The sequence below is a fragment of the Bos taurus genome, chromosome 25 (genome assembly GCF_002263795.3).
Source record: "Bos taurus isolate L1 Dominette 01449 registration number 42190680 breed Hereford chromosome 25, ARS-UCD2.0, whole genome shotgun sequence".
NCBI classification, from domain to species: Eukaryota; Metazoa; Chordata; class Mammalia; order Artiodactyla; family Bovidae; genus Bos; species Bos taurus.
This window is the reverse complement of record NC_037352.1, coordinates 32751318-32873320: the sequence shown is the minus strand read 5'-3', so window position 1 is coordinate 32873320 and position 122003 is coordinate 32751318. Positions and strand designations below refer to the sequence as shown.

The 122003-nt window shown below is 42.4% G+C and overlaps 2 protein-coding genes across 12 annotated transcripts; both read left to right on the top strand.

The window, feature by feature from the left end:
• The first annotated feature begins 9868 nt into the window (after window positions 1–9868).
• GTF2I (general transcription factor IIi) lies at window positions 9869–91582 on the top strand. Of its 11 annotated transcripts, XM_015460484.3 has the most exons (36): window positions 9869–10223; window positions 14485–14556; window positions 28918–29021; window positions 32313–32451; window positions 35229–35363; window positions 37047–37230; window positions 37400–37428; window positions 40103–40157; window positions 40618–40661; window positions 43107–43184; window positions 49538–49597; window positions 51751–51807; window positions 53863–53925; window positions 61575–61685; window positions 63087–63152; window positions 64428–64611; window positions 68144–68202; window positions 68964–69035; window positions 72680–72863; window positions 73858–73916; window positions 76884–76955; window positions 78073–78256; window positions 79224–79282; window positions 79624–79698; window positions 80795–80896; window positions 81661–81726; window positions 82046–82229; window positions 83521–83579; window positions 83950–84030; window positions 84455–84538; window positions 84909–85092; window positions 86583–86611; window positions 88304–88345; window positions 89119–89160; window positions 89630–89705; window positions 90428–91582. In XM_015460484.3, exons 3-35 carry the CDS (start codon window positions 28923–28925, stop codon window positions 89686–89688), a joined length of 3000 nt encoding a protein of 999 aa, XP_015315970.1. In that variant the 5' UTR covers window positions 9869–10223; window positions 14485–14556; window positions 28918–28922; the 3' UTR covers window positions 89689–89705; window positions 90428–91582. The 11 variants fall into 11 exon arrangements, 10 of the variants coding, with proteins under 10 accessions (XP_015315970.1, XP_005225232.1, XP_005225231.1 ...); XM_005225175.5 differs by lacking the exon at window positions 14485–14556 and having other exon boundaries at window positions 49541–49597; XM_005225174.5 differs by lacking the exon at window positions 14485–14556 and having other exon boundaries at window positions 90713–91582.
• Window positions 91583–100213: 8631 nt separating this feature from the next.
• NCF1 (neutrophil cytosolic factor 1) lies at window positions 100214–115327 on the top strand. Its single transcript, NM_174119.5, is given in 12 exon segments — window positions 100214–100303; window positions 104805–104885; window positions 107666–107741; window positions 107893–108058; window positions 109063–109118; window positions 110192–110241; window positions 110244–110313; window positions 111074–111181; window positions 112064–112181; window positions 113802–113909; window positions 114447–114589; window positions 114802–115327. Coding segments are annotated over 12 exon segments (1176 nt in total). The 5' UTR covers window positions 100214–100231; the 3' UTR covers window positions 114930–115327.
• The last annotated feature ends 6676 nt before the right edge of the window (window positions 115328–122003 follow it).

The following is a 122003-nucleotide window of genomic DNA, read 5'->3' as shown; positions in this document are numbered from 1 at the left end:
TCGGGGATCTTTAGTCATGGCATGGAAACTCTCAGTTGTGGTTTGTGGGATCTTGGTTCCCTGATCAAGGATCGAACTTGGGGCCCCCGAGTTGGGAGTCTTAGCCACTAGTCCATCAGGGGAGAACTCCCTTTGGTGGTGGTTTAAGTCGTTAAGTCGTGTCTGACTCTTGCTACCCCATGGACTGAAGCCCACTAGTCTACTTTGTCCATAGGATTTTCCAGGCAAGGATACTGGAGTAGGTTGCTATTTCCTTCCTCAGAACTCCCTTTATTCTTAGACGAAAACTTACCCATTGTATTTGCCTTAATTTTAATAAACATAGGTTCAGGAGGGGGTTAAAAAGATTGCTTTGATTCACCAGAAAAAGAGGCCTGGTAAATGCAAAGATAAGAATCAGGCACCCAGACCTGAAGCTGATAATTGAAACAAAATAGCAAAGGGAAAGAATGGGGCTATTTTTTTCCCTCAGTTTTGAGTCCAACACTGATTTTACAAATGATATGTTGCAAGGCTATCAATTATACATTTCATTTAGAAATAATTTATTTGATTGGATTTTTTACTCAAAGGTTTCCGGGTACAATCTTCCTGGCAGAGATAATATTCTAAAAGGAAGTGCCGCTTATAATACCAGTTATTTTATTAGTTGCATCACCTGATGTGTCAGATATGATTATAGGTTCACTGAATCGAATAAGTGTTATTGTTGTTCAGTCACTCAGTTGTGTCCAACCCTTTGTAACCCCGTGGACTGCAGCATGCCAGGCTTCCCTGTCTTTTGCTATCTCTCAGATTTTGCTCAAATTCATGTTCATCATATCCAGTGATGAATGTAAGTATCTGTGAATATATTTTCCTAAATCTTAGAATAAAAAGCATTTAAAAAATCCTTAAGTAGGAGAAGGCAATGGCACCCCACTCCAGTACTCTGGCCTGGAAAATCCCGTGGATGGAGGAGCCTGGTGGGCTACAGTCCATGGGGTCGCTAATAGTCAGACACGACTGAGCGACTTCACTTTCTCTTTTCACTTTCATGCATTGGAGAAGGAAATGGCAACCCACTCCAGTGTTCTTGCCTGGAGAGTCCCAGGGATGGGGGTGCCTGGTGGGCTGCCATCTATGGGGCTGCACAGAATCGAACTCGACTGAAACGACTTAGCAGAAGCAGCAGCAGCAGGATGGCTAGAATAAATACAGGATCACCAGCGTAATTTAAATTTCAATTAAACAAACACATTTCTATCAAAAAAAAAAAAATCCTTAAGTAGTTATAAAAGAAACACGGACATTTTGTTCTTAAGATATTTTACAATACTGCTTTAAATGCTAAATTATACCACTTAATATTTATAGAACACTTAACTAAGATTTTATAAAGTATTTTCATTTACATATTGCCTGATTCCCCCAAATCCTTGAGGGGGGCAGGGAAAATACTATAGTGATTTTATGTTTTAAAAAAGAAGTTAAAAAAAAAAAGTTATACAACAATTACAGCAAAAGTCACATTATAACTAGAAGATAACACTCATCTGCATGCATGTGTGCTAAGTCGCTTCAGTTGTGAACAACTCTGTGTGACCGCATAGACTGTAGTCTGGCAGGCGCCTCTGTCCATGGGATTCTCCAGGCAAGAATTCTGGATCCTCCTCCAGGGGGTCTTCTGGAACTTAAGTCTTCTGCATTATAGGCAGATTCTTTACCATCTGAGCCACCAGGGAAACCCAACAGTCATCTAAATCCAGCTAAGTAAGTGAAAGGGGAAGGCATTTAGTCGTGTCTGACTCTCTGCGACCCCATGGACTGTAACCTGCCAAGTTCCTCTCTCCATGGAATTCTCCAGGCCAGAATACTGGAGTAGGTTGCTGTTCCCTTCTCCAGGGTATCTTCTCAACCCAGGGATCAAACCCAGGTCTCCCGTGTTGCCGGCAGATTCTTTACCACCTAGCCACCAAACCAACACATAAAACTGTTTATTTCAATTGGTGTTACAGCACAGGTCAGATGTTTGCACAAAAAGGCATAGCAAGAGCTAGAAGAAGGTCTATTTAGGTCACATCTACATTATTAATTATTATCAATAAATTATAACTTGGGTTTACTTATTTTTTCCACCTTTGGAAGAGTTCTGTTAAAGATACTGTTTCCACAGTTGTAATATTCAAATGGTCCAAACAAAAAGCTGTTCACAAATAGTGTTTTATAAACAGTCCTTAAAAAAATCATCCTTGTAATAACAAAGGATTTATCTGTTAGAGGGCAGATACCCAGGCAGAAGCTAAAGATGTCATTTTGGCCCTTCCCATGTGATCTGGACAAGGCATGCAATTCCTAACGAAACCCAGATCTAAAAGATCAAACTATTATTTTAATCAAGATATATATTTTTCATCCCATTCTCTCTCTATAAGTACTAGATGGTTGGATGGCATCACTGACTCGATAGACATGAGTTTCTGCAAGCTCCGGGAGTTGGTGATGGACAGTGAAGCCTGGTATGCTCAGTCCATGGGGTCGCAAAGAGTCGGATACGACTGAGCGACTAAACTGAACTGATACCATAAAGAGCACCCAAGAAACTGGACCTGAAATTTATTGGTCCCGCATCAAACAGAATTATAGGGAAAAAGACCTTTGTTTAGTGTTCATCGAAAGATGGATCTACTTTGAAAAGTGGGTATGTCAAGAGTGTCTCAGCTTTTGCTAGAGTTATGGTTTGGGGCAATATAAAATATAGGAGAGGGTCACAAAAAGATTAATTATTCAGTTTGGATTCCAACCAAACATCTTTTTAAAAGGAGCACTAGGAAATTTCCTGGCAGTCCAGTGGTTAGGACTTGGAGCTTTCACTGACAGGGCTTGGGTTCTGTCTCTGGTGTGAGAGCTAAAATCCTGCAAGCTGTGCAAACAAACCAAAAAAAAGAAAAAATCAAACAAAAACTCAATCACAGTGACCTTGACCAAGTGGTGGAGGCGCATTTCTGTCATAAAGGTGGCTGATAGGGGGATGGGTCCTGTGATAATGGAGAAAGCAGATTCCTGACACCAGTATTAAAAATCCAAGATGGTGATGATTTTTCAGAACTAGTGAAGGCATTCCAACATTTCCATGTGACTTACTATTTAAAAGCAGTTAACAAGGCTGTGTGTGCTTGGAGAGTGTGTGAAGATGCATTTAAGTTGGTGGAAGAGCTCACACTTGGTTTAGATCTATCTCTAGCCTGGCTGAATCTCTGAATCTCCTCTGACTTGGCTTTTGTCTCCCACAGACAGCAGCCACCCCCCAACCCCACCCCGCCCTTATCTGCGGTTTCACTTTCCACGGTTTCAGTTACAGGCATTTGGAAAACATTACAGCCATCCCTTGGTCTAGAAGGGTGATTGGTTCCAGGGACCCCCCCACCTTCCCCAAACCCCCAGGTGCCAAAATCTGCAGAAGCTTAAGTCCCTTATATAAAATGGCTGTAGGATTCACATACAGTGTACACACACCCTCCCTTGTACTTTTAATGATCTCTGGATTTATAATACCTAATACAATATAAATGCTATGTAAATCATTGTAAATACGATGTAAATACTATGTAAATCATTGCTGGGCGCCCACCCAGCAAAGGCAAGTTTTGCTTTTTTGAAAGTTTCTGGCATTTTTTTGTTTGTTTGTTTTGGAATATTTTCCATCCACGGTTTGTTGAATCCGCAGATGCAGAACCCGCGGATATGGAGGGCTGGCTGCAGATGGAAAATTCCAGAAATAAACAATTCATAAGTTTTAACTTTCTCGCCCGCCCGCTCCGATCTGCCCCGGGTCGTGAATCATCTCTTTGTCCAGCGTATCCTGCCCGGTAGTCTCTTGGTAGCTGCCTGGGTTATCAGATCTACTGCCGAGGTATCAGCAGAGCTTGTGCTCAAGTTAACCCTTATTTTACTTAATAATGGCTCCAAAGCGCAAGAGTAGTGATGCTGGTGGTTCAGATATGCCAAAGAGAAGCCGTAAAGTGCTTCCTTTGATTGAAAAAGTGAAAGTTCTCGACTTAGTAAGGAAAGAAAAAAAATCTTATGCTGAGGTTGCTAAGATCTACGGTAAGAACGAATCTTCTATCCGTGAAATTATGAAGAAGGAAAAAGAAATTCGTGCTAGTTTTGCTGTAGCGCCCCGAACTGCAAAAGTTACAGCCACAGTCCGTGATGAGTGCATAGTTAAGATGGAAGAGGCATTAGATTTGTGGGTGGAAGACATGAACAGAAAGCGTGTTCCTATTGACAGCAACGTGTTGCGTCAGAAAGCACTGACCCTCTATGAGGACTTCAGCCAGGGAGCCCCTGAAACGAGTGACACCAAGCCCTTTACTGCCAGTAAGGGATGGCTATACAGATTCAGGAATAGGTTTGGACTGAAAAATATAAAAATTACTGGACAGGCTGTGCCTCCTGAGGAAGCAGCTGCTGCCCTGTTTCCAGCGGAGTTGAAGAAGTTGATTAAGGAGAAAGGATGTTATCCTAAGAGAGTCTTCAACTGTGATGAAACCGGGCTCTTCCGGAAGAAGATGTCCAATGGAACCTTTATTCATAAAAGTGCAAAGGAGGCACCAAGGCGTAAAACGCGGAAGAACAGATTAACTCTGGTGATACCTGGAAGCTCACCTCATCATAAGAAGGGTGAGTATAGCGTAATAAGATATTTCGAGAAAGAGAGAGACACCACATTCATGTAACTTTTATTGCAATACATACTGTTATATTGTTCTTAGTTATTATTAATCTCTTGTGTATGTTCGCTCAATTGTGTCCGACTCTCTGCGACCCCCTGGACTGTAGCCCACCAGGCTCCTCTGTCCATGGAATTTTCCAGGCAAGAATACTGGAATGGGTTGCCACTTCCTTCTCCAGGGTATCTTTCCAACCCAGGCATCGAACCTGCATCTCCTGCATTGGTAGGTGGATTCTTTACCACTGCGCCACCTGGAAAGCCCATTAATCTCTCACCCTGCATGATTTATAAATTAAACTTTGTTATAAGGGACTAACCTGGTGGTCCAATGGTTAAGATCCTGTGCTTCCACTGCAGGGAACTTGGGTTCAACCACTGGTTGGGGAAATAAGATCCTCATGCATGGCCAAAAAATGCCCCCAAAACAAAGAACTTTATTATAGGTATGTACATACAGGAAAAAAACATAGTATATAGAGAATTCAGTACTATCCTCATAGATAAGAAGGGGCTACTGTATGCAATAGAATGGAGTGTCCGGTTTTTGGACACTCACCTGCAGGACTGCATATGCTAGGTTAAACATTAAAAAGAGATGTATATGAAATAATTTGAAATAACCTGCAAGATTCTGCCAGCTGGTAATTCCCTGGCAGTTCAGTGGTTAGGACTCTGAGCTTACACTGGTACAGGTTTGATCTCTGGTCGGGGAACTAAGATCCAACATGCCACATGGTGCCGTCAGACTGCAATCTCAGTCTTGGCACACACATCGTGTTATGTTGAATGTGATTCTAAACAAAAGTTGAGTGCTGATCCAGGGTATTCGAAGTGGGGACGGCGTCGGCGACCTATTTATTTAAATATTTTATCAAAGATATAAAGAGTAATAGGATGAGGATAGCTCAGTAGGAAAATTCAGTGGAGAAAAGAGGCTGAGTAGCTTGGTTTACGCGGGAGACCAATAAAACTTCAAGACAAGAAGTTTGCACCACTTACGTAGGCCGCAGGCGTCCTTCCGTTCTCCCGAAGAAGAGGAGACACTGAGGCCTCCCCGGTCGGATCTTAGAAGCCCAGGCATAATTAGTAAGCATGGTGGGTTCCGCGCTCCAGATGGAGACTCAACCAGAGTGAGAGAGAGAGCGACATGGGGAGACCAGTATTTCGAGAAACTGATCCCAATTCTTTATTTTCCATGGTCTACTTTTATACACTGAGATGTTATGCAAAAGTCACGCGGGGTCAGCAGTCCTGACTTTTATCAAAGTCAGGTGCTTCATACAAATGTATACAGAGGTCTTAGGGGTGTTACATCATCTTCTGGCCAGGGGGGCCTGCTGACAATTTACGACCCTCTCCTTGTGACAGCGGTCAGTCAATCAGGACACTTATTTCTCCAGGGCTGATTATTCTCAAAACAGACGCCACCCAAATAAAGTTACATTCCTACAGGGTGAGGGTATAGTGGGTTTTAGTTAAGGAAAGAATTTACTTAGCCTAAGGTCTAACGTGATTAATATCAAAGGTTAATTCTATATATTCATTAATGTGTGTAAGGGCAGGGGATATGGAGACTTAGCAACAAACGTTGGCTCAACAAATGAAAAACCCTTCACCAACACAATTTCTAATCAGCCCACTATACTTATAGTTTTCTAACTTCTCTAAAGAACCTGTTTTTAGAGGGTTTAAAGCATCTCGTGCCTCTCACGGTTGGGAGGCTGTGAGCAATCACATGTGGCCCGACGAGCCTGTCAGGCAGGCTAGAACCTTCAGAGGAGTTTGTAGGTTAAAACACTCTTATCACGCCCAGGAATTATTATTAACTGGAGCTCTAGATTAACTCCTTCTCCGAAAGAGGTGGTGGGGGACAGCCCCCCGTAAAGTCAGAGATGTAGGTAAGAGCACAAAGTAGTAAAGTAGGCAGGCTCTGGTTATGGGGGTAGACGCTCGAGGATTTCCAGGGGGACTCCTGAGGCTCGATCCCGCCTTTGCGTATGTCGAGCCTCCTTCCTCATGACCTTTGCCATGGGCGGAGTACCTCACTCTGGCCCCCAACATGATTTGAACAAAGGAGGATTCCATAAGAAATCATTCTGAAATATACAAATAAATTATTTTTTTTTTTTTGTATTTTTCATTTGTTGCTCAACCCCTAAAACAGCAGTGTAATACTGTGTTGGAAAACAGCTGGCTGTGCTGAGTTGGTATCTCAAGTGGCATGTAATTCTGATCACCATTAACATAGCACCTGTACCAATGACGGAGAAGGCAATGGCACCCCACTCCAGTACTCTTGCCTGGAAAAATCCCATGGACGGAGGAGCCTGGTAGGCTGCAGTCCATGGGGTCGCTAAGAGTTGGACACGACTGAGCAACTTCACTGTGCCAATGAGGTGAGGGAAAAACTGGTTAACCAACAGCAAGTGCACCACTAACACCCAGGATGAGCCAGGTCTTAAGACTGAACATGTGTGATCTTTACGACTGTAAATATGAATTTGAGGGTTAAACCTGCTAATAGCAGTACACAGGAAAAAGGGTTGACTTCTATACATTGTTCATTGTCCCCAAAGGGCCAGCTTTCTGTCCAGAGGCAATTCAAAGCCACCTAAAGTTTTAAGACCAGCTTTAGGATTTGACAGTTCAACCTCAGCCTCAAGGAAGCTGGAGTTGTTCATGAAGCAGCAGCAAAATTTCACACAGAACTGTTAACTGCATAAAAAGGGGACTATCTCCCACATAAGTTTTCAATGACAAGGGTGCTGCTACTGCTGCTGCTGCCAAGTCGCTTCAGTCGTGTCCGACTCTGTGCGACCCCAGAGACGGCAGCCCACCAGGCTCCCCCGTCCCTGGGATTCTCCAGGCAAGAACGCTGGAGTGGGTTGCCATTTCCTTCTCCAATGCATGAAAGTGAAAAGTGAAGGTGAAGTCAGTCAGTGGTTTTCTACTCTTAGCGACTCCATGGACTGCAGCCCACCAGGCTCCTCCGCCCATGGGATTTTCCAGGCGAGAGAACTGGAGTGGGTTGCCATTGCCTTCTCCGATGACAAGGGTAATCGTGACTAAATGAACTCTTGTCTTACTTCCTAACCCCCTTCCAGTGCTCCTCCATTACTCCACCACACCCAGTGCATCCTCCCATCACTGTCCTCAATTTCTCAGTATCCCCAATAATCCGTTCAGGACAAAAAAAAAAAGTTGCGTTAGTCCCTCAGTCGTGTTGGACTCCTTGCAATCCCATGAACTGAAGCTCACCAGGCTTTTCTGTCCATGGAATTCTCCAGGCAGGAATACAGGAGTGGGTGAAGTGAAGTGAAGTGAAGTTGCTTAGCCGTGTCCAACTCTTTGCGACCCCATGGACTGTACCCTACCAGGCTTCTCTGTCCATGGGATTTCCCAGGCAAGAATACTGGAGTGGGTTGCCATTTCCTTCTCCAGGGGATCTTCCCCACCCAGGGATTGAATCCAGGTCTCCCGCATTGCAGGCAGACGCTTTAGCCATTCCCTTCTCCAGAGATCTTTCCAACCCAGGGATTAAACCCTGGACCCCCTTGCATTGCAGGCGGATTCTATACCGTCTGAGCCACCAGGTAAGCCCGCAGGGTTCCTATCTCTCCATAAAACATCCTCAACTGATGCTCACAGCAGCTGAGTTTGCAGCTCCTGTGGTGGTTGCTATTACCAGCTGAATTGTAGGCTTCTCAAGAGTTAATGTTTATCCCTAAGTACGTCAGTTGTACTTGATATTGGGAAGATGGAATTTAAATATTCCAAAATGTTAATGAAGTATGAATGCAAAAAGAAAATTGTTCTTACGAAAAACTAAATGCTGTGCAGAAACTTGACAAAGAAAGAGTCCTAATTGAATTAATCGAGGACAAAATGACAGTAAAAGATTGCAGGGGAAATCGGGAAAATATAGCCGTCTTCTGGAATTGGATTGCTTCGCAGGGATCTTTAAATTCTCCATCTATTTTAAAAGAAATCCAACATGGACATTCTGGATGAGGCTTTATGGGTGCGGTCTACGGAAGAATACGGGGAAGGCTAATCTGCGAACCCAAATTCAAAGGAAAGGTCTTGGCCCTACATCAAAAGACTAGCTGCTCGGAAAGTTTTCTTGCGAGCGACAAAGGCTGGAAAAAGCGCCGTGGTCGCCACCTACCGAGGAGGAGGGGGAGGGGGGAGGATGGCTGGCGTGGCCCGAATCTCCGGCAGGGAGAAACATCACATAATCACCCGATTTTGTGTTTTTACATAAACATCTAAAATCTCTGGCCTCGAGTTTTTTAAACTTCTAACTTGGGGTGAACAGTAATATCTCACCATTTTCGAAATTCGCAAGCTAATGAAAGTTGAGATGCAAAAAAAAAAAAAAAAATACCGGGGGGTGGGGTTTGAGGAAAATTGCTTAGCGGTTGACAGAACAAAACGGGCTGCAAATCACGTTTTCTGCTCGCCCTCCATGGCTTTTCCGTCTTAAGTTTCCTTCTACATGTCGAGTGAAAAGTGAGCAAAGCCTGGAGGTGGAGGGGTAAATAAAAACAGAATGGTGCCCTTCCCTCGCCCAGTCCAAAGTTGCGGCAAGAGTCTCTCGAGGCAAGCTTTAAAAACTAACAGGAGTTCTTTGTGTCCCGGAGGGTGGTGCAGGGCGGAGGAAGTCCCTTGGCGAAGCAGGGAAGGCGGCAGGCCGGCCTGGGGCTCCCCGGCTTTTGCTGTATTCCAGCCTCTCAACTTGCAGGGAATCTCGGATGCAAGAGTGAGCGCGAGCGATGGGACCGTGGCTGCGGCCGGCTGAAGCCTGGCAAAGGAGCCGACTCGGCCTGGATTTTCATCCCTGCGTCCCCGCTCCCCTCCCCCACTCGGGCAGCCGCGCAGGCCCCAGGTGCAGCCATGTTCCTCGCTCCCACCACCCGCGCCTCCATTGACAGTCCTTGCCCGAGAGGGCCGGGCGCCGAGCTCGCCGCGTCCTCTGGCTCCGGGCTGGTCGGCGCGAGGCTTCCTGGGAGTCGTAGTCCAGCGCCCCCCGCCGTCACGTTGATGGGGACGAATCAGAGACTACAACTCCCGCTGGGCGGTGCTGCGGGTGCGCACGCGCAGCGCGCCTTCTAGGAACAAAAAAAAAAAAAAAAAAAGAGGAGGAGGAGGGTGAGAGAGAGAAGCTCGGAGAGCAGAGAAAAGGGGCCACCGATCGCCCCCCCGCTTCCCCGCACGCGCTCTCTAGCCGTGGCCGCCCGCCTGCAGCGGTTACCCCGGCCTATCCCTCGGTTCCCCTGTGAGAGGATCTAGGCGCTGAGCGAGGCCCTGCCAAGGGCGGCCATGCGGCGGTGACAGGAGCTCGGCCGAGACGCTCGGGCCCCCTCGCCCTCTCACCTCCTGCCCGCTCATCGGTCCGTCTCAACCCCAGGCTGCTCCGCCGCGGCCACAGCTCGCGCGCGCGCGGCCCACATTCTCTTCCCTTCGGCGCCCCCCGGCCCCGGCGCTGCCTGGAGGCGGCTGCACTCGGGTGAGTCCCCGTCGCCTCATCCCTGCTCCCCGCCACCCCACCCCGGTTGCCATCTCGAGTGGGCTTTTGAGACTCGCCCCCTCCCTCCGCGGGGGGGACTGCACGGACAGCGGGGGGGGGGTTGTGGGGACCGTCGGCGGCCGTGTTGGGGGGGGCCCATCCCGCCCCCCCACCAGCCCCGGGCCGCCGGCGTTGGGGGTGGGGCAGGAGCAGACGCGGTCGCGGGGGACGACAGTTGACGCGCGCGCCTGGGTGCATGGGGGAGGGGCGCGCGCACCGGCGCGGCGTGTGGCGGCGGGGGGGGCGCCTCACGCGTGAGGGCCCCGCGCGCGAGCGATCGAGCGAGCCTGCGGGCTGCGCATGCCCGGCCCGCTGATTGGCCGGCTCGGGAGGTGCGGGTGCGCGCTCGGTGCCAGGCCCCAGCCGTGGGGTCGCGCTCGGACTGGTGTCTCCGGGGCTCGTGCGCCCGGGCAGCAGACGCGCCGGATTGGCCGGCGGGCGGCGGGGGTGGGCGGTGCCGCGCTGCCTGGTAACTGCGGCCGGCGGGCTGGCCGCGGAGCGCCGCCCCTCCCCGCCCCTGCCCGCGCCCAGGTGGAGCCCGGGAGTGGGCTTTGTCCCGGGGCCGGGCCGGCGCGCCTGCCCCAGCGGGGCCTTGCTCTTTGGGGGAAATAAGCACAATGACCGGAAGGAAAACCTCAGCCTGCAAGCTTGGGAAAATAAGCCATCGGGATTCGGCCAGTATCCAGAGGGGATTCAGAGAAGAAGACAAAAAACAAACAAACCCCCAAAACAAACCCCCCTGCCCTCGTTACTCCCGACTTTGTGCTTATCCAAATTTTGCCTTTTAATAAAACGTTTTTTTTTTTTTTAAAGTGTTCATGGTTTTGCGCTTGTTGGTGTCTGAGAATGTTCAGACGTAGGGTCTAGTTGGAGTGGCGCCCACTCCTCGGAATGCGGGCCTCCGGGCACGCTTCTCAGCTTCTTGCGTTCAACTTTGCTGCAGACAATGGCTTGATAGGCCGCTGTGCGTAAAAGTGGTCTCTGGGTGCTCAGAAAACAAAAGGGGAACTTAGTTTGCAGACGAGCGTGTGCATTAGAGTGCCGGGCGGAGGCCGGGTCTTAGCCACGCCTCCAAATCCTACCCCACCCCCAGCTAAGCCCCGGGATTTGGGGTGACCGATTCTATGTCCTACAGCATATTTTTTCCTGGTCCGTTTTCCAGCCACTGCAATCTGCTACCGTGCACTTTTCGTTTCGCTTGCTTCTTGTGATCTTGGCTCACACCTGTAGGCTGGAATGACTTTTTGTTCCTTTGAGGCGGTGGAACTCTTATTGCTCATATGCAGTCACTTCTTTAAAGCCTTCTCTTATAATGTTGGGTCAGAATTTGTTGCTTCTTCTTACGGTCAGCCCGTTTGCCCCTCTTTATTTCCTCTTGGAGTTTGGTTGGTTCTGCTTTGTGTACACGTGCCTTGGCCTGGTCACTAGGTTTAAACTCCTGGAGAGTTAGGGATTAAACCTTTTCTGTCTTTGTCTTTATCCCCCTTCCAGTTTACAACCGTCAAAGCTCATATTGGTAGCGGCAGTTAGTGCTTGAGTAATGTTTTTATATGTCAGGCATCGCTCTTAGAAACTTAAAGTGGTTTTCTTATTTAATATTCATAACACCCCCTAATTCCACTGTTTAAAAGAGAAGTCTAGAGAAGCTGGGTGATTACCTGTTGGTCACCAAGCCAGAAAACCTTGAACTTTTATGACTCTTAGCCCTTAGGCCATTGGTTCTCAGAATCCAAGCATCCCCTGCGGGGCTTGTTAAAACACAATTGCTGGGCCCCACCCCAGACGTTCTGATGCTGCAAGTCTGGGATGGGCCGGAGAATTTGCATTTCTGTCTAGTTCGCTGTTGATGCTAAGGCTGCTGCTCTGAGGAGGAACGCTGTGAGAACTATTCACTCTAGTATGAAATTAAGTTGTGAGGGGAGTTTATTCTAGGTGCATGCTTTTCCTTACTTTAAAACGAGGTCTTAAAGAATCAAAGTAATTCAGACTGCTTACTATAGATTACTTGGCAAACAGGGAGTTAAGAATTTTTGTTTAACTTGGCAGGCAGAGCAGCTGGAACTCCCCAATTCTTCCCCCCACCCCCAGTTCCATGTACCAATGATTTGACTAACTTCTAAGAAAGTGACTAAAAGACTTTGTCATTGAAGCATAGGCTTTGGCTTTCATTGTCTTGGGGCACAAGTCTTTGTGACAATGATTTTAAATTTTAGTATAATGGATTTCTGTTTTGGGAAAGTAATCTTAAGTTAGATAAGGGGAGTGGGATTAGTTTCTAGTAATGTTCTATCATTTTATTTGGATGATCCTTAGATCGATGGTGTGTTCCAAAACATAAAATATAAAAGACAAAGTCTCTGCTCAAGTAAATCAAAACACTGAAAAAGTTCCAAACACTTCACCTTTTTTTGTTATTACTGGTGACCAGCTATTTACCTTGCATTCCACCTAATTAAATTCTATCATGTTTCATTCTTCTTTGAAAATATGAATTTTTCAAATATTGCAGTCTCTTCACAAAACTGCTGTGGTGTAACTAACATGAAATTGTCTTAGTGGCTTAAACAGATGCTCATCAAGTGATTTTTATGTATGTCTAAGGGAAAGCATTTTTTTGAAGAATTGTTGGTGATTTAATTCTCTTTGAGAATAGTATTAATATTTCACCTTTGCTGAAATGTATTAGAGGTAATCTACCTGAAAGATAAGGGCTTCCCAGGTGGCCTGGAGGTAAAGAATTCACCTGCTAATGCTAGAGACAAAAACTTGATTCAGCCCCTAGGTCGGGAAGATCCTCTGGAGAAGGAAATGGCAACCTACTCCAGTATTCTTGCCAGGAAAAGCCCATGGACAGAGGAGCCTGGTGGGCTACAGTCATGGGGTCGCAAAGAGGCAGACAGAGCTGAATACACACGCACACACCTGAAAGATAATTACCAAGAAATTTTTAATAGCAGTTTACTAAAGGTCCTTACATTGGTACCTTTTTTCTTCAAAAGTTGTCTCCATTTATTTGAGAAGCTTATTCATTGTTACTAAAAGAAGGTAGGAAATGTAATTAATCAGTTGTTCATTATAATTGTAGAGTTGGGTTTCCTTGTAATCAGTGAGCTTAAGTGGCAGTATGGCAGTGTGAAGAATGTGAAGTGAAAGTCGTTCAGTTGTGTCGGTCACTTTGTGACCCCATGGACTCTACAGTCCATGGAATTCTCCAGGCCAGAATACTGGAGTGGGTAGCCTTCCCCAACCCAGGGATCGAACCTAGGTCTCCCGCATTGCAGGCGGATTCTTTACCAGCTGAGCCACAGGGGAAACCCCAATATGAAGAACAATGCTCGATTAACCAATGTGTAGCTGAGGCTACTTGTGTGGGGGTAGTAAAACTAAGAATTAGTATTTGAGAGAATGTGTGTATATAATACTGGAAAAAATTAGGTGTATAAATCAGAAGTACTGAATGCATCTTAATATTCTTTTTCTGTTCTTTCTTTTCTTCCTTTAGCATTTTCTTCTTTCTTGGCTTTCCTTTACAGGAATGTTCCCAGATGCAGTTTTCCCATTTTTGTTTTTTCTTTTTTTTCCTCTTTGTTTCTGCAGTCCTCGCCTTCATACTCCATGCCTGTTTCTGTCGCTACTCCTCTGCTTTTTCCCACTTTGACCTAGTGGGAAAGTAAGAAAAAGTTGCATAGGGATTGTCAGAGTTGATGGCAGATTGACTCATGTTCCTTGGTTGTAAATTGAAAAATTATGGAGGACTTTAAAAGAATTCGCTTATTTAAAAAGTGTAACTTCAGAGGCAAAATGAATTTACGGCCGAGTGAGACAGTATGGCTTAGTGGGTGCCTATCGACATAGGTTCTGAAATTACTCCCATCTGTGTTACCTTGAACAATTAATTCCCTTTCACATCTTTGTATCCCAGTTTCCCTATGTTCCCTATGTATCAAAAGGATGATGATAATAGAAACTGTTTCTCTTTTAGGGTTGTTCTGAAGATTGAATGAATTAAAATTAAATACTATGTTTAATACTTTATAGAAATTGAATTTCCAAAGGAAATAAAAACTGCATGTGATACCAGTCCTTGTTATATTGATTACAAGGTTAATCTCCATAGACTCTGGAGAATGTAAATTCTGTGAGGGCAAGAATTGTTCTTCAGGGATTTTCCCCCTCTGACAAAGTGTTTTTGTCTTTGTAGGATGGCAAAGGAAATACATCACCCGTTCCCCAGCTTAAAGTACTGTCTGTGATTGTGCATGGGAGTTCGTAGGTGAGAATTGTGGAGTGGGTTGCCATTTCCATCTCCAGGGCCTCTTCCCGACCCAGGGATTGAACCCCGGTCTCCTGCACTGCAGGCAGATCTTTTCTCATCTGCGGCACCAGGGAAACCTGTATGTGGTTGTATTCTGGTGTGACTGTAGGGTCAGAGCGTAGGCAAGTGTTTGGTCCTATTTGGGGCATCTGGTTAAAGTGAGCCCTGGTTAGTAGACAGCTATCTATAATGTGAATTTCCATAATGGAGATTAATGTCTGCCTTGTAATTAGTAAACTTAAAATTGGAAAATAGCCTTTAGAACTGCTTACCCAACACAGAATCCCTCCACCAATTTTCTTCAGCTATCATACAAGTTTTCAAAGCAGTACCTTCCCCCCACCCCACCCCTGCCCTGGGCTGTTATATTTGAGACAGAAACTCATAAATGTGTTGAAGGGCAATTGGAATTTCTTTGTTGTTAGTGGGCAATTAAAGAAGGTAAGAAAAGTTTACCTGTCTTAATTGTGGTCAGGTCTCACTCACCTTCGTGTTTTCACTAGAAACTGACAGTTAAATGATACCTGAGAAAACTGCTTATATCTTATTCATTATTAAGAATTTGATGTATTTAGAAAAAGCTCTTAGTATTGACTATAACGTAAATGTGAACAGAGTTTTGTCTCAATTGAATTTTCAGACCAAAATATACTTAAAGAAAATGAGATAGTGGAACTGCACTAAAATTAAAAAGTATTCTTGGCCTCAGTCTTGAAACCACTTAGATTACTTTATTGAAATGATAATTTGACAAAGGGGAGGGTGACAGCATGTAAAATGCCCACTTTATAAGGAAGGAAAGTGCAAAGAGATTGACCCTAGTGCTGGGATTAGTTTGAAAAGTGCCTAAAGGGGTTCAGGGAAATTGTTAGCTTCCCACTTTTCTCCTGTTCTTTTTCTTTTTTTCCATTTAAAGCATTTTTAAGCCTTTTAAATTCAGTGCCTTTAATTACAGTCACAGCATTCTATAACCATCACCACTGTTTCTAAAATCTTTCTCATTGCCCCAGATAGAAGGCCTTCTTCCCCGGAGTTCCTGGAAATCTCTTCATTTACTTTTATTCTCTGTGAATTTGCTTCTTGTAGATTGTCATGTAAGTGGAATCATGCAGTCCTGTCCTTTTGGGTCTGGCTGTTTTACTTGGAGTAATATTTTCAGGCTTCATCTGTGTTGTGTGTATCAGAACGTCATTGCTTTTTTAAAGTGGCTGAACAGTGCCGCATTGCGTGGTACTCCACATTTTGTTTTCTGTTCATCTGTTGATGGACATTCAGATTGTTTCTACCTTTTGGGCATTACAGTGTTGCAACATGAACATTGCTGTACAAGTATTTTGAGCTTTCAAAATAGTTTTCAAGCTTTTTGTGTGTATGCTTAGTGGGATTGCTGGATCGTTGCCTTTTCTTTTTATTGATTTCCTTGGGGCAGAATTTAGATGGATCTGAACAGATCTTTCAATAGCAGAGAAAACTGCTGAGAAATGAGTTTGTCCCTTTGTGAAGAATTTGTGTCGGCTATTTCCACCATGAAAACCTCGTTCTTTCAGATAGTTCCTGATAGTGATTTTTAAAAAAATGGTGGTAAAATAGACATACGACAAAGCAGTGTTAAGTGCAGTTTGTGCAGTCACCGGGTTGAGCAGCCATCATAAAGTCCAGCTCCAGGACTTTTTCATCTTCCTAAACTGAAGTTGCCCATTAACCCATTCCCTCTTCCTTGCAGCCCCTGCACTCACCGTTTTACTTTCTGTCTCTAGGGATTTGACTGATTTGTTTTATTTGGCTTTGCTGCACAGATCTTAGTTTGCTGTGTGGAATCTTAGTTTCCCCACTAGGAATCAAACCCAGGCCCGCCACTGCAGTGGAAGCGCAGAGTCTGGACAAGTCCCCATATATGTGTATTTTAGGAATAAGTGATTTAATTAAATTTAAAATTAAGTGCTTATTCAGTTTATTGAATGCTTATGTTTAGCACTCTGTCAGGTACTTGACAGATTCTGATAGGAACCTTGTGAGTTAAGTTCACGTATTTATTGTCATTTCCAGACTAGGAGATTTGGGATTAAAGAATCCCACAGCCAGCCATATCTAATATTGGAGCTAGGCCTTTAATTCAGAATTTTGGCCTCATTCCAAAGCTGCCGTTCATAATTGCTTGGCTCTGTTGCCTGCTTTCTGTGGACAATACATTAAAAAGAGAAAAGATGGAGCTTTTACGCCAGTTACTTGATTTTCATTTCCTCCTCCAATTCATACAAAGTTAGAAAAAAACAAGTGAGCCAGTTTAACAAGTAAACCAAATGTTTTTTAAACTTGACGTAAAGTAAAAGGAGTACATTCTTTGTATATTGGTAGAGAAAGCTGCTCCTTTTAAAAAACTCTGGACTATCAGTGTAAAAGTATACTTTATACATGTGTGAAAAATTTCAAACTAGTGCTAAGAAAAGTTGTGGATTTTCCTGAATAGTTGATAAGGTGTGTGTTTGTTTTGCAAAGACAGTGTTCTGGATACTGTGAAACTCAGTATTGAACTTGTAATCCACTATTGGGAAAGATCCACTTTCCCTGACTTCTTTTAATTATTTTATCATTCTTTCCTTCACCTGTTTTTTTTTTTTTTTTCTAGTTTTTATTATTTTACTTATTTGACTCCATCATGAGGCCTGTAGGATCTTAGTTCCCTGAGCAGGGATCAAACTCAGACCTGCTTGGAGCCTTTAACAACTGGACCACCTGGGAAGTCCCCTGGCTTTTCTGTTTTTAAATATTTATGTATTCATTTGGCTGCAAAGGGTCTTAGTTGCAGTGTGTGGGCTTAGTTGCTCCAGTATGTGGGATCTTAGTTCTCTAACCAGGGCTTGAACCCATGTCCCCTGCATAGAAAGGTGGGTTCTTAACCACTGGACCATCTGAGAAGTCCCCTCTGGCTTTTTAAAAAAGAAAAAAATTTGACTATTTTTGTTAGCTGTCTCAACAGTTTTTTGGAAATAGGGTGGAGAGGGTATAATGTTTTAAGTATGAAAGTAAACACTTGGAGATCATTTCAAATCCTAACCTTTGCAATGTATTTTGTTTTGTCTTGAGAGATTGCTTGATGTTTACTGATAAAATTACAAACTTTATTTCCACAGAAATTAATAATTTACACTAGTGGTAAAGAACCTGCCTGCCGATGAAGGAGACAAGAGATTTGAGTTCCATCCATGGGTCGGGAAGATCCCCTGGAGGAGGAAATGGCAACCCACTCCAGTATTCTTACCTGGAAAATCCCATGGATAGAGGAGCCTGGCAGGCTACAGTCCATAGGGTCGCAGAGTCGGACACAACCAAAGCAACTTAACACATCTTAAAATGTAAGCGTAGCCTACTATAAAAACTTAAAAGCCTTGACTTAAAAATCAGCCTTGGTCCACCTTGAATTAACCAGTGTGTCATGAGTGCTGACTGCAGAACTGGATGGAGGACCTGGTCTCAAACCCAAACACAGTACTGTTGAAACTGAAAGACCCTGATACACCATTTGATTGATACATAGTCTGTAGAAGTTTCTTCTGACAGTCTTTAGATAAAGTTGTGTGTGTGTTTATACTTTTGACATGAAATTCTAATCGCTCCTTCCTTAAAATGCAAGAAGCCAAAAAAAAAAAAAAAATCCAATTTTATTTAGCTGATGGGGACAAATTCTAATCAGTAATCACAGTGTAACATCCTTCACTTTCCCAGTTTTAATACTCCACTTGTGACTGCAAAAGCAAAAAAGTTAGAACCCCTTTGAAGTCAGGCAAAAGTAGGAGGAATTTTAATTAGTGGCTGTGTTTTAATTAATATACATGAAATATTTTAAAAATTATTTTGAAACACTTTAAACAAAATAATTATAAGAAGAGCAAACAAACAAAAATTTCCCACATACCCTTCATCCTGCAAGCCCATTCATGTTTTGGCAAACACCACTCATTGTATGTAGCAAAGGGCCTAGTCCAGCAGCACACTGAGCTCTCTGTCCAGGGATTGAACTGTGGCCTCGGCAGTAAAAGCTCAGAGTCCTAACCACTGAACCACTAGGGAATCCCCAGTATCACACTTTGCATCCAGTTGTCCCATCTCTATAATATACTTCACTGTAGAGCGGTTCCTCTGTCTTTGATGTTCATGCCCTTGACCTTTTTGAAGGTTACAGAGCAGTCATTTCATAAAATGACTCTCAGCTCTGCTTTGTCCAGTGCCTTTTGGACAGGAACATCACAGTGTTCTTGTGTTTTGTTGGCTGGGCATGATGTTTATTTGTCCCGTGACTGGAGTTACTTTGAACACTTGGTTAAAATGGTGGATGATGTATGCTATATTTTCCTTTGCCTAGTAAGTGTTTTGTGAGGCAGTACTTAGGGATAATGAAAATATCTCTTTGTCTTTTTAGCATTGTGGAATGCTGGGAATTTTAAAAATTTAGGCTGAGAATTTTAAACTTTTTTAGGGATGACATTTAGTGCTTGAACCTAAAAACCTCACGTAGAGGAGTTAACCTAAGTCCTTGAAAACAATGAAATTTAAATATTGTGGGTAGTGGAATTTGAAAAATGTTAAAAATTGGGTTACAGTGTATAGTGTAGTTTAAAAGAACTTGGGAATTAAGAACAGATATGGATGAGAGTCTAGTAATATAATAATTCTGTGATTGTGGGCAATTTATTTTCGAAGTATCAACTAGTCTTATGTTAGAAAAGGTCTGCTTTGTAAAATGTGTCTGGCAGCTGTCACAATAAACATGTCAAGATACTAAGTTACCTTCTTGAGATCTTTCAGAAGTTAAACTAATGGAGTCAATGAATAACTATAAATACATTTTCTTTAGAAACTGCTCCGTGGACATAATTAGAACAAATGGTTCGTGCATGCTCAGTCATGTCCGACTCTTGGTGACCCCATGGACTGTAGCCCGCCAAGCTCCTCTGTCCATGGGGTTTCTCAGGCAAGAATATTTGGAGTGGGTTGCCATTTCCTCCTCCAGGGATCTTCTGGACCCAGAGATCGAACCTGCGTCTCCTGCATTGCCAGGTTGATTCTTTACTGCTGAGCCACCTGGGAAGACCAGAACAAATGGTACTATGCTGAAAAAAATTTAAGATATTTATAAAATCTTTGTTCACAACCCAAAGTGATTTCACTAAATGTATACTGACGTTTTAGGGATGAGTAAGTTTTCTCTCCTAAAAAAAACTTTAGCTTTTAGGATATTGTAGCTAGAACACAGAGCTATTAAATACAAGTTTCAGAGGTAGAAATTTTTAGGCAGCCTAATAGATTGCCAATATGTAATATTACATGATAACCTATACTAATTTTAATGGAACTGAATCTTATTTAGGATAAAATCAGCTGATTCAGCTATTAGGTCCTTGCCTTTTATTTTAGGCACCATCTTAAGACAAAATAGTATCTTAGATGATGAATTTTAGCCTTTTCTTAGTTCTCTTCATTAAAAAAAATACTTTTATAAAATCAGCATTTTATAAAAGTTTGAAATTCCATTTTACTGTTCTTAGAATTAAGTGATACTGAAAGTTATTTTATACTTCTCGCTGAAGATGAGTGTAGTTAAGATTGTAATGATGCCTTCAGTCACAATTTTGTTGAAATTTGGCTTTTGTGGCTCTTAGTAAAATTAAATGAATTGGTAAATTAGAGTTTTAGCTAACCTTATAAACAAAAAAAACCCTGAAACTAGATCTCAAATAATGGAGACAACTAAAAAGATGTGTGTCTGTGTGTTAGTCACTCAGTTGTGTCTGACACTTTGTGACCCTGTGGATTGTAGCCCGCCAGGCTTCTCTGTCCATGGAATTCTCCAGGCGAGAATACTGGAGTGGGTTGCTGTGCCTCCTCCAGGGGATCTTCCCAAGCTAGGGGTCGAACGCACTGCAGGCAGATTCTGAGCCACCAGGGAAGCCCAAGAATACTGGAGTGGGTAGCTTATCCCTTCTCCAGGGGAATCTTCCTGACCCAGGAACAAACTGGGGTGTCTGCATTGCAGGCAGATTCTTTACCAGCTGAAGCTACCAAACAACAACCAGAAAAAACCACGGAAGAGATAGCTCATCTTAAATACTGGTCCGGTGGAAGCAACCACGGCACAGGAAAGCCATGCTGCATTTTGTTGGAGTGCAGGTCGAAAAATTAAGTTTCAGTGGAAGATTTTCCTGATTAATTAAAGTATTCCCCCCCTCTTTGTTTTTAAACTCTTAAGCCTGTTTAATTGCAGACTTGAATACCATATTATCTGTCCTAAATACTGTCTGTAGCCTTCCATGGCCAATATCCTAGGGGTAAGTATGTTAATTGATTTTTAATGTTTTCTCAGTTTTAATTGATCCAGGTATCTGCGGTTTAGTAATTATGGCTCTAGAAATAAAACACTGAGTTGGGAAACTTACTGATTTTTGTAGTCGTAAAGTTCATTTCATCATACTTAACTAAATGTACAGTGTGGCTCTTAGTTGCTTATGATAAGTAAAAATAATAGAGAATTTAAACTGACTATAGAAAACTGAAAATGAAATTTTTGAGAAGAAAATATTGAACCTGGTGCCTGGCTGAGTTCAAATCCATTTCTTCCTAGTTGACCATGGATCTTGGTTTTTGGATTTTACTAAAATAAAGCATTGCTTAAACGACTCATGGCTGTTTGTCACTGTTAATGGTGATGTGTGTGCCTGACAGTGCCTGTCAGCAGAGTTTTGTGACGTAAAGTTACGCGTTCATCTAGACAATCGGTCTGCAAATCATTCGTATTTATTTCTTTGAACAATATTCTTTGTTTTTTCAGAAAGTGCTGTTGTATGTTCACATGTACCCTTCAGTGTCCCTCTGCTGCTGCTGCTAAGTCACCTCAGTCGTGTCCGACTCTTAGCGACCCCAGGGACTGCAGCCTACCAGGCTCCTCCTCCGTGGGATTTTCCAAGCAAGAGTACTGGAGTGGGGTGCCATCGCCTTCTTCTCTAGTATTTGCCTTTTGGACAAAAAGGATATTACACTTTTGCTTCAATTTGCTTCTAAGTGCCAGTTAATTTGCTGCCTTAGGAAGATTGCCTAGTAGTACAGTTCTAATCACCTTTTAACCTGCCTTTCTTGGGTTATTTTTATGCATAAAAGTTAGAATTTGGAGATACAATTCTAGTCCCTGGTTATAAAATTAGCTGTCTCTATGACTTTATCCAGACAGCTAATCTTGTTGGGTTGGGTTTCTCATTTCTAATACAATGGAACAAAGAGGTTGCACTAAAATATCTTGAATTTTCTTCTTGATCTAAGATTGTAAGCTTTAAGATTGAAATGGAAAAATGCTTGTTGAAAATAACTATAACATCACAAAAAAGAAATAAGACATAAATGTAATAAAAAAAAAACAAGATCAGAGTTATGACCCCTCTCCCCCCACTGATTTAACAATCTGACCTGAACCTTAATTTGAAGCAGTTATTGCTTAATTTGAAATTTTAGTAATATTTAGAAATCAACACAATCAGAAATCTTAGAGTCTCGATTTTTTCATTAGAGTGATGATGGCCTATGTCAAAATGTTATAGAGCTCTGTTTGACTCACTATAAAATCTCTTTATTATTCTGCTGCTCAGCATTAATGGCACAGATCAATAAATTAAAATTGGAAGTGTGGTCCAATGAAAACTTTTCATGGGGGAAGTGGCCCAGTGGCCTAAGCTGGTGGCCCAGTGGTTAAGACCCCATGCTTCCATTGCAAGGGCTGTGGCTTCCATCCCTGCCTGGTTGGGGAACTGAGATACTGCAGGCTGTGCGGAGCAAGTGGCCATAAATAAATAAGTAGCAGGCACACTGGTTACAGCAAAAACAAACCATAAAAAACCCAAGCACTTACATGGAATTAATTATTGGCTTATTTTCAGGTAGAAGAGATCAGTGCAGTAAGGACACAGACAAACCTAATCCCTGAAAGATATCCAACAAGAAACCCAAGAAGACTTTACAGAATGGCTGGAGTCCGTTTTCAGAAACATAAAAGAAGGCGTTGCTTCTTTTAAACAATAGCTGACAGGTTAAAAGATAAAAAGACGAAACAGCAACAGGCCAGTTAAGTTCAGTTTTGAAACTCATAACGGAGAATTAAAATCAGATCAGGGAAACAAAACATGAAGTTAAAAACATTTGTAGTTGAAGAAGTAAAGAAACTGAAAAAACGGGAAAGGAGGTGGAACGGACCCTGGTAGCCATGATTTTTGTGTCTGTGAGCACTTTTATCAACCCCTTTCTTGATGACAGTGTCCTGCTTTGCCTTTAAATAACTGCTTCCCTTCCCTTCCTGTTCCACACAGTTCTGGCTGGACTGCCAATCACAGTGTATCCCAGGTAATCTTGTTCTGACTAGCCACTTAAGTGGGCTTGGGATGCAAATCCCCAGACCTTCTGTGCAGAGGGTAGCAAGAAGGTACAGGGATCACAGAATAGGTGTATGGTCAAACTTTAAAGATATACGCATGGCTGTCATCTTCGTCTTAGGAAAAAACCCATCTTCTTAAGGAGAAGTAAGGTCTGCGGGGAGCGAATAGAAGTCTAATGATGTCCCTTGTGTTCCTTGACTGGCTTTGTATGGAGTCAGTGCCACCTTTAGGCTGAATAAAACAAGAAAATTTCCTTTGTTTACTTGTGGTGCTTTGAATTGGGTAACCTTGCAGTTTAATAATAGTTCTGGCTAATTCATAAATTGTTCTTGAAGATAAAGACTATTGTAAATTAGATGTGGTTCCCAGAGTTGGTGGGACTACTAAGAATGCTCTAGAATTATAAAGCAAAACTTTTGTAAAACTACCAAAAAGTTGGTAGGAATTTTGAAGAGCTGTTATGAGAAAGCTAATAATATTAACGGGAAGATGGGGGACTTCCCTGGGGGACCCAGTGGTTAGGATGCCTCACTTCCACTTCAGGCGGCAAGGGTGTGATCCCTGGTCGGGAAACTTAAGGTCCCATAGCTGCACAGTGGCCCCCAAAAATTCTTTTTTAAGGGAACTAATAGTAGAAGTGGAAATCTCTTTTGCTCTGAGGGCATCTGCCAGTGTCACCATATGTACTTGAGTTTTGAGAACCTTGTGGGATGAAGAGGCTGAAACCAAAGCACAGAATCTGCAGAAAATTCAGGGGTCAGAGTCACCATTCCCCTCAATAACTGGCGACCCCTGATTGAATAAGACTGATTAAGAAATAAGGCAGCTTGTATCCCTCTTTGTGGTCTGGGTTAACATATAGGGGATCCGAGGAAGGTGAATTCTTGGCTTATGGTGATCTCCCAGGCAGGAACTGTTCCCAGACACCAGGTCTCATGTTTAAAACAAGGTTTTGATGTAAAACAACCAGCATACAGTAGAAGACAGGTATACATGGGAACAAGAACCATACATTGGAAGGTAGAACTGTGAGAAACATCAGAAATACAACTGCAAAGACTTGAGATTTTGAATTATCCTAGACTATGAAACAACTCCCACTACTATGTTTAAAGAAATATGTCAAGCTTGAAAATCTTTGGGGTGAAGAAAATTTTAAATGTGACATAGCAGCAAATAGAAAGTATATAAATGAAAATTACAAGCAAAAAACCTGGTGGGTAGTTTTAACAGAATAAGTACAAGTGAAGACAAAGATGAGTGAAATGGAAGATAAGTCAGAAGACCAGAGTCAGTTCAGGGAGGATACATGAGAAACATACAGAAGAGAGTAAGAGATTTAAGGATTAAGATTCATTTAATCTGAGCTTCAGTGTGGGACAGGAGATAGAAAATGGGACAGAACCAGTACCTGAGGAAATAATGTGTGTGTGTGTTAGTCATTCAATTATATCCGACTCCAACCCCATGAACTGTAGTCTGCCAGGCTCCTCTGTCCATGGGATTCTCCAGGCAAGAATCCTGGAGTGGGTTGCCATTTCCTTCTCCAGGAGATCTTCCCAACCCTGGGATTGAACCTGGGTTTCCTGCATTGCAGGAGATCTTTACCATCTGAGCCACCAGGGAAGCCCCGAGGAAATAATAGCAGAGAATTTGCCACAATCAAAGGATGACAGTCCTTAGTCCAGATGCCCAGTGAATGATAAACGTACTGAATAAAAGGAAATCTGAACTCTGCACACTGCTCACATTCTGAATTGTTTGAGTGCATTTTTTCTTTCTTTGTGTTTAAAAAGATTAAAAGCCATCCGCCATTTTTGTATTTACTCTTACAGGAGGACACAGTCGTTTTGGTCATTTCCCTTTTTGTTCCAGAGAATTCACTGTCCCATTTTAGTTACTTGAAATTTTTTTGTTTCATAGTCTCTTTATTTGGGAGACTTCTGAGTTTTGATATGACAGATCATATCCTGGGGATTTTTTGTTGTTGCTCATTTCTAGACACACAGACACAGACACACAAGAGAGACATGCAAACACAGCCTCCCTGTTTAACACACACACATGCACACACCCCTGTTTAAACCAGAAAGAGAGTGCCTATTTCCTTTTTGTGAGGTGCTCTACCCTTCAACGTTCTTTTTTTCCTAGGCTCCCTGGATACTTCCGATTTGCTCTTACTCTTCCTTTCTCCCAGGGTGGTTGTGAATATTTAAAAGATGACTAATAAAACATGATAGCTATATTTAATAAATGTTTATTTCTTTTTTGTCTATCTTGCTCTTATTTTAAACTGACTATGTAGGGTGAGAGGTGAAAAGACCCTTCCTGGGAGGTGAGTGAGTGGGTGTCTTTGATCAGAGAGGAGGCAGCCGAGGGCAGCCCACCGGGGTCTCGGAGCTGCTTGGTGGTCTGGGGCGCCCCAGCCTGGCTTTCCTGCTCCTGGCTCTGGGAGGGCCCACCCATCAGGCCTCGTGCTCTGGAAGCTCCTGTCACCACCCGGCCTGGTGTATCCTCGCGCGGTCGCAGTTAATGCGGCTGTGCGATGACAGTTTCTTTCTCGCAAAGGGCGGAGGAGCGGACGCAGTTCCACGATCCGTGTTGACCAAGGGCTCTCAGGGAAGTGACCCAGATGCAGCCATTTCTAGAGAGCAGAAAGCCCCAGACAGAATCGGCCTTCCCCATGGAGCCCAACTGGACTCCGCTGCCTCCAGGGTTCTTCCCATCAAAGAGTACTGAGATGGTCCCGAGAAGTTCTGTTAATGAAGCGGGAGCTCTTGTCTCCTGTGACTTCCCCACAGGCTGTTAGGATGGCGATCCTCCCAGTTCTTAACACACTTTGAATGTGATGGATATCATAGCATATCTGTGGCAATTGAAGGTGAGAGGTGGAAGCAGCAATAGGCAGGAAATTGTTCTAATGTTATATTCTGGCTCTGAGGGTGACTATATGACCTTGAGAAATTATTGCAACATGAGAACACATCTTTTTTCTCTTGCTAGAGAATTAAAGGAAAAGTGAGATTATTCAGAAATGCTATGAACTTTCAGAAATGATAGTATTAATATATTCTAAATGAAAGTTATTATAGAAAAACAGTATGCCTTGTCCATTTTGATTTAAGTAAATTTAAATATAACTTTGGGCTTCCCAGGTGGCACAGTGGTAAAGAATCCACCTGCCAATACAGGAGGCACGAGAGACTCGTGTTTGATCCCTGGGTCAGGAAGATCCTCTGGAGAAGGAAATGGCAACCAACTCCAGTATTCTTGCCTGGAAACTTCCACGGAAAGAGGAGCTGGGTGGGATACAGTCCACGGGGTCACACAGAGTCAGACACAACTTAGCAACTGAATAACAACAATAGTTAAGAAATACCCAGGTGTCTTTAGTAAATTAATTTATATATATGTATTAGGGATTTCTTTGGAAGGAATGATGCTAAAGCTGAAACTCCAGTACTTTGGCCACCTCATGCGAGGAGTTGACTCATTGGAAAAGACTCTGATGCTGGGAGGGATTGGGGGCAGGAGGAGAAGGGGACGACAGAGGATGAGATGGCTGGATGGCATCACTGACTCGATGGACATGAGTCTGAGTGAACTCCGGGAGTTGGTGATGGACAGGGAGGCCTGGTGTGCTGTGATTCATGGGGTCGCAAAGAGTCGGACACGACTGAGTGACTGATCTGATCTGATCTGATTTGTTTTATAGAATTACTGTTGGTCCTTAATTTTTCAGTTATCCTCTCATATTAATTTCATTTCATTATTTGGTCTCTTGCTAAAACCTAGAATTAACTGAATTGAAAAGGGATAGTTTTTTAATAGGCATCTAATTTGCATGCTATTTATAGGAAAACAATTCTTTTAGTATTAGAATTTTTTTGTTGTTTATTTTTATGTACTTATTTTAAAAATTTATTTATTTTAATTAGAGGCTAATTACTTTACAGTATTGTATTGGTTTTGCCATACATCAACATGAATTTGCCATGGGTGTACATGTATTCCCAATCCTGAACCCCCCTCCCACCTCCCTCCCCATACCATCCCTCTGGGTCATCCCAGTGCACCAAGCATCCTGTATCCTGCATCAAATCTGGACTGGCGATTACTATTAGAATTTTTAAAAATTTGCTTTAGATTTTGGCTTCTTAGAATGTCTTTATATGATGTATGTTTGCCTTTTAAAATTTTTATTATATATATTAATATTAAAATTTACCATTTTAATGGTTTAAAATTCCCCTGGCATTAGTTACATTCTCAGTGTTGTGGGACCACCATTACTATCTATCTCCAGAACTTTTTCGTTGTCCCAAACTTAAACTCTGTATGTATTGAATAATAACTTCTCAGTGCTCCCTTTTTCTAGTCCCTGGGAACTAGCATTCTACTTCCTGTCTCTTAGTCTGGTAGGTAATCTCTTTTGAGTGGATCACACATTTGTCCTTTTGTGTCTGGATTATTTCACTTAGAATAATAATATTTTTAAGGTTCATCTCGATTACAGTATATATCAGAACTTCATACCTTTTTAAGGCTGAATTACATTCCATTATATGGATGTATGATATTTTGTTCATTCATCTGATGGTGGACCTTGGGGTTCCACCTTTTGGCTCTTGTGAATAATGCTGCTGTGAACATGAGTGTGCAAATACCTGTTCACATCCCTGCTTTCAGTTCTCTTGAGTATATACCCAGAAGTGGAATTGCTGCATCATGGTAATTCCGGGTAATTTTTTAGAGGAATACCAAACTGTTTTCCACAATGGATGCACCATTTTACACTCCTGATAGCACAGGGGTTCCTGTTTTTCCACATCCTTGCTAACACTTCCTATTGAATGGTTTATGTGTTGGGTTTTTATAGTGCTTGAAATTCAGCTGAGCCTCTCTGCTGATACTAAAGTTTTCTAGAGAGAAAGTGTTATAAAGGAATCGTAGACGTTATTTGTCCTGCAGCCTGTTTCCTTCTTAGTGAAAAGTGAAAATGAAGTCGCATCCGACTCCTTGCGACCCCTTGGACTGTAGCCCACCAGGCTCCTCTGCCCATGGGATTCTCCAGGCAAGAATACTGGAGTGTGTTGCCATTTCCTTCTCCAGGGGATCTTCCCGACCCAGGGATCGAACCCAGGTCTCCCGCATTGCAGGCAGACGCTTTAACCTCTGAGCCACCAGAGAAGCCCAAAAGAAAGAAATCCCGTGCCCCACCCTGTCTGCTTCATCCACTTTTCTGTAATCAGGGCCCTCAGGAGAAAGGGAGGTGATGTGTGTTGAACTGTGATAAACTGCCTGGATTGTGAAGTGCACTACCTCTTTCTGTCACTGGGAAACTAGTTCTGGGTGACATCTAAATTTATTTTGGAAGGTGATGCTGACCTAATTTTATGGAAATAAAACTAGATGAAAAATTAGGGGATAGGTTCTGTATCTTATACAGATTTTTTTTTAAATAAATTTTATTATAGTTTTTGGCTGCATTTTGTGGCATGCAGAATCTTAATTCCCCAAGAAGGGGTGAAACCCACACCCCCTGCATTGGAAGATGGGGTCTTAGCTGCTAGACCACCAGGCAAGTCCTTAGAATACTTGGTTTTTGAGTCTCCTACTTTTTCTCTATTGCAAGAAAACTGTGGCTCAGATGGTAAAGCATCTGCATACAATGAGAGAGACCCAGGTTCAATCCCGGGATCAGAAAGATCCTCTGGATTTTGCCTGGAAAATCCCATGGATGGAGGAGCCTGGTAGGCTACAGTCCATGGGGTCCCAAAGAGTCGGACACGACTTCTCGTTCTCGTTCGTTCTTAGGCAACTCATGGAGGACCCCTCCAGCTCTAAACATACGTTGAGCAGGACACTGAGTTTCTAGCACTCACTCCTTAATGCTTCTCTTTCCCAGGGATCATGGCCCAAGTAGCAGTGTCTACCCTGCCTGTCGAAGACGAGGAGTCCTCAGAGAGCAGGATGGTGGTGACGTTCCTCATGTCTGCTCTTGAGTCCATGGTGAGATGGCTCTGCACTTGTGTAAAGTTTCCAGTTGGGTAACATTGGGCTTGTGAAAATTCGATTGATTGGTTTTTGGAAAACATACACTTTGTCTTTTTTTTTTTAGTATATACAGATTTTTTGCTTGAATAATAGTTAATGGGATTTAAGCTTTTCAAATCAAATATTACTGCATACCATGTTTCACAATGTTGTTAACTTACCTGAATGTGTAATTTTTTACATTTAATTTCAATTTTCTACCTCCTAATATCTTAGGCAATCCCTCGTTTTGCAAGCCTTAGCTTTGAATTTGAGTGTGATATTTGAAGTTAGTCTGAGTGAGTTTGTATATTGTAGTGTGTTGCTGGTGTCTTACTGTATTGGTGTAAAGAACATTACCACAATTTGGGGCCTTAAGAGCATATTCACTATTTTACATCTATTCTTTATTATATTGTGCTTTGCATTTACAATTTTCTGAATTCGGTGGCCTTTACCAAATATGTAGTGTAACTTTATTAAAAAAAAAACTTATTTACACATAATTGCAAAATAATTATTTTGTTGCATTCCTATATTACTATCATAGTACTATAGTTTGCTTATCATGTTTTTATGAATATGTATGAGTTCATAGATTTAAAAACTATTAGACTTAGGTATTTTCTGACACAGTGAAATTATATATTCTAAGCAGGAGGAGGTAGTGTATTTACTGTCTTTAAGTATTATATATATATAATATTTTATATATATATATTATATATATATATAATTTACATTATATATATAGCAGAATACTAGTGGAATCTCCTATTTTTCCATTAGGGCATTTTCCCCCTTCTTTCTACTACATAAGAATTAAAAAAATTATCTCCTTCAAGAAAGCAATTTTAGAGTGATTAGTGACCATATATACTATTTCTCTCTGAATGTCACTTATTTCTCGCTTTTGGTCTTAAAATCAGTCAACATTTGTGGCTGTCATGTTAAATAATTTAGAGATTAAATCTACTCTGTTGATATTAAGTCATTTTCTTTAATACTAATCTTTACGTAGGATGACATAATGTTGCGTAGGACCCAGTCTCTTCCTCAGGCTGTCTTCACAGTTTCCTCACCTTTGGCAGTGTTTATTTCCTCCTCACCAGCAGGAGTGAAAGTCTGTCCTGTTCCCAGTTGTGTACTGTCAAGTATGGTAGGTTATAGGTTGGCTTCATCCCTCTTCCTTTGGCCTATAGGTTTCTTTGATCTAAATCCTTAGACAGTACGTGAATCTTGCTTTGCTGTTTCATAAACGCTGCGTTTGGTGACAGGGTTGTCCAACTAAGAATGGATAGTGAAGCAAGAATGCACCCTCATTTATCTCAAGGTACGTAAATAATAGTTCCTTACAGGTGAGCAGCCAGGGTCCATCTCACAGAAATGTAATATAATACAACCTCAGTACAGCAGTGTTCGTCATGCTGAGAAGATTGTTGGCTCACCTCAAGGTCACAGTTTCTCTGCTGTGGCTTTATCACAGCTCAGAAGCTTTCTGATCATGAAAGTAGGTATAAAATGATTTATTCCAGATACCATTTTAAAACGATATTATGCAAGTAGTTCCCATTTAAGAAATTAGAGGGTGGTAATGGTACAAATCAAAAACAGCCAGAGGAAGCTTTAGTTTTCAACAAGTGATACTGAGAACATAGGCTATTTGGGGGAAGAAAGTCTTTATCGTGTGTTAAGTTAAATTCTAGATGAGTAAAAATTTAAAGATAGTCATGTTAAGATGAAAAAACCAGGAGAAAATGTATGTAAATATGTATTTAGTTCCATAAGCTTTTCTATGCCTAGTATTAGTGAGGCACCCTTATGCATCAATAAACACTAACACAGCATGAAAGGTAAGCTGATTCACAGAAAACTGTCTCAAGGTCCATATTCTTCAATACCCTTTGATTTGTATGCTAATCTTTGGCTTAGTGGGGGTTTTTTGTTTTGTGTTTGTTTTTTTTGCCAGGCCTTGTGGCTTGTGGGATAAGTCCCCAGCCAGGAATTGAACCTGAGCCTTAGCAGTGAGAGTACTGCATCCTAACCACTGGCATGCCAGGGAGTTCCCTGGATTATTGATTATACTAAAGTATAATAATGGTTTATACTTTTAAAAATGGTTCTGGGAAAGTTGCACAGTAATGTTTGCTAGGATACTGAGAGTTAGCCCTTCTAGAAGTACAGATGGGAGTGTCAACTGATGACCCTTCTTAGAAAGCAATTTTCAGTAGGTTTTGAGGACCTTAAAAGTTTTTACTTTGAGAATTTTTGGACTGTGGTTTCATGTCTCTGACTGTCTTTTAAGAAAGTCAGTCAATGGGACGACCCAGAGGGATGGTATGGGGAGGGAGGAGGGAGGAGGGTTCAGGATGGGGAGCACATGTATACCTGTGATGGATTCATTTTGATATTTGGCAAAACTAATACAATTATGTAAAGTTTAAAAATAAAATTAAAAAAAAAAAAAGAAAGTCAGTCAAGATACACATAACTATTTTGTTCCCAGATGATTTTTTCAGTGTTGTGTTTCAGAATGATAATTGGAGTCAGCAGCATTTTCTATAAAGGTTGCACTAAATGAATTATTGTTTATCCACGAAATGGAAGGCTGTATACTCTTTTGTGAAGATTTTAAAGAAGATTTAGTCTCTTAGGAATGTACTCAGTAGAAGTGTACCTTTCTGAGTGGTTTCCAGTGGAGATACTTGTGGAGGGGGGCATTTGTGATGGAAGCTGTAGTGTGGCTCCTGGGCCCCTCTCCCCTGCAGGACTGCTGGCTTCTCTGTGTCAGAGCCTCCCTTGCCCAGGGTCTCCCCTTCCCTTGGGGGAGGCCGGACCCAGCTCCCGAGTGCCTGCAGCGCCTCTGCAGCAGCTGTCCGTTCTTGCTCTGCAGAACCCTGCTGCCCCTCACCTCACAAGGTGGTTGTCACTGGGAGTGCTTGCCAGCAAGCCTGTGTGCACATCTGAGTCTGTCTCTTGGGTTTTTGACCTATAACACGTTAAAAAGGATTTCTGCCCTTTTTTCATAAAAATTCTGTGAATCCTTAAAAATCAAGGTTGTAAACAATTTAGAAATAGTGGTCTCTTTAAAAAAAATGGGAACTCTCTTCTAGATTTGATAACTTAAGGCCAGAAACTAGAAACTTTACCTTATTCCAGATGAGGCATTAAGGCTGGTCATGTGATAAGATTTTTTTATTCATCCAGCTGAAAGAGTGCTTTTAAACGTCTGTGTGTAACATAAGATTTACTATTTGTGTATTTTAGTGTAAAGAACTGGCCAAGTCCAAGGCGGAAGTAGCGTGCATCGCAGTGTATGAGACAGACGTGTTTGTTGTTGGAACCGAGAGAGGACGTGCTTTTGTCAACACTAGAAAGGACTTTCAGAAAGATTTTGTAAAATACTGTAAGTATTGTATTTTTATCTTCTATATTCCATAAATGTTTATGGAGAACTCATTGTTTTCGCTTCTAAAGCTGATTGAGATTTATACCCAAAAAAGACTTTTCTGAAGTCCGTGGTGACATTTCAGAATGCTCAGAGGCAATCACTGACATGGTAACATATAAGGGGAAGTACTGAAGAGCTTAAGAAAAATAGGCACTGTTTATTGTACTGTGCTCCTTGCTTGACTCTGGCTTAGTGAAACACCTTAGAAGATAGAGAAATATCAGTGATTAAAATTTCTTAGTTCAGATAAGAAAGTCTTGTCTCTGATAGATGTTTGATGTATTGGGGAAAAAAAAAGTTTTCCTCTGCATTAAGTTTGAGTAAGCATGAAGAAAGTTCCACAGGTCTTCCTGACCCCTCAATGGAGTCATGTTATCCTCTGTTCGCAGTGAGATTTGTGATCCTCCAGTCAGAAGCTCATCCGGTAATGTGTTTATTTGATATTGGAACAAACGCATTAGAGAAATTTACTGTAGGGTGTTAAAACCTAGACCCTCCCGCAGAATGACAGTGTTCATATCTGTGTTTAACCTAGCACTGTCCATAGCTTTTATCTTTAAGATCCAAACTTAGATTTCCATTATCAAGTCAGATCCAATTCGTGACACATTAAGGCAGATAATGGTTGAATAAAAGTTCATTCTTAAGTCATTAATTTCAATTCTCAATTACGTTTTTTAAAAAACATCTCTCCCCTCCACTGTACCTGCCTCCCCCGCACCCATTATCTTTTAAGCTTCATGGTAGTAATCTGTTTAAATTTTTTCCCTCATTATTTCTTACCATTTTGAGAGTTTTTAAGACTCTGATTATGTTTGTGTTATTTGAATTTGTACTAATAATGTTGCTTTGATTATGTGTGTGTCAGTTGCCATCTGTCCCATGAATACTGTAATCCCACTGGCAGCTGTGTGTACATCCCTGTCCCCTATATGCTTTGCTAATGGGCTTCTTCAGTGGTTAGAACTAAGCATTAGGGGAATTGTCCTCAGTTGCAAATTATAGTCCCTGCCTGTTAGTATTCATACTTTTTTTATTACCAAAACATTGATGCCACAGAGAATAATCTTTTGGTATATAATGCTTAAGTACCTAATACTCGTTTCCTATAAACTGTTCTGCAGATAAGATCAATTGTCTTCCGAAACCAAATCAGTGGGTTTATGAGTCAGTTTAGAAATTCTTAGAAGAGAGTTCTAAGCTCTTTTCCAGGGTTTTGAAAGGCAGTATCCTATGGAAATAAAATAATGTGAATCACTTAGATTTATTAGAAAAATTAAAATTTTTCTAATAAAAAGTAAGGAGAAAATGCATCATTTGTTTTAGTGGATATATTTTAACCTGGCATCTGAAACATTATCATTCAACATATATAATCAGTATAAAAATTATTTTTTTGTTCACCTGTCCAAATTCTTTATTAAAGCAACAACCAAAATACAGGATGGCTCATGGGTTTTTTTTTGTTTTTTTGTTTTTTTTGCTTTTTTGCCTCTGTATCAACTTACATATTAATCATTTGTTTATACTTTTAAATTATTTTTAAAAGGTGAATATTTATAGCTCACAAATCAACAGAGTGACATTTCCACCCAGATATATTTTTCCATCTTATTTCCTGGTTTTAACAAGGGACATCCAGAACCAGGGGCACAGCACATCAAACTTCCAGTGCCATCACCTTCTATGAGCAGCACTAGGTCATCCGAGAGATACATTAAAGGTTTACATTTTTCATTAAATAAAAATAATTTATGCCAGAATATTCTTAGACCTATTTGCTTTCTGTTTTTACATTCTCTGTGAGCTTCAATTTTGATGGTGGCATTCTGAGAATTAGACCCCTTACAAATGAAATCTCTAAAAAAAAAATCTCAATTAAAGGTCATTATCACTATCATATGATATTTTCTTGTATAACAGACACTCAGTCCTTCAGAAAGCATACTAAGCAATTCTGTTTTATTCGATTTTCTCCCCCACCACTAATTTGTTTAATACAAATCTTGTTATGCACTGTAGAAACCCTATAAGTCATTAGGAAGATGAACTTTGTTATCTCCTAGAGGATTTTAAAATGAATAGGTGAATGTAAAAATGTCTAGTACCTTGAAGGATGGGTGGTGATTTAGGTGCTAAGTTGAGTCTGACTCTTTATAATCCCATGGACTGTAGCTTGCCAGGCTCCTCTCTCCACGGGATTTCCCAGACAAGAATACTGGAGTGGGTTGCCATTTCCTTCTTCAAAAAAATTATTAATGGGGTATTTTGCATACAATTTTTGGTACTAAATCTTTGAAATCCAGGCTATATTGTAAATTTACAACACATCTTAATTTGCACTGTGTACATTTCAAGTGCTAAGTAGCCACACGTCAAGTGTCTATAGAGCCTTTTGTGTTAGACTTGGCAACAAGAAAGATTTTGTGGTGATAATCTTCCCGTATTAAATGTGTAGTTACTCTAAGGTATCTTTTCATTTTAAAATTACTAGTACCTAATTTTTACTTGGTAGAATTGTCACCTGTAGCTGCTCTTGTTTCAGAGATGATCTCTGTTTCTTATAATCTCCATTCAAGTCATTTGTCTTTTAGGTTCTTATTTTTAAGTTCCTCCTCCTCTCTTTCCTTTCTGTCAAATCATAAGTGTTAGCATTTGGAAAAAATATTCTTAGCAAAAACCAAATATTAAGATAATGGATATGGACCTTTTATAGCATTAATATTTTACAGGTGTTGAAGAAGAAGAAAAGGCTGCAGAGATGCATAAAATGAAATCTACAGCCCAGGCAAATCGGATGAGTGTCGATGCTGTGGAGATAGAAACACTCAGAAAAACAGTTGAGGACTATTTCTGCTTTTGCTATGGTAGGGTTATACACTTGAATTGTCTAAAAAAATATGTTATATAGTTGACTTTTCTAAAGGGCAGATTAAGCAACTGACTTAACAATCACGAAACACGCTTTCACAATTGAATGAGTTGATTCCCAGATATTGGGTTAACGTTATGAATGACCTTTCTTTAGCCGTTAGAGTTGGTTTCTTTTTTGTTTTTTAATGTAGTTTTAGGTTCACAGCAAAATTAAAGAGGAGGGTGCAGAGATTCCCTGTCTGCCCCTTGCCTCTTCTACAGATGCTTAACTTCACCACTACCCGCATCCCCCACCAGAGAACCTGCAGTGACACAGCATAGTGACCTGAAGAGTCCTGTTTATTTTTGACAAGTGTGCTGATCTCAACAAGTCCCTGGGAAAAAAGCAGCTTTTGTTAGTCTAGTTATGCAATAAACAGCTCTTTTTAGGGAAAGAGGAAAGAGGGAGAGGATAAAGGTTACGCTGTGAACTTGTAGATAAGACTCAACTCTGGGGACTGGAGTTTCCATCATGTGTGGGTCCCCAGTCTGATACCCACAGACAGCCGAGGGGATACGTTCGTTTGTGAATGTAGGGTTTATCTAAGTTTTCAATGAGAATATTAGCCCTAAATTGCCTGGCGTTTTATGGTAACAGTAGGATTTGTCAGGGTTCCATGTTCTAAGGCTGAATTGTATATGAAAAGAATGTATTATACCACAGTGGGCCATTGCTCCTTTCCTTTTGTGTGAATTTTATGTGTGTATTTTATCAATATATGTTTTCCATTTTGGCTTTTTGAATTCGTTTTCAGGTTTAGACCACTGCTAACATAGGAATAGGGCCCTCTAGTATTTGAAAATAGTTTTGAAATCAAATATTGGTGATTGCAGCCATGAAATTAAAAGACGCTTACTCCTTGGAAGGAAAGTTATGACCAACCTAGATAGCATATTCAAAAGCAGAGATATTACTTTGTCAACAAAGGTCCGTCTAGTCAAGGCTATGGTTTTTCCAGTAGTCATGTATGGATGTGAGAGTTGGACTGTGAAGAAAGCTGAGCGCCGAAGAATTGATGCTTTTGAACTGTGGTGTTGGAGAAGACTTGAGAGTCCCTTGGACTGCAAGGAGATCCAATCAGACCATTCTGAAGGAGATCAGCCCTGGGATTTCTTTGGAAGGAATGATGCTAACGCTGAAACTCCAGTACTTTGGCCACCTCATGCGAAGAGTTGACTCACTGGAAAAGACTGTGATGCTGGGAGGGATTGGGGGCAGGAGGAGAAGGGGTCGACAGAGGATGAGATGGCTGGATGGCATCACCGACTCGATGGACGTGAGTTTGAGTGAACTCCGGGAGTTGGTGATGGACAGGGAGGCCTGGCGTGCTGCAATTCATGGGGTTGCAAAGAATTGGACATGACTGAGCGACTGAACTGAACTGAACTGAAAAGCATGAATGCAGGGGAGTTCCCTGGTGGCCTAGTGGTTAGGGTTTTGGGTTTTTCACTGACGTGGCCTGGATTCAATCCCTGATTGGGAAACTGAGATTCTGCAAGCAACATGGCGAAAAAAAACCCCAAAAACCTACTAATGCCATTTATTGAACCATGATAACTGATCATGGTTAAGTTTTTCAAATTTTACCATTTAATGATTACTGTCTCTCTGCCTTTTCCCTATCTCTTAACCTCAGGGAAAGCTTTAGGCAAGTCAACAGTGGTGCCTGTTCCATATGAAAAGATGCTCCGAGATCAGTCGGCCGTGGTGGTGCAGGGGCTTCCAGAAGGAGTAGCCTTCAAACACCCTGAAAACTATGATCTTGCAACCCTGAAGTGGATTTTGGAGAACAAAGCAGGGATTTCATTTATCATTAAAAGGTGAAGTACTTTCTCCCTTGTCCTCAATAGCTTTTTCAAATAAAGTTGAATAATTCTTCACCTTAAGTTAATATGTTTTTATTATTGTTTACTATAGAAACCATTTAAATTTATGCTTTTTGATAACTTTTTGTGTTTACATGTAATATTTCGTTCTGTTTTACTGCAGACCTTTCCTAGAGCCAAAGAAGCACCTAGGTAAGTGATTGCTTTGCTTACATTATAACAGGACCAATTACTAAACCTGTTGTGTCAAAAATTCAATACATTGTAAGAATGTCTCCTTTATTTTCTTTGAGAATATGATGTAAGACATTTTGGAGTGGAGTGGTACAATGTTTATATAAACCAGTGAAAAATCTGTTGAGCTGAAAAACCAGAGACTTATTGTTTTCAGCTCAGCCGCTTGCTTTATGATGTATTCAAGGCTTTGTGTTTGCAGGGTGTAAGGATCTGTCCTCATGCCCCAGAATTATGAGGGACTTAATTTACATAGTCCACTGAGCGGGCACAGAGAGATGGAACACAGGATTGGGAGGGGAGGGGATGCACAGCCATGTGTGAACATTAAAGGCTTCCAGTGCTGGTGGTCTAAGGTGGAGTCACCACAGGAGGAGCACGGTGTACACACTGGAGGAACGGTTAGTGGAGGTTCTAGGGAGGAAGCCCAGGAAGGAGTTTACGAGAAAGAGGGAATTAAGATGGGCCGTTGAAAAATGAACAGGTTTTCAACAGGACTTCCTTCTGGGAAGTCCAGACATTCCTTTTGAAGGGAAAAGGGGTATTTAAAAGACTAGCACCCCTTTGAGACTTGTCAAAGAAAATAATCACTGTCATTGGCAACTTCTAAGTGATGTAAACGTGAAAGGACAAGATAATATGGATACCCAAGCATATATTGTTTTCTGGCCGATAGCCTCTGTTATTCTCACTATGATGAAAAGATTAATTTTTTAGAAGTTTTATTGGGGTGTCATTGACGTGTCATAAATAAAGTTCACCCATCTCAAGTGTACAGTCCATGCGGTATATGGAACGGCTTTCTGGCAGTTTGGTTAGTTGACCCTGTTTATTTCTGGACTTTCTACAGAGCGAATCATGTTGTATGTAAATCAAGACAGTTGACTTCGCAGTCTGAATGTTTTGTATTTCTTAGTCTTGTTGCTCTGGCAAGGATGTTCAGTGCAGTATTGAGTAGGACGTGGCTGTAGCAAACATCACCTTGTTCTCCATACTAGGTGGAAGCCATTCGAGCTTTCACCGTTGAGTTATCTGTAGGTTTTTGTATGTGTCCTTTTTGAGATTGAGAAAGTATAGACTTGGTTTTCATGTTTAAGTTAACATTCATTTTTTCTTGATCAGTATTTTTTTGCCCTGATGTATTGCAGATTAGCCGTAGTTTGCCATTTGTATTTTATGAAGTCTGTGATTCTAGAAACATGTTCTGAAACATTGAGGCCTAGTGGTTAGTTAAACAATATTTCTGTAGAGTATTTATTTATAATAATGAGTTGTCCAGGTGGGTGGCTTTGTATGGCTCGGCTCTTTTGCCATACCAACTTTCAAAGTAATTGAAAAGTTGCAATTATAATGGGATTGCATTTTCCAGTGTAAAAACTTTTAACAGGCTTATTGAGATATGATTGACATACAGTAAACCACACATATTTAAAATGTGCAGTTTGCTAAGCTTCGACACATGTATATGCCGTGGAAACTGTCGTTGCAACCAGGATAATGAAACCTCTCTCACCCCTGCTTCCTTGCATCCCGTCGTAATTCCTCTCCTCCTCTCTGCCTTGTCCCCAGACTGTCACTCATGTTGTTGTCAGCAGAGATTTCTTATGTTTTTTTATGGAAATGGAATCTTAGAGTACGTGCTCTTTTTTGTTCGTCTGGCTTCTTGCTTTGCGATTTTTCCGTGTTTCATGTATCAACAGATACATTTTTATTACTGACTAGTATCCACGGTACAGATACTCCCAATTTGTTTACTGATTTACTTGCCCATGCACATGTGGGTTTCCATTTCTTGGCTTTTATAAAGAAAGCCACTATGATATTTGAGTGCAAGTTTTTATGTGGACATTGTTTTCATGTCTCCTGGGTAGACAAAGGGAGTGGCGAGATTGTAACAGTAACTAGTTATTTACCTTTTTAAGACACTGCCTAAGTGGCTTTCAGCGTGCTGGTTTTGGTTTATGTTCCCACCAGCAGTGTGTGAACTGTAGTTGTTCTGCATCTTCGTCAGCATTTGATGGAGTCAGTCTTGTTCTTTTTTCCTTTAATTTTTGCAAACATAGAATTCACCGTTTGGTGGTATATAAGTCAGTGGGTTGCAGTGTGTCTACAAGATGCACAGCTATCACCCTGTCTCATCACCTTAAGAAGGACCTTGTCCCCGTTAGCAGTCATTGTTGTCCAGTTCTTCTGAGGCAGATGTACTCATGCTGGATCTTGGTTCCCCAACCAGGGATTGAACCTGTGCCCATTGTAGTCGAACCACCTGGGAAGTCCCCAGATCTACTCCTAACAGAAATCTGACTTCCTGTATACATCAGTATTGTCTTATTCAGTAATAGTATATTGGTGTACTTGTTTCACTGATGAAAATAGGAGCTTTCTCATTAATGGGAGGTTTGTGGAGGGTTGAGGGGCTAAAAGCTGTTAGATGATTATCATCCCTGAATATCTTCCTTAGAGGGGAGAATGAAGGACACTCTTTCAAACTAACAGCAATACTCATATGAATGACCCTGAGCTGTGAACTCCCTTTCTCCTGTTCATTCTATAGTTAGGACCTTTGGAAGCACAGTCATATTTCATATTAGTGTTGGAGAAATCTAAATCTTAATATTTTTTTTGTACCTAGGTGGTCGTGTGATGGTTACAGATGCTGAAAGGTCAATGATATCTCCAAGTGGAAGGTAAAGCATATTTCATTAGTACTAATGAACCTCCACACTTCAGCAAGTTTTAGTGTTTAGGTTATTGATGTATTAGAATATTAAAAAGGCCTGCATTTGAATCCCTTGGAGGGCCTGTGAAAATGCACTTTTTGACTTAGTAGTTATGAATGGCAGTGGTTAACCTGAATGAAGCTAGTGTGATTAGTCTGGTGACCACATTGTGAATAGGAAGGCCTTCTAGTAAGACCATGTTGTTTTATTTTACCTTTCCCTCCCAAAATGTTCATTGGAATTAGATTTCTAAATTCAGTTAACAAGTCATTGATGCAGGAAATAAATATGTGAATTTTAAAGTGAGTCACTTCTGCAGTGACTGGGTCAGGCGAGTGAGGTTATCCTGTGACATCCAGGTATTTGAGTGCTGTGTGTAAGTGGCCCTCATCGTGTAGAGCTTCATCGGGGTTTCTTTTCCTTTCAGCTGTGGCCCCGTCAAAGTAAAAACAGAACCCTCAGAGGATTCTGGTATGTACCAGTGCATTTAGAATCAGTTGTGAAATGTAAGTAAAGAAGACTTTCCCTTAATTTAGAAGTTTGTTTTTGGACTCATTACTTACTGCTTTGATGTGAAGTAGAACAGATTTATTCCAAAAGGTGACATTATTTGTTAATATTACTGCTGCTGCTGCTTGTTGATGATTTGAGGCACATCTTCTAAAGCCCTGTCGCGTATATAAACAGTTCATACTTGGACATTGTTCCCTGTATGGGATATACTACTTCTTTATCCATTTACCGTTTATTGGACATTTGAGTTCTTGGCCAGTTTTGATTGTTTTGAATTAAAATCTGTATGTGTGTCTGTGCGGAGATGTGTCTTCATTACCTTTTTTTAGTAGATTCAGAGGAGTGAATTGTGGTTCTTTGCTTCACTTTTTAAGCTACCGACGAACTGTTTTCCTTAGTGACTGTTATTTTATGTTCTTAGCAGCAGTGTGTGAGGGTTTGGGTTTCCATCGCTTGACCAACACTTGTTATTGCCTCTCTTTTTTGTTTTATTGCAATGCTAGTGTTTTCTTGTCTGTCTTCTTTTCCCCTCACTCCCTTCTTTTCTTTTGCTAAGAAATCATCTGTTGGTGTTAGATGTTGTTGCCACAGGTGGGATATCATTGCTTCAAAGTAGGCAGAGCTGGAGTATCTGTTCATGTGTATTTATATTTACAAACGTATGTTTATCCATTCCCATCTATGATTTTTCATGCCCATATCTTCAGTTCCTCTCTTGGACACCCCAAGGTTTTTTTTTGTTTCCTTCCTTTCCTGGAGAATTTTCTGAGAGCCGTGGAAACCTTGTTCAGTGTGTTTGCATATTTCATTTCACACAGGTTTCATTGCTAACCTCTTTGTCTTGCTGACCCTTTGACACTTTGGCTGGGCTATCACCACTACTGCCTGTCCCCCATTTTCCTCAGTCTACCTGGCCTGAGAGACTGCCCCTCAAAGAAATAAATAGTCTCCTTCTGCCACCCTGCTTTGGGCCTTTGAAACTCCTGATGCAGCTGCATATCTTGGTCAGAGCAATCTAATGGTGTTTGAAATGAATTGTTGGGGTTAGAAGAAGTGTGAGTGTGTGTGTGTGTGAGAGAGAGAGAGAGAGAGAGGAGATACTGAATGAATGAGAATTTTTATGTATGTTATTTTTAGAGGGGTCTGCAAGAAAGGCAGCGTTGAATTCTCCTTATTGGGAATAAGTATTTGAGTTTGTTACACAGTTTGTTTCACAGAAGTTTTTTTCTTTCCCTCTTTCACGTCACAGGAAATCTCGGTTTAGTTTTTAGTTTGTTGTACTGAAATCACCATTTTGTAAATCTTCTCCCCTTAATTTATGTATTTGTCTCCTGAATAGTTTGGATCTAAAAATAGACTTGATGACTTGAGAAAAATGATATTTTTTGAATTTTTCAACCATCTTAATTGTAGATTAATAGTACACATAGTGGTTTATTTATAAAGGGTTTTTTTTTTAATAGGTTTATTTTTTTCTGCCTTACACTTTGTTTTTGAATATGTGGGGAAAATACCTTTTATTAAGAACTCACTAAAGAATTTGTTAAGAATCTTAAAACTTTTAATAAAATTGAAGTATAATATATGCCAAATATAAGTGTATATATGGCCAGTGAATAAAAATGCCTGTGACCTAACACGCACTGGGATACAGAATATTAATGACACCCCAAGAAGGGTCTCTCCTCCCCTCTCATTACTCTTCTGAAAGTCAGCTGTTTGCTTGAGTGTGTTTTTTTAACCTAAGGCTTATGCATTTTAATTTTCTTCAGCTTTCTTGAGGTATAATTGGCATTACTTGAGTTTTAACAACATAGACTTCTTTTCTCTAATTTTGACTTCCCTCTACATGGAATTGTACAATATACACTCATTTATATCTGGCCACAAAGGTCTACTTCAAATTATTTATCCTCATTGTGGGCAAAGTGTTAGGCTAAAAGGTATGATTTGTTACCCTTATTAATAAAGAGACATGTTAGGAGGGAAAAAAAATTCAGTGTCTCTTTATTAAAATCATTAAAAAGTATGCCATCTTTACTCTGGAATATTGGGTCATTAAAATTGATGTTTACAGGTGATTTTCATTGATTTATAAAAACATTTTTGACTATGAGTGAAAGCACTGTGACTAATTTTCTTTAATTGCAAAGATAACTTGTTGGAAGATAGATTTAGCATTAAATAATAATCCCAGAATGTTAGTAGGGTGGTTAAAACTTTGTCTTAGTTGGGTTTTAGATTATTTTTGTCCCCGTGATACCTTGCAAGCTTTTGTCTTTTGCAAACCTTTAAAATATGAATTGAATGCATTATTTTGCATTAATAGCAGAGCACAGGGGACTTCCCTATACAATCTGAATGCCTCAAAGTATAATTATATAATTTAATTTTCTTTTATAGGCATTTCTCTGGAAATGGCAGCTGTGACAGTGAAGGAAGAATCTGAAGATCCTGATTACTATCAATATAACATTCAAGGTAGTACTATTTAATAAAGTTTTTCTTTCCAGAAATTATTGTTGGTTATAATTAAAATTTGTTAATTGCCTGAATTTCTTAGATATTATTTTATTGATTGGTCCTTTGGTCCTTGACTAGCAGGTGTACTTGTAATTTCTCACTGGAATAAAATTGATTTCAAAATGGGGCACTCAAAGTCCATCTACACGGGCAATGTTGAATAATCATTAATATTCTTAAAAAGGACAAGTTAAAGTTGTGGCTTAAGATAGAATTCAGTTTCACTTTTCAGAGTTATTTGCAAGGCATAAAAAGTCTTCTAAACCTTTAATATCTGTTTGTGGAACAAAAATAACTTCACATTATTTTTATTATTTTAAAAATCTGTAAAAGATCAGATATTATTAAGTTTTAGGTATTTACCCTTTTATTCTCTATCTCTTCTTGAGTGATAATCAAGAAGGAATTAAAGCTCATAATTTCACAATGCAGTTTGCTTTTCTGCATTGATGGATTTTAGTTTAGAAGAACATCTCTAGTTTATGGTAAGTTTGATTGTCATAGATGCATAAAGTACATTAAACATTTAAAGTATAAGATCTGATTAGTTTTATGTATACCCATAACCCAAAAACGTTAGTCTTCACTGCACTCAAGATAATGAAGTGTCCATAACCCTCAAATTTCCTTGAGCCTCTTTGTAATTCACAGCTCTCCCCAGCCAATGGCTGATTTGTTTTCTATCATTTTATTTTAGTTTGCAGCTTTAAGAAATTTATATAAATGGAATCATCATAAAGTATGTACTGTTTTCTTGGGGTGGGGAGCTGTGACTTTCAAATTCCGTGTAATTGTTTTGAAATTCATCCACATTGTTGCATATGTCGATAGCTAATTCCATCTTGTTGCTGAATGTTACTCCATTGTTCATCTGTACCACAGTTTATCCTTCCGTCTATTGATGGACATTTGGTTGTTTCTAGTTCGGGGCTGTTAAAAATACAGTTGCTATGAACATTTGTTTGGAAATAGCGTTCGTTTCTCTGGAGTAGCTTTCCTGGCACTGGAATAGCTGAGACCTGTGGTGGGTATTTAAGCTGTGTCCCACTGCGCTTGTACTGTTGGGCATTTCCATCAGGGGGCAGTAGTTCTTGTCGCTTCCATGTCCTTGTTAACACTGGTATGGTCCGCATTATTTTTAGCCACTTTATTGGGTGTCTTGTGATACCTCTTTTCGATTTTAATTTACATTTCTCTAATAGGTTTAGTTCATTTAAAATAATAATTTTTTATCAGTTCTGGAGTATTGTAAAAGCTAGGGATAAATTTATTCTACTTTGTAATCATGTATACATATATATTAAATCTATGTACATATATTAAGTTGTCTCCTAGTGAATTTCATAATTTTTATGTCAGTTTTGATTGTTTTATTGCCATGATGGTAGTAATCACATGGCTAAAAGGTTTAGATAAATCTAAAGGTTTTTAATCGAAAAGTTAAAATTTTGGAAAATATTTAGGCGTTTAGCAGTTTTTGGTACCTTGCTAACATACTTAATAAACACTGTTTAATAAAATCTTTTTTAGCACATTATATTTAATTTTAAAAATAAAATTCTGTATCTGTGGCATTGTCTTTTTAGCTTTGCTGTTACTAGACAGGATTATATAAGATTTTTTTCCCCCTTGAAAATAGGGAGTGTGAGTGACTTAAGGTAATGCTTGAGTAATGGGAGTGGAAATCTGATATTTGTAGAAGAAAAGATTGCTGAAAAGATCAAGTGCAGTTGAAGAAGGTGGGAGCCAGACTATTGATTTTCATCTAGCCTGAGAGATACAGTCCATGCAGTTTTGGTATTTTTTGCAGTTCTTTGTATATTCTGAATAAAAGTCCTTTGTGATGGGATTTGCAAATAGGTTAATTTGATGATGTCCAACTTACTGGGGAATTTTTCCCTTGTATGAATTGTGCTTAAGTACCATATCCAAAAAAAAAATCTTTAGTTTACAGAGATTTTCTTCTGTGTTTTATAAGCACTTTTATAGTTCTACATTTAAGTCTATGATTGGTTTAGACCTAATTTTTATATAGTGTGTGGAATTCCAAGTTCAAACTTACACATACAGATATCCAGTTTTTCCAGCACCTTTTGTTGAAAAGACTATTGTTTTTTTGTTGTAATACTTTTACATCTCAGAATATTCTGTTACATTGTCAGTTTTCTCAAGCGTATCCTGTTACATAGATATTTCTGTTTCTACCCTTTCCCAAAATTGCATTGTCTTGAGGACTACAGTTTATAGAAGCCCTTGGGCATTTTGGTGGAGATTATGCTGAATCTATCGACTAAATTTGGTTGAATATCTTAATATTGAGTCTTCCGATGCATGAGCATGATATGTGGATGTTATCTGTTTAGCTCTTCTGTGATTCATCAGTGCTTAGTTTTCACCATACATATCTTATACATATTTTATAAGATTTATATCTAAGTGTTTAATGTTTTTCATTGTTACTATTTACTTGGTTCTGGCTCTGGAACTGTTTCTGTTTTTTGTTTCTTTTTTACTCAAACATCTAGCTTTTGCAACATTTCAGTAATTTTTTTTCTTTTTTTTGCTCTTATGTGTCTTTTTTTGTTGCTTTAATTTAGTTTTATGTTTCTTAACATGGGAACGTAAATCATTGAGATAATTTCCAATGTAAGTACTTAATGCTGTAAAGTTACCTCTTCAGCATTAGTTTAACTGCACCCTATAAACTTAGACATATTAGTATTAATAGTTCTTTTCATTCAGTTCAAAAACATTTTCTAATTTTCCTTGTCATTTCCTCATTGTCCTTTGGTTTACATGGAAAGTGTAGTCTCTTCAGATACTTGTGCAGTTGTCAGATAGCTTTCTGTTACTGATTTTTAGTTATATTTCCATTACAGTTGGAGAACATTCTTTGTATGATTTCAGTTATTTTAGATTTGTTAAGGTTGCTTAACAAATGATTGTTCAGGTCTGCTGTATTCTTACTGGCATTTCTCCCTCCTTGTTCTATCCACCACAAAAGCACTGAAACCTTCACCTGCCTCTGTCTGTCTCCGGCCTCATGCGTTCTCAAGGCCCGTTAGGGGTCAGCATGCTGGAGGCGCCTTTTCCCTTGGCTCCTTTCCTGGCAGCCCCCTTTCCAGCCCTGTTACCAGTGTCCGGAATGGTAACAACCTAAGTTAGTTTTGTCTGTTTTTGTAGTTTATGTAAATAGAATCCATCAGCATATATCAGGCCTCTTCTGTAAAATGTAATTTGTGAGACATGCTGTTGATTGTACTTACAGATGGTTTATTTGAACTGCTGTGTTGTACAGTCAGTACCCACGAGAATGGGTTCCAGAGTCACCCCCAACCCCCTCCAATATCAAAATCCACAGATGATCAAGTCCCTTATATAAAATGGTGTAGTATTTGCATGTCACCTACAAACATCCTCCCGTATTCTTTATTTAAATCATCTCTATATTACTGAAATATCTAACACAATGTAAATGCTATCTTAGTAACTGCCAGCGTGCTTGAAGTTCACATTTTGCATTCTGGAACTTTCTGGAGTTTCTCTGTTCCAAATATTTTTGATCTGTGGTTGGTTGAATCTGCAGATACTGAATGCAGATTCAGATGGCCTACTGTATTCTAAAATGCTTTTTAAAAATGTTTAAAGCCCACAAACATGATGTACATGTTCCCAGGTTTACAGAATCTCACATGAGGTAACATGCTGACTGTGTTACTGATGCCCTTCTTTAGGCCTTTCCTAGTCCCGTTTTTTCCTCTGAGTTAACCACTTCACTGAAATTGAGGTTTGCCCCTCCTGATAATGATTTTATACTTTAAATGAGTATACAGCTCCACAGAATGTCTTTGTATGTGTATCCAGGCACATAACATTTATGTATTTTCTCAGTTTTTAACTTTGGCACAAACGGTATCATGCTCTGTATGTGTTTTATGTATGTTCTCCTGTATCAGTACAGGTTTATGAGATCTACCTATTTTTGTCAGGTACAGGTTTTTTTGTTTTTTTGTTTTGTTTTTTTAGTATTTGTCCTTTTTTATGACTGGCTTATTTCCTTTATTTATTTTTGTCAGCAGTAGGTCTTGACTGCTGCACACAGGCTTTCTCTAGTTACAGCGAGCACAGGCTGCTCGGTCTGCAGGGTGCGGGCTTCTCACTGCTGTGGTTTCTCTTGTTGCGGACCACCGGCTCTAGGCACAAGGGCTCAGTAGTCGTGGCACACAGGCTTAGTTGCCCCGCGCCATGTGGGATCTTCCCAGACCAGGGATCGAACCCAGGTCCCCTGCACTGGCGGGCAGATTCCCACTGGACTACCAGGGAAGTCCCAAGTACTGATGTGATACTGGCATTGCAGTGGTTACATATGTGATTATACTACAGTTCATTTGTTCTTTCTTGTGCTTTAAAACCATTCATGTTTTCTGCGAAACTTTTCGAATTCCAAAATAGACCTGGACACATCTCTGTGTACCTGTCAGTCTTCCTCTAAGATGGCTCAGATGTGAGCACTGGGAAAGCGTGATTTGTCTGCAAAAACGGGTAGACACTCCTCAAGTGGTGAGGGCGCATGTGCGACTCATTTAATGACAAAGTCCAAGTCATGTGCTATTAAAACATGTCTAAAATTAAACAACATAATTTGATAGTATAGTGATATATGAAGGTAGCTGGGCAAATAGTAACCAAAAGAAACCAAGTTTACTAATAATAATTTGAGGCCAAAAAAGAAAAAATTAACAAGTATAAAGAGTAAGACTGTATAGTCAATATACTAATAAAGTACTAAGTTGACAGGATAATCATTAACTTTTATTACCTAAAAATGTAGCCTCAAAAGTCAAAGTAAAAAATTGATTCAGTTTGATGTAGTTGATAAATTTGTGAATGCAGTCATATGGGAGATTTTAACCAATGATGAATGCTTATAGAGTAGAGTATTTGAACTCTGCAGTTGATGAACATAAGCCAATTCATGTATATCCAGAATTCCATACCCAGTAAATGTTTATTTACAAAATATGGAACTTTTACAAAAATAAACTTTACAGTTGTTCATGGATAGCCTTAAGAAATTGCCAGAAAATATTGTAATTAATTAGAAATCAATAATAAGCACATTATTTAAAATAGAAATCCTATACCATGGGAATCCTAAGAAATATACTTTGGCTTAAAGAGGACCTTATTAAAATAGTTTAGAGCAGAACAATATTGATAATGATATATAGCTAGACTTGTGGAAGAGCAGCTAAAGCAGTATTATGAAGTCAATACATTTTGCTATCATACAGTACATTTTTTCTGTATATTTTAAGTCTGGGTTACATGACTAGGAAGCAGTGAATCTGGCATTCGAAGTCAGGTCTCTCATTGAACATTTTGCTCTTCATTGAGACTCCAAATATAAATAATTTTTCTGTTTTCTGTGAAATTATTTTCTATGCTACGTCCTTTACTTATAATGTATACTTTTGTGCCTCTTCATGAAATTCCTCATGCATTTGCAAAGCCTTTTAAAAGTCTTAGGATGTTTTCCAAAAAATATTCAGAGAAAGTGAAGCGGTTTGTGTTCATTTCAGATATGAACATGTTTATGTTAAGTAGCCGTTGAGAACACAGTGTTCTCTTTTAAATCTATTACTGTCACTGAAAGCATAATACATGCAAGTGTGTTGTCAATATCTATAGCTTTCTGTGAAGGTTTAATTAAGACGAAATATATTGTATATTAATTATTGGGGAAAACCATGTTATTAAAAATTTTTATGGATCTGTAGAGAAAGGATTTTTGAATGAATAATTGTCATATTTCTATTTCAATGGAGTTTCAAGCTTATTGATAGGTTAATTGCATGATTTTAGAGATTCTAAGGAAGGTACAACAATTTGACTCTGCATTTTTCTTTAGTATGGCAAAGCATTAAGACAAATATTTGTCAAGGAAGAATCAAATGCAGCCTGTGAGATGTATCTGTGCTTGTTGCCTATATGAAGCGAAAGTGCCAGCTTGCTGCCACGAACATGGCCCATATCCACCATTTAGACGTATCATTCCCATTCAGTTCGTGTCTAGTCATTTTCAGAATTTCTTTTGACTGTCTGTATATGGCTTTATCTGAATACACTTTTTCCATTCACTAAGACCATAAATTGACACCATTCATTTGTCAGTCTTTTTTTTTTTTTCCTTTTTTTTAACCCATGAAAAGGCTGTAGTATTCCATATCTCTCACCCAAATTTGTTTGCTGAAGTGACCCAAAATCTATTTTTGGGATTCGTTTTGAAGTGTTATCTTTGTGTCCCAAAGCAGGCCCTTCTGAAACTGATGATGTTGATGACAAACTCCCCCTTTCGAAGTCTTTGCAAGGTATAACTTTTTCACTTCCATTTTCCCACATGATGTTCTTATGTAATGTTTCTTTATACTGGACAGACTGTGTTTTTGTATTTATATCTGTATTATTACTTTTCTAAATGGAAAAGGAAATGTATTGGCCTTTTTTTTTTTTTTTGAAACATAAATGAACTTCACAAGCAACAATTTTTGAAAACCAATTTTCCCTTTTGTGAATCTAGTAATGAATCTCGAAATGGGTACATGACACACTTTCATATTTAAGGTAAAGTACACATTTATACCTTATATCAGAATAGTCAGAAATAAGGCTTATATTGTATAGTTAGTAATGTAAATATCAGTAAGGTCATGTTGATACTTAATGTTTAGAAAGATTGTAAGATATCATTTGTAATTCCCTAATTTTATTGATTGAATGTCTTTTGGGGAATTTCTGTGTAGTGTTCCCTCCCTTGATGAACATAGGCTATTTGTGATGGCTTTACTTTACCTCTGCTTATTCCGGCTTGAGTGCATTAGATTTCATTCTTTTTCCTTCTTTGGCTGCTCTATGCAGCATGTGGGGTCCTAGTCCCTGCACCAGGGATTGAACACACGCCCCCTGCATTGGGAGCACAGTGTTAACCACTGGACCGCCAGGAAAGTCCCAAGATGTCTTTTCTTTAGCTGTACTTTTAATATAAATGTAATTGCTTGATTTACATTTTGAGAGAACAAAAAGTACACACAGAATCACCCTTTACTTACCGTGTTATGACCTGAAGAACATCACCTGACTTATTCTTAGCCAGCCTTCCCTTTTTAAGTACTGGTCCTTTCTCCATTACCTCTCCTTGTTTTGACCTCACACTTTTGTTTTCTTTGGCATTACAGTCAAAGAATCCAGCGCTCCATAAATTCAAATGTTAATGTTTAATGGGGAGAGGGGAGCCGTGTGTTGAGAAAGCATAATTTAAGGAGTTAAGTAAAGAATAATTCTTGGCTACAGATTTATAGATTTACCCATTGTTTTGAGCTCAGGTGAGTTTTCAGAACATAAAATAAATGGAAAAGAATCCCAAGATAATTAGAGCTCCATAAGATTAGACATGGAAAACCCCAAATATTTGGTCTTAACATGGTACTTTAAATTTGAAGGTGCTAGGTACTGAATGACAGTCTTTTTTTTTTTTTTTAACTATAGTCAATGCTCTTTAAAACTCAAGATAAAAGTGTATAAAACCTGTGTCTGGGGGTGGGGGTTGCCTTTAGTATAGTTTCTTAAATTAGTTATCAGTGGATGACAAAATAGACCTGATGTTTCCTCCTGCTCCCTTGCTTTATTCTTCCCTATAGGTAATACATTTTTATTTCTACACGAAGGCAGTGATTTTCAGTCTTCTCGATGTTAGTACCTCAGACATTTAAGGACGGAGGATCAATAGTCTGGGGCAGTTTGGGCACTTAACCTAATTGGCTCTCTTGGGTTTTGGATGACTTCTTTCCTGTTTATGAGTAAAGTTTCTCCAGTAGGATGAGCCTGTTCACTGTTGAATGCCTAACCTGATACATTGCTTTATGTTCCAGTGTGTAGAAGCAGGCAGATTATATTACCTGAATTAAAATGCTTTTGAGACTAAAGGTAGTATCTTAAGTTTTAACTTCTGCATTTCCTTTAAGTGCAACTTTGATTAAATAATGGGGATTTAGTTTCCATAGCTTCCACCGTAGTACAAATGGAAAGCAAGAAACGTTTCGCAGCCAAACCTGAACTTGTGTTTCTAGACTTGATAGAGTCTTACGAGCAAAGACAGAACTGACTCTGATGTGTGTTTTTGTGTGTGCATCAATGGCAGATGAGCTTGGCGCTCTGAAACAAACTATTCTAGTTCTCAAATTCGAATATCTCTCAGTAGTTATATTGTGTAGTTCTAGTATCTAATATTAAATCCCCACATCTACTTAGGTTTACTCTATATGTTTGCATTTTAAAATAATTCTTTTGAGTTTTCATACAGAAGTGTTAACAAGTTTTTCTGAATTAGATAATATTGTTTGAATTAACTGCTAAGAAGTTAAAAGAATCAGCTTGTATTTGTGTTTTTATTTGCATTGTTGCCTAGTTTCTCTTCTCCCAGCATCAGTCTTTATTGGTTTATTATATGGGTTTATCTTCTTTTTAGGAAGCCATCATTCTTCAGAGGGCAATGAAGGAACAGAAATGGAAGTACCAGCAGAAGGTTAGATTTGGGAATTTTTACTTTGCTGTGTTTATATTATATTGTTCTGTACTACAGGGAATACTATCCTTAAAACCTTATTTGGAAATAAAATGATTGTTATGGTATGCCTTCTTAGCCAACAGGTGTTTTTTTTTTTTAGCCCTAAAGATGTTAAACCTCTTTTACTGTATTGAATAATAAAATATGTGGGGACTAAAATTTAAGTGGTAAGTAAAATTCTTCATGATGCAAAATGTTGCCCATTTTTTCGTGGTCATCTTATGCCATATTTGGAAAGAATGGTTTTAATATTTAAAATTTAAATTATTACTGGCTCTGTTCATATCAGGGTAATGTCGGCTCCATAAGATTACTAAAAGAGCAATGGTCTGGCTGCTCATTTTTATACTTACAGCCACCCCGTGGACCGCTGTGTCAACCCGCCATCTTCCTTTGATTGCAGGATTGAAAGAATATTCAGCCACAGCTTTTTAAGTTATTGGAATCTTGAGTTAAACCGTTATCATGCAGAATGGCTTCCTAATTTGTAAACTGTTTAGATAGTTCCAAAAGAATTTTTATAGGTTTCTCCCAAGGAAAGCAAGTGGTAAGGCAACTAGATCTTATTTTAGAATTGTTGTTTCTCATATAAGCTGGTCATGTCAAGCCTTATTTTTTTAAGACTAAAAAAGGAGTCTATTCTGTACCTTTTTATTCTTTATATTTGCCTTTTTTTTTTAATCCATAATTTGATATTTTACCCTCTTTGAGTGGCGGGAGTTCCAAAGGTCGCTGGAAAGTTGACTGATCTTTCTAAATTCAGATTTAGAATTGGAGTGTTCTAATGGGCTTCCCGGGTGGCTCAGAGGGTAAAGCATCTGCCCGCAATGCGGGAGACCTGGGTTTGATCCCTGGGTCGGGAAGATCCCCTGGAGAAGGAAAAGGCACCCCACTCCGATACTCTTGCCTGGAAAATCCCATGGACGGAGAAGCCTGGTAGGCTACAGTCCATGGGGTCGCAAAGAGTCGGACACGACTAAGCGACTTCACTTCACTTCAATGGAATACATTTCTTGCAGAAATACTGAGATGCTCATTTAAAATAATATTTTAAATTTCTTGTTGAATTTTTTTAATAGATGATGGTGTTGGTGAATTTTTTTTTGGTTTGTTTTCTTTTACTGTGTGGAGGTAATTAGATATTTCCTCTGTAACAAAATCCTGTTTTAGATAGGCAGTATTTACAACAAGGAAATAAAACCTGTTTACAAGATGAATCATACTGGTGTTCATTGGGCAATGTGATTTAGATATTAGGCTTTGAATCACTTTATTTTTGAGGAAATTTTTATTGTCATTGCAGTGTTAATAGAGTTGAAGTTAGGTTCTAGTCTTTATTCCTTTACTAACAAGTGAACATAATCTTTGGCAAATCAATTAATCTCTCAACCTTTGCAAAATGAAAGGAGAGTTGATAAAGATACTCTCTAGCTGAGCTTCCAGCACTAACATTCTGATGTACATTTGTTTTCTGTAGTAACACAAATATTTAATTTTATAAAGTATGTTACATGCAAAGTTAGTTAGATGATACAGTCCTGTCTGTATTTGTCACAGTAGTCACTGTTTTGATATGAGGGTTCCCACCACAAAAACTTTGTGGTTTTATTTAACAATATAAGCCACTCCTGGTATTTCTGAAAGAAGAGGAGAAATAGTTTTTTGTTTTTTTTTTTAACATAATAAAGCCTTTGTATATATCCTAGCACCTTCTAGTTACAGCAGGAAAACAATTTTAACTTCATTATAATCTTACTCCTCTAGAAAGTTTGAGTCCTTTAATGCAGGTAACTTGGTATTGTCTAATAGTTTTCCAGAGTTTTTCTACTTTTTGTTTTCTCTTCTCCCTGTTTAAAAGGGTCAGAGATTTTCATTTAACAAGTATGAGGTGAATTCAAATGACAGTAAAATTTTATGGTAGGCTGCTTTTGGAATATCAAATCCGTAAAATGTTGGAACATAATAGAAAGTGCTTTATAATGAATGTCATTTTAGAATTTTATTTTTTTCAAGATTCTACTCAACATGTCCCTTCAGAAACAAGTGAGGACCCCGAAGTTGAGGTGACTATTGAAGGTTAGTTATCTAAAAGCCTTGATTCCAAAAGTGTACTTCTGGTCATAAAAATTATTTGTCACATTCACATTGCCAAGTATGCATTTCATTCATTTTTAAAGGAAACTTGTGGGAAAAAAAAAAAATGGAAGCATATATGTGTATGTGTGACTGAAGTAACCACATCCCACAGCACACCCAATGCTCTGGGAGTTTTAGACAGCAAAACTAAGCTGTGAAGATGAGTGGTGGACCAGGCTATATACTGGTACTTTCTACCATTGGGAAACAGAATTTTTAAAAAGAGAAAACTATGACCAGACCGGCTGCACACAGAAATAGATTTATAACCTATTACTGAGCTGTGACATAGGAGACTTACTTAGTCCTGGGACCCCGGTTGTCAACCTTAGTGAGGTGGAGGAGAAAGTATCAATAGTTCAATTTCTAAAGCGAGTTTTCCCCTTAAAATGCTAACATATAATGTGTCCTTCAAAACTTTTGAAGCAGCAGCTGTAAAAATATTCTAAACTAATGTATATAAAGTTGCTTCAGACCTAGTTTCTTCTTCGGAGATAGTGCATGAATTCAGATGAGCCAGTGTATCCTGCATTATTTAAAGATTCAGCTAATTATTAACAGGAGCATGCCTTATATTTCATAGTTATTAAGTGTACTGATTTTTTTCTTTTTTATCTCACATGACTCCTGTAAATTTTTTTCTCCTCAAAGTGATTCTTTTCTAAAGCAAAAATGTTGTTAACCCCCGCCCTGCTCCAGTGTCCCTGTACTCAGCGGTAGATGTCACTTTATTGTGAGATCTAAAAATAAGCTAGATGTGTCCACATGCATTTACAGGTGTTTTCAGTGTACAGCTTTATAATGAGCAAGTGAAATACACACATACCACATTTCCCATAGTGTTTTTCCCGTAACTTTACATCCTGGTACTTCACTATTTTGTTTAACTGCTGCATAACCTGTCTTGGTTTGCCATCTCTGTCTCCTTTTCTTCTTTGTTTATAATAGCCTGTCCTCTCCTGATGTCCACTGGTTACTATGGTGTTTGGCTATTTCAGACTAGTGAAAACGTTTGTCTTCATTGCTTCTAAATTATAAGCTGATCGGTAGCTTTCGCCCAGTATCAGAAATTTTCTCCTATTTTGCATGTTAACATCTCAGTTAATTTAATATACACATTTTATCATTAGCATAATTTTACTAACCTAAAATTGTTTTGAATTGTTTCTAGTCTAGCATTTAATAATTTAATTTATTCATTTAGTCATTCATTCATTTATTCATTGGCCACACCAGGCAGCTTGTCGGATCTTAGTTCCCCAATCAGGGATTGAATCAGTGCCCCCCGACCCCCTGCAGAGGAAGTGTGAAGTCTTAACCCCTGGACTGCCAGGGAAGTCCTCAATAATTGACTTTAAATTAGAAGCTCAATTATGAGAAGAAAATCTAGATTATATAATATCTAGATATTATAAATTAAAATTATAAGTTAAAATCTAGATATTATAAATACTCAGAACCTTTTCCTTCCTATAGAGATAAGAAAAGTAGATGATGATTAAAATTATGAGCATAGGGACTCCCCTGTTGGTCCAGTGGCTAAGACTGAGCACTCCCAATGCAGTAGACCTGAGTTGAATCCCAGATCAGGGAACTAGATCCCACATGCTGCACTAAGATCTGGCACAGCCAAATAAATATTTTATAAAATTATTAGCATAAACCTTTAAAATAGGACTAGTAACCACATTGATTCATCTTAAACCTTAAAACCCATAAAGGCTATATTAGAATTGCTTAGAAAATAAACACTTGGTTTTCATAGTGTAAACCTTTAAAGGGATGTCAAAATAATGAAGACATCAATAGCTTACAAACCTGAAACGTGTGTCAGTCTTTTCAGTTTTCATTCTTTGAAGGGAATGATAAATTCCATTTCTTTTAAACTAAGACATAGTTCCAGAGTGTTGATTTATCATCCATATTTTCCAACTAGTAGAATTTTGCTATTGAGGCTGCTGCTTTATGTTCAGAAGACCAGAGAAATACCAGGTCTGTGTAAAGTAATTACTTTTCCTAGTAACATTTTCCATGGGATGTGTGCTCACAAACAAACTATATACCAACTCTAATTAAATTGCTAATTAATTGTTATCCATACATTATGGAAGGTAAATTTTAAGTCTGTGATATTAACAAGGAAGGTCAAATGAGAACTGACATCCACATCTTTTTGATAAGTATATTGTATTTTTTTTTTTCCTAGAAAGACAAGTACAGATGGTAGAAACTAGAAAAATATCCACGGTTAGAAAATTAAATTTTGATACATTCTAATATTAGAAAAATATATCACGCATTGAAATGGTAACTTTGAGATCTGAAGAAAGACCTCTAGTGTAATACTCTTAGTAGCAGGGTGGTGGGGAGGAGCCTCCTTTCCTGAACAAGGCACCTTTAAAAGGAGAAGTGTACCTAGAGGACTATGTTAGTTTTCTTTAGGAAAATCCTTGTTCTTGAAATAAGACAATCCTGCTTGCGTGGTGGTGACTTTCGTTTTCTCCTATTGTATATTCCTGCATTTCCCAAAAAGTTTATAGAAAAGAAAAAAGAAACTTAGTCTTCAAGTGAGTTTTGTAAGGTTTTCCACATTAGCCTTGATATCTTTATTTGCCACTATGTGACTGTTATTAAGGGTCTGATTGAGACTGATGCAGACACGTTATCCTGCAAGAAACAGTCCCCTGAGCTGAGATCTGCTCTTCCATTTGCTGTTGCTCAGTCTCTCAGTCGTGTTGCACTCTTCGCAGCCCCATGAACCGCAGCATGCTAGGCTTCCCTTCCATTTGTGGTGATCCGTTTGTTATTGAAGTCAGTGGTGCACGTGTGGAAGCTCTGTGACCTCGGTTTGGGAAATGTCTCTTAGAGTTAGAGTTAGAGTTATATGGCTGTGCATGCCTTGATTTCATAAACACCATGACTTCATTTTTGGTTAAAATCAGACTGTTGTCAGGTCTTTGGCTTAGGCATGTGTTTGATAAGGGCAGAGAAAATCTTGCCTCAGAATTATTTGAAGTCTGGCTGTCATGAATGAGCTGAAGATGGAAAGTATTGTGCTTTAAAAGAGATTTCCTTATATGCAGTTCATTTTCAAACATTTTCCGCAACTTGAGCCATTCACACGTGTTTATTTGGCTGAGGCAAAGCCCCCTGATTATTATTATTTGTCTTCAGATTGCTTTTAAATAGATTAAACGGGTTTCGTGTCTTCTTTTTTTACAATTTTTTAAATTTCATGTCTTCTTAAGTAAAACTGTTTGAAATTTAAAGTTTTCTTCGGTAAATAAATTAATTACATAAATATTTACACATAGGAATGCAGTTTATAACACCACATATATATACACGGACTGCTCTTTGGATAACACTGCTTTAGGGTTTCAGTAATTGGATTTCATCCTCTCATGGTATCCTTTTTTGTGTGTGAAATTTAGAAATTTTTGACTGTCGCACATAACTTTCAGGATTGTGCTATTCAAACGTTCATTTATCAGTCCACAAATATCAGACACCTTGTATGTACTGGTGGCTGGAATAAGTGTTAAAGATTTTGGAATGAACAAGATAGGCAAGTCCATTGGAGGGTTTTGAACAGGGAAGTAATAAATTCTTTCTTTTTGAAGAAACAGGGCCACTGTAAAGACTGAGAGAGCAGATCATAATGGAAGCAAAGTGATTATAGTTACTCAGAGGGAGATACTTTAGAATTGCGTGGTGACAGTAGGAACAAGGAGTGATTGAATTCAGGGTATTTTGAAGACAGAGCAATTGTCTTGGTTGGTTGTTGTTTAATTATTCTTATAAATGTTACTTGAGAGTTTGTAGAATCTATATAATTGGGTATGTTATCATTTGAATATTTTATTTTTAATTTTATAGTTGCTAACAAATCACTTAGTTGACATCCAATTATTACATAAAAATTAGACTTTTGGAGGTGTTAGGACCTGGATCCATGGGTGAAAAATGCCATTTATTAATTTGAAATGTGGAGGGTAATTAATACCTCCAAATAATTTCAAGAGAAAGAGTACCTGATTTATTTTTATTTCATTTCTTTTAGTTTGAATAGGTGTCAGATTATTTGATAAAATTACCAATTTGATCATGTTGAAAATAAGTATCAGAAAAAAGTTTTTATATATTAATGCATTCATCAAGAATTAGATAAATTCAGTAACACATTTGAGCTCTGATTTCTGTGTTCTCTATGGGCATATCTGTAAGTAGTATGTGGCAAAAAGGAAAACCAGGTTTTTCTTGATAGAAATTTTGAATTGGGGACTATCTCTGCCCTTTTTTCATGGGGTGGGAGGCTTGTTTTTAGCATTGCAGCATAGCTAGGCCATATTCCTCACTCATTTGCAGCTTTTGCATGCTAAAATACCTTGAAATACATTTTATAAGCTTCTAGTTTTGAAGATATAAACATTTTTAGTTTGGGCTTCAATTTGAAGCATCCAGAGATGCATGGTTTTTTTTTTTTTTTTAAAGAAGTGATTGTTTATAATGTGGAAGCGCCATGATAATTAGAAAACAGTGCTCCCTGCTGAACTGATTGTTAGAGGCAGACTGATTTCTGCGACAAAGAAATAATTTTAATCCTTTGTGAAATGGATTGTGAGGTCAAGAGTAACGTTTCCTCATACTTTCCCAGAATCAGTTTTTTGCTGCAGTAGTGGAGAAAAAAAAAAGGTGTGTTTGAGTTCATAGCTCTTCTTGACGTAATTCCATATTTCATATAAATTAAAACACCCTTTATAATTATGTAGTAAGTATATGAAATGGGTTAGTCTTTTAATAGAATTTATGTTGTGGTATTTTATTATCACAAATAACTTCATCTGTTCACATTTAATAGATTGACTTCATTATTGTCTCGAGAGAAATGTGATAAATGCTTTTTAATGTTTTACAGTCTTTGTTAAATCATTTGTTAACTTGTTAAAAAATACTCTACTAGATTTGTCTTTTTTCTAGTTATGGTCAAGGAGGTTATTTTTATAAAATATATTTAGACTATTAAATCCTTTTGTATTAAAGTAAGTTAATCTGATTCAAGAAATGTGGTTGTTGGACACTAAAGAAAAGCAAAGCTCTCTTGCCCTTTCCCCTTCACCTCAGTGTCAAACTTCTCAGATTACAGTTGGGATGAATTTTGTTACCATCATAAGCTATATTTTCTTTTTTATATTCTTTCAGTTTTCGTTTTATCTAATTTAATAATCATTTAAAATTTCAATTTATAGAAATATTTAGGCTATATTAGCCTGTAAGGAAAATCGTTTTGTTTTAAATATCATTGCTTAACGTTCATAAAGAAATACACTGAACAGTTAAAATGCTTGGACAATATTCATAGGTCAGATAAGTATATTTCACTTTATCCTTTGCAAACTAGCCTAAAAATATTCTTTGGCTTCTAAAAATCTCTTTGGAAATTGGAAAAGAAGGATTTTGTCTGTCTGTTTTCAGAAACCAAACATTAGAGATACCTAATATGTTTTCCAAAATACATCTACGTAGGGCATTAAATAATTAGGTTCAAACCTATTATGGAATGTTTTGACTATTTTTAATCCTTGTACTAACTTATGAGCCCAGAATTCTTCATAGTCAAGTTTTTATTTTACTGGTAGTTCGTCATTTCAAAATTGTTCTTTTCCACAGATTTTTTTTCTGGTTTTGCACGTGCTTTTCTACAGTGGAATTGAACACTGAAAGTTTTTATAGTGTCGTCTGTTGTTATATGGTAACTGTTGTCTGAAGTAGTATCCGTTAGAGTAGCACTTTAAGATTTGCCAGCGCGTGTGCTGTGCTTAGTTGCTCAGTTGTGTCCAACTCTCTGTGACCCCATGGACTATAGCCTACAGGCTCCTCCATCCTTGAGATTTTTCAGGAAAGAGTACTGGAGTGGGTTGCCATTTCCTTTTCCAGATTTACTGGCATGTAAATAAGTCCTAATATGACTTTATCTGGCCCCAGTGACTCAACACCTTTTTCTCCTGTTGGTTTGAATGGTCAGTAAATGATTTCAGGTTTTTAGAAATCTGTTGACATTTTCTTTGGCCCTCCATATCTCCAAGCTTTAACCACCCATGGATGAAGAGTATTGGGGAACAATTTTTTAGCAAGTTCTACAAAGCAAAATTTGAATTAGCCACGTGCCAGGGAGCTATCTGTCCAGCACTGACATTGTCTTAGGTATTATAAGTAATGTAGAGATGATATGAAGTATAAGGGAGGATGTGCATAGGTTATATGTGAGTAATATGCTAGTTTTATAGTGACGTCAGCATCCGTGGATTTTGGTATCCACAGGGTTTGTGGCACCAGTCCCTATTAGCCTGTAAAGGAAGAACCCACAGTCAGTGAACAGGAGAATCAGTGTGCCTTGTCCTCTGATGCTATGAGAGGAATGACATTTAAGTATTTTAGGCTTATGCGTAGATTCCCTTGATTAATATACAGAGTATATAAAAGTCACCCATTGCTGTGCCAGGCAACGTGGCGTATGATGCTAAATTTGGATTTCATGTTATTCTTTGAGAGCTTATCTATTAGTTAATAGCTTAAAGAATTATATTCATGATCTCATAACATAGTTAAGTCTGTAACATTCTCTGATCCTGTTTGTTAGCTATAAAATGAGAATGAAAATTACCCTGAAAAGGGTAATTTATTGTATCTTATGGTATCTCTTTGTTACTGCTGTTTCCTTTAACTCAATAATTATTTTCTTCTTCATTCCAAGTTTAAGTGTAGATTTCTTAAAATGATATTTTCAATAATTTACAGATGGTGTTTGAATAGAAATCTTAGTCGTGTGCCAACTGGTATTTTCCAGGGATCAGAAGAATATGACAGTGACAGCTTTTCTTACTTGATCCAATGTCCTTAATTCTAGCATCAAATATACTGCAGCATCATAGCAGAGTTGAGTTGTAGTGATAGCTACAAAGAAAGCTTACTACAGATTTCTTGGGTGGTCTATATTCTGTGCTTAAGTATATGATCTCCATACATAGGTATTGTATCGGATGAATCAACAATGCTTGTTTCACAAACAATGTAATCTTATTTCTTTTAGTTTTGTTTATTGAAAGTTATCTGTACAGTTAGTTATCTAACCTCCTTTATGTGCTTGAATATTGTATAAGTTTAAATATTTTTCCATTCAAGCTACATATTCTTCCCCCTTCCTTATATATTTGTATGGTTTCCTTAGCTGTCTCCATTGAAACCTTTTTCATGAAAGACTTAAAATACACTATAATTCTTGACAGCCCTCTGAAAGGAGTTAGGAGAAAAGGAAATTTCTAATGACTTAATTCAAACTAATTTCAAGCAAATTGAAAAAAGAAGACAAAGGAAAATGAGGATGATTCACTTGATCAGCTCCCAGAAGAGTAGGAAAGCTGGAAATGTAACTGGGAAAAAATGATGCTGAAATGGCAATACAGAAATTAACAACTGACGTTCCAATCATACTTAAACCCCCCACGTCTTTCAAGTGTTGAGATCTTTACAGGCAGTGGCTGTCGTTCATTTTGCCTGTCCCTCCAGTGATGATGGTTTTCTTTTTCAAGATGATGACTATCCTCCACCTGCCAAGAGACCAAAGAGCAGTGAACCTCCCCAGCCACCCGTCACAGAACCTGCGAATGCCGGCAAACGGAAAGTGAGGGAGTTCAACTTCGGTAAGATCCCGGTTAAGTGTGGTATCCTCCGTTGTTAATTAGAACTAGTAAGCTTGAGGAAATTCACTGGTGATCCAGTAGTTAGGACCACTTTCACTGCCTGGGCCCAGGTTTATAGTCCTTGGTCAGGGGAACTAAGAGCCCGCAAGTCATGGTACAGCCACCAAAAAAAGAAAAAGAATGGCAGGCTTAAAAATCATTGTTACTGACTTAGTAATTCAGTTATCTGTCTGAGATTTAGACCACTTTTTAATTTCAGATATAATTTTTTAAGATTGATTCTATTTTCTGGCTGTGGTGGGCTTGGTTGCAGTGCACGGGCTTCTCTTGTTGCCTTGCACAGACTCTAGGGGTCTGGGCTTCAGTAGTTGTGGCTCACGGGGTCAGTTGCCCTGCAGCATATGGGATCTTAGTTTCTGGATCAGGGATCAAAGCCACATCCCCTGCATTGGCAGGTGGATTCTCAACGAATGGGCCACTAGGGGAAGCCCCAGATAGAATTTTGATATTAGTTTTCCTTGCTTTGTGTAACTACTAGCCTCTAATCTAGTCAAATCCCAATGGAGACAGTGTATCCATTTGAAGGGACTAAGTGAAATATTAGTGGCAAATTGGGTTTGTGATCCTTATTTTGAATAGATAGAACAGTTAGCTGTACACATTTTAAAAAATAGCACTTTAATATATTTTAACTTGTCTTTAGTCATAATTACTGGGCTTCCTAGGTGGCGCTAGTGGTAAAGAATCCACCTGCCAATGCAGGAGACGCCAGGGATACGGATTCAGCCCCTGGGTGGGGAAGATCTCTTGGAGAAGGAAATGGCTACCCACTCCAGTGTTCTTTTGTGGAAAATTCTATGGACAGAGGAGCCTGGGGGGCTGTAGTCCATGGGTCACAAAGAGTCGGACACGGCTGAGCGTGCATGCAGCACACCACACCCATACTAAGTGTGCATGTGTTTTTAGCATGCTATTAGGAGTTACAACTATGCACAAACTCGTATTTCCATACAACTCCGACACGTGTTGGAAGGTTTCCTGCACAGTCTTGGTGACTCTCTCTCTCATTTTTGCCTCACTTTGTAGTGTTTAATTGTATGGGTCTTTTCTGCCCACCTGCTTTAGAGAATTTATGATTTTAAAAAGAAGTACTCAGTAAGAAGGGTTTTGAAAATAAACTTTAAACACCCTAACTCCAATCTCTTATTGAACCAATTATAAGTACCATAAAAAAAAAAAAAAAACCAGTTCTTACGAAAGCAGTAAAATTATATAGACTGTTTCAAATTAGGATATATTATGTAGAAAATAGGTCTTGAGATGTTGGGTCATGTTAAGAGCATATTAGTGCCCCAAACAGGGATTTATTATTGAGTTTTAACTTTTTCTCTAAATTTTCAGAGAAATGGAATGCTCGAATTACTGATCTGCGTAAACAAGTTGAAGAGTTGTTTGAAAGAAAGTATGGTAAGTCTTAAACTCAATAATTCTTGTGACATTTTGTTCTCGAGCTTTTTATCATTGGACTGTTCATCTAACATGAGCAAGTCCCATTCTACCAGTGTGGTGCCTGCCTTTTTTAATCTGTCTCTGAGAAGGCCGTGGATGGTGGCTATCCAAATCTTAGAAATTTTGTTTCTAGATTATAGCAAAGCTTTACAAGAGTTTCCTTTATTTAATTGTCAACTCATACTTCCTTTTAACTTTCAACTTGCATATTTGAGTTTGTTTTTATATATTTGTTGTAGACTTTGATGCAAAGCATTTTAAAACTCTGGTGTCCAAGCCGTCGTGTCATGTCACCTCTCAAAACTTTTCACTGAACAGTGCTGAGTTCAGTGAGAGGAAGGTGTTCTCTTAATCTGTTGCATTGTCACACCTAAGAACATTGTATGTACTTTGTAACACCCAACTGCATTTACATGTCCATTATCATTTAGACAGACTGACTCGGTGTAGTTTAATAAAAGTATCAGCGTCTGTTCCTTCTATTTGATGTGTAACGCTTCCTATCCTTTTGGCTTTTTGCACCTGTTGTATTATTTTGCTCTTGGATACATAGTGAAGTTGAAAGTGAACCAGTGAAGTTGCTCAGTCATGTCCAACTCTGCCATCCCATGGACTGTAGCCTACCAGGCTCCTTCATCCATGGAGTTTTCCAGACAAGAGTACTGGAGTGGGTTGCCGTTTCCTTCTCCAGGGGAGCTTCCCGACCCAGGGGTTGAGCCCAGGTCTCCTGCTTTGCAGACAGACGCTTTACCGTCTGAGCCACCAGGGAAGCCCTCTTGGGTACATAAATCTTATAATTTCTACATTTCGGAGAAATGTTCTGCTTCAGTTATTTTACTAAAAAATCCTTTTTACAAAAGCATATTTAAAAAATATTGCTTCTTCATTATATGCTGTTTGTACTAGCTGATATTAACTGGTATATTTTTTTGGATTCATTTGTGGTTAAAATTTCAAAGGAAGGTCTGCCTCTATCTATATTATTTCAAAATAATATATTGTTAATATATCCTTGCAGTTTGGGTTAAGTAAAGTACTGACATCTTTGGTGTTCTTTTCCTTTCGGTTCTTTTGTGCTATTTTTCTTTTGATGCCATGATAATAAATGGAATTTTAAAATAGTTATAAAAACTACAGAGTAATATTGGTGTATTCGATTATTAGGCTTTTCTGCCATCTGTGCTGAATCCTTGTCACTTCATAATTTTTTCCTTTCTCTTTTTACCCTTAAAGCTCAAGCTATAAAAGCCAAAGGTCCTGTGACGATCCCGTACCCTCTTTTCCAGTCCCATGTGGAAGATCTTTATGTAGAAGGACTTCCAGAAGGAATCCCCTTTAGAAGGCCATCAACTTATGGAATCCCTCGCCTTGAGAGGATATTACTTGCAAAGGAAAGGATTCGTTTTGTGATTAAGAAGTAAGACTCTTAAACTTTTTCTTTGACCTTGATTATTGCATCTTTTTATATTGTTGACAAATACTCACTAGCCACTGAAGTGAAGTGAAGTTGCTCAGTCGTGTCTGACTCTTTGCGACCCCGTGGGCTGTAGCCCGCCAAGCTCCTCTGTCCATGGGATTTTCCAGGCAAGAATACTGGAGTGGGTTGCCATTTCCTTCTCCAGCGGATCTTCCCTACCCAGGGATCGAACCCAGGTCTCCTGCATTGTAGGTAGACACTTTTACCGTCTGAGCCACCAGGGAAGTCTGCTAGCCACTAGGTGCTATATTTAAAGTAAGTTGTTGTTTTATTTTCTGCTTTTCAGTGTGTCTGTGTGAGTTTTGACATAGTTGGCTTTTGGAATATGAACACCTGTCCAAAAGTACGTGTATCATTTGGAAGTGTATCTGCTTCCATTTAAAAATGGCAACCACATAACACATTTCCATATTTTCTACCAACTAAAATTTTATTAAGATTACAATAAAAGTTTTAAAAAGCTATCAGGATATTTATCAATATATTCAGCAAATGTAGATGTATGGAAACTTTCTCTTAGCTACATGAAGCAAGTATTAGATGCATTTGTAAATGGGAACAACTGGAGACTAATTGTCTTTGGAAATTATTAAATATAATTGCTGAACTAAAATTTTCAATGAAAAGTCTAGAAGATTTGTTAGTATTATAATTTATAAAGATGATTATTTACATGAGACATGAGAAAGACTAGTGAGTCCTTATCTAGTGACATCTGTTTGTTGTTGTATCGCTAAGTCATGTCCAACTTTTTGTGACCCCGTGGACTACAGCTCGCCAGGTTTCCCTGTCCACTATCGATCTGGAGTTTGCTCAAACGCATGTGACATCTGACTTAATGTGAAAAGAGAAGGAAAGTGTCAAAAACGCATAGCATTTATTTTCCAAGCCTAAAAAAACGTGTGGAGCAGGATAAATGAAAAGAAAACAAAGATATATGCCTAGTCACATTTCATAAAGTTTCAGTGCCCTAAGGATAAAGGCAGAAGGTTCTAGGTTCCAGAGAACAAAACCATGTCACAATAAGGAATGAAAATTACACTGATGTCATGTCCTTGGTTTGAGCGGTAACAGATATAACACTGTTAAGTCATTCTTTCCAAGTTCTATGTGAAAATGAGTTGAACCTTCAGTTCTGTAGCCAGATAAACATGTATGAAATCAGAGATTCCAGCATGAAAGAGGTTGGGTAGCAGTTGGGATGTCTCCAGCAGTAAATAACAGAAACCCTCCTTCCGGTTGGACTGATACTGTCAGTAAGCTTCTTATCTCACCTAGCTGGGAGATAGGAGGATTAGAACAGTGAGGCTCTGCTTCTGCTTCTCTCCAGATTCTTCCTCCTTATGCTGCTAGCTTCCTTAGACTAGTTCTGAGTCTGGATGCAGCAGTTCCAGGAATTGCAGCCAGACGCATCTACTGAGGAGAGGCGCTAGCTGCCTGTGAGAGCAGGAAAACCCGACTTCCCTTTGGTTCAGTTTGTGTCAAATTCCTCAGTCAGGCGCAGGCCTGGGAATGAGAACACCATGATGGGTTTATTCTGTAGTCCTCACTTTTCAGCGGGGGTGGGGAGAGGTTCACTTATATACGTGACTTTGATTGTTAAGTTCTAATATGGATATCTTTTTGAGTTATGTGCATATTATAACTGATTTAGTTTTTTCCTGACTTTGGGCTATAAATAGTAAGGTCAGAACAGCAGCAGGATAGTCATTTGCAGAAATGTTGATATTCTTTATTCTGGTTGGGAAAATGGAGACATTAACAAACACCTTGACCAAAGAGTACAACCAAGCAGACATTCTTCTGTGTTGGTATTACGTAAGGGAACAACAGAATTTAATGAAGGATGAAAAAGACTCGAGACCCCTCAGTTAATAGGCGAGTCGTCCTCTACAGAGAAGCTTGTTATTAACAGATACTCTACTTTCAAACAAATGATAGTTTAAAGATTTTGGCCTCCATTTTCCATGATCAATCAAGTGCTGCCAAGTGTAACTCTGCTCACACGGGACCACGTGGTAGGCAGCCACGCAGACCAGCATTGGCATCACCCGAGAGCTTTGCAGACACCGAATCTCAGATCCTACCTAGACCTTCTGGATCCAGCCTGTCTGTGCTGCGGGCCCCCGGTGATTCCAGTGCTTATTAAACTGGAGGCTCCTGGGCGTGGGGAACATGCTCTGAAGGCTGAATGATGACAACGGCAGTCCAGCGCCACGTGTCCAGTAGAGCCCAGCACTTTACCTGACTGTCCACGCCTTTTTTTCCTTTTTTTAAACAGATGAGGGACTGTGGCAATGAGAAGGAGGAAGTAAATATTTCATAGTCTCTCATGAAACTGAATGGTAAACAAAAAGGGCTTATTGTAAAACCCTGACACTAGTCCTAGGCAGGAATCGTAAACAACCTTCCTCCCCGCCTCTCTCTCACACACACACACACACACACACACACACACACACACACACTGAGATATTAAGAAGCATATAGTTTTCAGAACTCTTATACTGTCATTTTCTTACAGTGCTTCTTTTTAATTTGTTAGAAGTTTCAATTTTTTTTAATAACTAAGGAAAATATGCTGATTAGTTTGTAGATTTTGCTTGTTGTTAATATTAAAGCATATAAAACTATATATTTGGTATTTAAATCTTTGTGCAAGTTCATCACAAGGTACTCATGCCTTGCACATTCTGTTCAAGTCCTTTTGATATCCTCATTTATTGGAAGCCATCTTCCACGTTTGGAAAATACTTAGTCACCCTTTCCCCAAATGTTAAATGTGGTTAGTCTTGATACACATATACTATTTGTTTATTGAAAGGGGTGATTCTATCCTTCAGCAAGTGTTTTATTTCACAGCTCCTCCATTACCTTAATCCTGTATTAGTTTCCGGCATTTCTGAGATTACAGTTAATACATTGTCATGCTTCTCTGTGATCCCACTCTCCTGCCCCTGCTCTGTTACTTGAGGATATTACAATAAAATAGTGATACATAAGTCAGATTGTGCAAATTTGTTGGAGTGTTTATGTATTTGGAAAATTTTTAAAGCATGTGTATTCTGAAATATATTTAGTTCAGTTAGTTTTGAAATTTATTTAGGATTTTTATAACTATATAGATAAGTTAAAGTAAGTTATCCTGAATGTAAAGTGAAATTGAAGAATCTCATTTAAAATTTTGTAGTTTGATTCTTTTGGTGTTCTGCTTTTGTAAAATACCTTTGATTTACCAAGTTAACTGTTTTTTGTGTGTGTGTTTGAGGACATATGTTCCATGAAAACCATTATGAAACAACTTGCAGTTACCAAGTTGTCTTAAATATCTTAGGATTTAATTATGCTCAGGAGTCCAGGCTATCTTTTGAAAACTGGCCTTGAAAACTCAATTACTATATAAGTGCTAGCAGTTACTACTTTTGCTGAATATTGATGGGGTAAATATTCAGTAATTTTTCTCACCTTTCAGGCATGAACTTTTGAATTCAACACGTGAAGACTTACAGCTTGATAAACCAGCTTCAGGAGGTAGGTCTTCAGTCTTATGTCAAATTGTATGCTAAATCAGAACATGATATACAAGGAATATTGTTGTAGATTCTCGAGAATAATCTTTTCTTCTCAATAACTCATTAGAAATAAATGTAAACATCACATTTTTGGGTAGACTATAAAAGGACGATGTCTGTTCTCCATTGAGATGAAAAATTTATCTGGCGTAATGTGTTCAACGTTTATTATGCTAGTCTAGATAATCAGTTGAATGATGATCAATCCTGATACCCACAACGTAAAGTCTTAGCACAGAAAGCCATGAGCATCATCACTTGTTGGTTAAATGTGTTTTGAAGGAAATAGAGTCATGATTTGCTCTCTTAGTTGCTTTTGCTCTGTAGTGGAGGACTTTGGGTGGGGACATAAAATGACAATTTTATCACTTACAGTTGGTATAATAAAAGGATTGCCAGCATTATCATAGCCCCAAATGTAACAAAACTGCCTGCTAGCTGTTCTTTAGTGAAATGGATTCTCTTTCTAGCTTTAAGGATGACATGGTATAGTACCATGTAATATTACTATTAAATTATAAATTTTCATTTTGTCATTGTTTTGTGAGTTTTTACACTTTTCATTCAGTGTCAGCACTGTTTTAATAAACACATTATGAAATCTTAGAAATAATTTTAGAACAGGAAAACAATACTGCCTACTTAATAATTTATTTCATGACATTTAGTAGTTTTATTAATGTCATCAAACTAAAGAATTTGTGTATGTTACTCTTACAGTCAAGGAAGAGTGGTATGCCAGAATCACTAAGTTACGAAAGATGGTAGATCAGCTTTTCTGTAAAAAATTTGGTAAGTCTAATTTCCTCCCTAGCTAAAGTATTAACAGAATAATTTTTCCAAATTTTGATTTTTAAGAAAGTAGATACCATGGATGGCTCATCTCCAGCTCTCTTTTATTGTTTGCTTTTTGAACATATATTGTGAAAAGTTTTAAACCTGTGTGGAAGGGGAGAGAACATTGTGGTGAACCCCCATGTCCTCTGGACTAAATTACTGATACTACGGACAGGCTTTTCGGCACGGAGCGGTTCGCAGACGGGGCGTCCTTGTAGCAGTGTGCCGCAGTGGAGTGTGGAGGGCCGCCAGAGGCGCCCTGTCCTGGAGGGCGGGCAGTGTCTGCAGTGCTTGCTGTGCTTCCTGTCCCCAAACAGTTACAGTCCTTTGCTTTGGTTTATCATTGTGATGGCTTTTGTTACTTTCTTACTTAAGCATTTTCAACTATTCTTATGGCAAGTTTCAAATGTTACTGACACTGCATTTCTTTCCACCTCACTGGCTGTCCTCTTCATTCCTTCCTCAGCTCTTGCCTTAAGTTCAGTCTTTACATTTTGGACGCTACTCCTCAGCTCAGTCCTGAGCCCTCTGGCTGTGCTTTCTCCGCAGTTAGTCTCACTCTGTCTACCTTAAAAATGGTGTATCGTCTGTATTGAATAGTGACTTTCACATTCAAGTTTCTAGCCCTGAAAACTCTTAACACTGGACCTGTGTATTCACCCAGCTGGTTGGCAGCTCCTCCGACTCCATGCATCCCAAGTCGAGTCCTTGACTCCCCTGCAGCCGTCCCTTTCCCCGTCCTCCCAGCGCCACCACCCTCCCCCGGGCGTCCAGGCCAACGGCCTGCAGTCATGAGTGATTTCCTCATTTCCACAAGGCCCCCTGCTGACTCGACAGGGACAACATAGTGCAGACCGGTGTCTTTCTGTGCCTCACTGCTGTCTCCCTGTAGTCAAAGCCGCACCCCAAAGCAGCGGCTTTCAGTCTCACTGAGAACTTACAGTGGAGCTTGTCACTGTGCTCTGTGGCTTCCCTCTGTGCTGTGAGTGAGTCCCGCAGCCCTGATCCCGGCCGGCCCGCCTTCCTGCTCGCTCACCTGGGTGGCAGCTGTAAGGACCGCCTGCTTGTCCTTTACGTTTGTCAGGGCACGCCCTCCTTGGGCCGCTGCCCTGTCAGCACCCTTGTTTCTGGAACGCTCTTCCCGCAGACGTGTGGTGCCTGCCCTTTCTCTCGGTGTACGTGTCTTTGGAGAGGTCTTCACAGGTGCTCATCTGACGTAAACCACGAAGCACACCCTGTCATCATGCTTTAATTTCTCTTAAAGGACTAATGGCTGCCTTTTTCCTTCCACTGTAATACAATTTGTACAACAGCCCACATCTCATGTGTCTTGGCTGTTTGTAGAACAGTGCTTGGTGCCTGAGCAGATGATCAACAAATACTGAGTGGACCAATGTCATTAAAAACTACTGAGAAATTACTGAACCTTTTAGTCATACAGTGTACTTGGGGCCTCACTGAATTATAAAACTGCAAAGATCAAAGGAAGCCCAGAAGTGCCACAGAGAATCACGAGGACACAGGGCTTTTCTCAGTTTTGTGAAAGAAACCATGTGAGTTTTACCACAAAAAGTTGAAGTCTCCTGGGTGCAGATTCTTGCTCCTCCCCTGGTTTCCGAGAGTGGTGTATGGCTCTGGCTTCTACAGACCCAGGAAACCAGCTTTTAGGTGCAGTTCAATTGGCAGCTACAAACTTAGTCCGTTTAATTGTTTGCTGTTTTCAGAATCCGTGTACTTCAGTTTTACGTACATGGTTTAGCTCCCTGAGACTCTTAATGCCTTGAGGAAAAGACAGGATTTAAGTTTTCCCCCCTCATTATCCTTGATTGCCCAGCATGAATACTTGGGTAGCTTAATGAAAATTTACCTCTGTGTGCTTCTGGTCAGAAATCAGCTAAGGAACAATGAAGAATCTACGCTTTAAAAATCACTATATTTCCAAGTCATTTAGTGAAAGATTGCGAACGTTATCATTAGAGATGCCACCATGGTATTGTCCTAATTCATAACTAGTTGGCATAGATAACGGGCATCTACAGGAACAGGCTTAAACTTTAGCCTCTAGGACGTTTAGTTCTAGAAATCGAACCTGGTCTGTAAGAAACAGCCAATCCTAGTAGATCATTGGTGCTTGCTAGTAAGCTGACTTTTCCTTCATGGAAGAAGAAAGCTGTGGCTGTGATAGTGTAGTCACAGAAAGAAAAATTGGCCAGTAGGAAATACTTTGGCATCGTAACAGAGCTAAGAAAATAGATAAGAGATTGTGTGAGATGGCAGGGGAGAAAGGAGGCTTCAAAGGGAGTGGATATATTTATACTTAAGGCTGAGTTGAGTTGCTGTAGGGCAGAAACCAACGCAGCATTGTAATTAATTATTACAATTAAAAATTTAAAAAATAAATAAGAGTTTATACATTATTACATTACAAACAACAAAATTCTGCTCCTGGCCTTTACTTAAACTTTAGAGAGAGAGAGACACCAGCAGAATTGTTGCTTTCTTCAAGGCTCCTGACAAGGAAAGAGGAAAACTTAAGATTGTTGATCATATCAAACCCAAGTCTTGAAAGTTATGCTGCAGATCAGCACCTGTGAACCCCTGTGTGTCTGGTGCTGAGAACTCAGCCCCACAGAAGATAGTGAGTGCTTCCCCCCGTCCCCAAGGATTCGTTTATAGATTAGGGTGATACGCATAGCGAAGCAGCAAGTAAATATGTAGTATATTAGAAAGCATTAAGTGCTCAGGAAAAAATTAAGCAAAGTTAAGCAGAATGACTCTGGAGACAGGACAGGTTACTTAATACAGAGCAGACCTTGTTCATGATGAGATGAACGCTAGTGCACTTGACCTTCCCCCTTTCTGTAACTTGTGCTGTTTCTTAGCTCCAACAATTGGGTTCTTTTTTATTTTACAGGAAGTTTTGTTAGAATTAAGTTTGTGTCCTTTATTGTTACATTTAGCGGAGTAACTGTAATACATATTACTCCCAGGTGTGAGTGTGAAAGCCTTTACCGTGTTTTCAGAGGTAATATTTCTTTAAACAGCTCTGATCTAAATTACATTGTATTTGGTTTTTCAAATACACACTCCTTACTTATGTTGTCGGGATCCTATAATATAGTAGAACCGTTCAGATTTGGTACTGATGAAATGAAGGAAGGAATTAAGGCAGAAGGCGTTTGAATTTGAGAGGAAAGTCAAAGTGAGAGTCAAAGAAATACAGATTCTTCAAGAAGGCACTCTTTTTTTCAACCGTCAGATTATAAAATAATTAAATGTAACACACAGGATACAAGGGACACCTACAAATGCCGATATTTTGTAAATTGATTCTTTTCTTGTTACACCTCTGTTTGGATGTGGTTTAAAGTTGAATTAGTAATTACATTTTTACATTTTAAAGTTTCAGTGCTGCGCCTATTCAGAAACAGAATAGTAAGATGCATTCCTATATTCCTGTTTTTGTATTTAGTGATTGTTAAAGTCATTTTAAAGATGCTTGTTTAAAAATTGACATGTCCTTTATTATGGATTTTTTTTAATATAATTTCAACGAAAATTTAGTCTCCAGTCTTCTGAATTGCTTTTCTTTCATAAAGCTGAAGCCTTAGGGAGCACCGAAGCTAAGGCTGTACCTTACCAGAAATTTGAAGCACACCCTAATGACCTCTACGTGGAAGGACTGCCAGAAAACATTCCTTTTAGAAGTCCCTCGTGGTATGGGATCCCAAGGCTGGAAAAGATTATTCAAGTGGGCAATCGAATTAAATTTGTTATTAAAAGGTAGGATTATAATTGGCAGAAACATTTAATGTTGTCTTTAAGAAAAGTTAATTTCATAAAAATGGGCTTTCCCCCCTCCCAATTGGACTTTACTCCCCATATTTAAAACTGAGGTATTACATTTAGATTCAGTTTTCAAGCAGGTGTCTCTGTAGTACCAGGTACCAGATATACAAAATTGGATCCAACAGAAACTCAGTCCTTGGGAGGCTTACTGCATTGATCAATACAGAAAAGCGCCAGCTTTGGGAAAGAGGGCCAGGGTAGCATGCAGATGGTTCAGTTGTGCACAGAGGATGCAAGAAAGGGGGTTCAAATGAAGGACATAGCATAAGTAGGTCAGGGAAGGGAGGTGGCAGATGGCCTTGAATATTCAGATAACCACACAGTGTGTGTGGAAGGGAGTGGTGCCCTTGAGGGCATGATACACTGAGACGGCCCTGGGGAGGAAGCCTAGCTCTATGTCCTGTACAGTCAGTGAAGGGTTGAAGAGGTTTTAAAGCTGATTCCTCTTAAAACAATTTGAACTGGATCTTAAAAGGGTCAATCTGGCTTGAGTTTGGAAGATAGCAGAATGGGTAATTTGAGGGCAGAGTATGGGATCAGAAGGCCCATTTAATACAGAAGAATTGTCCTTGAGGTAGAATTTGCTTGCTAATTGGGGTTGTGCATTTTTGTGTCTATTTGTTGGGACAAGCTTCGGGGTGACAAAGCCGAATACATCTACCTGTATTTTACTCTAGTTCACCTGAAGGATGAAACCCGAGGTTGAACTGGGATGGGGCCAGACACAGCTGTTTTGCCACAAGTTAGCCTAAAATGCCTTTGAGGACGAATAGGTGGTCCCACCTGAATCTTTGTAAATTGCTATTTTCAAAATAATCTAGTCACCAAGATGATTTTTTATTCACTGCAGTTGAAGGTAGAATGAACCATATGGGAAGTAAAGGCGGTCTTAAATGCTCTCATCCTGATACCAATTGTATTTTTATAGACCAGAGCTTCTGACGCACAGCACTACTGAAGTTACTCAGCCCAGAACGAATACACCAGGTAAGAAAGTTGTGAGATCCTTTTTAAAAGCTGGTATATCAGATAGTTTCTAAGCTTTCATTAAACTTTTAATGCCATAGAATTGCTCTTTTCTCCTTTCCACTCAAAAAAATGTTTCTTGGAAGATCAACACAGGCACTCCTTGTTTTATCAAGATGAACATACCAGTTTGGAACAAACTTGAGCTTTGAATTTAGACCCGTGGTGTTCAGTAGAAATACAGCGTGTCACAAATGCAAGCCATGTATGTCATGTAAAGTTTGTACCTGGTGCGTTAGTTGACCTTTTTCGTTTCATTTATTTACACCCTTTGTTTGAATCTCCGGTGTGTATTGTGTGCTTCCAGCACCTCCCAGTTCAGGTGGCCACATTTCAAGTGCACAGCTGCCCACACGTGGCTGACGGGCCAGACCACGAGATTTAGACCTTCATCTTTTCACGAGGCCCTTGGTTTTAAAATGACAGATACTGTGATTGCAGCAGCTGTGCTGACCCTGCCCAACAGAAAAGCGCTTGAAAAGTCTCGGTCTCAGTTAGCAGAATGGTTTTATTTTCTTTATCTGAGGTATATAACTGTGCTTTTCTTTCTTTCTGATGTTTTTATTTTCCATTCCATAATGTCAGATAAAATGACCATAACGTGTAGGTCTGCATATTAGGTTCTGTACCCTTAGGAACTTCTGTTGCTAAGAACCAATAATGGGTTCTTCTGAATTTTTGTTGTTAAATCTTTTCCCATTCCTTTTTTTTCTTTCTTTTGTCTTTGCAGTTAATCATTCTCCTAATGCTAAGGTGAACTGCTGTCCAAAGTGGGTTATTTGTCTGTACTAGAGTACTGATTCTTGAGTTTTAGGTACCTGGGTGCAGCTGGTGAAAGTCATCAGTATGCTCAACAGATGGTATAATCTTTTTGTGTTCATCACGGCATGAGACGTATTTGAAAAAAAACTATACTAGGGAAACAGACCATCCTGTGCCCAGAATTCTGCCAGGGAGAAGAGGTAATGCTTAATTTCTCAGGTTGAATGCAGCTTCATCAGTCCAGCAAGTTCTTCAGAATGCATTTGGCTTAGGCAAAGAAACAAGATATTGGTGGCAGATTGGAGACTGGATGTGACAGAGACTTTACTGAGCAACGTAATTCAAACAAAAACATTCCCAAAGGTAGAGCTGTGGCGTCATTAGTCTGAATGTGAAGGAAGTCTGCGTGTGAGTCTTCATTTCTCAAGACAGACCTCAAGTTCAAGCTTGTGATCATTGTGATGACTGATTTTATTAGGAGCGTTTCTCGTAGTGACTGTGAACTGAGGATGTTCAACTTGTATCATTGGAACAATCTGTAGGCACCATAGAAGTTACTCTGAGGATTAAGTGATAGTTTCAGCAGTACTTGATCTGCTGTTCTCTGGCATAGACAGTTACAGGCCTTGTATCTGAAGACACTCCATTCTCTCAGTCATTAACAGAACTTGGCCTTCGGCCATTCGTAGACCTTGGAAAGAATCAAAGCTTGTCCTTCTTCATTCCTACAAAACGGTATTTGGTCTGCCAGTGCCCTGGGTGTTAGTCTTGCCAGGCTAATTCAGGTCCTTGAGTAACTGACAGAAGTGTTGTGTCAGTCGTTGCCATCAGAGACGCCTGCCTGACTCATAGGTGACAGCTGTATGCTGAAGGACACCTAAGGGCACTTGGTTCTCAGTCTGGGGAAAGAGAGAGGTCTCGTGTGCGAAAGCTGTGGCACTAGCCAGGTAATTGAGCTTTGCAGGGGAAGAAAGAGAAGGTAGTTGGTGCTTGGGTGGAATGGTGCAGAAATCTGTTTGTATTGGCATAGAAATACCAGAGAAGGAAGTGCAGGGTGAGGCAGAAGGGGAGCGCCAAGTTGGCAGATGCCCTTGACCCTAGAGAAGGGAGACTGCCGATTGGGTAGGAGTATTCCGATTTGCTTTATACCAGACTGACTTTGTCTAGTTGAATGGCTGAGTTACCATATTAAACCCTTGAGATGCTAGGTTTTCTTTTAAAGAAAAGGTTTTAAAGTACTTTCTTGGTAAAAGTAAAGGAAAAGAAGGAGTTTCTGAGGCTCCCAACCTTGAGCCTCAGAACGTTTCCTGCCACCTCACCCACAGACATGGCTGTGGGACTATTCATGCGCTCTCTGCCCTTTTCTCTAAATTACTCTCTCTCACCCTCCTTCCTCATCCAACACCTCCAAGCATCCTCCACGGTCCCCAAGATCACCTCTATCCTCTGCATCCTCACCTCCACCAAACAAGCTCCGATAATCTGTCCAAGTGATAACCCTACCTATCTTTTCTAATAGCTTATTTTTCTTTATTTTTATGTTGTATTTAAAGGGATATGGTTGTCTTACAAATAAAGGGTAAGGAAATAAACCAGATTACAGATGTGAATAGTGCTCAGTGACACCTCTCTAATCACACTGTCATTCATTTCTTGCTGTGATGAGTGAAGTTTTCCTTTGTGTAAATCTGTAGGCATATATGTGTTCAATAAAAAAGGAATGCCTGTTTAGAAAAGCGAATACAATTGAAACTCCTCTAGTTGAACCTGGTACTGGAGGCCTGGGTCCTTACACAGGTGGTCCTCCTACTCCTGAGAGGGTTCTTCGATGTACCTCCAAGGAGGAGTGTTTAAAAACTATTCATTCTAAATGCTTCTGAATAAGTTCTTCTTTATCTACATTGTGCACTTAAGTTGGAATTCTGTCTTCCTGAACTTCTTGACAAGTGCAGGAAATCACTCTTTTCCTTATGAACAAAAGTTTTTGCTCTTAAGCAAAGTTGTATGAAGAGTGTCCCTGGATATACAGCTGACACTGTTACAGTGTAATATGCTGATTGTATCTCAGGTTTTAAAAAATGGCATCACTGGAGAGAATAGCATCCAGTCTGATTGTGTTAGCACCCATAAGGGACATGGTTAATCAGATTGATTTTTGCTTTCTAGTCAAAGAAGATTGGAATGTCAGAATTACCAAGCTACGGAAGCAAGTGGAAGAGATTTTTAATTTGAAATTTGGTAAGTAAAACATAGTCTTAGTTTTAAAATGTTAAGGAAAGGCAGTGTTCGGAATGAACATTTTAGCAGTTCAGGACCTAAAGAGGGAAGATCTCAGAAACTAGGTTTGACTTTCTTTCTGCTCTGACATGGCTGCTTCAACTGAGCAAGTTACCTTCTGTCCCCTGGACTCCCGATTTCTTGTGTATCAGAGCGGGAGAGTGTGGGAGGTCTCGGGAGGGACCTCAGTCCCACTGTCTGTACTTGTAACCTGGCTGACACCATGTGACACATGGGTTTGATCATCTGTTTCAACGTAGATTTGTTGACAATGGTTTCCTGGAATGCTGTCTTGAGGATTCTGACAAGGCTCAGCAAGTGTTTCAGTTGATTGGGTATGTCTCATGGAGAAGGAAGGAAGGAGTAGAGTGATGCCAGTACTCCCGGGACATTGCCGCCATGGTTTTAATATCTGATATTAGCGTTTGTGTCCTGGATCAGGAACCTTGAGTACCCTTGACCAGTCTGCTCAAGTGCATCTTCTTGCGCACCTCTTACCTTCGGCATGTGGGGTCCTAGTTCCTTGACCAGGATCAGACCCAGGCCCTCAGCAGTGAAAGCGCACAGTCCCAGCCTCTGCACCACCAAGGATTCCCTCTTATCTTTTAAACAAGATGCTGGGTTCAAGGGCTAGGTACTTGCCATATGGCTGTAGTTCATTTCCTCCCAGAGCACAGAGATAATTTTGTTTGTCCTGTGGGATAGTTAATTGTCCTGTCCTTTGAAGTGTTAAGATGTTCCTTTTATTTTTTAGGCTTGTTCTTCAGTTTCCCCAGTGTACTAAGTAAGATACCTACAATGTTAAGTGGAAGTTGCTAGAGTGTTGGGGACTTTGGCCCAGTGTATTTGAGCATGCACAGATGTCAGCTACACTTCCTGTGCTGATCACTTGGAGAATATATGCAAATAGCAAGTCATTATGCCATACACTGGAAGCTAACATACTGTTATATGTTCATTGTATCACAGTTTAAAAATACACATAATAAAAGCATAAAAAGAGACTGCTGTCAGACAGAAGTAAAAGATTGTCTATAAAGTTTTACCTTTCGTAAGTTCTGTTCTCTTACACTTTCAGCTCAAGCTCTTGGACTCACAGAAGCAGTAAAAGTACCATACCCGGTGTTTGAATCAAACCCCGAGTTCCTCTATGTAGAAGGCTTGCCAGAAGGAATTCCCTTTCGAAGCCCTACCTGGTTTGGAATTCCAAGACTGGAAAGGATTGTCCGTGGAAGTAATAAAATCAAGTTTGTTGTTAAAAAGTAAGTTCTCTTTGCCATTGCAATCCTTTCTGGAATTTAGGCAATTAAGTTGTATTTCTGTTGAAAATCTTCTTAACTTGGGGTTACGGCTAAGCCTTTGAGGTCCATGACAGAAGGTGTAGCATGAGCCTGGGGCCTCACCTTGTCCGTTGCTGCTGTTCTTTAACCTGCACTTAATTTTTATTTTTCCCCTTGATTTTCTTCATCAGTACAAGGAGAGTTGTACTTGCCCCACAGTGGTGGTGCTGACATTTGCTGAGAGATGCTATGATGCTATAAGTATCTTATCCATACATACTTGAAGAAAGAAAGAAAGTGCTGATTTTTAATGTGCTCTGTTTATTCCTGGTTAAACTTATGGGCAACTGAATTTCAACAATTAAGTTTCTCGTTTATATGTCTCCAGAATTTCAGGAGCTGAAGAAACTAAACTCCTGTTAGTTTTCATTTTCATGAAAGTGAAAGTCGCTCAGTCGCTCCGACCTTTTGCCACCCCATGGACTGTACAGTCTGTGGAATTCTCCAGGCCAGAATACTGGAGTGGGTAGCCTTTCCCTTCTCCAGGGGATCTTCCCAACCCAGGGATTGAACCCAGATCTCCTGCATTGCAGGTGGATTCCTTACCAGCTGAGCCACAAGGGAAGCCCAAGAATACTGGAGTGGGTCACCTTTCCCTTCTCCAGGGGATCTTCCCAACCCAGGAATCAAACTGGGGTCTCCTGCGTTGCAGGCAGATTCTTTACCAACTGAGCTATCATGAAGTCATTTACTCTTCCTAAAATCTTTTAGCAGCTAGTTATGGGAAGGAAAAGTGATTTTTTTTGGTCCACAATGATAGAGATTATTTTTGCCTTACGAGTTATTTTGTGGTCACTTTCATTTAAAAAAAAATTGGTCATCACAAGTTTTACTAGCTATGAAGACCAGTATTATACTGGCCACTAACGTTTCTTGGTTTTCTCTCTAGACCTGAACTAGTTATTTCCTACTTGCCTCCTGGAATGGCTAGTAAAATAAACACTAAAGGTAAGAGATTATGTATACCTTTATTATACTTCGGTGTGGCAGAAATTTGTGGGGGGGGCAGGTGGCTTTTGATTTGTTTTTGAGCTTTTTAAGATCTTTTATTTAATGCCTGCCCCACCCCCCCAAAAGTAAACATTTCATTGGCAGTTTCATATTGCAGTCATCCTTCACTCATGTGTCCACAGCTTTGTTGAGACTCATATGGAGTATTATACCATCAGTTTGACTCTTCAGGTTTCTTTGAAAAGAGCCAAACTGAATTTCAGTACTCTGCTTTTATAGAGTATTCCTTATGGATTTTTTACAATATCCAAAAGAAATGGTATCTGCTCACTTTACAGCTTTGCAGTCCCCGAAAAGACCACGAAGCCCCGGGAGTAATTCGAAAGTTCCTGAAATTGAGGTCACTGTGGAAGGTGAGGTTGCTCTGTGGCCCGTTTCTGTCTACTCTCCAGTTCACTGATTACAGCTGTTGCTTCTTCACTCTAGTGTTGACATTTTTAGGAAAATGGGCCTTCACAAAACTTGTTTTAGGTGTGGAAGGCTAACCTGTGGTAAGTCTAGAGTTCTAAATGTTTTTAATCAACAGTTTCAAGTAGAAGATGAGATTTCTCCTCAGCCTCGCCACTACGTGTTACTTTCTGCTTCTAGATAATACCCTTCCTAATGAGTGTCCGTTCCTTTTTACTGTTGAGTAATGTTCCATTGTGTGGATGTGGACTGCATTTTGTTTATTTATTCATCACCTGATGGACATCTGGGTTGTACCACTTTTTGGCTGTTTATGAGTAATGCCACTCTGAGTATTCATGTACAAGGGCAGTGGTGGGTTAATGAAAAGCTCTTTGACCTGCCTTCAGGGTGATGGGGAGAAGAAATCCAGCTTCTCCAGAAATACCTTGCTTTTATCACTGTGCCATTTAAGAAAGTTTTGGTTTTTATTCAGTGGCTTGAAGTAATTAAAGATTAGAATGTTGAGTCTTCATATTTTATTGAATTCTGAGGCCATAGTCAGGCTTTTAGTGGCAAACAACTCAGAACCCATAGCATTGTTTCTGTGTATTTCTTAGAATTCAAAGAAAAGATATGTAAAAAATAGCTAGAGAATCCAAAGGAGAGCTTCATAGTGTAGAGGATATGCTTGTATCTCAAGTTGTGTTTGTGTTCAGAGGCTGAAAGAAAAACCTAAAGGCAAACATAAGTGACCAGTGGCTTCAAAATGGTGTGATGAATCATGAAGTGAACTGAAAGTTCCTCATATCAGCCAGAAAGCTAGATGTGTTCTGGGGGAAAATGCCTCGTTGTAGGGACAGAAATAGAAAAACGGACAGAGGTCTGTAGAACTCACAGAAGTGGCCTTTTCCTTTGCAGACAGCTTATGTCCTCATTGGACTCAACTTTTCCAGCACAAGTTGGCCTTCAAGAGCAGGTTGTACAGAATTCACTAGCAGGTGATTGATTGTGTGTGCTGACTATTTTTTGTTTGTTTGTTTGTTTTTTATCCTTCTTTAGGCCCTAATAATAGCAATCCTCAAACCTCAGCCGTTCGAACCCCTACCCAGACGAATGGTTCTAATGTTCCCTTCAAGCCTCGAGGGAGAGAGTTTTCCTTTGGTAAATATATACTTCATTTTTCTTGATTTCATTACTTCAAATAAAAGGAATTAGTAAAATACTGTATTTTACTAGTTGCACTGCTTTTTAATTTGGTGAATTAGTATATATTAACAGTTAGAGGTGAAGACTACAGAGCCAGATTGAGTTCAAATCTGGCACTAGTATTTATAATTCCATGACCTTGAGCAAGCTGCTTACCCTCTCTGTGCCATTTCCTTGTCTGTAGATGGAGATAACATTATTTCCGGTTCCACAGGGTGATTTGTAAGATGATAAATACAGATCATCTAAAGGGTAGAGCTGTATCTGGCACAGAGTAGATACTATAATTGTTTGGGGAGGGTGTATTTTGTTCTTTGTTTATTTTGTTAATTTGTAGCTGACATATTAGTAATATAATAAGTTAAATTAGTTGCTCAGTTGTGTCCAACTATTTGCAACCCCATGGACGGTAGCCCACCAGGCTCCTCCATCCATGGACCTTCCCAGGTCTCCAACATTGCAGACAGACTCTTTATCGTCTGTCCAGGGAACCCCAGTTCCTTTATCGTTACCAGGGAATCCCAGTGATGTTATAAAACAGTTAAATAATGCATTAGGATTAGAATAGTTACCAAGACATGACTGTTGAAAACCTATGTATTTTTTATTTTCCGCTGAGTAAAGATGCACAATAAAAGAAGATGAAGAAGTTCCTAACCTTGGATGTATACTAGTAACTATTACTAAAATTTTTTTCTGCGTTTTTTTTTTTCATGCAGAGGCCTGGAATGCCAAAATCACAGACCTAAAACAGAAAGTTGAAAATCTTTTCAATGAAAAATGTGGTAAGTTTATTTTGAAGTATTATTGTTATTAAAATATGAGGTAGCTTTTTTATAAAACAGAAAAATGTGATCAGTGTAAAAAATGTTCAACATTTAAATATTATCATCAGATGTGTGTGGGCTTTGTAGGCATGAATTTGATCGTTTTTCCCACATTTCTTCAAGAAATTGACATTTTCCTAAAATTAAAATTCACGTGATATTTTTTAAAGAATAGTTTGAGTAGCTGCAAAATGTAGTTTGAATGCTTTTTTTTTAAGGTTTAATTTTTCAAAAAATTATGTATATGAGAAACGGTAAGTGTGTTTTGCTCTTTTAGGTGAAGCTCTTGGCCTTAAACAAGCTGTGAAAGTGCCGTTCGCGTTATTTGAGTCTTTCCCAGAAGACTTTTATGTGGAAGGCTTACCCGAGGGTGTGCCATTCCGACGACCGTCTACTTTTGGCATTCCAAGGCTGGAGAAGATACTCAGAAACAAAGCCAAAATTAAGTTCATCATTAAAAAGTAAGGAAATAAGATGAAACGAGCTTGCCCCCTGAGTTGGTACAGTTTGACTCTGGGAGATGGTATGTGGATTCAGCTTTGGGGCCCTAGAGTCAGATAAGCTCTTTATACTTCTTCTGCTGCTGCTGCTAAGTCACTTCAGTCGTGTCCGACTCTGTGTGACCCCATAGACGGCAGCCCACCAGGCTCCCCCGTCCCTGGGATTCTCCAGGCAAGAACACTGGAGTGGGTTGCCATTTCTTTCTCCAATGCATGGAAGTGAAAAGTGAAAGTGAAGTTGCTCAGTCGTGTCCGACTTAGCGACCCCATGGACTGCAGCCTACCAGGCTCCTCCATCCATGGGGATTTCCAGGCAAGAGTACTGGAGTGGGGTGCCATTGCCTTCTCCGCTTTATACTTCTATATATATTTAAAAATTTTTGTAAGTGGTCAAAAGAGGGAAGGAGGGCTGTGAGTTACCAGAGGGATAACAACTTGATTTTGCAAGTCTCCTTATAGTCATATTTTTACTGGTTGATACGGCTGGAATCTTAAGTGGAGGTTCAGTGTTCTAAAGCCTTTTTATTGCTCCAGTTTACAGAATAGTTTAAATCTCTCTTCTGTTTGCTTGGGATCTGTGAATTATGCCAGCATAGCTGAAGGAGATGAAAGTAACTGGAGTTAATAAAATATGTGTCAGTGTCCAGCAATTGTTCAAAATTAGTTGAAAGGAATTTTAGGGTTTATTTATTTATTAATGGCCACCCTCTGTACTTTGAGCCAGGTCTCTAGAGGCTAAGACCCTGCCTCTGCTTCCTCAGAGAGACAGACTGTTTAACTTTTACTTTTTGGCCTTGCCATGAGGCATGTGGGACCTTAGTTCCTCAGCTATGGGTCAAACCTACATTCCTTTATTGGAAGCCTATTATTGAAGTCTTAACCAGTACCTCCAGGGAAGACCCAAGAGAGACAGAGTCTTGGTGCTTGACTTTTCACAGCCTGTCTTTATATTTCCATGCTACCTGCATGCAGGACTCTTGTGTTTGCTTCTTAAGCCTAGCGTTGCATCTTTCCAGGATATATTGAAACCATAGAAAGAAGCTATTTAAACTAAAGAGGGCTTGGTGGATGTTAAAATCACAATTATAGTTCGTCTTTTTGTGTGTGTTCCTTTAGATATCCATGTTATTTCTGCTCCTGCTAAGAATGTGTATGTATAGAAAGTTACTAGATTTTTCAGTATCTTACTTGTTTAATTTTTAATGTTTTCCTATTGGAATACTAACACACATGCTTTTTCTCTTGTTTTTAGGCCAGAAATGTTTGAGACTGCAATTAAGGAGAGCACCTCCTCATCTAAGAGCCCTCCAAGTAAGCATTTTGCTACAGAAAACACTTTCTCAGACACTTACTTTGCAGCAGTAGTTTTAAAAATTATTGCGAGAGTAGCTGTTGAAATAAAACCTGGAAAGTGCATTCAAAGTTGGGGTGTGTCTAGTTTACGATTTTTAAGTTTTTTAATAACTTAAGGATCTCTACATGTCTGATGCACCACAAAACAGCATGAGGAAGACAAAAAATGTAAAACGTCTTTCAGGAAGCCCAGTGTCACAGAACAAGAAAACACGTCATGAGGAGCAAAGTTGCCTTAAAATGTGGTCTTTTATAGTCTGTATTGTAAGCATTAGGGAAGATTTAATTACATTTTGTATATATTTTAATCTGAGGTTTCCGTTTTCAGGAAAAATCAATTCATCACCCAGTGTTAATACTACTGCATCAGGTGTTGAAGACCTTAACATCATTCAGGTGACAATTCCAGGTATGATCTCTCTGCCTTAATTATAGCTTGTTAGGGCTTCATGGAGATTGAATATACTGTACATTGTCTGTTGTTCCCCTAGCCCCTGCAGAAATTATTAACCAAATACATCACCATGTCTGTTTATATCTATAAACAGTGCTTGGCAATTATTAGATTCAACATGAGCTAAAACCTGTACACTACTCAGATGCCTAGTGTGTTTAAAAAATTTGTATGAAACGGCAAGCAAAACTCTTTATAACTGGAATGATGTTGCATTTTCAGTTTAATGCTATTATTAAATTGTTTGGTTAAATCATTTCAATCTTGATCGATTTTTTAAAAAAACATTCCCCAAACATAAAATTACATAAAGCACCTAAAAATGTATCTGGTATTAAAATGGCATTGTTAAGTTACAGCTTTCTCTTAACCTTTTTAGACGATGATAATGAAAGACTATCAAAAGTTGAAAAAGCTCGACAGCTAAGAGAGCAAGTTAATGACCTCTTCAGTCGAAAATTTGGTAAGTTTTACGTTTGTGTATGGCTTTCCAGGTGTCTCAGCATCTGCCTGCCAATCAGGAAACGCAGGTTCCATCTCTGGGTTGGGAAAATCCCCTGGAGGTGGAAATGGCCGCCCACTTCAATATTCTTGTCTGGGAAATCCCATGAACAGAGGAGCCTGGTGACTCTTACAGTCCATAGGGTTGCAAAGAGTCAGACATGACTGAGCATGGATGCAGGCATTTGCATAGTACAGCTTGCAATAAGCCAGGAAAACTTTGACTCAGTTAGATCTTAAAACTGAATTATGCTCAAGTAGTTGTCATCTGTGCGTCTGTAAACCCTCACTAAGGTGGACTCTCTGCTTTTATGCCATTTGTCTCACTATAGGTGAAGCCATTGGGATGGGTTTCCCCGTGAAGGTTCCTTACAGGAAAATCACAATTAACCCTGGCTGTGTGGTGGTTGATGGCATGCCCCCCGGAGTGTCATTCAAAGCCCCCAGCTATCTGGAAATCAGCTCCATGAGAAGGATCTTAGATTCTGCTGAGTTCATTAAATTCACAGTCATTAGGTACGTGAGAGTGACTTGCTTGGTCATAAGAATGAACCTGCAGATCACTGAGGCCAAGTCATCTTCCAAAATGTGATCCTCTGTAGTAAGTTTACTGTGCGATGACATGAACTAATACAGTCCTTTAGTTACTGTGAGATTCTTCCGTCCTTGTGCTGACTCTTCATTCTCTGGTTTTTAAGGCAAGGTGTTGTTAGCACACCGTGACCTGTGGGCCAGCTCCAGCCCGCCACGTTTTTATTTTTATGTGTTGTTAAAACCCAGTCACTCCTGCTTGTTTACACATTGTCTGTGGCTGCCTTCATATTGCAGTGATAAAATTAAGTAGCTGGGACAGAGACAGTGTGGTCTGGAAGTATTTATGTTTGGCCCTGTACAGGAAAATGTTGCCAGCCCCTGCCTGCGGCCTCTCGTCCCAGGCTTCAGGTCAGACAAGGATCCAGTGCTAAGCCGCTTCTGTCTCCTTGTCTGTGCAGTGAGATGGTAGTTGTTCCCTTTGAGAGTGTGAGCTGCTTACCCACAGAGTAGGCATGGTTGCCACATTGCACACTCACAGCACTGTGAGGATTCCAGTCGTTGATGTGCTTGTCACAGTAAGTGCTACACACGTCCCCTTTGCCGTCACCCAGGTAGAAGTGCCCAGGGCCCTTCACGCTTCTCTTCCACCTCCCCCAAACTTCAAGTTCCCACTGTCTGCTTAGGACCAACACTCAGAAATAGTTAATGTCTTATCCTCCCAAAGCTTCTTCTCATTTCACTAAAATTACTCTGATTTCCTGTTATTTATTTGTGTGTGTGTGTGTGTGTGTGGAAAACAGTCGTGGTTGTTGGTTTTTTTTTCAATGTATTCGTTTTTAGTTGAAGAATAGTTGCTTTACAGTATGGTGTTGGTTTCTGCCATACGTCAACATGAATCTGCCATAGGTATACCTGTGTCCCCTCCCACGTGCCCCCCCATCCCACCCCTCTAGGTTGTCCCAGAGCCCCTGAGTTCCCTGAGTCATCAAATTCCCACTTGTTGTCTAGCTCACACGTGGTCGTGTGTATGTCTCCATGCTACTCTGCCTGTTCGTCCCTCCCTCTCCTTCCCCTTCACTCTTCCACCTCCCCAGAACTTAGCTGTGGTTAAATATACCCATTCATTGTCCAACTCCCACTGTCTGCTTAGGACCCACACTCAGAAATAGCTAATATGTTACTTTCCCAAAGCCTTTTCTCATTTTACTAAAATTACTCTCTTTCCCTTTACTTTGTTCCTCTTCGCCCCCCCGCCCCCGCCCCCGCCATCTTTGGTGTAGCATTTTCTAATAATGTGCCCTAATCGTTACTTATCTGTCTGTAGGTTTAAAAGTAGAAGATTAAATGATAGTGGACAGCTTTTGTGTTTTTAGCACATAAGTAACATGGGCTAAATGTTAGTTGAATAAAAATATACATGTAAATTCTCACAGAGTAAAAAAAACACTTGTACCATCTGTTTCTCTCTTTAGACCATTTCCAGGACTTGTGATTAATAACCGTGAGTATTTCTGGATGTCTTTTTTTTTTTTTTTTTTCTCTTCTGGGATTTGAGAAACGGGGATGGGTGGGCTTATGCAGGTCTGCGTGTACACTTACAGACGTAATCCAGCAGTAATCATTCAGTCGTTGTTTTAGCCCTCAGTATAAAGCACCGGTCACTTGTGGACGTGATATTGGGCAAGTTGCTTGCTTTTGAAAATCTGTTTACTTACTCGTGTAATCAAATAGTAATGCTACGTGCACCCATTTGGGCAGTTTTAGAGCATTTAAAGGACACGTTGTGTGTCAAGCCTCTGACGCAGTGACTGGCAGGCTCCTCACTGTGTGAATAGAAAGTGGTAACACAGCGCTGCTGCACCCATTCGCTTATGTCAGATTCGGAAATTACAGCAGAGCAACCTGCAAAGCCTAAAATATTTACTCATCGCCTCTTTGTGATGAGGTTTGTCGACTCCTGATCTATAGTGTGTGTTCAGTAAGCACAGTCTATATTTATTCCTGTTTTTACCGTTACTATTATTTTCTGATTACCGGGCTAGCAAAAGCAAGTCTTCTAACATGATTTAGCGGCTTCTGTTAATATTGAGGCGTTGTGTCTGGCAGTCACTGGGCTCTCAGATAATCTTGCACAAACAAGTGTAAGTCTTCTTCCAGTCCCTGATATTCCTGTCATTTTAAACAGGTTGTGTGTGTGTGTGTTGTTGTTGGGTTTTTTTGTGTGAAACAATTATGCTAATATGGTTTATGTTCTTCTATTACCTTTCTTGTTAAAAATTTTCCAAAGTGACAGTTTTCCTTAATTGATACACCATTAGCATTTCAGTCATTTTTCCAGCCGGTATCCTCTCAGCTCTTTAACATCCATCTGCATTGAGCGCTCTGTTCTACACTTCTTGGGAAAGTGTCCGGGATTTTCAGGGACCGCTGCGCAGCTGAGCCCTGGGAGGCGTTGGCTCCCCGCCTGAGCTGAGTCACGCGGCTGTTGTGCCTGTCCCCGCTGCCCCGCTGGGCTTCACGCTGTCGATGCTCTTTGGCTGCCTTGCCCGTAGCGTCACGGATTTGGTCTCGTCTCTTCTGCCTCCCAGTTTTGACTTTCATTTTATCCTAAAATGTATTTATTTGCTTGTTCCCCCAAGCCCACTAGTTCTTTTTCAGTAAATTCTATTGTATTATACTCTCTATCTTGGCCAAGTGTGTCAGTATTTGGGGATGTCAATAATGAATGAAAGGAAATCTTGCTTCGTAGATTTTTCAGTCATCTTCGGCATTCAGCTTTAATTAATACCAGAGATCTTTAAATGACCAACCCCATGATAAGGTGTGGGGGTTTTGTTTTGTCTTGTTGTTTGGAAAACTTTTTTGATTGCAATTCATCTCTCTTCTATGTAACTTTTAATTTCAAAAGCCATTGTATCTTACGGCTCCTTACCCCTTTACTGTATGTGTAAAGTGTTCAGTGTTGTTCTTTTCCTTCTGTGGTAATAATTTACAGAATTTTATGGTAATTACTATGAGTTAGTTACTTGAATGGGACCTACCGCAACTTTTCATCTTTGTTCCCTCCTTCTCATAAGGAAAACAGCGTCTCTTATAGCAGAGTCAGAGCATCAGAGTAGAGAATGTATGCAAAAATGCTTTTCAAATGCAGCAGTGTATCATTATTACTTAAATGAATCTGCTTTCTTTTCAGAGTTGGTTGATCAGAATGAGTCAGAAGGCCCAGTGATCCAAGGTAAATTAAGCAGGGTGAAACATGGAAATATTCCTGCTTACACAGTAAACCAGATCACATCGATTGTGTGGCCTCCCGTGCTAATGTGTACCTAACTCTAAGGAACGTTAATTCCACAGCACACATGTCCACATGTATGCACACACTCGAGCACATGCAGACTCGGTTCCTTTGACTCCTTAGTCTGAAAGCCTAGGTGGGCTCACACGTAGGTCCTCACTGAGAACTGGACCGCATGCCGTTGGCTCCGCCTTCCCATGTCAAGCTCAAGCTCAGGCACTGAGACCAGTGGTGTTGAGTGTGGTTGTGTGACGAGAAGGTTGTCTTTTAACTTGGTGCCTTGTGCCCTTCATTTCTAATGGTTGCTGTAAGCCAGACTGTTGGCTGAAAATGCATGTGTTGTAGTTTTAAAGATTCCTTAGAAGCAAGTGTTTGTTTAGGCCTGCTGTGTGCTTCACTGAAAGCAATGAAAGACTGTCATTAAAGGGATCCCGCAGAAGGGAGGGGAAAAGACAGAGAGAACCTCCTGCTTTCCTGCTGGATCTGTGTTAAGATTGTTATTGATTGTGTAAGATAGCAGGTTTCAGGAAAGCAGATTTTTGACAGTCCAGTTGAGTAACCGTGTTTTTAATTCCCCAAATTTGTAGCTGTTGTTTGATCCTAGATGGGAGCTTTGTGTATGTCTAGAGAGCTTCCTCCCTCTAGGCTTTTTACATAACCGAAGTCGACTTTTGATCAGTGTTTTAATAAAGTCTTCGTGTGTTTCTCTTCAGAATCAGCTGAGCCAACCCAGTTGGAGGTTCCTGCAACCGAAGGTAAAAAGGGTAGCCTGGTTGTCAAAAACTGAAGTGCCAAAGACAAAGAATTAACTGTGGTTTAGAAGCTCTTTACCTGGAACCACGTGGTGGTTTTGTTCCTTGGTTTCTGGGTCAAGTGGGTTTGTCGTTTATGCCCAGAAGCATTGTATTTAGAGATGACTTACAGGTTCTTTTCTTCCATCTTCCCAAATGACTCTTAATGAATTCTGAAATTGTTGAATGATGGCTGTGTAACCTAGATCCAGCTGGTGTGGGGCCTTTACATGCATAATTAATAAGGCGTTTGTGACTTTGAAAGTCTAAGTAACAAAATTTAGAAGTTGGCTGCTAGAGAAGAGTCTCTAGTTGCTACCATTTTTAGTATCCTATCGAGTTGTAATGAATAGTTTGGTATGAGTAGCTGTATAATCCAGCAGATCTGCCTTCGTAGCATAGTTAATCGGTTCCCTTTTGTTTTTCTTGATAGAAATAAAGGAGACTGATGGAAACTCCCAAATCAAGCAAGAACCAGACCCTACGTGGTAGAACTCTTCCCTCCCAGGGTAAATCAGCTTCTGTGTCCAGGACACCATGTAGTGTCTGGGAGAGCCTCCCTGCATATCCGTAAGCTGAAGTGCTTTCCCTGCTTCAGCCGTAAACGGTGGCCCACCTTCGGGGCACGTGAGGACCACGTGTAAGCATCCTGGGTGGTCTGAGCTAGCGGGCTCGAGCACGGAGAGTTTCCTTGGATCAACGCATGTCTATCAGGCAGAGATGTTAAAGCGCTTTGCCTCCCATGGAAAGTGTTTTGTTTCTGATCTGTAGGTTAATTCTTGTCCTTGCCATTGGATGCCCTATGAGTCAGTGTCACCAGACTGACTCTCCCCTAATCACTGTAACAGTATTTGCAGTCTGGCTGAGCCACACAATCCATGGTGTATCTTGGTATGATTTGGCCTGATCCAGTCATTCTAAACATCTTAAACCTTTCCAGGAGGGGCGTTCCTAGACCAGGAGTTAGTGAGACTTGGTGTTCATGTCGGGCTGAACCTCACTCAGCCCCAGCATTGACTGTTTTCATGATAGTTAGAGGGTACAGTTATCTCTCACCTGTAGCTGACCCTCTGGTTTTTTTATACGGAGACTTTTTTGGTCATGGAATGGGCCACGTACCTCCAGTCCCTAGACTGAAATGGTAATTAAGTTGTGATATTAGTGAAAATCATAAATTCCTATAATCAGATTAACCTGTTTTCTCGCTTGTCTGTTTTCTCTCCTGTTTTAGCTTAAAGTATCAGTGGGTGAGAAGAGCTTTTTGGACCTGTTACTGCCCCAGGCTGTGTAATATACTTGTATAACAGAAATACCTTCTATACAAACCTTTTTTTCTACTTTTAGATAGAAATGTCTACTTTTTCAGCAGTTCTGTGAATTGAATTAAAGAGCAGAGTGACTGTAGATTTGGAATGGCTGGTTTCCTTGGGAATGTATTATAAGGATTTTACAGCAGTGCTGGAAAACGACAGGGAAATGACAGGGGTGGAGCTCATCAGATTTTTTACATGTTCAGCAGAGCCTTCAGCGACGGTGTTTGTTTTCCAATCAAGCGAAGATATCTCCTACTGGAACATCTCAGCTTCGGCAGTGAAGAAAACCCCTGTGATATAGTTCAGCTCTTTAGTTTTTCTATTGGAGAAAATCATTTAAATGACCCTTTTGTTCACGGCTCTCCTTAATGACTGAGTGAACAGTTAGTATCTGTATATTTGACTAAACCTTTTCCTAAGCTCTCTATCATGGTTCATATGTTTTTTATCATCATGAAAACACAACCATCAGGACCAGCTAACAGCCAGTAAGAGGTCGGTAATCTCAGCGTGTGGCTTATAGATGGAATACAGAGACCCTCTTCCATCCACATTTACTTTTCATCCAAATAAAATGCATGGCGAACCAGAAGTTTGAGGTCAGGTCTGAGTGTTGGGGCGAGCTGAGTGACGTTAGAGCCTCACTGCTGTGAGCCCAGTCGTGGTGTGGAATTCTGTGGAACACCACCCCAGCTCGGCTCAGAACTTGGGGAGGGGGGTTTCGTTGCCTTCTTTACTCTGCGGTTGAACCGGTGACACTGAGGCCCCAGTGTGGGCAGCGAGGGATCCGTCAGCTGACCAGGCACCCTCTGACATTCTGCGCCATCTGTAGGAGAATCTTACATGTGTTGAGATTTCACCAACAGTAAGAGATGTAAAATACCAGCTATACGAAGAGCTAGAGTATGTGATGGCATAGAGTTTTCATTAGCTTTATCACAATATTCACAATGGAGAATTATATTACATGGTAGCAGAAATAGGCATTTTTATGTGTTGCTTATATTTTACCTCAAATTAAATTGTAGATATAGGGTAATAAATAAAATCCATCCATGCCTTTCACACACTAATCATTTCTTTCTAAGGTGTTTTCATGACTGTCGGGAAACCTGGGGCGGCTCGGCGGTAGGCGGATTGTGAGGTGAGGTCAGGTCGCCGCTGTCCAGAGGCTCCGTGCCTCGTCAGGACACCCCTGCGGGGCTGAGTCTGAGACCGCTGTGCCTCTGGTCTGTGCTGGGGCTGGAGCCCCCACCTGTTTGTCCGTGACCTGCCAACTGCATGCGATGTTTGAGGTCAATCCCGCCCAGGATGGAGCCCGTGTGTGAGCCCCTCCCACATGAAACTCTGGCTCCAGGTCCTTTCTGTTTCTCCACATCACCTTCTGCCTCTCCGTGACCCTTACCTGTGTGACCTCAGGGAAAGCCAAACCGATTTGTTGACAAACTTGGCAGCCGACCACCTGGGGGAGTCAGCTGCTCTAGTAGGCCCTGGGGTTCCTTTCGGGTGTGCCCCGTCTGGCTGCCAGCACCCACACTTCCCGTCCCAGTCCCTGGGAATTCATAGTCCTCCAAAGGCTGCTTTTTAAAAGGAGTTACACTTGGACACATAACCGTTCAACCGAAATTTTGCAGGAGCACAGACTTGGAAGGAGATGGACTTTCCTGCTCAGTATAAGTATATATATCTCCAGTATGAAAATTCTGTATCTATGCATACACGTATGTTTGGGGATTTTTTAGGGTTTTTACAGCTAAAAATGAGCGTATGAGTCTCTGCATTGTCGACTACAGCTCAGAATCAGTGTGGCATCCTCCTGCTAACTTAGGTATAAAGACACGGTCTGGTCCCATCCTGCCTCTGAACAGCTTATAGGTTCCTTTAAGAAATATTGAATCTCAGTTGAAGCTGTATCTGTGAGCAGAAGAGCATGGAGGTGGAAGAAGTCGTTTTATTAACTCACTGTGTCTCCCAGAGGTTTTCACACACCCCTGTTTACTCTGCTTACCCACAGTTGGGGGTCTGTCAGTACAGCGTCTCCTGGCAAGGTGACTGCCTTAGCAAATTGCCTTCTTAACTGCAGTGGTCAGATGAGCCCTAGTTTCAGCACCACAGGCTTGTTTTAAAATGTCTGGGGTCACCCTGCCTTGCTCATGTGGAGCCCAGGAACTGTCTAAGGAGCAAGCTTTCCGCTGCACGTGTTAGCGAATATGTTTTGCCTTCATAAATGAGACAGTTGACAAAAGAGCGTGATTCTTCAGAGGGTGAGGGGTGTAAAACTCTCCCACCAAGGTCTTTCCTGGAGGACCAGACTGAAACACGAGCTACAGTTCACATAGGTCCCATCAGTAATTCTAATGCACCCTGTGTTTCTGAAACAATATCCTGATCCTGTGATGGCTGATGGTTCAACATTATTTTATCAGGAAATATAGCAGAATGACCAGGGACATAGGCTTTGTGACCAGCTCCAAGCCATGCTTCTGGACAGCTGTGATCTTGAGTAAAGTTCCAACAGTGAAACCAAAGAAGCATGTACCATTGCAGGATCGTTATCAGTTAGACCCTGATGGTGAAATCGGGCCAACTGCTTACAGCCTCTTGCCCAGCTCTGGGCCTTGGGTGGCAGGGAGAGCTGAGCTCTGTTTCTGGGTCAGCTTCTGCCCTGGGGCGGGCAGCAGAGCCTCTGCAGGCGGGGCCGCTGGCACCTCCAAGAGAAATCTTCACATTTACCCACCACTCGGACTGTGCAGTGCACGTAAGCTTTCCCTGTTGAGCAGTTAGCACATCCTAAGACGTTTTCTTGTTTCATTGGTCTAAATCGTCTGTGATACCTGAAGTGCATTCGTATCGTGTGCCCAGGTCACCTTGGGACTTGAGAGAAGAGGTAGACCAAGAATCCAGCCATGGCCACAATCTTACCTCTGAGATTGCAGCGTGGACTGGGCTCCGGTGTGCCCGGCATGGACTGCAGAGTGCCCAGTGTGCCCAGGACAGAGCTGTCTACTACAGCAGGCAGCCAGTCCTACTTGGAAGTAGGTCATCTCTCTGAGCATGCTTCCAGCAACATTTCTACCGTTTGTTTTTTTTTTTTTCCTCCCCACCAGGGACCAAAACGGTCCATTGGAAAGGAAGATTGAGAGACCAGACCTTCCAGTGTCCAGACCTCAAGCCCCATTCTGAATAAGCTCAAGCTGTGGTTGGTTTAACCATTAGTGAACCGTAATTGTCACACACCACAGCGCACCTCTGGACACCTTCCTTCCTAAGTGGAAGAAGCCAAGTGTGTGTATTTTGAAAGAAGTGTTCTCCACGGATGCCTGTTTCCCTGTGATACAGACAAGGGGACAGGGTGTGGGGAACTGAGGTGACCTCTGGCCCCTTGTTCTGCTTGGGTCCCGGTTCTGCCCAGCCCTGAGTCCAGTTGGATGAGCACAGGTGGGGCTGTGCAGGTCTAACCAGACACCCCCATGGAGCTGCTCTCCAGCCCCTGCAGTTTGGGTTCTTTTACTCCCGCGTGTATTGAGGGGTGGCTAACTTCACCTCGTGACTGCCAGCTTTGGCTGAAAGGGCAGATAATGAAAGCAGGTTGTTGAAGTCCCAAGTCCCTCAGGTTATGGTGGCCGGTTGACACATCAGGGGGTAAGCCTGGCTGCTGCAGCGCCCTGGCTTCAAATCCCTGTGAACTGAGTGAAAAACAGCAGAGCTGCTTGTCTTCCCAGCTCCGAACTCCGATCAAAGATTTTGCGTGTCAGCTCCCTCCTGCCCCATCCCACCCTTCAACCCCGCTTCCCTTGTGGTTTTATTTTGAGGAAGTTGTCAGGAAAGGTAACACTGAAAACATGCTATGATACAACACCCGTTATGTGTAACAGTGTTTCCTGCCAGGTTTCTCAAGCCAGAGTAGGTGGCTGGTGGGCCTTCTGTAGCATTGGCTTCCCGCAAGATCTCAGGTGCCTGCTGATGCCCATTGTTCCTCACCTGGAAAGCGATTGTGATCCTTACTGAAGACCATGTGCTGGTCAGTGCCTGGGGGGACCGAGTGAGAACTGTCCCCACTCAACCCCAACCAGAGGCAGCAAGAGAGACAGCCACCTCCAAGGCTCTAGGGAAGATTTCAGATAAATCCCAAAAGAATCTATAGATTTGCATCATCTGTGATTTAGACAAACTGTCCTCTCCTTTATAACGACCAGTCTAGAACCTCAAGGAAAAATCCGTAATGAAAGTCAGCAGGTGCAGGTTTGCAGAAAGGCTATGTCAGAGCAGGCACCCACCCTGTGGCGCAGGTCAAAAAGCCATAGCAAGCGTTGGCCAGCAAGAGAGGAGCTTTCCATCGAGGGGAGTGGCTTCGCTGCCCCCGGTGCCTGATGCAAGCCGGGCCACCGCCAGACACCCTTGTAAGCAGACCCGCTGTCTGCAGGAGACCAGCACCTCACCCCGGGCCTGTGTGTCTGCACTGCCCCGTACCCCCTCAGATGGGGCAGAGGTGCGAGTCCGTGGCCAAGGCCTGGACTGATGCCATGCTCCCAGCTGCCTTCACACAGTCTCTGGGCGGAGTCGGGGAGACAATGGCAACCCCTCCTGATTTAGGAGGTGGGATTTTTCTCATTACTGAAATTAGCTTCAAGTTCAGAAGAGCTCACCGCAAACCCCCCTGTGGCGGTAGCACGCAGCTGGATTTAGCCTTGATGGTCGAAGAGCTTCAAATGACTGGCCACATGACGCATCTGGCCCCAGTGAGGAAGTGGGGTGGGAGCAGGCAGGGCGCAGGCAGGCCCCAGGGCTCCCGGCTCTGGAGCAGGACCAGATGGTAGTGAAGTGAGTGAAAGTCGCTCCGTCGTGTCTCACTCCTTGTGACCCTGTAGACTGCAGCCCGCCAGGCTCCTCCACCCATGGAATTCTCAAGCCTGGAATTCTGGCCATGGGTAAGCCGTTCCCTCCACCAGTGGATCTTCCCAACCCAGAGATTGAACCCATGTCTCCTGCATTGCAGGGGGATTCTTTACCATCCGAGCCACCAGGGAAGACCTGGCTTTGGAGTGGGACCAGATGGTAGAGTCCCTTTGATTTTGGCTAAGCACCCACTTGGTATCAGGACGTCCGCCAGACGCTACAGTACAGAAGGGACATCCCCGGCCCCACCCCTGGAACTCAGGCTCCTGTCTACCATCCTCCCCAACCTGGCCTGGGAAAGCCCCCACAGCCCTGGGCGTAGCCAAGGCTGAGCTCTCCTAGGGCTAGACTGGGGGCTGCCCCACACGCAGCCACCCAGCTCACCGGTGACAGCTCCAGCAGAGAACACAGGCCGCCTGCCCTGGGTCTGAGCCCGGCACCGTTTGCCCCAGCAGCCTGCAGTGCCGGCTCTCATTCACCGGACATTTCCCTCATTCCAGGCCCAGCTTAAACAGCAAGAAACTGCCTTGGACCTCCCTAAATATTCTACAGTAGGTACAGATGAAAAAAAGGCTTGGAGCTTGCCAAGGGCACCCAAACCTGTATGCATAGGTCAGTGTGGGTTGGGCTCCAGGCCACTGTGCCCACAGCCAGCAGTTGGTGTGTGCATGGCCTCCTGCAGACCAAAGGCTCAGGCTGAGTCTTGTGGTGTCTGGGGTGCTCACTCCTGTGTCCCTAGGCCAAGGACCGTGTCATCAGGCCCAGGGGAGAAGGAATTCGCAGGATGTGTGGACCAGCTGTGTCCTAGCTCCACTGCCGAGTACAGGCTCCTGGCTCTCTTCCGATGAGGCCACAAGGCCCACCCCAACCCAGCCAGAGCCCGCCCCTGGTCTGATCTGCTGAGAAAGGAAGACTCGAGGTCCCTTGGGAACGGGTGGTTAGTGGCGTGCATATCCACGTTGAGGCACCTGCTTGCCCTTCAAAGCCTCTACCCCATGCAGCCACCCTCAAGGCCAGGGAAGCCCGCCCTTCAAAGCCTCTACCCCATGCAGCCACCCTCAAGGCCAGGGAAGCCCTCAACCAGCACCTCCGGGACTCCTCCTGCACCTCCTGGCGCCAGGTGAGACCTGGGCCTGTGGGCTGACCCGGGAGGCCTTCGTCACAGGCCTGGCAGGAGTCTTAACTTGGCCTCTGAAAACTGTCGCGTGGTAAGGGCTGCTGTGCTCGCATCTTGGGAAGCCCAACAGGAGACCCCAGAGGGCACTGCCTGGGCCTCAGGCTCTCAGGCTAAACCCGTGCCCGTGGCCCAGCCTTGGGGATTTCCTGGTTGAGGACTGCCCAGCCCCGTCCATCCGGGGAAGGCAGCATCCGGAGCGAGGCCAAGGTCTTTGGGCCAGACCTGGAAGCCCTGCCTCCCCTCCCGTCAGGCCTGTCGTGAGAACCTCCCTCTTCAGGGAGGTCGAAGTCTGGCTCCTCCCTCGTGAACCACCCAATATCATTCATTCATTCACAGGACCGATGGTTAAGAGCGTGGGTCCAGACTGCCTAGGTTCAAGACCCAGCCTTTTGCTCTGCAGAGGTGACAGCCCGTTTAACCTCTCTGCACCTGTCTTCCCATCTATCAAGTGGGGGAATCACAGTGTCTTCCCAAAAGTCTCACTGTGCAGATGAGATGAGAGGAGATCATAAATGTAAGGCACTCCTAACCCCGGCTAAGTCCTTTGTTCGCCCTTGATGGGAAGTGGGTGGGGGAGATTCTAGGGACTCTGGTATTATTATTTTTTTTTACGTACCTATCAATAATCACTTAATTTTTTTAACTTAAAAAAACTTTTATATCGGAGGGAGTATAGCTGGTTAACATTAATGTTGTGATAGTTTCAGGTGGACAGCAGAGGGCTTCAGCCATACATACACAAGTATCCGTTCTCCCCTAGACTCCCCTCCCATCCACGCTGAGGAGAGTTTCCTGTGCTCTCCAGTAGGTCCTTGTTGATTATCCATTCTAAATATAGCCGTGTGTACGTGTCCATCCCAAACTCACTAACTATCTATCCGTTCTGGGGATTCTTTGCGCTCTGGTATTCTAATGCCTGGGGGATGTATAACAAGATCTGCTGCATCAGTTCAGTTCAGTCACTCAGTCGTGTCCGACTCTCTGCAACCCCATGAATCTGCATAATGCTAGCTAAAATCTTGTTTAGTTCAATTTCATTTTTTTCTGCAGTGTTCTATAATATCACAATTTGAAAGTTCTAAAATATTTGTTTGTATCCCCCCCAAAAAAACCAAACTTTTATTAATGATGTCTAATTTTGCTCATTTTGTATGTTTTATCTTTTTTTTCTTTCTAGTTTTGCTCATTTTAAAAAAATTAATCATTTGGTCCCTTGTTTCACCCATGCATTAAAATAAATCCTATCTTATCCTGACAGCCTGCTTAGGGAAGTCCTACAAGGTAAACATGAGTTCTTAGCACTTCATACTTTGGTCCCCTCCTCTCTGCCCCGGGTATGGTGAGGCACAAGGCGAGGTTCAGGGTTTGGGGAGACCGCAGAAGGGAAGTGGAGAGGTGGCAGCTGACGGCTCAGGCCGCTGGGTCGTGCCTGGTGTCTGCAGGACAGGGCAGTCTGGCTGGGCGGTTATGCAAGAGTGGAAAGACTTCTGAGAAGAAAGGAAGTCAGTGGCGGGCCATGACCTGGACTGGCGCCCGGGAGGGGGTACCGCTTGCAGCCAGCCCCCCTGCCACTTCCTTTGCCCTTCCCAGGTGAGCAGCATTGAGAGTCTGACCTCGGTGCGGGGACCGCAAGGCAGCACCACGTGAGACGGGGAAGACCAGAGACAAGCTGAGCATCCCTCAGGGAGGGGGCATTTAGTGAATGATTAAAGGACCATCACTCAGCTGTAAGCCAAGTCCCATGTGCTGTGGGTTTAAGGGAGGACTGCCATTATCATGGGACCCCACTCAGTCTATTCTTGCTTCCAACTTTCTGTTGCGGTAAAAGGCACCCACAGAGAAGGGCTGTGCACGAAACTCTACATGCCTAGGGCCGGGCTAATTTTAGGAAGTGAGCGCACTTGTGGAACTGGCGTCCTTATCAACAGAGCGAATCGCTTGCCGCCTCTGGCTCAACTCCGCTCACTGCCGGCCCCCGCCCCTGCCCCTGGAGGTCACCCTGGCTTCCAACCCCACTGACTGGCCTGGGCAGGTTTGGAGCTTGGGGTCAATGGCATCCTGCAGGAGGGGCATTTTGTCCGCTTCTCAATCCCCACATTGTGCCTGGAAGGTTCACCTGTATTGTGTGGGACAGTTCTTTCCCATCGCTGAGCCGTGCACCCTTCTGTGCAGGAAGATCCCAGCTGTGTAAGTGGAAATGACCAGAGCAAGGACTGGCAAGACTGGTCACACCCAGGGCTGGTGACCTCGGGGTGACGGGGGAGCAGCAGTGTCTAGAGGGGACCTGCCGAGCAACTCTTCCATAGCAGAGGAAAGAAATGGACCCCAAGCTTCCAAGATAACACCCCCTGCCAAACGTCAAGCCTTGTCCCTGGTGTTCCCAGGGGACCCGTGGCTCTCAGAGTGCTCCTGGCGCCGATGGCCTTGGCCACCATCTCTCCCTCTTGGAATCTGAGAGTCTGGGCCACAAAGTGACCTGCCCACCTGAACCTGCAGTCAAATTTCCGGGGTCTAAGGCCACTTGCTCTGTGACCTTGAACCAGCCCTATAACCTCTGAGCTCCCGGAACCCCGTGTCTCCCTGGCCAAGCACCGCAGGCTTTGGCATCATCAACTCAATGGGCATGAGTTTGAGCAAATCCTGAGAGGCGGTGAAGGACAAGGAAGCCTGGCGTGCTGCCGTCCATGGGGTCCCAAAGAGTCGGACACGACTGAGCGACTGAACAACAGCCCATCCTCTCCCAGCAAGCTGCTCCTCCCTCACCCCTGCATCCCATATCCCCTTCTCCCCATTCTCAGCAGAGATGGGGTCCCTTTCACCAGGATTTGAACTCGGGTCTTAGTCTGCCCACCCTCCACGGTTCTGTCACACTCACTCAGGGTGGGCACGGGAGGCTTGCACACACTCCCCTGGAGTGTGCTCATAACTCCATGAGCAATGCAGTTACTATTTGAATACTTGCAGAAGGCCCACTGCATGCCAGGCACCAGCTCTGGGGCACTGGGGCCAGAGCCCATGTCAAAACAGGCCAGAGCCTTCTCTCACGGGCTCACAATCTGTTCGGGAAAGACATTATAAAAATAAAATAAAACAGTGGTCAGTGCTCTGGAAAAAAAAAAAAAAAGGAAAGAGGAGTAGGGGCCCATGAAGTGTTGTTATTTTATGTGAGGTTGTCAAGGAAGACCTCTCGGAGGAGGTGCCCTTTCTCAGAGAAGAAACCTGCAGACAGTGAGGGTGGGAGTTACATTTCTGTGGAGATGGGCCAGGTGGAACGGGCGTGCACAGGCCCTGAGGTGTGAGTGCTGGGGGAGTTCCCAGAGCAGATAAGCCAACGTGGCTGGCGCAGAGGAGCCAGGAAGAGAGAGCCAGGAGTCGGGCACCCCACCTAGAGGCCATGGGGAGGACAGGGGCCAGAGTGTCCCTGCACACCTGTGTGCATGTGGCCGCCCACGTCCCACCACGGGGGCCCCAGGAATCCCAGAAAACGAAAGAAGAAGCGGAGCCCTCTCTGCACGCTCCCTGCACCCTCTTGCCACCTCCTCCACCCCGCCACCCTCCCTCCGCAACAGAGGCGACTTCCTCTTTCCAGCCAATTTAAGTCCCAACCCCTGAGCACCCTGGAGGAGAGGGTGCCGTGTGCAGCCGAGCCATGGGGGACCACTTCATCCGCCACATTGCCCTCCTGGGCTTCGAGAAGCGCTTCGTCCCCAGCCAGCACTACGTGAGTACCTGCCGGCTGGGAGCGCCAGGCGCGGGGACAGGCCTGGGGGTGGGTGGGGGGCGCATGTGCGGGTCCCCGCACAGCCCGGGGAGAGGGTGCAGGGTCGTGGCCGAGGCTCCGGGTCCCCGGGCCTCAGGCTGCCCATCCGGGGCCGCAGTCCATGTGAGCCCTTCAGATGATGCCCTCCCGCCCCCGCCCCACTCCCTGCTCTCCCCGCTGGCACGTGTCTCTGCCAGCCCCTCCGGGAGGGGTTCCTGGGAGGGCGCACTGGTGGTGATCAGTTGCATCAGAGTTGGGGCCCCTCCTGTAGGGTAGCACCACCACAGGGACTGGAAGAATCCCCCTTCCTGCCCCCGGGGATCTGGGGAAGTGTTGGCTCAGACCCGGCCACCCCATCCATCATGGGGTCTCCAAACCCAGCAGAAGACCAGAGAGGCATCCACCTTATAAACTGGCACGTGGGCTGCATTCAGAGTATATGCGGAGACCTTTCGTCTTTTTTTACCTTTTAATGTTGAAATAATTTCAGATTTACAGAAATGTTGTCCCCGGAAAATGCCAATTACTCCAATATTGCTTCATCCGCATTTTCTGTGTGTCTCTCTCTCTGTTCCTTTGTCCCTCCCTCCCTTTCCCTCTGAATACATATATTCTGAATCGTTTGACAGTTATTTGGAGACATTGTGCTTCTTTACCCCCTAAATATTACAAGTGTGTATTTCTTAAAACCAAGAAGTCTCTCTTACATAACCAAAGGTGTCGAAATGAGGAAATTAACCTTGATAAAACACTGTCATCCGTCCCTCAGACTGGATTAGGATTTCAGCAATCGTCCTACTTGTCCCTCGGCAGGGACGTTTTTTTCAGGCCCAGGATCCAATCCAGGTTATCCTATGTATCCGAGTTGCCACATCTCTTTGGTGTTCTCTAACCCGGATCGGTCTTAATCAGTCTTTGTTCTTTTCAATTTTGACTTTTTGAAGAGATGGGACCAGTTATTTTGTAGAACGCCCCTCAATTTCCGTGTTTCTGATACTTCTTAGGGACTTTCCAATGGCTCAGCGAGTAAAGAATCCTCCTGCAATGCGGGAGACACAGGTTTGATACTTCCTTAGATCCCAGTGGCTTCCCTGACAGCTCAGATGGTCAAGAATCTGCCTGCAATGCAAGAGACCCTGGTTCGAATCCTGGGTTGGGAAGATCTGCTGGAGAAGGAACAGGCTACCCATTCCAGTCTTCTTGAGCTTCCTGTGTGGCTCAGCTGGTAAAGAATCCACCAGCAATACAGGAGACCTGGGTTTGATCTCTGGCTTAGGAAGATCCCCTGGAGAAGGGAAAGGCTGCCTACTCCAGGATTCTGTCCTGGAGAATTCCATGGACTGTATAGTCCCTGGGGTTGTGAAGAGTCAGACATGGTTGAGCGACTTTCACTTTTCGCTTTAGATCACAATAATTCAAGGACACCCGGGAAGTGACTCTCTGTTCTTCTCTTTGATCCCATCAGCTGACAGGTGATTTTTATTTATTCCTATATTAGTGATGTTTGATCACTAAATCCCAAGTGTGTCTTCCAAGTTTCTCTGCTGTAAAGCTACTGTTTCCCCCTTTGTAATTCATAACTGGGTTTCCCTGGTGGCTCAGTGGTAAAGAATCCACCTGCCAATGCAGGAGATGAGGGCTTCATCCCTGGGTCTGGAAGAGATCCCCTGGAGAAGGAAATGGCAACCCACCCCAGTATTCTTGCCTGGAGAATTCCATGGACAGAGGAGCCCGGTGGGCTGTAGTCATTGAGGTCGCAGGAGAGTTGAACAAGACTTAGTGACTACAACAGGCAACAAAATTAATAACGAACCCGTGGGGGAGGTTACGGAAAGCTATGTGAGTATCCTGTGCCTTACAGAAACTGGATGACTCTTGCTTGCATCAAATGACTATCATGATTGCCAAATAATGATTTTTAAACTCTATGGTCCTTCTGCATGCATTAGTTAACATTTTCCTTTAAGTGTCTTCCCTTCTTCCTTGTTTATGTCCAGATGGATCCATGGATTCAGTGGGTCAGAGTCCATTACCATCATTACTTACTTTGATGCTCAGAATGTTCCAGATTTGGTGACTGGGAGCTCCTTCGGGTTGGCTTCTGTGCTCTTTTGGGATATATCATGTCATTCTTTGAGCACCTTTTTTTTTTGGAGAGGGCACCAGAATTCATTCTTATGGCACAAGGTGGTCCAGCTTACCCTGGACTCTTTCAGCCCTAGGCCTGGACTCAACTATTTCAGTGAAGAACCCTGGTTCTTTAGTGAGAGTGATATTAGAACACGAAATCTGGAAGCTAGGTGTGCTCCTTGCCACTGAGGTGTCATGGCTCGTGACTGCCTTTTCAGTGGACAGACTGGGGGAAATGGCCATGTCGTCTTGTTCTTGCCTCTCACCATTTTATATCTGTAGCTCCTTCCTCTCACTGTGGGAACAGTGGGTTCCAAGATTAGTGTATCACTCCTCTGCTCAGTTCTAAAGTAAACATAAATTTGTTTCAGAGTAACTACACCCACATGGCTGTCAACAATAAACCTACTACTAACCTATTAAGTCACTACACCCACACCACTATTAACAATAAACCTCCTAACCTAATCAGTCTCAGTTAAGTTTTCTCTGCAGTTGTTTTTGTCCTTTTGGACTGAGAACAGTGCCAGCGCTGTAACTAAAAGCTACTTGGAGTCTTTTCCATTAAAAAAAATTTAGATTATTACCCATTTTATATACTGTTAAGTTCATTTGGTTTTGTTTGTTTTCCACTTTAAAGTTAAAAAACCCTTGTTGGTTTAACTTTATTTGTAAATACGTAAAATATTAGCAAGTTCACCCATTTAAAGTGCACTGTGATTTTTGGTATGTTATAAGCTGTTCGACTCTCACAACTATCTAACTTTTTAGAGTATTTAATCTTCCCCAGTGGTAGCTATTCTTTTGATTCCCCAATATTTTATTCTGAGAAACTTTAAATATGGAGAGAAATTGAAAAGATTTCACAGCAGAACAAAACCAAAAAATCTAACCAGTCATATGCTCACTGTCTAGATTCTTCCATTAACGTTACCTGTAGCACGTGTTTTATGATGCAAACCATCCATCAACCCATCAATCTATCCTATTTTTGATGCACTTCAAGGCAAATCACAAATATCAGTACACTTTGCCCTGAATATTTCAGCATGCATATCACAGCCAGAGTTAAGCATTTGCTTATAGTTTTTTCTCTTTTGATGTAAAATTTGTGTAGAATGAAACCCACAAATCTTAGAGATACATTTACTGAGTTTTGACGCTGAGAGTCCCTACAGAACCCAAACTCTCATCGAAATGTTGACCGTGACCTTCACTCCGCCTCATGTCCCAGTCATTCCTTCCCAGCCCCTAGAAGCAACTATTTGAGGTATCTTTTTCCACATTGAATTAGTTGAGGTCACTCTAGAATCTCACAGACATGGAACGGTATGTAGCCTTTCATGCCCGACTTCTTGCATTCAGCACAGTGCTTTTAAGATTCATCCACATGGTTGCAAATATCAGTTATCTGTTCTTTTGTGTGGCTGAGTGGTGTTCTCTAAACTGTTTTTACAGGCTTATTTTTCCATATTGAGTGTTTGTTTTTTGTTTTATATAATGGCTTTTTTTGGATATTGGAGAACGAAATGGCAACCCACTCCAGTATTCTCGCCTGAAATCTCCCATGGACACAGGAGCCTGGCGGGCTACAATCCATGGGGTCACAAGAGTCGTACGCGACTTAGAGACTAAACCACCACAGTTCTTATGCCATATGATAAACTCATGTGAATTGCACAATTCAGTGGTTTTCAGCACATTCACAGAGTTGCACAATCATGACTACAATCTGTTTTTTTCATCACCCCAAAGAAATCCTATCTCCAGTCAAGCCTCAGCCCCTCTACCCCAACCCCGCCCAGCCACTGGCAACCACAAATCTACTTTCTGTTTCAATAAATCTGTCTCTTCTGGACATCTCTTTCTTTCCTTTTCTTTTTTATTTTGTGGCTGCGCCCTTGGCTTGTGGGATCTCATTTCCCTGACCTAGGACTGAACCCGGGCCGTCAACAGTAAAAGTGCAGAGTCCCAGCCTCTGGATCCCCAGGGAACTCCCTGGACACTTCATATAAATCCAGCCACACAACATCTTACTGTGTTGTGCTGTGTTTTGCTATCTGAGCCCAGCCCTTTCTGTATCTTACCTCCTGTTAATTCTCAGAGCAGCCCGAGCGGCGAGGTCCTACTTTACCTCTAGTTTATGGAGAGGAGTCTGAGTTAATCTGAGAGTTAATTTGCCCTGGGGTCCGTGAACTTGGTGCTCTTTCTACGGCCCAGGTTACCCCGAATAGCGCTCTCCCTCCCACCCCCAGCCCTGCGGGTTTCCACCGTGGGCGGGGGCTGCCCAGATGCGTGCTTGAACAAGGTCCCTGCTCCTGCCGCCCCCCAGGTCTACATGTTCCTGGTGAAATGGCAGGACCTGTCTGAGAAGGTGGTCTATCGGCGCTTCACCGAGATCTACGAATTCCACGTGAGTGCCCTGTGTGTGTGGGGTGGGGGTAAGGGGCGACACCACGCAGCCCCAGCTCTGCCTTCGAGGACGGAAACTCGGAAACCCCCTCCCCTCCCAGCCCACACTTAAGGGGGCATTTTTTTTAATTGAGGTATAGTTGACTCACACTGTTGTCGGCCTTACATTTTTTTAATTTAAAGAAAACACTTAAGGTAGTTTTTATTGTGAAAATACACGTGACACACACTTACCATTTTACCTGCTTTACGTGTACAAGCCAGTGGCCTGAAGCGTGTTCGCTGTCACGCTACCATCACCACCTTCCACTTCTAAACATTCTCATCTTCCCAAACCAAGACTGCATCCACAGCGCACGAACTCAAGGGGGCTGCCTCAAGGGTCCCCCTGCTCGCTCTGTCCCCGCAGGGGGCAGCCTGGCGGGTGTCACCACCGCGGGGTCAGCCCGGGCGCTCGCTCTTTCACCCACGGTCCCTGGCCTGACGAAGACCCTGGTGGACCGGAAGGAGGGTGGATAATCCTGACACCCGTGGAACCTGGTCTCCTTGCTTTGTGGGTGCCTGTTATCACCAGGGTTTACATGGGAGAATCCCCCAGAGTTCCCATCACCAGAGGCTGTTTGGACAAAACTGGGGGGAGCTTATCGGGGGTCACGGTGTGTGGAGCTTGGCTGCTGGGTCCTGGTCTAAGACAGGTCAGATGAATGGAGGGGCCACAAAAGCACTTCTCTTATTTGAATTATTTAAAGTGAAATGCAGATAAATGCGAAGAAAAACTATATCCAGCCTTGTACACCAGCACCTGGAATCACAGCTGATGTCACTGGGCTGTTTGCACAAGGCTTTTAGATAAAGGAGATGGGGTGGCTCAAGAGGGAGGGGATATATATATATATATATATATATATATATATATATATATTTAAATATATACATACAATTCTGGGCTTTTCTGGCAGGTCAGCTGGTAAAGAATCCACCTGCAATGCAGGAGACCCCGGTTCAATTCCTGGGTTGGGAAGATCCCCCGGAGAAGGGATAGGCTACTCACTCCACTATTCTTGGGCTTCCCTGGTGGCTTAGTCAGTAAAGAATCTGCCTGCAATACAGGAGACTGGGGTTCAATCCCTGGGTTGGGAAGATCCCCTGGTGAAGGAAATGGCAACCCACTCCAGTAGTCCTGTCTGGAGAATCCCCAGGGACAGAGGAGGCTGGAAGGCTGCAGTTCATGGGGTCGCAAAGAGTCGGACCTGACTGAGCGACTAAGCACAGCACAGTTCATATGTAATTATGACTGATTCGTGTTGTTGTGCAGCAGAAACCTACTCAATATTGTAAAGCAATTCTCCTCCAATTAAAAGTACAAAAGCAGTGGAAGCCTCCCTTCATCTCATAGCCCATACTAGCTCCTACCCTACGTGGCCACACACACACACACACACACACACACACAGAGCCCAGGAACAGCACACAGCAGCGTGGAGCGTGCACTTTCTGAGGTGTGAGTAAATGCCATCAGCGTGCCTTTCGCCTGTTTCTCCATCTTATCACTGTCACTAGCTTACAATTTTGAGACCAGTCCATGATGATACATCGTGCGGCTTCATCTCACCTATTTAAATTGTTCTATTGTAGGATTAGCAACTCCCCCTTGCTTTTTTTTTTTAACTTTTTGGCCATGCCACGTGGCACGCAGGATCTTAGTTCCCTGTTGGGGGATTCAACCCATGTTCCTGGTAGTGGTAGCATGGAGTCTTGGCCACTGGACTGCCATTGAAGTCCCAGGATAAGCCCCTTTTATTACCCGGCGGACTCATTCATTCATCCAACCACTATTTATTGAGCACCTACCAAGTGCCAGGCACATTCTTCTTGATCAGTAGGCAATGCTGCTGAAAGCTATAAGAAACAGGTGCAAATCCTTGTAAACCTTATGTTCCAGTGAAGTCAGGATAACAGACAAACAAACAAACAAAATAAGTAATTTCTACAGTGTGTTAGATGGTCCTTAGAAGGAGCATAACAGAGCAGGGAGGGGAGGTGGGAAGGATGGGAGGAGGGGCAATTGTCAGGAAGGAGGCCTTGTGAGGGGGAGATAGCTGAGCAAGGACTTGAAGAAGGAGAAAGAGGGAGAGAGTGAGAGAATGAGCTATTGGGGGATGGGGGGGGGAAGAATGGGGATAACACATGCAAAGGCCCCGGGGCAGGAGTGGACCTGGAGCTTCCAAGGGTGGCTGGGGCAGAGGGAACAGGGGCAGAGTGGTGGCAGAAGTTTGAGCAAGGCAGGCAGAGCCAGGTCACCAGCACCGCGGAAATAACACAGCTTTTGTTTCCATTCTGAGTGAGTTGAGAGGCAGGGAGGTTCTGAGGGAGGGAGGGAGGGAGGGAGGAGAGGAGAGACAGGATACAACCTGGGTTTTAAGAGGATGCCTTTGGATGGTGGATTGAGGACAGACCAGGAGAGAGGGGGCAGTGACCTAAGACGGTTGTAATAATCAAACCAGGCGGAAGCGGGCACAGTGAGAAGGATCAGATTCTGAACAGATTTGGGGAGCAGAGCCGAAAGGATTGGCTGGTGGGTTGCTGTGAGGCAGGAGAGAAAGAAGAACCCAGGATGCCACCAGAAGCTTCTTTCTTGTTGTTCAGTCGCTGAGTTCCGTCCGACTCTTTGGACTGCAGCTTCTAGCCCCAGCGATTGGAAAGTATTTAGGTCGTGTCCAATTCTGTGCCTTTACAATGCTCTAATAAAACAGATTCTTCCGTGTCTGCTTTTCTGTCTAGAAAATCTTAAAGGAGATGTTTCCTATTGAGGCGGGGGACATCAACCCAGAGAATAGGATCATCCCGCACCTGCCAGGTGAGGAGTGGGGCTGAGTCAGCTGGGTGGGCTCCCCTGCCCCAGATCCCCTCATCTGCCCTCTGACTGTCCCCTCCACTCCCACCGTCTCCGGACTTGACCTTGCAAGTATGCTCACTGGTCCTCTGGTGTCCTTCCCTGGTCCTGCCAGCCCCGCGGTGGTATGATGGGCAGCGGGTGGCCGAGAGCCGCCAGGGCACTCTTACCGAGTACTGCAGCACGCTCATGAGCCTGCCTGTCAAGATCTCCCGCTGCCCGCACCTCCTCAACTTCTTCAAGGTGCGCCCCGACGACCTCAAGCTCCCCACAGACAGCCAGTGAGTGGTGGGAGAGGGAAGGGGTGGTTGGCTCAACTTGGAGAGGGCAGGGCTTTCCCCATGTTACACAGGAAGAGCCTGAGGATCAGAGAGGGCAAGCAACTTGCCCAAAGTCACACAGTGAGAAAGCGAAGGAGGACGTCCCCAGCATCCCTGCCAGGTTTCTACCTGCACCCCTCTGAGCCTCAGGATGCTGGGGGTGGGGTGGAGGAGGCACTCCAGGCTGGGGGTCCTAGGTCCTCAGTCCTTGTCCTGGGTCTGCCTGGCTATGGGACCTGGAGCCTTCTGAAAGCAGCTTCCCCAACCGTGACCCAGTGGTGAGGGCCAAATGCAGTAGTGGGTGCCCGGGAGAGTGCTTATAAACTGGGAAGTAAGGAGCCCCCGAGAGGATATGGGGCTCAGTGGCCTCTGTTCATTCCTGAGTGTGTCTCAGGCCCCTCCTCTGCTTTGCCACCTCATTCTCTGCCTGCCCTCGCCCTAGGGGTCTCCTGGACACAGGGCCCTGCATGGACGGCATCAGAGAAGCTGAGTGAGATCTCAGGGGAATGTGCTGCAGAATGTCCCTCTCTCTGTCCCTCACTGGTACTGAGTGCTAGGGGATGCCTGGAGGACAGGGTTTGCCATAGACAGACAGCAGCGCTCCAGCTAGTGCTTATGCACCCCTGAACACAACCCTGGTCCCAGGCAGGGCAGCTCCCCTCAGCCCCTGCAGGACAGGGTGCCCACCCCTGTTGGCTTCTCTCTCGAGGCTCCAGCAGGAGGGAGCTGGCCTACAAGCCTTCTCCTTTGGGTCTGCAGGAAGCTGGGCAACCCCCTCAGGCTCTGAGCAGCTCCTTCTTTCTTCAAAGCCCCTTCCTCCCAGTCCAGCCTCTACCTTCTTTCTGCAGTGGCCCCCATTTCTCACGTCCCTTTTGGGAACTGTCTTGGGAAGTTCTTCTGTAGGTCTGTCCTGAGCATCCCAGGGGGAAGCCCAGTGGTCTAACCCAGACTGTTCTCTGCTGCAGGGTGAAAAAGCCAGAGACATACCTGATGCCCAAAGATGGCAAGAACAACGCTGCGGGTAAGAGGCTGGGGGCAGCCCAGTGTGGCCACCCTCAGGGACTGTTGACACGATCAGGGACCCTGAGCTTGGGGTATGCAGGGAAAAGAGCAGGAGGTGAGAACAGCTGTGAAGGATCTTGGCGGCTGCACTAAAGAGTTGGGGTCCTGGGACTTCCCTGGTGTCTGGTGGCTAAGACTCTGCACTTCCAATGCAGGGAGTGTGGGTTCGAACCCTGGTTGGGGCACTAAGATCCCACGTGCTGTGGGGCATGGCTAAAAAGTTAAAAAAAAAAAAAAAAAAAAAAAGTTGGAGTTTTGGGAGCTCGCCTCTGTGGCTGCAGCGCCAAGCACAGACCCTGGCTTCCGACAGCCAGGGAATGTTCTGGCTGAATGAATGATCAGATTTGGGGGCAAAAGTGGCTTTTAGTGGCCCCAATACACTCAGATTCTACAGTACTGGGGATTAGCACTTCAATATACGAATTTCGTGGCAGGGGTGGATACAAGTCAGTGCTTAAAAGGCAGCTGCAGCATCATCTGGGGGCTGGTTAGAAATACAGACCCTCAGGTCCTACCCGAGACCTATGGAATCAGTGCTTGTCTTTCAGCCAGATCCCTGGGTGATTTGTTTGCACATTAAAGGTTTTTAAAAAATATGTATTTATTTGGCAGCACAGTAGAGGCATGCAAACCCTTAGCTGCAGCATGTGGGATCTAGTGCCCTGATCAGGGATCAAACCCAGGGACCCAGTGTTGAGAGCATTGAGTCTTAGCCACTGGACCAGGAGGGAAGTCCCTGTGCACATTAATGTTGAGAAAGGCTGCTTGCAAACCTCATCAAATGAGAGAGAGCGTGTGTAAAGCCTGCGGCCAGTGTCTGGCACACAGAAGGTGCTGAATAGGTGCAGGGCTGCGAAGCCTAGCTTGTCTCCGCTGCTTTCCAGTACACAGGGCGTGACCACCCCCGGCCTGTCTGGAGCTGGGTGGGGACAGGACATAAGTTCCTGTCCTGGTGATCCACGCAGGGCCCGCAGGGGAGAGCCGGGAGGAGGCGCCCACCGTGTCCACTCACCCTGCCCTCCCTCTGCCCAGACATCACGGGCCCCATCATCCTGCAGACGTACCGCGCCATCGCTGACTACGAAAGGGCTCGAGTTCCCAAATGGCTCTGGCCACGGGCGACGTGGTGGACGTCGTGGAGAAGAACGAGAGCGGTCAGCCTTCTCACCCTGCCTAGACCTCCCTCCCTTGGTGCCCGGGCCCCCGGCCACAAGCCCCCACCAAGGCTCTGCCCCCCGCAGAGAGCAGCCCTGGGCCTCCTCCCCGCCTGGCCCACAGAGGGGCTCCGGCTCCTTCAGGGGCCCTGACTGTCCTCCCCACACTGGGCGGAGCGGGGGTAGCTGGTGGGACAGGGGGGGCATCACCTTCTCTCTGAGAGTGCGCCCCCTGGCGGCTCTGGGGATCTGCACACATTCGGGGCCGTGACGGAGCATCTCTGCGGGATACAGCCGGGTGGGCAGGCGAACTTCTCATCACACCTATGAAGTGGATTCTGAGCTGTAGTTCTGTGGTCCTCTCTGTACCGGTGTGTGTAATTTTGGCATGGAATGTGGTGAAGGTGACAGGCTTCCCAGGTGGCGCAGTGGTAAAGAATCTGCCTGCCAATGCAGGAGATGCAAGAGATGCGGGTTCAATCCCTGGGTCGGGAAGATCCCCTGGAGTAGGAATTGGCAACCCGCTCCAGTATCCTTGCCTGGAATATTCCATGGGCAGAGGAGCCTGGCAGGCTACAGTCCAGGGGGTCGCAAAGGGTTGGACACCACTGAGCGACTGAACACACACACACACAATCAGTCTGAATGCGAGAATTGGATGTCTGTCTGCGTCTGACTGTCCTCACCCCTCCCCACCCGGTGATGGCTGAGGGAGGCTCCCAGACCCGCCCAGACTTACTGCCCCATATCCCTGGCACAGGCTGGTGGTTCTGCCAAATGAAGACAAAGCGTGGCTGGGTCCCAGCGTCCTACTTGGAGCCTCTGGACAGTCCTGATGAAGCCGAGGACCCAGAACCCAACTATGCAGGTACCTGTTGCCCTCCCCAGCTGCAGGGGTGGGAGGAGGGGCAGGAGGGGCTCAGGAATATTGAGGAGCCAGAGTGACTGCTTTGGGGTCAGACATGACTGAGGGCTTGGGCAGAGACGGAGGCAGGGCTGACACCCCAGAGTCTAGGTTGGGGTAGGAGGTGGTGCCTTTGGTCAGGCCGGGGGAACCAGGAGGTAGAATAGAGGAGAGAGGGTGATGAGGTCAATCTGGGACACGTGGTGGCTGCCAGCCTGGGGCCGGGTCCAGTGGGAAGCGGTACCATGAGCTAACCTGAGGCTCAGGAAGGCGGGCTGCCTGGAGGTGGTGGTATCGTGGCTGACTAGAATGGGAAAATGGGCAGCCTCTGGGTTGGAGGGGGCCCATGTGGGGTTTGATTTAAAAAGTTTTGGTTGCCCATATCTTCAAATATTAATAGAAAGAGTTTACAATTTTATGTGGATTTGTGGCTTCTCTTTAAAAACTGTGTATACAAGTTTTGTGTGTATGCAAGACGTGTATACAGGGCTGGCAGCCCCACATGTGAACAGTGGGCTGGAATGATGGCTCAAGTGCCACTGGACGAGTATTCTTCCTCCCCACTTCCTGACTGGCCACTCCTTGTGTGTAGGTGGCTGGCCAGGTCTCTGGGGTCATGGGAGCTCCTAGCCTCTGGTGTGGATTGTGGTGGATGGGAGTGGGCGAGCTCCCCTGAATAGAGCAGGCAGAGGACAGAAGTCCAGGGTGCCCCCAGGAGGAGTGGGGAGAACTGGAGGAGATGGTGTCCTGAGCTCCAGCTGGAGGAAGCCCCAGGCCCAAAGAGGAGGGGAAGGGCGGGGAGCCATGTGCTGGGTGGACCTTCTCACTATGCCCCTCCCCCTCCAGGTGAGCCCTACATCACCATCAAAGCCTACACTGCTGTACTGGAGGATGAGATATCCTTGGAGGAGGGTGAAGCCATTGAGGTCATTCATAAGCTCCTGGATGGCTGGTGGGTCATCAGGTAGGAGAGTCGTGCCCTCCCTCTCACCCCCACTGCACCTGTCCTGAGAGTCAGCCTGGCCCAAGGCTGGACCTGTGTGGGCTCATTGCTGACCTGACTGTGTGACTCTGGGTAGGCCACGCCACTGTCTCTCTCTGGGCTGTTTCCATTTTGGAAGCAGACTGCTTCCACCCCAGCCTGCTTGTATCGCGGGGTTCGTTCTTGTCTGAGTGGGCACTTCTTTCCTTTGTGACTTGGGGTCATGTCCCCTGACCAGTCCATCTATTCATTCTCCAGCAACACAATTAATTGTATTAATTAACATTTTTTTAAAAACACAATACTATTTTATAAAGATTTATTACTTACTTACTTTTGGCTGCTCTTTGTTGCTGCATGCAGGCTTTCTCTAGCTGCGGTAAGCCAGGGCTACTCTTGGTTGTGGTGTATGGGCTTCTCCTTGCGGTGGCTTCTTGTTGCAGAGCACGGGTTCCAGGTGCTCAGGCATTAGTAGTGCTTTAGTGGCGGATCAGGGATAGAACCCGTGTCCCTTGCATTGGCAAGTAGATTCTTAACCACTAGACCACCAGAAGAAGTCCCTGAATGAATTATTATATTTGACAGCTGCTGGAGCAGACCCTGTAATCCCTTTTCCTCTTAAGTCCTTCATTGTAATTTTCATCTGTTCATTCCTTCAAATGAATGTAAGAATACTAGTTTTTCCTGATGCTGGGGAAAGCAGAGTCCTGGGGTCTTAAACATGATTGCCAAGCCTGGAGTCACAGCGCCCATCTATGACCCCCATGGGCTTGTGGCCACAACACCCCCCATTGGTGTGGCCCTCCACTGAAGACTTTGAGATAGGATTTCTCCAACTTTTATTTATTTTTATTGGTGAAAGTTGTTTTACAATGTTGTGTTAGTTTCTGCTGCACAGCAAAGTGAATTAGTTTTTAAACTCAAATTCAGTGAACCCCCATCATGCAATCCTGAGACAATATTTGTGATTTTCCCACCAGCCAAGAAGAATGAGTTTTACTGAGTGAAGTCTGTAGCATGCAAAGGCTACTGTTTGTTTGTTTGTTTTTTTTACTCTCAAACATAGTAGTAGGAATGGGAAGAAAAATCTTCTCAACAAATGGTGCTGGAACAACTGGATATCCCTGGGAGGAGTGGTGGGAAATGAACCTTGACCCTGCCTCACACCATACACCTTTATTTGGGATGGATCGCAGGTTTTACCAAGCACAAAACCCCGAACTAAGAAGCTTTTGGAAGAAAGCATAAGGGAACTTGTCGACTTGGAAGTGGGCAAAGATTTCCTAGGACACAGGAGACCATCACCTTATATAAGAGAAAAAACTGACAAATACAAGATTGCAGAGGTTTCCTAGCAAACACCTGTTCTGGGAGAGCTGGATCTGCTAATTTGCTTCTCTTCTCAGCGTCACAACTAGGAAGGCCTGTGTCACACCCATGAGGAAACTGAGGCACACAGGTGCAGGGGCTGGTGTTGGCTGCTGTGTTTGCAACCTCTCAGTTGCCTTGACCCCAGATGACCCTAAGGGACCCTTGACCCCATGTCTGAGGCTCCACCCCCCGCCACGACTGCCCAGACCTCAGGGGCTGCCTCTGTTACAGGAAAGAAGACGTCACAGGTTACTTTCCATCCATGTACCTGCAGAAGGCAGGGCAGGACGTAGCCCAGGCCAAAAGCCAGATCAAGAGCCGGGGGGCGCCACCCCGCAGGTGAGCAAGGGTCCCGGGGCAGGGGGGTAGGCTGGGCGGGGCTGAGGAGGGTGCACTGCGGCTTCCCTCTGTGGGTCCAGGCCCTAGGTTGACAGTGCTAGGGCGAGGGAGACGGGGCGCCAGCCCTCTCCCTGAGCGAAGGCTGGAGTGCCCTCCCACACTGTGGGGCCGGCACAAGGGCAGCAGGGAAGCAGGGGTGTGAGATCAAGTGGGGGCACCGATGCCCACCGTCCTTGGGACGGCTCCTGAGGGTTGGGGCAGGCTGGAGAGCTTCCAGCGGAGGGAGTAGGCTGAAGGCGGGCGGGGAAAGGCGGGTGAGAAATGGGCCTGGGCGCTGAGTCAGGGCAGGGGGTCCGTGTCGCGGAGGGGCAGTGGCCTTCATGCCAATCGGGGCTGGGCAGGACTCCCTCCACCGGCTGCTCTTCCTCGGCCTAGTCGTTGGACCCCAGGGTTGGCCATGAGAGTCCCCTCGGGTAGGGCTGCGGCAAGGGTGCGTACGCGGGCCGCTAACCAAAGTCCCCCTCCTGCTGGATCCAGGTCGTCCATCCGCAATGCTCACAGCATCCACCAGCGGTCACGGAAGCGCCTCAGCCAGGACACCTATCGGCGCAACAGCGTCCGTTTTATGCAGCAGCGCCGCCACCAGCGGCCGGAGCCACAGCGCTCCAGGAGCGCCCTGAGTGAGTGCGGGCCGGGGGCTGGGGGCCGGGCGGGGCGGTGGAGGCGGGGCCTGGGGCGGGATCGGGCGATGGAGGCGGAGCTGTGTGATGGAGGCGGGGTCTGGGGAGGGGCCGGGCGGTGGAGGCGGGGCCATGAGGGTGGGGCCCGAAAAGTGAAGCGAGGCGGGGCCGAGCAGGCGGGGCGGGCCTCACCTGGTGCTGTCCATCCGCAGGGGAGCAGCAGCAACCCAAGACCGAGCGCCCCAAGCCGCAGCCGGCCGTGCCCCCCAGGCCCAGCGCAGACCTCATCCTGCACCGCTGCAGCGAGAGCACCAAGCGGAAGCTGGCCTCTGCCGTCTGAGGCCGCCTCCATTTGATGCTCTCCTCACCCCCAGCCCCTAAACCTGTACATACGTGTATAGAGCCTGAGGTTAGCACCCCCTGGCCCCGCCCCACCCAGCTGTTCGATACCCTTAATAAACGTTGCTTGGAGGGAACTGATGCTTTGAAAAGTTGCGCCGCGGGCAACACCCTTGATATTTCTAGACTTAGGACTGGAGGCTGTGAGCTCTGTTGGGGAAGTTGCAAGAACTGAGGTCCGGCTGCATACTTTTCTGGCCTTGGCCAAGACCAAGTTTGCACAAGGCCAAGTGCAAGAGGAAGCGCTAGCCTGGACAGACCGCCTGCTTGAACTTTGGCCTCACTGCAGAAGAGTCCTGAAGAAGAATGGACACAGTGCATAGCTGGGGTGGGGCGGGGTGGTGGGGGTGGGGGTCAGGGCTGTAGTTGACCTTGTGTGTACACTTTGAATGCCAAAAAAACCTGTAATTTAGGTTTAGGGAGACACACATTAGATGTAAAGATATACCATAAACTGAAAGGGAAGAAATGGAAAAAGACATTCATGCAAATAGACACTTAAAAGATGGCTGGAGTAGCTATACTTAGAGAAAATAGGCTTTGTAACAAAGACTGTAATAAGAGACAAAGGCATTCCATAACAATGAAGGGGTCAATCCAATAAGAGGACATAACATTTGTAAATATTTATGCACCCAACATAGGAGCACTAACATATACAAAGCAAATATTAACAGAGCTAAAGGGTGTTCTCTGGTGGCTCAGACGGTAAAGTGTCTGCCTACAATGCAGGAGACCCAGGTTCAATCCCTGGGTCGGGAAGATCTCCTGGAGAAGGAAATGGTAACCCACTCCAGTATTCTTCCCTGGAAAATCCCAGGGACCAAGAAGCCTGGTGGGCTACAGGCCATGGGTCGCAAAGAGTCTAACACGACTGAGGGACTTCAATTTTCATCTTCACTTTCCACTTTCACTTTCAAAGGGAGAAACAGACAACAATACAATAAAAGGAAGGGACTTTAATACTCTGTTTACATTAATGGACAGGTCATCTGCCCAGAAAATCAGTAAATGTTTTCCAAGATAAATCATATATTGGACTGTAAAACAAATTTTAACAAATATAAGAGGACTGAAGTCATATTAAACATTTTTTTCAGTCATGGTGGTATGAAACTAGAAATTAATTACATGAAGAAAACTGGAGGACTCACAAATGTGGAGATTAAACAAGTTACAAATGACCAATGAGTCAAAGAAAAAAATCAAAAGAGAAACAAAAACACCTTGCGAGAAATGAAAACGGAAGTGAAACATACCAAAATTTATGAAATGCAGTAAAAGCAGTTCTGAGAGGGAAGTTCTTAGCAATAAATGCTTACCTCAAGAAACAAGAAAAGTCTCAAACAACCTAACTGTACACCCCAAGGAACTAGAAGTAAAAAGAACAAATGAAGCCCAAAGTTAGTAGAAAGAAGGAAGAAACAAAAATTAGAGCACAAATAAATGAAATAAAGACAGAAAAGACAATAGAAAAGATCAATGAAACTAAGAACTGGTTCTTAGAAAATATAAACAAAATTGACAAACTTCTAGCTAGATTCAGCAAGAGAAAAAGACAGAGGACTCAAATCAGAAATAAAAGAGGAGATATTACAGCTGATACCACAGAATATAAAGGATCAGAAGGGGCTACTACGGACAATTATATGCCAAACTAGATGGAATGGATAAACTGGAAGAAGAAATGGATAAATGGCTAGAAACATACAATCTACAAAGCTTGAATCATGATGAAATAGAAAATCTCAAATGAAACAGACCAATTGCTAGCAAGAAGATTAGGAGTTTGAATCAGCAAAACAAACAAAAAATCTCTCAACAAACAAAAGTCCAGGACCAGATGGCTTCACTGGTGAATTCTACCAAACATTCAAAGAACAGTTACTATAAGATCAATCTTTATCAAACTCTTCCAAAAAATTAGTGAGAGGGGAACTCTTTCAAATGTATTTTACAAGGCCACCGTCACCCTGACAAAGGATGCCACAAAACAAGAAAATTACAGGCCAATATCTCTGACTACCCTAGATACAAAATTCTTCAAAGAATATTAGCAAACAGAATTCAACAACACCTTTGATCACACCGCATGATCAAGTGGGATTTATTCCAGGGATGCAATGATGGCTCAATAATCAGTCAATGATTCACCATGTTAAAAACATGAAGGCTAAAAATCATATGATCATCTCAATAGATGCAGAAGAAGCATTTGACAAGATTCAACATCCATTTATGATAAAAATACTCAACATAGCAGGTATGGAGGGAACACACCTCAACATAGTAAAAGCCACGTATATGGAGTACATAGCTAACATCAAAGTCAATGGTGAAAAGTCAATGGTGAAAAGTCAATGGTGAAAAGTCAATGGTGAAAAGCCAAAAGCTTTTCCTCTAGGATCAGAAACAAGAAAATGATGTGTGCTCTCACCATGTTCATTTCTCAAAAAAAAAAAAAAATTAAAAATAGAACTACCATATGATCCAGGAATTCCATCAGAATCTGAGTATTATATGAAGAAAATGAAAACACTAATTCAAAAGATAACTGCACCTCTAAGTTCACTGCAGCATCATTTACAATAGCCAAGATATAGAAACAACCTACGTGGCCATCAGTGGATGACCAGATAAAGAAATTGTGGCATAAATATAAAATGGAATATTATTCAGCCATAAAAAATAATAAAATCTTACCACTTGCAACAAAATGAATTTGAGGGCACTATGCTAAGTGACTTCCCCCGTGGCTCAGACGGTAAAGCGTCTGCCTACAAATCGGGAGACCTGGGTTCGATCCCTGGGTTGGGAAGATCTCCTGGAGAAGGAAATGGCAACCCACTCCAGTATTCTTGCCTGGAAAATCCCATGGACGGAGGAACCTGGTAGGCTACAGTCCATGGGGTTGCAAAGAGTCGGACATGACTGAGCGACATTTACTATTTACTACTATTTACTATGCTAAGTGAAGTCAGGCAGAGAAAGACAAATACTATATTCTCTCTTATATGTGGAACCTAAAAGACAAAAAACAACATATAGAAAACAGGCTGATGGCTGTAAGAGGTGAGAGGTGGCAAGGTGGAAGAAATGGGTGAATTGGTTATTTATTTTAGTTTAAATAAATTGAAGAAATATTTTTTAAACTGGAAAATATAAATAGGAGAATATAATTGATCTTGCATTCCAGATTTAACTGACAATAGCCGTCCTGGGGCCATTGCTAAGGCACAGAAGGGGCACAGAAATTTGAAAGTTCACCCAGTTTTCTCTCCCTGAGAAACAGTGGGGGTCTTGGCTAATTTAAGAGTTGTGAATATTCAGTGAAGGATAATAGCTTATCAAACACACAGAGAATTGTATTTGGCTATAGAGACAGGGTGCCGCTGGTTATTCAAAGAGCCTGCCTAGTTAGGGAGTTGTACCAGAAAGCAATTGTTACCACCCATTCCAACACTGCAGTCGGCCCAGAGCCTTCACGCCTTTGCTAATGGGTCTTTCTGCAGATGCAAAGACACTACGGGGCAAACTAGAATTGCAAATCTTATAAAAAAACAGAGTTGGACCATGAAGAATTGATGCTTTTGAACTGTGGTGTTGGAGAAGACTCTTGAGAGTCCCTTGGACTGCAAGGAGATCCAACCAGTCAATCCTAAAGGAAATCAGTCCTGAATATTCATTGGAAGGACTGATGCTGAGGCTGAAGCTCCAATACTTTGGCCACCTGATGCAGAGAACTGACTCATTGGAAAAGACCCTCATGCCGGGAAAGATTGAAGGCAGGAGGAGAAGGGGACGACAGAGGATGAGATGGTTGGATGGCATCACCGACTCGATGGACAGGAGTTTGAGCAAGCTCTGGGAGTTGGTGATGGACAGGGAAGCCTGGCATGCTGCAGTCCACAGGATCACAAAAAGTCAGACACAAATCAGCGACTGAACTGAACTAAGCTGACTGATAGAAGACATAGCTTGTCCCCAAGGCTGTGGGAGGCATGGAGAGCTTCTGTTCCTGTGTGGGAAGCAGTATATGAGTGAGGCTGGACAAGGCTGGTCGCTTAAGGGAGAAGTTAGTTTCTTCCAGTCTTGGCTCAGTCATACAAGTGACTGTGTTGGTCAAGCCACCTGGTCCCAGGACACTCTACAGGTCAAGAAGGAACCTGGGGACCCTGGGAGTTGAATCAAAGCAAAGCAGCCCCATGAATAGCCCAGCCAACAGAAGGCAGCCCTGGCTGAACTCTATGGTCCCCTCCCTAATACTCAGTGTGCTAACCAGCAGGGAGCCACAGTTGACACTGATGAGCGGGGCTCTAAGACAGACGCCTCCCAGGTCTTCACAGAAGCGTGGTGGCTGCTTAGAAAAGGAAGAAGAACATGGACTTCGGAGTCATGCGGACCCAGGACTGAATCCTTTCCTGGCTATGTGGCCTCAGGCAGGCCATTTAATCATTCTGAGCCCCAGCTGACTGACTGAAAACCTGGGGGCTGGTGTTTCCCGGCAGGGTTTGCAGGACCGCGCCTCTTATACTGAGTCAGCTTCTGCTCTGGTACACCAGCAGCCGGCCTCCCAAGACTTCTGCCGTGAACTAGTCCGAAAGTGACCGGACTCACTTCCCAGGAAGTGAGCCTCAGACCCAGCTGGACCCAGCCAGACCTGCAGTCAGCCTCATAAAGACAGGAACTGCCCAGCATGGGTCATTCCTGTGTCTGAGGACATCCATCCAGGCCCCAGCTGGGGCTGGGTCCTCTACACAGGGTGACCAGTTGGAGGCTGGTCTCTTCTCCCATCAGCTTCCTTTAATTTGTATCAAAGCCTTTCCCTACATTATTGTACCCTAATCAGGTTAATTCCGCCAAATCTGGAAAGTATTCACAATTTCGGGTCACTAATTCCAGCAACTAATAGATACTAAGAACGCATATCTCTAACTTTATACCTTTATACCTGTTCAGTTCAGTTCAGTCGCTCAGTCGTGTCCAACTCTGCGACCCCATGAACTGCAACATGCCAGGCCTCCCTGTCCATCACCAACTCCCAGAGTTTCCTCAAACTCACATCCATTGAGTTGGTGATGCCATCCAACCATCTCATCCTCCGTCGTTCCCTTCTCCTCCTGCCTTTAATCTTTCCCAGCATCAGGCTCTTTTCAAATGAGTCAGTTCTTCACATCAGGTGGCCAAAGTATTGGAGTTTCCACTTCAGCATCAGTCCTTCCAATGAATATTCAGGAATGATCTCCTTTAGAATGGATTGGTTGGATCTTCTTGCAGTCCAAGGGACTCTCAAGAGTCTTCTCCAACACCACAGTTCAAAAGCATCAATTCTTTGGCCCTCAGCTTTCTTTATAGTCCAACTCTCACATCCATACCTGACTACTGGAAAAACCATAGCTTTGACTAGGTGGACCTTTGTTGGCAAAGTAATGTCTCTGCTTTTTAATATGCTGTCTAGGTTGCTCATAACTTTTCTTCCAAGGAGTAGTGTCTTTTAATTTCATGGCTGCAGTCACCATCTGCAGTGATTTTGGAGCCCCCCCAAAATAAAGTCTGTCACTGTTTCCACTGTTTCCCCATCTATTTGCCATGAAGTGATGGGACCAGATGCCATAATCTTAGTTTTCTGAATGTTGAGCTTTAAGCCAACTTTTTCACTCGTCTCTTTCACTTTCACGAGGCTCTTTAGTTCTTCTTTTCTTTCTGCCATAAGGGTGGTGTCATCTGCATATCTGAGGTTATTGATATTTCTCCCGGCAATTTTGATTCCAGCTTGTGCTTCATCCAGTCCAGCATTTCTCATGATAGACTCTGCATATAAGTTAAATAAGCAGGGTGACAATATACAGCCTTGATGTACTCCTTACCTGATTTGGAACCAGTCTGTTGTTCCATATCCAGTTCTAACTATTGCTTCTTGACTTGCACGCAGATTTCTCAGAGGGCAGGTCAGGTGGTCTGCTATTCCGATCTCTTTAAGAATTTTCCACAGTTTGTTGTGATCCACATAGTCAAAGGCTTTGGCATAGTCAATAAAGCAGAAGTAGATGTTTCTCTGGAACTCTCTTACTTTTTCAATGATCCAACAGATGTTGGCAATTTGATCTCTGGTTCCTCTGCCTTTTCTAAATCCAGCTTGAATATCTGGAAGTTCATGGTTCACCTATTGCTGAAGCCTGGCTTGGAGAATTTTGAGCATTACTTTACTAGCTTGTGAGATGAGTGCAATTGTGCGGTAGTTTGAGCATTCTTTGGCATTGCCTTCCTTTGGGACTGGAATGAAAACTGACCTTTTCCAGTCCTGTGGCCACTGTGGAGTTTTCCAAATTTGCTGGCATATTGAGTGCAGCACTTTCACAGCATCATCTTTCAGGATTCGAAATAGCTCCACTGGAATTCCATCACCTCCACTAGCTTTGTTTGTAGTGATGCTTCCTAAGGCCCTCTTGACTTCACATTCCAGGATGTCTGGCTCTAGGTGAGTGATCACACCATCGTGATTATCTGGGTTGTGAAGATCTTTTTTGTATAGTTCTTCTGTGTATTCTTGCCACCTCTTCTTAATATCTTCTGCTTCTGTTAGGTCCATACCATTTCTGTTCTTTATTGTGCTCAGCTTTGCATGAAATATTCCCTTGGTATCTCTAATTTTCTTGAAAAGATCTCTAGTCTTTCCCATTCCATTGTTTTGCTCTATTTCTTTGCATTGATCTGTATCTATATATATATTTTTTGAGTTAATAAATTTTTGTTGCTTAGGATGATTTGTTAAAAATTGAAGTATAGTTAATTCACAATGTTGTGTTAGTTTCAGGCGCATCTATATGACAACCCTCCAAGGGAAAAATGCCCCAAAGGAAAAGTGATTTGGTCAGCTGATGAATTGGAGTATGATTGCTAAACTAGATAAAAATATTGCATCAATGTTCAATTTACTGGAATTGGTAACTAAATCATGGTTATGGCCAAGAATATTCTTCTCCTTAAAAATACTCCCAAAAGTATTTAGAGATAA

Bases quoted from the DNA above. Each gene is read 5' to 3' on its own strand.
- GTF2I (XM_005225174.5), top strand. From the start codon at position 28,923: ATGGCCCAAGTAGCAGTGTCTACCCTGCCTGTCGAAGACGAGGAGTCC. The intron at 29,022-32,312 runs GTGAGATGGCTC...TGTGTATTTTAG, and splicing joins TGTCTGCTCTTGAGTCCATG to TGTAAAGAACTGGCCAAGTC. The intron at 32,452-35,228 runs GTAAGTATTGTA...AATATTTTACAG, and splicing joins GAAAGATTTTGTAAAATACT to GTGTTGAAGAAGAAGAAAAG.